This window comes from Gallinula chloropus (assembly GCF_964237585.1).
Source record: "Gallinula chloropus genome assembly, chromosome: 7".
In the NCBI taxonomy this organism is placed as follows: Eukaryota; Metazoa; Chordata; class Aves; order Gruiformes; family Rallidae; genus Gallinula; species Gallinula chloropus.
In genome coordinates, this window is record NC_140092.1 from 25,925,515 (window position 1) to 26,046,864 (window position 121,350).

Sequence of the window (121,350 nt, forward strand, 5' to 3'; positions counted from 1 at the left end):
CCCCACCGGAGCGAAGCCCCCGGCCCCGGGGCGTGCGGCAGGTGTCGGGGAGCCGGTACTCGGCGTAGCAGCCTCTGCCGCGGGGTGTGCGGAGCGTTCCCCGGGGCCGGGAGCGGGTCGGCCTGCGGGGCCAGGCTCGGAGCGTTCCCCGGGGCCGGGCTTGGAGCGGGGTTCGGGGCCGGGCTCGGAGCGGGGCTGCGCTCCCAGCTGGCGTGCGTGGGGTGGCCCAGCGCATGGGTCTGCGGGCGTGGTTCCCCGTGGGGAACGCCCCCCGCCCCTCTGATAGGCTGCAGCGGCAGCGCCCGTGCGCGTCTCACCCAATCAGGGCGTTCTCCTAGCCGGACAGAACGACATGTCCATTTAAGGAGTTTGGGTCGTACCACGGAGGGGGGGAGGTTTACAGTACGAGTACTGGGGAGGGGGTGAGGTGCCCGCCAGCCCCCTCCCCAAAAAAGCCGCGGGGTAACGAAACTCCAGCCGGCCGGGCGGCATTGGGGCGCGTCAGCTGCGAGCCGACCCTCCACGTTTCAGCGAGGCTTTGCTCTGTGTATCCAACCCCGTTTCCCCCCCCCCCCCCGGTTGTAAAGTGCGAGAGCCGCATCGCCCTCCCCGCCGGCCGCGGCGAGTGCCCGGATGTCGCTCAGAATGAGTGCGAGCCAAGGCTGCGCTCGCCAGCCCGGCCGCGGGCAGCAGCTGGGGCGCGGGCAGCCGCGGGCGCGGTGACATTGCGGAGGGGCGCGTCCGCGGGAGCCGGGCCCCGGCAGATGGAAGAAGAGAAGATCTTGGCAGCGGGGTAGAGCCGGCCAGCCGGGGGGAAAAGGGGGCTCATGGATAGCGGGAGCTCGGCAGCGTGAACTTCACGATGGCTGCCCACTCGAGGTACGGCGGTCGGGAACTTCCAGCGCCGCTGCTGGCTACCGGCGGCCTGGTGCCGGCGGTGATCCCTCCCCACCACCACCCTCCCCGCCCCGCTCCTTCCCGGGCAGAGCTTGCCGGGCGTTTTTAAGGCGGAAAAAATACCCGGGGAAGCGTCCCGGGAGGTTTTACGGCGAGTGCCCGCTGCCTGCCTCTCGGCACCAGCTCCCGTGGAGCAGGAAAAACAACGCGCGGCTGCTCCCTGTCAGACCGCCCCTCGCCCGGCGAGCCCCGGCCCGCTGGAGCCGGCGTCCCCCTCCCCGGGGGTCTCGCCTGTTGGGCGCTTCTGGTGTTTCTGCCCCCCTTTCCCTTCCCCTTCCCCTTGCCCCCCCTCCCCGCCCCCAGCCTGCAGTAAACAGGTCTCTGCCATCGCTTAACCGCAGCGCTTCCGAAGGGAAATGGTTTATACTGGGGCTGCCCGGGAGAGCCGGCCGTGGAAAATGGAAGCGGGGCTGCGGCTGCTTGGGCGCCGGCCTGTGGGCCGGGGGTTGTTTAGAGGGAAGAGTGATTGGGAGAGGGTCGCTCCGGGGAGCGAGGTTAAGGGAGCTCGCCTGGGTTCAATACTCGCGTCGTGGTGTGGCCCCGGCTGGGGGCCGGGCGCTCCCGAAGCCGCCCTGTCTCTCCCCTTTTTGGCTGGGTGGGGGAGAAAATAGATACCAAGAGGCGTAGCCCCCCTCCCACCAGAAGCCACCCAAAACTACTACAACTCCTCAGCCGGCTGCGTTTTAAAGGATACAGCCTTTGCTAGGGGGGGTGGGAGTCCTGGCAGGGGGGCAGCTCGATCTGAGGCACCTGCTAAAAGCCTCTGAGCTTTTTACGGTGCTGTAACGGCGGATCTGGGACGGGCTGAGGAGAGAAACTCCTCTTCCCACTCATTACCCCCTGCATAGCAGCCACCCTGCTCCCCTTCCCCCCCCAGGCAGGGTTTGGGGGGGTGGGAAACGATCTAAAATACCCGGTGGCGTCTCCTGCACACAAGTTTGGCACTCGGTGCCTGTGCGCCCTGGTGCTGTTCTGTGGGTCTGAAGCCAAGAGCTGGCTTTAAATTATGACCTGCAAAATGACAGAGCCCTGAGGTTTGGGGAGGGAGGACAGGAAGATGGATCGCTTCGGTTAGTGGCTGAACTCTTCCTTCCCCGGTGCCTGTGGCGGGGGGGGAGGGGATGGCAAAGGTCTCGTTTTTCAGCATCTTTTTAAGAAAATATCCGTGGGATCACTTATTCTCAGGATTTAATGGCTTGTGTGTTGCATTGAGAGGCCAGCACGGATGAGGGGATACGTGTTAAATCTTAATGCTGCTGGCTTGGCTCCAAGGCCAGGGACAAGCTTGCTGTCTCAGAGGGTGTATGGCTGTTTTCTTGGGTGGCAGGAGGGCACATGGGCGCTGGGACCCACCAGCAGCCCCCCAGCCTCCCCAAACTGGCTGGAAAAGGGCAAGACTGGCATTGGGATCGGCGAACCGCATCCCTAACTGGCTAGGTGGGCAGTGCAGGGAACAGAGTCTTCCACCCTGAGGAAAGTGGACCCAGGGGGTCAGGTGCTGTGGGGTAGGTGAAAGGACCATGCCCACACTGAGATGGGCACGGAGACAAGACGTGCACCTGCCGTTCCCTACCCTCCCTTCTCCTCGATCGCGTGCGTCGGCTCCTGCTTGTGCCAGGATGCTGTGAGGCACTCAGGGCTGTAAAACTGCGTCAGAGCGTTTCAGCGCAGTGAGTAAGAAGGGTAACCCCTGCGTGTTTGAAGATGGGTGTTCAAGCCTCTGAGTGTTGCTCATCTTAAGGCATATCAGAGGGAGTAGGAGTGAATGTGAGCAGCAGAAACGAATCTCTTGCAGGGGAGAGATTGCACTTGCCAGAGAGCCTGGTGTCTGTGGTGTTTCTGTTTTGGTGGCACGGGTCAGCATCCCTCTGAGCCCAGGAAATGTGTACGCTGTGAGTGTGTAGCAGCTTTTATTCAACAGTGAAGGATGAGTTCATATGGACAGTAAATAATTGGGAGTTATACTGCATGGGGCCAAGAGGCCACACATCTCCACGATGTATTTGCCAAAGCCTGTCAGTGGGTGTGGGTTTCCTCTGCAAAGTGGGGGAGCTTTTTGAGTTCATTTGTCTCTCATAAAAGATGCCAGCAGCTTCTGTGAGCACAGTACATTGCTGATGAGGCGGTGGGATACAGGGCACTGTAGTGGCTGCGTATCACTCCGTACGAGGCCTCCGGGCGCTCCTCCATCTGCTTGGGTTTGCTCATGCACCGTGCGCTTCAGCTAGTGCAAGGGATGTGACGCTGGGGATGTCACTTGTTCCCTGACAAGAGAAATCTTGTGTCCTTTCCCCAGCTTCAACGCTGCAGTCTGTGGCAGCTCACCTAGTGTGTGGCCTTCTCTGGCCGGAAGGGTGGGGAGAACAGGGTGATCATAAAATGGGCCTGTTGCTGCTCTTCAGCATTTTAAAAACTGTAAGAGCCACGACTGAGAAACTGATGTGCTAACGGGTTTTACTAAAAATAGTCAATCTTAAGAAATGATTTGAGTTGGGTATGGTTTCGTTTCAGCTGCTGGAGAATGACCAGCTTCTACCAGTGGCTACTGTGGATCGCTTATCCAGAGCCATTAGGTGGTTGGTCTGTAGATGTAGGTTTGCTTGCTTTTCTTTCCCTTTTTTTCCCCCCCAAGCTATAGGTTTGCAGCTGCAGCTTTCACTGCTTCCCCCTCTCCCCACCCCCAGCTTCTGGAACACGCAGATGATCCGATGCCTGTAGCATCCCCGGGCGCCAGGGCCCGTGCCAGGTTTCGATGGAGTATTCAGGAACGTGCGAGCAGAAGCGGCATCGGTCTGAATGGGGACAAGTTTAACTTCTTGTTAAACAATGTCTGGTATCCATCACGTGCTGTTAAGCTGCTCTGAGGGATGGCAGGACACTGAGGTGTGTGGGACAAACTGGTACCCACGGCTGCTACCAGCGATCAGCGAGGCATGAGGCCGTGGCTCCTTAACTAGCCATGGAGCCCCTCTCTCTTCATTAATTGCAGGTTGAGGGTCTTTAGCTGCTTTTTTTTAAGACACAGGCTGCTTTACTCAGGCTAGTTGGGATCCTTTTTAATTATCTGGAGGCCACTTATCTTAAAAATTTTGTGTGGATGGTGGGCTTTGGTGGTGTTGGGTTGTGGAGTTTGTTGTTGGGTTTTATTCTCAGTTGCAATAGACCCTTGAAAACATTGGAATGCCATACCAGAGCTGGTGTAGAAGGGAATGTTTCCTTAGATCGGGTCTCAATCTGTATCATAGAGAGAGGGGCATGTTCTCCCTACTTTTTATGAGAAAATCATTTGTGAGCTCAGCTGCAAGATGCAACACGAATAGCAAGACACGAGCTTATAATGAACTGCACCAGTTCTCCCCAGTGCTTTCCTTCTGAGTGCAGTTGTTGTGAGTAACAGCATGAAGCTTTGAAATGGCTTTAAAATGTAACAGAGAAGCTGTCTTGGTAAAGTACATAGGAATGCTGTGAGGACATTGTTCTTCATAAGGTGTTTCCACCATCACAAGGTGGTTCCACCGTCCCTGGAGGGGTTTAAAGGAAGAGCAGATTTTGTGCTTGGTAACATCATCTGGTGTTGGACCTAGAGGGGCTGGGTAGATGGCTGGGCTCTATGATCTTGAAGGTCTTTTCCAATCAAAACCACTTTATGGTTCTTCACTACAGTGAAGTGAGGAAGAGTTCTCCACCATGTACTGGGTGTCTTCCTAAGGCCTGCTCAGTGTGGGGTGGTTGGGGGCATGGAGGCTGGCTTACAGCCTGACTCATGAGCAATGGGACATGCCTGAGGGGTGGGTGGAGGGACCTGGACAAGCTTGAGGACTGTGCCCTTGTGAACATGGTGAGGTTTAACCGAGCCGAGCGCAAGGTTCTGCAGCAGCTGGGTTGGGGTAACCCCCAGTGTTGATCTGGGCTGGGGGATGAAGGGCTTGAGAGAAGGGCATGAAAAGCTGGAGAAGACTTTTTTATGATTACAATGAGGGTGGTGAAATACTGGCACAGGTTGCCCAGAGAAGTGGAAGATGTTCCATCCCTGGGAACATCCAAGCATTCTGAGCAATCTGGTTGGAGATGTCCCTGCTCATAGCAGGGGATTGGACTAGATGACCTTTAAAAGTCACTTCCAACCCAAACTGTTTTATGGCTCTGAGCCTGAACAGCAGTGGGTCAGTACTCCTCCTGTCCAGGCCTGAACACAGCGTGGAGGTTTTTCTCCCTGTGGTACGTTACGGTGCAGCAAGTGCTGGCTGCATTACACTTTGCAGTCCTGAGTGTTTGCAGCTCATTCGTGTCCATGATAAAAACAAGCAGCAGCATGTAGCACCAGCTGGGCTGGAGCAACTGGTTGGGGCAGACAGCACTCTGAGAGGTGGTTATCATCTGTGGGCTAAGGCCACCACACGTGCTGCGAGCAGATCGAACTGAGGTGTCTGGGCAGGTTTGGATAGGTACCCTTCACAGAATCGATCACCAGGTTGGAAAAGACCTTAAAGATCTTACAAGAAAGATGTAGAACTGTTGGAGAGGGTTCAGAGGAGCCACAAAGATCATTAGAGGGCTGGAGCAGCTCCCCTACAAAGAGAGGCTGAGGGAGCTGGGCTGGTTCAGCCTGGAGAAGAGAAGACTGTGGGGGGACCTCATTGCAGCCTTCCCATCCCTGAAGGGACCAGAGAAACAGGAGGGGAACCAGCTTGTTCAAGGGCAGAGATTGGCAGGATAAGGGGGATGGAGTGAAGCTGAAGGAGGGAAGGGTTAGATGAGATATCAGGGGAAGCTCTTTCCAGAGAGAGTGGTGAGGGGCTGGAAGGGGCTGCCCAGAGAGGGGGTGGGTGCCCCGTGTCTGTGGGTGTTCAAGGGCAGGTTGGATGGGGCCCTGGGCACCCTTGTGTAGCTCCAGGCCTGGAGGTTGGTGGCCCTACCTGTGTCAGGGGGGTTGGAGCTCTGTGATTCTTGGGGTCTCTTCCAACACAGATCATTCTATTACTCTATGATCTTCTAAAGAACCTTCATCATGGGTGCTATGTGCTTCAGGAAGACATTTGCCTTCTGCATTCGTTCAGGCTCAGGTACTGCTCAGTGTGTAGAGCTGCTGTATTTAGGTGTACCAAGTTGCCCTTTGGTGGGGCTGGCAATGCTGCCAACCCCATGGAAGGGCAACTGTAGGTGCAATAAGAGAAAACAACGTCCCTGCTTGAATTTTTAGGGAAAGATCAATAAGTGAATTGTTAATGTTTAACTTAAGAGACGACAGTAAAACTCATTCTCTGAACTGTGCAGGTTTCATTTCTCTACCTGTTAAATAAATACATATATAAAAAGGCAACAAAACCCCAACAGCAACAAAGAATAATGAACAACAGAAACACTCCTACCCCTGAGTCACCCAAACAGAAGCAGAATGCAGCAGAAAGGCTTTTTAAAAAGAACCAGAAGAACAAACTCACCAGCACCTGGGTGCTTTTTGCTTAGTGTGGCCTGTGATCTATAAGCAGTGAATGATGTATTTGTCGATGCATGAGCAGCTCCTTGATGGCACGGGCGTGCTTAGCAGCTGGTGTGGGTATGTGAGGTATGTGAGGGGGCATGAGGGCCTTGGTCTCATCCCTGGGCTGGATGCTGAGCGGTGTGGTGGGATCTGCCAGCATCTGAAATAAGGAATCGGTGGGATGTATGGCAGTAAAGGGATGCTTATGTCTTTGGAGAGCTGTTGGTGTATGGGAAGATGTTGGTTTTGGTGTTATTAAGAGGTTCTGTGCTGAGAGGGGGGTCAGGTGCTGGCACAGGCTCCCCAGAGAAGGGGTCCCAGCCCCGAGCTGGGCTGAGGGCAAGAAGCGTCTGGCCGCTGCGCTCAGTGCCCTGCACTGCCTGGGCTGGGCTGTGTGGAGCCAGGAGTGGGACTCATGGGCCTGAGGGGTCCCTCCCAGCTCAGGGGATTCTGGGATTATTGTGCTTCTGGAATTGGTTAAATTGTGCTTAAAAAGATATAACTCAGGATAATTATAATTTGTCTCTGCGAGCTTAGGAACTCTCCCTCAAACCCCATCTGCAGCTATTTCTCAAGAATCCTCTCCCCCCAGTAAGGCTGTTTTGGAAAAAAACTCAGCCTAATTTGAAGAGAGGGAATATGCTGGCAGTTTGGTGAAACCCCGTGCTCCTTTCCCAGCCCCACAGCCCTCAGCAGAACAGGCTGTTCTAGGAAAAGCTGTTTTCCCGGTGCCAGTGAGCCTGTGGCTCTGCTGAGAGCAGCTTGTCAGGCTGGGGAGCTATTTCTTCATACCTTTGCTAAAATAACATGTGCCAACAGAAGGATAGGTTTGCTTGGGTTTGGATTTTACCCTTTTTTTTTTCTTTTTAAAGAGTCCCTCAGTGTTGCAATTACCTGGATGTCCCCATCCCTGATGGCTACCCTGCTTTGCTGGGAAAGGTTTTGTCAGCATAGCTAAAAGTAGGGGCAACAAATACGCTGCTGAGCTGAGATAGCTGTGTTGGCCAAAGCTCTGTGATGCTGGTGGATAAGGCTGCTTTTTATATGGATTCTAGGGGGGTGGGATAGGGGATATAAGTTGTGTTGGCCAAAGAGCTCTTCTGGACCATGTCTCCTTTCTTTGCCAAGACCCTGCAGACCCCTGGTAACAGGACAGTGGGATTTCTCCAGTGATTCACTTCTAATTGGCACCACCAGATGCCCATGTCTGCCTGGCAGGACCATGGTGTTCCCTGCAGTCCACCCTGAAAGTGTCTCTTCAGTTTTATTGAAGTGTTGCACCCGCCTTCTAACGTTGTTTTTAAAAGTTACTTCTAGAATTGTCTACTTATATAAATTAAAAACCCAAAAAGGTAGGAAAACCCCTCTGATTAACATTGATAGAAGAGTGAAAGTGCCTTATGCATGAACCACTGGGTCTGTTTCTCTTTGGCAAAGTGTTTTTTTCCATTCCTGGTGCAACGTACTCTGACATGAGGAATGTGGTGGCTGCTCCGTTCCTGCTGGGCATCTTCTGGCAAAGGCTGCTCTTTTTGTATGTTTTTTTTTCTTTTTTTCCTTCTTTTTTTTTCTCCCCACCTTCCCTGTTTCTGGGGTTTTTTTACTTCCCTTCAAACTTGGAGGGAAAATCCTCTGAGGAGCGGCTGAGGGAGCTGGGGGTGTTCAGCCTGGAGAAGAGGAGGCTGAGGGGAGACCTTCTCCCCACCTCCACTGCCCTGCCAGGAGGGTGCAGAGAGGTGGGCGATGGTCTCTTCAGCCAGGGGCCAGGAGATGGGACGAGGGGGAATGGCTTCAAGCTGCCCCAGGGCAGGGTCAGCTCAGATATCTGGGTGGGAAAAGTTCTTCCCTGGCAGAGTTGTGGGGCTGTGGCACAGGCTGCCCAGGGAGGGGGCTGAGTCCCCACCCCTGGGTGTGTTTAACAGATGGGGAGATGAGGTGCTCAGAGATCTGGTTTAGCACAGGACAGGAGCGGTTGGACTTGATGATCTTAAAGGTCCCTTCCAACCTCTGTGGTTCTGTGAAACTGCTGTGCTGTGTCCTCAGTGTGGAACTGGGGTGGTTGTGTTTGTTTCTGGTCCCTTTTCTCTCTTCATTTCGGGCAGGGGGAAATGAGGAGAGTGGAAAGCAGTCACTAGAAATAACACGGTGACACTTGAGGCTCAAGTACCGCGTTGGCTCTTGTGATTCCTGTGCTGAGCTCTGATCTCTGCCCAAGTTAGCACATGAGAAATAAATCTCAGTGCCCTTCTCAGAGAAGGCTGTTGTGGAGAATGCTTTCACCAGTGCAGTAACTGGCTGTGGCCAGTCTGGTTTCCATTTTGTTGCTTCTGCTTCTTTAGTGTTTGCTGCTGGAAAGCCAAACCTGCTTGTTAAACCCCCTCAGCTGCAGCCTGGCCCACAGCAAATTCTCACTGCAGGGTGACCTTGGCTGCTGGACACCCAGATTTGAGGTACATCCCAGCTGGAGAGGGAGCCTTGCTGTGGGATGCTTTCCCCTTGACCACACAGCTCAGAGCAGCGTTTCACCTTTCAAAACACTTTGAAATCTTTAAGAATATTGATTCAGAAGCATATGGAATTTAAATGTTTGGGGCTTCTTCCCCTCTGTACCTGTGCTTTATGTACATTGATTTTGGAAAGTCCACAGTTTTCAACTGGTTTAGATGCTCTGTGCCTCAAAAATGGGTAAATATATTTCACTGTGATTTTGGGGTTGTGATTTAGCACTGGATGTTCTGTAACTTTTATTCTGGAAACGAGACAAACGAGTCTCTTAATCTTTAAAGGGAACAGGATCGCTTTGGAACACCGTTAATGATCTTTATCTGTTTGCAAACCCTTATCTATTTGACGTGGGCCGGCTTCAGCAAACTAATAGCAGGCTTTCTGTGCTTGGCTGGTGTTTGTGGCCCTCCTAAGAGGAAATGCTGGCTTCTGTGTAATGGACTACAGGAGTAAAAAAAACCCCAACTCAAACTGAACTTCTCTAGAGCTTAAGAATCACAGAATCACAGGGGTTGGAAGGGCCCTCCAGAGCCCATGGGGTCCAAGCCCCTGCCAAAGCAGGGTCCCTAGGACAGGTCACACAGGTTGGTGTCCAGACGGGGCTGGAATCTCTCCAGAGAAGGAGACTCCACACCCCCTGGGCAGCCTGTCCCAGGGCTCCCTCACCCTCACCGGGAAGAAGTTCTTCCCCACATTGGGGCGGAACTTCCCCTGCTCCAACTGGGGGCCATCGGCCCTTGTCCTGACCAGGGCAGAGCAGAGGGGGAGGATCCCCTCCTTTGGCCACGCTCCTTTTAATGCCTCCCAGGATCCCATGGGCCTTCTCAGCCCTGGGGCACACTGCTTATGTCTCAGCCTGTCACCCACCAGGACCCTCAGATCCTTCTTCACAGAGCTCCTCTCCAGCAGGTCACCCCCAGCCTGTACTGATAGAAGCAGTTATTCTTTCCCAGGGGCAGGACTCTCCACTTGCTTTTATTAAGTCTCACCTGGTTTCTCTCTGCCCAACTCTCCGCCCTGTCCAGGCCTCACTGAATGGCAGCACAGTGTTCCTGCATGAAAATCCTGTGTAACAGCCCAAATGGGGCAGAGACAGAAAACTAGGTAGAATTTCATTCTGTTCTCTGAGAATCTGCTTTTAGAAACACCATCGTAATGAGATGTGGTATTCAGAGACATGGGGGGGATTTTTTCCCCATTGCATTTGCTGCGAGAAGCGGTTGACTCATACGCTGAGGCATTAAAAATAATAGATGAAAAACACTTCCTAAATTGGGTAACTTGGAAAAATTCAGTAACTCTGTGTTTCATGGCTGAAAAAAAAGAAGACTTCTGGTCGTGGAGTGATTTAAGTGCCACAGAGCTTTCCCTTGGAGTTCTGTCTTTATTTGTAATGAGAATAACACCAGTGCTCCCAGCTCTTCTGATAACAGCGTGTGCTGGTAAAGGGGTATGGGCATCTCTTTGGGTCTCGTAGGTATGGGGAATGTTTAAGATCATCAAGCTGTTGGGATAAAAATGATGTGGTATATGAAGGAGCTGGCAGAAGTTCTTCCCTGCTGGGAAAACCCAGAGGTTGTAGTTTAGATAGTACAATGCAATCAAGAAATAGCAAGTAGGAGAGCTGGAAGAGGACGGGGTGATGCTAATGATCAGGGAAGATGTGCTGTCTAGCTGTGACTAATGCTAGGAAGTTTTTTCCAGAACTTACCTATGAAAAAAAAAAAAGCCTTCTTTTTAGTGTATCATTCCACAAGTTTCTTTTCGGGGAAAAAAGAAAGCTTTACTAGACATTCTTTGCAGGTTCCCAGTGTATTGAGCAGTTTTCTGGCCTAGTAGGGAACTATGAATCCCAACAGCTGAAGGTAAAGCTAATAGCTTACTCATCTCATAAAAACAAGTATCTTGGGTACAAAGACACATTCAGGTTTGGTTGTGGATAGCTGTGCACTTTGCCTACAGTCTTTTGTGTAAGAATAACCCACACTGAAAACTTTGGAAACTTCATTTTTATGAAGTTCTATGAAGATTTTCTAGTCTGATACCTGGAATTGTGCTACAAGACAGCCTGGGCAGTTTGAGATGGAGAATTTGACTTTGGAAAGGAGAAGAAAACAATGCCCACAGCTTTTTTGTCTGTCAGTGAAACCTTCTATTCTAAGATGCCCTTAACTTCTTTTTGTGGTGGTTCCCTCCTCCTGGACCAGCTTGAAACTCTTGGTGGATACATGGGATGACCTCAGCATTGGTTCTGTGTGAGCCAGCTCCAGCCTGGAATTTCTGTACCCAGCGTGGTGTGGTGCTGCTGTGCACAGTTGGTGCAGCTCTGCATGGGTAGGACCACACAGGGTTAAAATGAGTGAAATAGGAAGTGAAAATGAGTCTGCAGAAATAACATTCAAACTTGGCTCCCGAGCTGGTTCTTCCGTTACTTTAATAAGTGAATCAATCCTGGTGATGTGGGAAGGGCGCTGTCTTTCCGTGCCACTGAAGTGGCTGTAAGTGACCCTTACACATCCCTTTTTCATAGAATTATAGAGTGTGTAAGGTTGGAAGGGACTTTTAAAGGCCCTCTAGTCCCACCCCTGCAGTGAGCAGGGACACCTTCACTAGAGCAGGTTGCTCGGAGCCCCGTTAAGCCTGATCATGAATGTCTCCAGGGATGGGGCCTCCACCACCTCTCTGTGCAGACTGGGCCAGTGTCACCCTCAGAGTGAAGAACTTTTCCTAATGCCCAACCTAAATCTCCCCGTTTCGAGTTTAAACCCATCACCCCTCATCCTATCACTCCATGCCCTCGGGAACAGTTCTTCCCCAGCTTCCTACAGGCACCTTTCAGGGACTGGAAGGTGCTATAAAGTTCCACACACCAACCCCCCCCCCCCCGAAAGGCTCTTCTCCAGACTGAACCAGCCCAGCTCCCTCAGCCTGGCTTCACAGCAGAGCTGCTCCAGCCCTTGGATCATTTTTGTGGCCTCCTCTGGACCTGCTCCAAGAGGTCCATGTCCTTCTTGTGCTGAGGGCTCCAGAGCTGGAGCCAGCGCTGCAGGTGAGGCCTCCCCAGAGCAGAGCAGAGGGGCAGAATCCCCTCTCTTGGTCTGCTGGCCACACTCCTGGGGATGCAGCCCAGGATACATTTGGCCTTCTGGGCTGCAGATGCACATTGGTGGCTCATGTGCAGCTTCTCACCCACAAGTCCCCCCAAGTCCTTTTCCTCAGGGCTGCTTTCCAGCACATCATCTCCTGACCTGTATGGGTAACAGGGGTTGCCCCAACTCAGGGCACCCTGCACTCGGCTTTGTTGAACCTCATGAGGTTCCCCTGGGCCCACTTCTGCAGCCTGTCCAGGTCCCTCTGGATGGCATCTCATCCCTCTCGCACATTAACCTCACCACCCACCTTGGTGCCATCATTTTCATACCTCTTTGGAGAGAATGACTGCAGGGAGCCTCTTGCTGTGCCTGGCTCTCATGGTCCCTACAGCTGATGGAGTCTTAGCTCTGCTCTTCACAACCAAGACCTTCTTCCCCCGTAATTCTTATCTAAACGAAAGCAGTTTGTAATTATAACGTAATCTGATAATTGCAACCAAAAGCTGCTCGGGCTCTGTTTTGGCAGCTGCAGTGGGTTGTGTTGATGTTATTTCACTGTTTGAACAACTTGTGAGGGAGTTTATCAGGCTAACTTAGGAACTGTGATATTTTAAACCAAAACAAAACGCCCCAAGGCGAAGAAAAAGCAAACCACACGTGCACGCAGATCCCCCAGCTATCGCATAATGCTTCTGAGGTCGGATGTGACCTGGGCTCACTTTTTAGATCTAATGAGCATTTAGTTGGCATCCTTTGGGGTGCAGCTTGTGGTGTTCTGTGGTCAAATACAGTTCAGAACTGACTCGGTGTCTGTGCTGCGATTCATTGTGGAGGTGTGTGTGGAGGACACAGGTTCTCAGTCAAGGTCTTGGACCCGTTTCCACTCTGCTCCCTTAAGAGTGCTTATTCCCAAAGCTTTCTAATTTGCCAGCAAACACTTGTTCTAGCCACAGTAGTGAGGGGGAAGCCTTTTTGTCAGCTATAGCAAAAGACAAACTCAAAAGTCCTGTTTAAAAATACTTGCCCCCTTGAAAAAGCCTCAGAGAAATGCCATGAAAAGAAGGAACGGTGAGGAAAACCCTTCTTTCTGTGTCCCAACACCATCTTTTGCCTTTCTTCTCATGGATTTCTCTGTTAGCCATCTCTTCATTGTTTTTTTTTTTTTTCCTGCTGTTTTCTGGCTGTTAATTTGGGGGGCAAGGGGTGTCACGCGTGGGACGGGTGAAAAAGCACCCGACTTATATAGGGAGTAAACACTGGGAAAATGACTTACTCGGTTCCCTGTTCCTTTGTCTGTTGATTAAATGTTAAGCTAATGGTTTCCTTCTTTAAAAATTGCTTCCTTGGAAATGAGTTGTCCTCTTCCCTGTGAGCCTAATGAGGGAAGTGTACAGATTGCAGCGGTACAAACTGTGTTTACTCGGAGTGTAACAGCTTTCAAGACTGTTTATGTACAGTAATCTGCCAAGTAAACAGTGATTTGGTTTTGTTTGTTCAATATGCCTTTCTTTCCCCAGACAAGTCCCTGAACACACAAGAACTGGAGCGTGAGGGCCAAAAAAATGAGTGGCAGTTGATGTGATGTGTTTAAAAGGGCTTTTTTAAGTCGTTACATTCTCTTAGGAAGTCCTTGAACTCTTCTTTCACCCCTTCCTCTTCCTTTTCACCCCTTCCTCTTCCCTGTCCCCCTGGTAAGAGCAAATAAGATGGAGTGAGAGTGGCACAGGTTCTGACTGATGCAGATCCCGCATCCCGCTGATGCACCACAAAGTCTCGATGGGAAGCAGGAAGGCGGCAGAGGGTGGAAGTGGTTTGTGTGCTGGAAGCAGAGGGTGGAAGTGGTTTGTGTGCTGGAAGCAGAGGTGGCAGCGAGAGGCCACGTGCCAGGGCTCAGCGGTGCATACGTGCAAGGCGGTGGTACAGCTGCTACACTGAACGTTGCGGGTTCTCTGGGTCCGCTCTGGGGACGTCAGTCTTTGTAGGGGCCAAATTGTGGCCTTGATTCCAGCTGATCTGTCCCCTACACGTCTGTTGAGCGGCTTAAGCCATGCATCGTGAGGCACTGAGCTACTTGGGTGAAAGGAAGAACGTAGACCAGTGTCTGATTTTCCAGTTTCCTTTGGCTTTGAGCTTCCAAGTCCAGTCCAAGGCAGTGCTTGTTAGAGCTGTGTTCCACACTGTGCTCAAAGTGAGTTCTTGACCTGGAGCTGTTACGTGGAGGATGGTTTCTGCGTGCGTGTATAAGCAGGTCCCTGATTCACGGCTTGAGATGGAGGAGGGACTTCTGTGTGTGTGTGTGTGTGTGTGCATGACAGAGAGATTTGGGAGAGGGATGGTAACCTCACAGTTCCTCTGTTCTTGCTCTTGTGTGCATATTGATACAAGCACAGTATTTCTAAGTGAAAAAACACAGGGCCAAGGCATGATGTGCAGGACAGAAGGATTTCTGAGAGGTGTTTGGTGGATGGCTAAAAGGAAAGGTCCAGGTGGAATAGGAAAACATGGTAGTGACTTTCCCTCTTCCTTCCTTCCTTCCTGTTTTCCACATGGCTTCCAGAAGTCCTTGTGTGTAGCAGGTTTGTTGTGTGAAGCATCTGCTCCTCCATGGCTTCCTGTTTAGTAACTGTGACTACTAAGCAATTGAGTAAGATGGAGAAGATACAGAGTGTATTAGAAAGTGTCTGCTGAGACTTCAGGGTGATCTAGTTATCCCGTGGCTTAAAGTTATTCCAGAGCCCTCTGATCACCTTGAAAATACCTGGCTTTCTACAGAGGCTCTGGCTGGATGTGGCTCGGGTTATTTGGGGTGTTACCTGGGGTTGGAGTTGTTATTCATCGTGTTTGTGGATGCTTTGTTAATGAATCTGTGGGCCAGCGAGAGGCTACAGAGGGATGAGGCAACCCAGAGGAAGCGCGTCCCCGTGATGACGCAGGAAGCTGTCGGGTTGGAAGCAGGTTGTTTAAGAGGCTTAACCACCCTTGACACTGGCTGTAGCTCCAGTCAGGGGGTGAAGGAAGATGCAGCAGCCTACGCAGAAGGATTTAAAACCTTCTTCAGAAGTTTTGACGCAACGATTACTGTAGGGCATCTGCTCTGTCCCTCGGAGAGCTGAGCGGCAGACCTCCTGCCTCGTGCTGCGGACAGTGAATAAGTGTCATTGGGAACATGTGTGGGAGGGCAGGGGATGAGGAGCTCTGGGGAGAGGCAGTGCTGATTCATTCTCCTTCCAAACCCTCTGTTGCCACCGTGGCTCTGAGGGCAGGGACTTGAAGAGGCTGTCGGTTGTTACCGTGAAAATAATGGGACTTTGATGGGTTTTATCAGAGAGGGTGATGTATCCCTGGAAGTCATCCTGAGTCACTACTTGAGTGGACAGAAAGAGCTCTGTAGGCCTGGTGATCTTCCTTCTGGGTATTCCTGCAGCACTTCAGTGTGATTTTCCAGCCTGGGTTGCAAGCTTGGCATGAAATCCCCAAGGTTAGTCTGTGGGCAGACGTGACTTCCTTCAAGAGCAGTAGTTTCCCCAGACAAAGGGACAGCTGGCTGAGAAGAGGCTTGGAAAGGTACCAGTCACAAAATCCCAGAATCATAGGGGTTGGCAGGGACCTCCAGAGCCCATTGGGTCCAACTCCCTGCCAAAGCCGGGTCCTTAGGACAGGTCACACAGGTCGGCGTCCAGACGGGGCTGGAATCTCTCCAGAGAAGGAGACTCCACACCCCCTGGGCAGCCTGTCCCAGGGCTCCCTCACCCTCACCGGGAAGAAGTTCTTCCCCAGATTGGGGTGGAACTTCTCCTGCTCCAACTTGAGGCCATGGCCCCTTGTCCTGTCCCCACAGACACTGAGAAGAGGCTGCACATGTCCCCCTGTGTCCCACCCTTCAGCTATTGATCCACATTGATCAGATCCCCTCTCAGGCTGCTTCTCTCCAGGCTGAACAGCCCCAGCTCACTCAGCCTTTCCTGGCAGGGGAGATGCTCCAGGCCCTTCATCCCCTTCGCAGCCTCCGCTGGACTCTCTCCAGGAGACCCCTGTCCCTTTTATACCAGGAAGCCCAGCACTGGGTACAGTCCCTTAGAAGGTTAAAACTCGAAATAAGACAGTACGGAGCCTGGAAGCGCAGCAGTGTAGCTAACAAGTGCTTCGACCAGTGGCCTTTCACTAGTTGGCTGTCAGGTTTTGTGTCGTGGAGAAGGAAAGAAACGTCGTTGTGGTGCGGCCGTGTGTTCTCGTATCTGAGAGGGGCTTGTTGTTAATATGGCTGGAGTGGAGCTTCCTCTCCGGTTTCCATCTGCAAGAGCTGCATCTAATGTCTGTTTGCTCCATGTGCTTCCTGCCAAGGGCTGAGGAAGAGCATCTTCCTCATCTGTCACAGCCTTTTAACTTGGCAAGGCGTTTGTGCTGGTACTGGCAGCCTCTGAGGCCTGAAGCTTCATGTGCTTGGCAAAGGTGGAAGGGGGGGAGTTTGGCTTTCACCAGCAATCTCCAGTTCTCACCAGATTAAAACAGATCTGGCAGAGAGCGAGGACTTGGGCTGTGCTCTTGCAGCTCTGGAGGGCGATGGGATCCTGGGCTCCATCAGCAGAGGGGTGGCAGCAGGGACAGGGAGGGGATTGTCCCTCTCTGCTCTGCCCTCCTGAGGCCCCAGCTGGAGTCCTGTGTCCAAAGATGGGGCCCCCAATGCAAGAAAGATGTGGGGCTGTTGGGGAGGGGTCAGAGGAGCCACAGAGATGATCAGAGGGCTGGAGCAGCTCCCCTGTGGAGAGAGGGTTAGATGAGATCTTAGGGGGAAGTTCTTTACAGGGAGAGTGGTGAGGGGCTGGAAGGGGCTGCCCACAGAGGGGGTGGGTGCCCCGTCCCTGGGGGTGTTCAAGGCCAGGTTGGATGGGGCCCTGGGAAACCCTGGCCTGGAGGTTGGTGTCCCTGCCTGTGGCAGGGGGTTGGAGCTCTGTGATCCTTGGGGTCCCTTCCAACCCAGACCAGTCTGGGATTCTGTGATTCCTGAAATCCATGAATTCCTGAGCTCTGTGTGTGTACTGAGATACAAGGAGGAGGAGTGGTCCCTTTTTACGGTAGTCAGACTCCCTTGGCGTTTCTTCCTGTGCTCTTAGAGGTGTGAGAAACGATGCTTAGAGGAATCCATCCCAACCAGTGACTCTTGCCCAGTTTCCCCAGCCTCCTGTCAGTCAGCTCCCATGTTCCTTACTCCACACTGTCCCACCCACAGTCCTGCCACCTGCCCTCTCCCATATTTTGGGACCCTGCATGAAAGGAGGGTGTCCCTGCAGACCCCTTCCTGGGCCGCTTTGCAGGGGCTCTGACAGACAGACGCCTGTCCTGTCCTGCTGTTGCTCAGTTGTTTAACAAGGTGCTTTTAATGGAAACATAAACCCGGATAGAAACACAAAGCCTAATGGAATAATCTCTTAATTGCAAGGCTGTAAATGGCTTTTCAGTATGTGATTACTGTACTTGGGGGGGGAATCAGAGAGAGTATTGAATGAAGGATGTGAAACTTCAGGTGCTAAGAAGGATGATTTATTGCCAATCCAAGCATCAGGCCAAGCAGAGCAAACAAACTGAGAGCAGTAAGTGCTTTTGAGGGTGGAAATTGCCTCGTTCAGGGTGTTCACTGCATGGGGACACGTAAATTCTACCAGGATAAATGCACAAAGAGCGATTAATTAATAGTGGCGAGATACTCATGTGTGTGCTGTCCTCAGGCAACCCTGGAAAAGTATTAATCAGCATGTTGGCCTGATTATTGGTGGATGGCTCCTGGTATGTGGATAGTTTGCAGTGTCAGCTGGAAAACGCGTTGTCCCTCTGCCTCCCTGTGAAGATCGTGGCTTTTCCCGTGTGATGTGGTTCACAGGAAAAATAACTCAGGTTTTTAAGCAGCCAAGGGATCCTCACCCTAAGAAGGACATCAAGGTCCTGGAGTGTTTAAAAAAAGGGTAGATGAGATACTTAGGGATATGGTTTAGCTTAGGATAGGAATGGTTGGACTTAATGATCTTAAAGGTTTTCTTTAACCTTGTGACTCTGATTGAAGGAGATGTGCTCAAAGGCCATTGTCATTTCTGGTGTTGCCACAAGCCCTTTAAGACATGTGAGTCCTTGTGGGAGGTGCACCCATCTTTGGGATATCTCACCTAGATTAGGCAGCAGAAGGTAAAAAAAACAGATTAGCTTGATACTGAGCTGGCACTTGATGTGTTGTGCAGCTGTGTACTCTCTGGAACAAAGCATGTTTATCAGGGAATAGGTGCTCCGAGGCCACATGCTGCTCAGGGACGCAAGGTAAGTGATTTGGAACTGGCCTTGCTGGTTCCCACCAGCACTCCCCTTTCCCACAGCTCATGGTGTGCTTCCCCCTCTTCTGCCAAAGAACAAGGATGCCTGATTTCGCCTGCTCTCAGAAGCAGTCTTAGGACCACCAAGATGATTGAGGGAGTGGAACCCCTTCCTCATGAGGAGAGGCTGAGGGAGCTGGGGCTCTTTAGCCTGGAGGAGAGTGAGGGGTGACCCCATCAATGTGAGAGTCAGGAGGCTGGAGCCAGGCTCTGCTCAGGGGTGGCAGCGACAGGACAAGGGGCAGCAGGTGCAGCTGGAGCAGAGGAGGTTCCATGGGAACATAAGGAGGAACTTTTTCCCTGTGAGGGTGAGGGAGCCCTGGGACAGGCTGCCCAGAGAGGTTGGGGAGTCTCCTTCTCTGGAGACATTCAAACCCACCTGGATGTGTTCCTGTGGGATTTAGTCTGGGTGACCCTGCTCTAGCAGGGGGATGGACTAGGTGATATTTCAAGGTCCCTTCCAACCCCTGTCATTCTGTGATTCTGTGGTCCTCAAGCCTTTCTTTGTGTGTTTTGAACATCCCACATTGGGCTCACTTTCTCTGGTGCACACATCTGCCCACACCAAGCAAGTTGGAGAGATTTCCAGTGTTTGCAGTGGGGCTCGGTGCTGCCAAACTCATGCTGCTGTCCCGTGGGAACTGGAGCTGCCTGTTGGTTTTGATCTGAGCCAGGGTGTGATGTTCCCACTGCCCATACACACGTCTTGCTAGGGATGGTAAAGCCTGAGCAGTTTGCTGTTTCTTATACCTCTTCCAATACCCAGGGAAAGATGGGAGCTTTTATTTTAAAAGCTCAGATGATGCAAGGAAAAGGATTATATATTTTTTTAAATTAGAAAATTAGAAAGATGTTGGATAAATATGTCCAGAACTGGGGGGGGGGGGGGGGGGGGGGAGAATTAGTGGCTTTTTACATTATTACTGTTTTGAAGGGGTAGCTTTTTGTAGCTGCTGAAAGGACTATCTTGTGCAAAAGGAGCTGCGTGTAAATATTTTGAAAAAGAAGGGAAAAAACAAAAGATAAGAGACTGGAGAGTGTGTTTTGGAGCGGCATATGCTTTGCAATGCGCATTAGGCATGCATGGGTACCTGCCTAATGCACCCTGCCACGGATTATTGCTCTTGCAGAGCTTGAACACTTTCCAGGGCCTTTGGAATGACAATGAGATGCTTTGTTATATAGACATCAGGCTAACGATTCAAATGCAGTTTGAAACTCTGGGCATGGAGAGGTGCTGGGACTGGGGTGGGGAGCGTGTACTCCTCCTAATAAAAGTTGAACAACAGTTAGGAACCCTGTAGGAAAATTAGCAGGAGCTTGTGTGTGTGGATGGAAAAATTAGGAAGTACTTCTGGGGTAATTACAGCCTGGCAGGGATTGCAGGAAGGATTTTAAAAGAGGCTTTTCAGCGTATAAACAGATCTTTTCTACAAACATTGCTAATCTCACTCTGTTCCTACTTAGTCCTTGCTATGCAGATAAGACTTGTCCAACCTGTTACTCAGTGTGTGCTGTTACGTAAGGCTGAAACTCAAAAGAACAGGAAACCTTTTCATTTGGGCATGATTTCCTTAGCTGTTGATTCCTGTGGAATTATGGAAGAATTTAGCTCTTTAATGTTCATTAATTGTTTGTCTTAATCTCATATTAGTTACAGCCCAGCCCCTGCTGATGGCACGCTGGGTGTTACTTGAGTGGGTTGTTTGGGAAGGGTTTTACACAGGGAACACGTTTTATCTGTGGACCATGTGGCTGATGGACGTTGGAGATGCTCAGCAGAGCATGGACCAGGTCAGCTGGCTCCTGTGGAAAACCAGTGACATATCCCCTTGGCCGGGTTGATATGCAGGGATGGGAGGAGGAGTGTGATATCCCCTCGGCCGGATTGATACGCAGGGATGGGAGGAGGAGTGTGATATCCCCTCAGCCGGATTGATACGCAGGGATGGGAGGAGGAGTGTGATATCCCCTCAGCCGGATTGATACGCAGGGATGGGAGGAGGAGTGTGATATCCCCTCAGCCAGATTGATGCACAGAGATGGGAGGAGGAGCGTGATGCCAGATGTAGAATGCAGACACTCAAAGCAGCTCCTCACTGAGCATTGCAGTTTCTTCTTCACTGACTATATATCTTGTTAAGATCCTTAGTCGGTGTGGAGGGTAGCAATGATGTTTGGAGGGGGGGGTTAACAGCATTTAGGAAGCCAACTCTATAAAACTCGTGAACAAAAGGCCTGTCTGCATGAATAATTTTGATGTAGTCCTAAAACAGAGGATTTATTGGGTCTGACTCCTTGCACCTGCAGTAGGAGTTTATGTGTACTCAGAGAACTGAGGTAGAAAACCAGCTTGTAGGACCTGAATCCTTGCTTTAACTTGAAAAATGATTTCACGTGGAAAATTAAACATTGGGGTGTTTTTCTGAAATGTGATAGCTGATATCATTTAGATATTTACTTATTTTACTTTCTTCTAACCTATTTTTTTCTTAATATCTTCTTTTAACCGAGCTAGTTCTTATAAAGGCTTTTTGTTTTCATGAGGATCCTGGGGAAGCAGTAGCTGGGTTGGGGGACACACGGCACGACCGTTGAGCTTTACTGAGTACTTCTGAGCTGCCTCAGGATTAAACTGTTTGGGTAGTCGGTGTGGAAAAAACAGTAGGTCTAAGCAGTCATGGTTTCATTTCCTGCAGTCAGCGAGATGGAAAGATGTGTGTGTGTGAATCTTGTCATTGTCTGAAAAACCAAACAGGCCTGGGGATTTCATGTTAAAGGCCAAACCTGGTTTTTTATTGAGCCTTTGGTTCTTCGGGTCTCTCAACCACTTGTAGCTTGCAACAGCCTTTTAACCTTTCAGCTCTCCAAGTTGTTATTTTGGAGCCTACTTTAAAGAAATGTCAGTTTTACATTCCCTCTCTTGTGGGTTGCAGCTGTGACTGCAGTTCTTTTGCTGCCTTTAAACCTCTGACCAATGAATTGATGGTACTGACTGAGGAACCAGAATGAAAAAGATATTCCAAGGTGACAGGAGATGGGATGAGGGGGAATGGCCTCAAGCTGTGCCAGGGCAGGGTCAGCTCAGATGGGAGGGAAAGGTTCTTCCCTGGCAGAGTTGTGGGGCTGTGGCACAGGCTGCCCAGGGAGGGGGCTGAGTCCCCACCCCTGGATGTGTTTAACAGAGGGGTAGATGAGGTACTGAGAGATCTGGGTTAGCACAGGACAGGGACAGTTGGACTCAATGATCTTAGAGGTCTTTTCCAGCCTTGTGATTCTGTGTGTGTGAAAGCAAATGAGCAGGTCTTTATACATTCATAGGATGTGGGTTTTGCCCCGTGCGTTTCCCCAGGCAGGCCCGGAGCAGCTGGCCTGAGGTGAGCTGAGTTTCTGCTGCTGAGAGGAGCAATTCACCTGCGCACGGTGGGAGATTTCGAGCCTTCGGGTTGCTTGGACAGCAGCTGAAAACCGCTTCTGTCTGTCCGGTGTGTCTCACTGGCGTGGTTTGCTGGTGGTGAGTGAGTTGGTAAGATGTAGGAGTTGTGGTTTCCGCTTAGGAGTGACTTCTCATGGTGCCAGGCCGCTCTGTGTCTGTGTCTGTGTGTCTGTGTCTGTGTGTGCATGCAGCAAAACTCTGTCCCTGCACCTCAAGTGCTGTGTCCAGTTCTGGGCTTCTCACCATAAGAAGGATATTGAGGTCCTTAAGTGAGCCCAGAGAAGGGCAAGCAGGCTGGGGAAGGGGCTGGAGGGCAAATCATATGAGGAGTGGCTGAGGGAGCTGGGGGTAAAGTGGCCAAGCCCTCCAGGCTGGGGGCAAAGTGGCTGGAGAGCTGCCTGGAGGAGAAGGGCCTGGGGGTGTTAGTGGACAGCATCTGAACGTGAGCCAGCAGTGTGCCCAGGTGGCCAAGAAGGCCAAGGACACCCTGGCTTGTGTCAGGAATGGGGTAGTCAGCAGGATCAGGGAGGTGATCATCCCCCTGTACTGAGCTCTGGTGAAGCTGTACCTGGAGTGCTGTGTCCAGTTTTGGGCCTCCTACTGCAGGAAGGATGTTGAGATGCTGGAGTGTGTCCAGATGTCCTGTGAGGAGCAGCTGGGGCTTTTTAGTCTTAAGAAAAGGAGGCTGATTGGAGACCTTATTGCTCTCTGTAACTACCTTCAAGGAGGATGTAGAGATGTGGGGGTCTCTACTCTCAGCTAACAAGTGAGAGGAGGAGAAGAAATGGTTTCAAATTGCCCCAGGGGAGATTTAGGTCAGATATCAGGAAGAATTTCTTTACTGAATGGGTGGTCAAATGCTGGAACAGGCTGCCCAGGGAGGTGGTGGAGTCGCTATCCCTTGAGGGATTTAAAAGGAGTGTAGATGTTGTGCTTGGGGACGTGATCTGTAGGTAGGCTAGGCAGGGTTAGGCTGTGGTTGGACTCCATGATCTTGAAGGTCTCTTCCAACCCAAGTCATTCTGTGATTTATCTATCTCAGGCTGACTTCAACAGCGGGGAGAAGTGCACAGTTTTTTATTATTTTTTTTCCTTTAGTGGCACATAGATAAGGGAGAAACATTGGGTGAGGCATAACACTGCAGGACAGTTGGCTCCTGACTGGTGAGGGTTGCTTGGGATGCTCTGGATGCCCTAATCCAGGTGGAGAACAGAAGATGCCAAGCTGTGTCTGTATTGGGTGTGCTCACCTTCATGCCTTCATGCTGGCTGCACACAGCCTTATCCAAACAAATTGCTTCTGTGCTGCCTGAATGTGGCTGCATTTGGGTTCATTTACACATTCCTAACTCACAGCAGTTCTGAAGCTCTGTTTTCATCGAGGGGGAAACCCCACCTTGCTGCTCTGTACTGTGACAACAGCTCTTTTGCAACTCTGGGTTACTACCATACATCTGTGGTTACTTAAGCACACACTTTCCCCAGTGAGATTTGGGTCCCAGGTCACTTCCTTTTAAAGTTACTTTGCATCAGTGGTGTCCTGCAGTGTTCAGAGCTGCTGGAGCAAGATCAGCCCTGGAAAGGGACCCTGCCTTCCATTAAATGTGTTTTTAAACTGCTCCTATCTCCCTCCACCTTACCTGAGGAAATCAGAATTGATCCTGGAGAAGAGGAGGCTGAGGGGAGACCTCTCCAACTACACTGAGATGGGAGGAGGGGGAATGGCCTCAAGCTGCACCAGGGCAGGGTCAGCTCAGATGGGAGGGAAAAGTTCTTCCCTGGCAGAGTTGTGGGGCTGTGGCACAGGCTGCCCAGGGAGGGGGCTGAGTCCCCACCCCTGGGTGTGTTTAACAGGTGGGGAGATGAGGTGCTTTGGGATGTGGGTTAGTAGAGGATGGTACAGTTGGGCTCGAGCTCAAAGGTCTTTTCTGACCTTGTGAATCTGTGAAAATGAAAATACATAGAGATGACTTTTCCCTTGCCCATCAATACTTTGCTTTGGGGTTTTGGCAGGTTTCTCAATGTCTGACATTATTCTGGAGGAAGAAACCCTGGAGAAAATTCACAGAGTCCCTAGGTTGGAAAAGACCTTTGAGATCATTGAGTCCAACCATACCTGTCTTCTACTAACCCACTACTAAACCTCTGCTAAACTCAGTGACTGTGTTTTTCCTTCCTGTTTACTATTTCCTCACATCCTTATGGCAATAATTCTGCAGAGGCCTGTGTGACACTTGGTGAGGGCTTGGTGACAGGTGGATTTTTTTTTCCACATGTAATAGCTGCTAGAAGTCAGGGCTTTGATCTGGAAATGGGTCACGGTTCTTAAGTGTGGAGCTCTGCTGCCTTCAGGAAAACAGGTAAAAATCTGTTCATCTCCCTGGGGATAGGCGCTCATACAGCCGCTGTTGTGGCCTGTGTGGTGCTTGGTAGGTAACAATGCCAAAAAATAAGAGGAATAGCCATTTTTTTTGAGAGAAAGGTGGCTCATGGGCTTCTAGGGACACCTTTCCATAGCTGTGGAGAGGATGTTGTTCATAGCTGGGGAAGACTTGGTGCCGGGGCGTAGCTTTACGTGAGAGGTAATTGTATGTGTGTAGGAAGCGTGTGGTCAGGAATGACCCTTGATGGATGGTATTTAAAATGCAGAATTGACTGGGCTGTGTGTATGGAAGTCCTTTATCTGAGCACATTTTTTGTAGGGTTCTCTTGAAGGGAAAGACAGAAGTGAATGGAATTGTGGTGTTGATTGTCATAGCCATGCACTACTGGAAAAAAAACCCCATTGCTTTGTGTTTGTTGTCTTAATGAGAGTGTGTGTTAGAGTTTCTTTAAAAATAAAAAAAGACAATGCCACCTCAGGAAATGTGTTTTTCAGGACAGGAGAAAGGAAGAGAGAAGAATGGAAGGACACAAAGCTGTCCAATGAGTATGTACCTCTCTAAACTAAACAAAACCTATTTAGTGATGCCTTTGACCTCCTTGGCTGCTTCGCATCTGCCTGTTTCTGGGTGTTTCTTAGGCAATCCAGGTGAATTTCTAAGTGAAGAGGGGTGAGTTACTACTGTAAGTCTGTGCATAACAATTTCCAAGATGTTTAAAGCCATCAGGTGTGTCTGTCAGAAGTTCTGCTCTTCCTTTTGTGGCCTTGAACCAACAATGTTTCCTAATTAGGTCAGCTCATCTGTCCATAGCTTGATTGACCCAGGCAGCTCATGTCTTTTGGTCATTTGATGGACCTGCTGAGGCTTAGAAGGAGGATGAAATGCTGATGCTTGCTAAGTCATGTACAGGCACTCGAGCTGGTGGTGGTAATGCAGATGCTTTAGGCTGTGTTACGTAGGGTGGCTGTTCTCATTGGAGGATAAGGTAACGTGGAAGGAGTGAGGCTCATCACAACCAGACCATCAGGAAGACAAGGAACAAGGCTTGTCAGAAGGAGTTCTGAGTTAGCACAAGACAATCCAGAAGAAAGAAGTGATAGATGGTAGGAGAAGGATGGTGCTCAGTGAAGGCCACGCTTACGAGTCTTTGAAGAAGTCCTTTCTAAATAGCTTCCGACCTTGCATGCTGAAGCAGGTTTTGGGAGGTATAGCAGGAAGCCCTTAGGAGCAGTGTGAGTGTGGGACCACTTGAAAGAATACAGGTAGAATGGAGTGGGATAAGAATGGGAATTGGCTGCAGGACCACTGCGGGGGCAGCGAGAAGAGCCGAGTGGCTGGTCTTTGAAATCTGGTTTCCCTGTGCTTTGGTGGTGAATGTTTTCTCCCTGAGCTAAACTTCCAAGCAGATCCAAAGTTTACGTTCTGGTGGAAAGACTACACCCTGTATGTTTGTTGATAGTGCCAAGGCCTTATATTTACTTCCAGCAGCCTTTGATCTAGCAAGGCATGATGTAAGTACCTTTGAAGGGTAAATGTCTTCTCTGTTTGTGCGATCGGTTTCCTCAGGCCTTTTTGCAGACAGGTCTTGGGGTGATCAGGGGTGACTCAGAGTCCCTGCCCTGTTAGGGCAGGATTTGCTTCTCAGCAGGGAATGCCACTTCTCCAGACAGACCAATTCTTGGACAAAGCCAGGATGTAACGTGCGGTCAGAGGGATCTGGGTGAGTGTTTCAGCACTCTGTGTCAAAGCCCTGGCTTGGCTGTGCAGCAGAGGAGTGTAACTGTGGTAGTGGCAGACCAAAGCCTTCCATTTTCATACAGAAAGTGAAATTTAGAGTAACTGCTTCTTTACTGTTGCTTTTGCAAAGTAACCCCAGTTGTTGGGGCGTGTGTGTGTCTGCATCCTGATCAAACTAACTTTTTAATCTTTGCCATTGAAGTGAGAATGTTTTGGGTTGGAAGGGACCTCAAAGCCCATCTAGTTCCAACCCCCTTGCCATGGGCAGTGACACCCTCCACCAGCCCAGGGTGCTCAAAGCCCCATCCAACCTGGCCTTGAGCCCTGCCAGGGATCCAGGGGCAGCCACAGCTTCTTTGGGGCACCCTGTGCCAGGGCCTCTCCACCCTCACAAGGGAAGAATTTCTTTCTTCTATCTAGTCCACATCTGCCCTCTTCCAGTTTGCAGCTATTACCCCTCATCCTTTTGTTATGTGCCCATGTAAGCAGTCCCTCCCCAGCTTTCCTGTAGGCTCCTGTAGGCCGGATGTATTTAACAGACAGGTAGATAAGGTACTTAGAGATATGGGTCAGCATAGGACAGTGACAGTTGGACCTGATGATGTTAAAGGTCTTTTCCAACCTTGTGATTCTGTGACTCCCTTCAGGTATGGGCTCCTCTTGCCTTCACACACATCTGCTCACATGGAAGCTCAGTTGGGTCACCACAGCCCAAGCTGTTTGGCATGCAGCTGCGAGGGGGCTCTTGCAGCCTGAGGTCCTGCATGCACGTCCCATCCTGGGCTGCACATCCAGAGCTGTTTCATCCATGAGGCAGCCAAGGCACCAGCAGCTTTGTCTGAATCTTTCTGTGTGTACTCAACTCTTGAGAGCTGGAGCTGCAGATCTTCACTCACCTACCCAAAAAGACTCAGGTGCCTTCAGGGCTGAAAGGCAGTCAGACCACTTGGCTTGAGGAGCTCCTGAGATGTGTGCTTGCTGACAGAACATCGTGTCCCTAAGAGGCGAAGCAGTCAGGATTTTTCATTGCACGTACCCGGTGATTTAAATTTTTCACATTTCCTCCTTTGCCTGCCACATCCAGATCAAACAAAGCCTTAAATTCATCATTGTTCCAACACCTTGTCTGCTCTCCTTGTAATTACACTTCATGCATCCACACCTCCTTAGAAGCCCTCCAAGTATATTTGCATTTAGATGGAGAATGACAACTTTCCTGTTGCCCGTGTAACTTATAATTAACGCCTTTCCTGACAGCGTTCTATTAACATCAGCGTACGTGGGGCGAGGTTGGGAGCCTGGGTTTCTTTGGAGACCTCATTTCTCCAGCATCACAAGTGGAGAGACAGTCTCTTCATTTGTTCAGGTGCTTTGAACGTGGCAATTTTGTTAGGCGCTGTTGTTGAAGGCAACCGAGTGAAGATTGTATGAACTCAAGTGATTGTCACCAATTTTCCCCAAATTTCCTTAATGGCTGCTGTCTGCTGCTGTTAAGTGAGGCTGGCCCTGCAGCACCAGCTCCTGCTTTTTGTTGGGAGCACCTTCCTGCTAACGGTCTGATTTTCTGTGTGCTGTATCCTGGCTTCTCCAGGCTTCACTGCATTGGGAGGGGGTCATTCACAGAATGTTCAGGGTTGGAAGGGACCTCTGGAGATCATCTAGTCCAACCCCCCTGCTAGAGCAGGATCACCCCGACTAAATCCCACAGGAACACATCCAGGTGGGTTTGAATGTCTCCAGAGAAGGAGACTCCCCAACCTCTCTGGGCAGCCTGTCCCAGGGCTCCCTCACAGGGAAAAAGTTCCTCCTTATGTTTGCCTTCATTTGTGTTATTTTCATCATGAGCCTTTCTTGCCTCTTGCAATCAAAAGCTTTCTGCTTGTAGGGTAAATGGTGTGTCTGCAGGGATGTGGTATGAGAGGGGAGGAGGACCAGTGCAGTACCTATCAAAGCATTTTTGGCTGGAGAGTGCCACACCTCTTTGGAAAGTATCCGAGGCCTACCCAGCGCGACACTGCTGGAGTGGCTTTCGTTTATAGCTAAATAAGAGTTAAAGCACACACATTTCCGTGCATGAGGGGAAATCCAAGTCATAAACCTCTCATTTGTTTGCCTTGAGCAGGCAGAGAAGAGGGGGTGACTGCCAATTATTTACATCTTTTCACAGATCTTTCCCCTCTTTCGAGCCTTCAGAGGTTTGTAGGCCGCAGGCTGAAACACTGCCCCACATCCTGGGCTGTGTTTTGAAGCAGATGGACATTTTTGGGGGGAGTTTGAGGCCCAAATCTGCACGGGGTTTTGCCTTGTGTGAAGAACATCTGAGAGGTCCCAGTTCCTGCCGGTCGCTGCAGGGGTTCGGCTCTTCTCGGGAAGTGTTCGGGCTTACTCCTGGGAACTACTTGACAAAGAAAGGCCTATTGATGCCGAAAGGAAGCAAAAAAATCCCCTTTTAATGGCTGAGTAATGAATATATTTTTAAACTTGGCAGCAGCAATAGGAAATAAATGAGAATTTGAACCCAAAGAAGAGGCAGAGTGAGAAGATGTTACATAGGTAGAACTGGTCTGTTTTCCCCCACCAAAGCAGCTTAGCAGCTTCTTAAGCAAACTGGTGGTTCCCTGCCACCTGTTACAACATCCCAGACGTTCTCTGCTTCAGTTGTTTGTGGTGCTGTGCATTTAAGCTTTGAAAGGGGTGTGTATACATAGAATCACAGACTGGTCTGGATTGGAAGGGACCCCAAGGATCACAGAGTTCTAACTCCCCTGCCGCAGGCAGGGACACCAACCTCCAGGCCTGGAGCTACACAAGGTTGTCCAGGGCCCCATCCAACCTGGCCTTGAACACCCCCAGGGATGGGGCACCCACCCCCTCTCTGGGCAGCCCCTTCCAGCCCCTCACCACTCTCTCTGCAAAGAACTTCCCCCTAAGATCTCATCTAACCCTTCCCTCCTTCGGCTTTAATCCATTCAGCATCATTTTTTCATATGGTTTGAAGGAAAGCTTGCAGCAGTACTGGATTTTCTTGCAGCATTATTTTTATTCAAAAATATTTGCCAGGAGGGACAGCTCCTTACAAATCATCATGGAAGTACAGATGGACTGTGAGGCCGTGATCACTTCCACAGCAGTTTAATGCTGCTGTCATATAGTCTGGATACAGGGCTGGATAGCCTCGATGAGTTGAAGGAGCCAGAGGAAGCAAAAGCTTGAAAAGAAATTCCAACAACTGTAAGGGTTGGAAGGGACCTCCAGAGCCCATGGGGTCCAACCCCCTGCCAAAGCAGGGTCCCTAGGACAGGTCACACAGGTCAGTGTCCAGACGGGGCTGGAATCTCTCTGGAGAAGGAGACTCCACACCCCCTGGGCAGCCTGTCCCAGTGCTCTAAATTCATGTTTCTCCAGCATGAAGATAGATGTTTTTGGAGAGCATCTAGCAAAGCTGGTTGATGATGCTGCAGAAAATAATTGGCTAACTGTACCATCTGTTGTGCTTCTGCCATACGCGTTCCTCTTATTATTTGTTTCTGTTCAGACTGTGCATTTTCTGTGGAACAGTGTTTGATATGAAACAGAACTTAAAAATACCCATTGAGTCACAACATGATGGTATTTCCTTCAAGGGAAGGAAGCAAAAGGGTGCACAAGGCATTTGAGATGCCGTTTGGGATAAACTTTAATGTCACCCTTTCATCTGCTGGTCTTGCAATCAGTGCCAGGCTGTGCAGGTGATACAGTGGGAGAGCAGAGCACGCCAGTGAGACTTGGTAATTCAGTTTCTTTTCAAATTGATGAACAGAACTGTGTATTTCATCTTTGTAGGTGTGATCCTGGCTGTATAAATGGGTGGCAGTTCTTCTACAGAGATTTTGAGAGCAGCACTAGGGTGCTGCTGCAGGGCTGGTACAGGGCATCCATGTGTGATATCCGTTTGGTCTCTTTGGGGGTGATGCGTCTTGCCTTGAGCTTGAACAAGAATATGTCTCTGAGCCTTGAGAAATGTTGATCAGCAGCTTCTCATGGTAAAAAAAAAAAAAAAGGCCTACTTTAATGATGAAACAGCTTCAATAAATTTGTGATTTCCTGCAGTTGTGCTGAAAGGAAACGTCCTCTTCATGTTTGGGAGGAAGAGGTTCTGTGTGTTCAGAAGGAAGCGAGCAGCGGTTTTATGTTTGCTTTTTAGCCTTTCTCCACTCCCATCCCTGCTGCTGGAATAATTCCTTTCAGGAGCCAGCAACAGATCTTATTACAGTTAAAACTAAAGCAGATTTTTGGTTGGGGGGGGTTGGGGTTTTTTTTAATATTTTCATTTCATTTTCATTCAGCAAATGCACTGTGCAAGAGGAGAGGCAGAATTTCTTCCTGCACTAGTCTGTCTTTTCAAGATGTCAGGGGCTGGATTGTCACATCTCAGTGTTTGAAGCTCCCCAGTAAGGATTGTAATGTCACTAAAAGTGCTTTCAGATTGTGTTGGTCTCTGTTAGGGACCCAAGCCTGGATGATGTAATGGGTCATGGGTCAGGGCGTATGCTTTGCTGAACTTTCTGAGCCAAATCTCTTGCTGCTGGAGCCAGGACTGCCTTCTCCAGCATGGGCTGCTTTGAGCTCAGGGTTATTTTCTTGTTTCAGTGTGGAGCAAAGCGTGATTTGGGGTTTATTTTTGGGGGGTGAGAGGACTTTGAGCGTGTGTTTACTTCTTGTGGAGCACATTGGAATGTGATCAAGACTGACCAAATGTTTCAGGGCAGGCATTCGGTCTCATCTCCCTGCTTGAATGTACGGGGGCATTTGGGGTTTCCTGATGATGGATCAAGTTCAGAGCTATTTTTAACTCTCAAAGTTTGAAGTTTCCACCCCAGAGATGTCCAGGATGGAGGCCATGGAGTCCCACAGCTCCCAGGCTCCTGCGTGCTTAGTGTGTTGGTGTTAACCCTGGAGCTCCAATTTCCCAAAGCATTTCCACAAACCAGTAAAGAAGAAAAGTTTTGGGCTGGGTTTCATTTGGAGATGGGGGGGTGGGGGGGGCAGGTGTTAAGTTCCCATTTTAGGGAAACCTAAATATCTAAGCTGCTGTTCTGGAGAGGTCCATGAAGAAGAGGAGCTGGGGCTCAGCCTGCAGCTTTGGCACTAGGGAGGTGAGTGCTCAGCATGTGCTGGGGACAGCTTGCTGGAGCCTGGCAGGAGGCTTCGCTGCATGAGTTTCCTCTGATGGTGCCTGGCAAGCTGCAGAGACCTCCTCTCTCCTGGGCATGGGTCCATGCCGTGCCTGTGCTGACTGTGGTTCTCTGACACTTTCTGCTGGGCTTCCTAATGCTGACTGTGGGGAAACAGAGTAGTGTTATGAGTTACAACATAGCCCAGGTGTCCAAAAGCTTTAAAGAGCATCGAGAAATACCCTTGATAGTCAGGTTAGCAGCAGTAGAAACCATGTCTCCACAGATGAGAGGACTAGGATGACTGCCTTCCTAGGGAAGGGCTAGGAAGGGGATTAAGGAGCCTGGAGCATCTCCCCTCCGATGAAAGTCTGAGCGAGCTGGGGCTGTTCAGCCTGGAGAGAAGCAGCCTGAGAGGGGATTTGATCAATGGGTATCAATAGCTGAAGGGTGGGACACAGGGGGCCATGGGCAGCCTCTTCTCAGTGTCTGTGGAGACAGGACAAGGGGCCATGGCCTCAAGTTGGACTGTGACTAAAGATGCGTACGTTTTGGTAGCCAGCTGGCACTTCTGCTCCAAGTTTGAAATGGCATTGAGTGCAATGTAACTTGTTAGTAAGTAAAAGTCCCTTGTTGTAAGATGAGGCAGCATATGCGTGGAAACCAGCTGCCTACATGATAAAATGTGTGAATCAAAATGAGTTTTAGCAGTTGTCTTCAGGTGGTTTTGTCTGTAATGTGGAGAAAGGGGGCTGATGCTCTCAGCTGCGTGACCAAATATGCAGCTACTTGGTGGTTATTGGCTTCTGCTTTTAAAAGCACACCTCCTCCCATGAAGCTGGAGGGAAACTGGAAGGAAAATGGGTTTGGTCCGTTTCAGAAGGGGAATCGGAGGATGGGCAGCGATCCTGAGCAGCAGAACTGGGGGGAACAACCCCTCGCCTGGCCCACTTGTCACCATGATGGTCACAAAGAGCAGTGACAACGCATGATTAACATCCCTGGGGGTATTGTACGTGTGAGAGCACCCCCGTCCGCCGGGCTGCCATGGGGTGGGCACGTCCATCCTCCTTCAAACCCTCAGGAACCAGCGTTCCAGCGAAAAGGCGGCGTCCCTTCCCCTCCCCTCTGTCCCTCCTCTTCTTCTCTTCACACACTCTTTAAAAAAGGGATTTATTGCTGGGAAGAGAGCTTGGGGTCAGGGAGGGTTCAGGGAAAGCAGAGGCCTGTGGAGGTTTTACGCTGCTGTCTTTGCAGAGAGCAGCACGGGCAATCTTTCAGTCAGCGTTGGGCTGTGTGTAGGAGAGAGACTTTATGCTGTAAATATTATTGTGAGAGACCCAATTTTCAGTTGTTTAGGGTTTTCTCTTTGTTTGAACGTCATGTCTGAGCAAAACAGCTCGATTGCTCTATTGGTTGGGGAGGGTTTTTTTGGGGTGTGTGTGTGATATTTTTGGCTGGTTTTGTTTTGTTGGGTTGTTGGGTTTTTAATTGAACATTGTGGGCTGATGTGCAGTGTCCAGATGATGACTTCCCTTCAGCTGCTAGAGGTGTGCCCAAGGTCAGGCCTGTTTTGCATGCCTGAAGAATGCACTTGTGTTGTCCAACGCTAAGTTTGCTGAAGCCAATATGATTTTTTTTGGGCCTGTTTCAGTGGGCTTTGGCTCTGCACATCGAAACAGCTGAACAAAACCTCTCAGTAAGAATTTCCACTGGTTCATTTCGCAGCAGAATCTTGCTGTGCAGTGATTCAGCCTCTCCACACTCTTCCAGCCAGGGAGGTACACACGTGGTGATGCTAATGCTTGTGGATCACCATGAATGCTTTTCGGTCTGGGCTTACTGCAGATAGTGGTGTACTGGTTTGAGTTCTTCTGCAGGAGCAGTAATGTGAATAGTTTAGGGCTCCTGCCCTTGTTACCCATCAGCCATAGAAAAAAACCCGTTGATATTGAGTTATGGCCTGTATATGTATCATACCACACAAAGGGAGAACAGGGGTGACCCTGCCCTGGTGCATCTTGAGGCCATTTCCCCTTGTCCTATCACCTTTCCCCTGTCTGAAGAGACCTCTCTGCACCCTCCTGGCAGGGCAGTGGAGGTGGGGAGAAGGTCTCCCCTCAGCCTCCTCTTCTCCAGGCTGAACACCCCCAGCTCCCTCAGCTGGCTCTCCAGCCCCTTCCCCAGCCTGGTTGCCCTTCTCTGGACTCGCTCCAGGACCTCCAGGACCTTCTTACGGTGAGGAGCCCAGAACTTGACCCAGCACTTGAGGTGCAGCCTCACCAGTGCCCAGTACAGGGGCACAATCCTCTCCCTGGACCTGCTAGCCATGCTATTTTTGATACCAGCACACTATTTTTGACACAAGCATATTACCATCTTGGGCTTCAGCAGAGAAGCTGCTGACTCCAGCCAGCTCAGCAGCTTGCCCACGGGAGGCCTGGAGCTGGAGCGCGCCGCCGCAATCTGCGAACTGCAGCAGTAGCATCTATTCTGGGGAGAGCTCGGGCAGTATCTGTGCGTGCTGCGTACTCCAGCCAACACCACCAGTCATCTGTGAAGTACGAGGGGGAAAACAAACATCAACAGGCCTGTGTATTTAATGCTGGGGTTGCCTTTAAAAAGTACCACGTGGGTCTGAGCGATTGGCATCCCTGGCGTGGATCAAGGCAGAAATAGTAACGGGGCCAGCGGAGATGGCAGGAGCCTGGTGCAGCCCAGAGGTTGTAGGGGTGTCAGAAGGTGCAGAGCAAAAGAAGGAGCTTTGCTCCCTAACATGGTTGTCATGCTGATAAAAAGCAGAGCCCTTTTTTGTCTCTGTCTAGATCGTGCCTGCAGGTTGATGGCCCTGCCTGTGGCAGGGGGGTTGGTACTCTGTGAACTCAGTAGATTCCTTTGGTTGTGGTATTTGGAAAATATCCACCAGTGGAAGACAGAATCACAGACTTGTAGGGGTTGGAAGGGACCTCCAGAGCCCATCAGGTCCAACCCCCTGCCAAAGCAGTGTCCCTAGGACAGGTCACACAGGTCGGCGTCCAGACGGGGCTGGAATCTCTCCAGAGAAGGAGACTCCACACCCCCTGGGCAGCCTGTCCCAGGGCTCCCTCACCCTCACTGGGAAGAAGTTCTTCCTCAGATTGGGGTGGAACTTCCCGGGCTCCAACTTGAGGCCATTGCCCCATGTCCTGTCCCCACAGCCCACTGAGAAGATGCTGGCCATTTCCCCAAAGATCTTCCCTTTCCAAACTGGGACACTTGAGATGTTGAGTGTCCATTGAAGGATGGAGGACTTGTATGTATGCAGCAGACTTTGCAATAGAGTAGAAATAAGAGAGAAACCTCCGTAGCCATGTACTATGCCTGCATGCTTTTTATTCCCAAACTCCCCTAAATATTAGAGGATTAGGTTCCCTACTTTGCAGAGGAGGTGTAGTTGGAAGGATCTGGTGTTACAGGATGCCAGCTGTGACACGGCGTTACTCCTGATGGGAGGCTGGTGGAATTGAGTACATGTGTATGTGGTTGAGGAGGAGCAGGGGTGTTTGAGCTAGTGTAATGCACATTTCCAAGACCTTCTCTTTAAACACATTGATATGATTGCTTTAAACACAACCACATCACTTCTCAGGCCAGCTGCTTTCCCCATGTCTGTTTGCGGTAGAGAGTAACCTTTCAAGCGAGGCCATAAAGGAGGCACAGTGCAAGCCCTGAAAGCAGCAGCACCTTCAAAAGAGAGGATGCTTTGTTACTCCCTGGGGAAGCATTGGGGTGGAAGTCTGGAGGAGATAAAGAATGGGAGTTTTCATAGTGGGATTTGCCAGCTTGTGGGCTTATCACCCATGTTGACTTCTTCTCAATTTGCGTTTCACAGCCAGCAGGGACAGGGAGGGGATTGTCTCTCTCTGCTCTGCCTTCGTGAGGCCCCAGCTGGAGTCCTGTGTCCAGAGCTGGGGCCCCCAGTGCAAGAGAGATGTGGGGCTGTTGGAGAGGGGTCAGAGGAGCCACGGAGATGCTCAGAGGGCTGGAGAAGCTCCCCTACGGAGAGAGGCTGAGGGAGCTGGGCTGGTTCAGCCTGGAGAAGAGAAGGCTGTGGGGGGACCTCATTGCAGCCTTCCCGTCCCTGAAGGGAGCAGAGGAACAAGAGGGGAAACAGCTTGTTCAAGGGCAGAGACTGGCAGGACAAGGGGGATGGAGTGAAGCTGAGGGAAGATTTAAGTTAGATCTTAGGGGGAAGTTCTTTGCAGAGAGAGTGGTGAGGGGCTAGAATGGGCTGCCCAGAGAGGGGGTGGGTGCCCCATCCCTGGGGGTGTTGAAGGCCAGGTTGGATGGGGCCCTGGGCAAACTTGTGTATTAGCTCCAGGCCTGAAGGTTGGTGGCTCTGCCTGTAGCAGAGGGGGTTAGAGCTCTGTGATCCTTGGAGTCCATTCCAATCCAGACCAGCCTGTGATTCTATGAATCCTAAGTACCTCATCTCCCCATCTGTTAAGCACAGCCAGGGGTGGGGACTCAGCCCCCTCCCTGGGCAGCCTGTGCCACAGCCCCACAACTCTGCCAGGGAAGAACTTTTCCCTCCCATCTGAGCTGACCCTGCCCTGGCGCAGAATGGTTTCTGCACAAATAGATACTTGTTGATAACAGGGATTTAAGGTGTTAACCAGTCTCACTTTCTCTCTTTCTTAAAGCTTGTACAATGAGGACAGAAACTTGCTCCGTATTCGAGAGAAAGAGAGGCGGAATCAGGAGGCTCTGCAGGAGAAAGACAGATTCCCAGAGAAGACTCCCCTCTTCGCAGAGCCCTACAAGGTAACGGTTGGGGGACATGTGGAGGAGGGAGAGGAGGAAAGCGGGTTGGGGTGGAAGGAAGAAAGTTACGACATCTGCATATGTCTAGTAGATGTGAGTGTGATACATGCAAAGGCAGCACGGCTCTGGAGAGACTGCTGCAGGTCACAATGAGTCGGCATAGCTTCTCTTGTCACGATATGTCATGATTAAAACAAGATCCTGAAGAATGTGTCATCTTGAGCTGCATCTCTTGAGGTGGGGGAGATCTATGCTTTTTAAATTTCCCACTCTCTGTTCTTCTCTTGCAGACTAATAAAGGAGATGAGTTGTCAAGCCGAATTCAGAACATGCTGGGCAATTATGAAGAGGTCAAGGAGTTCATCAGTCACCAATCCCATAGGAATCTCATTGGGATTCCGAAAAGCGTTGCTCCTCTGATGCCACAAGGAAAGCCTGATCGCCCATACTTCCCTGAAAAGACCAGCCATACGTTACCATCTTCATTCCACCGCACAACCCACCATCCTCCCATGGGACCTACAGTTGTAGCTCCTCCAGCTCCAAGCCACTCCGTTCACTACCAAAAACCACAGTCAAGGACAGAAACAGCTTCAGGTTTGCATGCCAAGAGTCACAGTTTGTCCAATGGTCAGAACCAAGGTCAAGAACACAGTTGTGGTGGCCAGGAAAGTCAAGCAGCCTTTCACCGCAAGAGAACCGACAAGTGTGCGGTTGGCGAAGGCCATGCTAACGTACTGCCCACCTCCCTTTTGGCACTTTCTCCATTGCTGCCATCTTTATCTTCTCCAGTGGCACCCCTGTCACCTCTACATTCCAGCCAGCATATCAATTCCAGGTCACAGAACAGCAGCAAAAGTCGTGAGCCGACCTACAGCCAAACAAAATCATCTCAGGACCTAGTGACAGGATCACAGGAGAAGGAAAGTCGGGACAGCTCAGCCGTTAATCTGACCAGCACCACTCAGCCTTCCTCTCAAACCTTTCCCCCGTCTTTGCCGTCAAAAACCAGTGCAATGCAGCAGAAACCAACTGCTTACGTCAGACCAATGGATGGCCAAGATCAGGCACCAGTTGAATCACCAGAGCTCAAGCCTCTCCTGGAGGAGTACCATGGAGAACCCTATGAAAAGATCTCGGATTTGAAGGTGAATGCCAAAGCCAAGCTATCCAAATTAGAAATCCCTTCTGAGCCCATAGAGGTGAGTACAAGCTTTGGAGGTCTCTGTTTCCGGTAGGATAAGCTCAGCTGTGGGAGGATGGGCGGGAAGAGACTACCAGAAGCAATGATGTCTGTCTGCATTGTCCTCTTTGGAAGGTGTGTTTTGAGGCTGGCTTTTGCTGATGTGGGTGAGAGATCTTTGGACGGTGAAAGCACAACGCTTGCCACTGTTGTGTGGTTTTCTGCAGCAGGTTTTGTGCTCCCCATCCCCATGGTTTTTATGGCATCTCCTGTATCTCTGGTTTAATATGGTTTTAGATAGGGTGCTGTGAGCTGTGATGCTGTACGCTGAACGAACCTTCCCTTGAGCACATGCCTCTGAATCCAAATGCCTGTAAAACTCCTTCAGCTAACAGAGCATGAGTAGTGTTCCCCATGCTGGTGTGGGGAGATCCCTGGCAGAGTAAGGAAGTGGTTGAGTCCATCCCTGGATGTGTTTAACAGACAGGTAGATGAGATACTTAGAGATAAGGGTTAGCATAGGGCAGGAACTGTTGGACTCAATGGTCTTAAAGGTCTTCTCCAACCTTGTGAATAAAGGGAATAGAAGAGAATGAAAGAAATGGGCTTGCACAATCCAAAAGCCTTGGTTTTAACCATATGCTTAGTGCTTCTCCAAGGTGATAGGTGAAACCTTTTGTGAATATGCTGAATGATCCTCACTTGAGGTAGGGACATTTAGGCTGAGACCTCTGGCTGTGTTCCATGCCGTGGGCGTTATGGCTAAGGGTGGAAAATCTATGACTTCATTGTCTGTCAGGCTCATCACTCTCTTATTTACTTAGGTCTGGTCTCAATGCTGACCGTGTGTTGGGTGATGCAGCCCTTCAGAGCCTGCAGAGGGGAGAGGAAGAAGCAGGGTGGCTGCACACAGGATGTCCAGGTTGAGGGAAGCAACTGCCGGATGGGGCTGGGCTGCTTTGCATTTAGGAAGCGTGCAGTGATGTGTGCTGCATGCAAGTGAAAGGTTCACCTGAAGAAAGGATGTTGGGAAGGCTGGTCAGGATGTTCTTTGGCTGAAAGGTTGCCTCTCCTGTTTGGTTTTGGGGCAACAGGAGCTTTGGGGGGGGCCTTCGGCCTACCCAGGACCCTGAATCAGTCTAGACTAGGTGAATTGGTCTAGACTAGGAGAAGCATTTAGTGGTGGTTCTTCCTCTCAGCAAGCAGGAGTGTGGTTTTGCAAATCTTATTTGAACTGTTGGGCCCTGGTTATCCTGCAGTCTCCCTCGGCATCGTTTGGGGAAGGCATTTCTTCTACCGCCTGGTTTTTGGCTAACTGACTTCCGAAGGCGTATGTCACCTGCCGCTGTGAAGTCATTCTTGACAGCTTCTGGTCACGGCCACACTGCCAAGATCAGCCTTCCAGTCTGAACAGACACCTGGATTCACTGGGGAGTGAGTTAATCTGCAGTGGATAACTGAGTAGTGACTCACGTTGCATTCACATAAAGGAACCCACCAGCTCTTTCCACTCTGCCCGGTATAAAAAGCTTTGCTTTCAAACATCACTCCCTCATTTTCCTGAATTTATTGTGAGAAGACTTTAAAATACAGCGTATGTGAAGGTTGGATGTATCCCTTCTCCTAACGAGCTGGGTTTTACCTCTTCCCATAGCCCCTAAACAAAGATCTCTTATGTCTTTAGGAGAGCAGAGCACCAGCAGAGAGCCTTGTATTGCCTCTGCTGGCAGAGACAGTGATGGCTTAAAGGGAACTGGCCAAGAAGCAGTGAGGCTGGTTGGAGAAAGTGTTTATAAATCCTTGAGCTTTACTAAGGGCATTGTGTCTGGAGGAACGTGTAGCACTTGATGCTGGCTGGAGATCCGGCTTTGTTTTCCTGGCAGTTTTTCAAAAGTGAGGGAGTAGCTCCTTTTATCTCCTGTGATGAGACCTCATCCCACTCTCCTCTTTCATCTACAAACTGGGAAGCAAAGAGGGAAGCAACCAATTTAAAAAGTGAAAACAGTAACAGTGACAGTGCCCAGATGTGTTATATCTCTGCGGTAACCGTGTTATCCTTGCGGTATGGGATGCGCTCTGGGATCTCTGTTCAGCGTGGGCTTGCTACCACCAAGCTCTGTTCACATCAGTAAACACTGGTGAACAGTCACCAGCTAAAGGTGTGATTATTGTGTAGTGTGTAGTAATGACTAAATACCTAGAAAGAGAAGGACCTGGGTGTCATGGTGGGTGAGAAGCTTCACACAAGCCAGCAGTGGCTCTTGCAGCTCGGAAGGGCGATGGGATCCTGGGCTCCATCAGCAGAGGGGTGGCAGCAGGGACAGGGAGGGGATTGTCCCTCTCTGCTCTGCCCTCGGGAGGCCCCAGCTGGAGTCCTGTGTCCAGAGCTGGGGTCCCCAGTGCAAGAAAGATGTGCCAACTCTTGCACATATGCAGGGGATCATGGTAACCCCTGTCAGCACTACAGGCTGGGGGCAGAGGGGCTGGAAAGTTGTGTGGCAGAGAAGGACCTGGGGGTGCTGGTTGTCGGCTGGCTGAACATGAGCCGGCAGTGTGTCTGGGTGGCCAAGAAGGCCAGCAGCATCCTGGCTTGTATTGAGAGTAATGTGGTGAGTAGGACTAGGGAAGTGATCCTTCCCCTGTACTCAGCACTGCTGAGGACACATTTTGAGTCCTGTGTTCAGGTTTGCCCCTTGCTACAGAAAAGACAGCAAGGTCCTGGAGCATGTCCAGAGAAGGACAACCAGGCTGGTGAGGGGACTGGAGAGTAAATGTTATGTGGAGGGCATTCAGCCTGGAGAAGAGGAGGCTGAGGAGAGACCTTATTGCTCTCTACAGCTACCTGAAAGGAGGTTGTGGAGAGGCAGGGGCTGACTTGTTCTCCCTAGTGACAAGCAATAGGACAAGAGGAAATGGCCTCAAGTTATGCCAGAGGAGGGTTAGATTGGATATTAGGAAAACCTTCTTCCCAGAGAGGGTTGTCAGGCATTGAGTGGACTGCCCATGGACATTTAAATCCCGGTGGGATTTAAAAGATGGTTAGATGTGGGGCTGAGGGGTGTGGCTTAGTGCTGATTGGCAGGTTGGGGTGGTGGTTGGACTTTATGATGTCAAGGGTCCCTTCCAATCAGGACAGTTCTGTGACTCCTTCTCCCTGGTGAGGAGGAGGTGTGGGGTGTCTCAGTGTCTCTGAGAGCGCGATTGAGTCCTTGCCAGCTTCTCCTGTCACAGATGGATGGATGCAGTCCTTCCGCTTACACCAGACCTAGGTTCTCAGTCCGTTCCAGCTTCTCCAGTCAGGTATGGTTGGACATATCTCTTTGGCTTACACCAAACCTAGCGTCTCTCCTCAGGGTGTCTCTGGGCAGCGTTGGCAGAACATTGATCCAAATTCAGAGACTGAGAGTAATTAGAGGAGGATTCTCAAACCCTGCAGACAGCAAGAGCGGGAGCGATAAGGTCAAGCAAGAATGTCTATCAACTCTTGTCACATCTTTCCGGGTGACTCAGAAGTCGGTGTCTCGTCCAGGCTGCTGTGAAACTCAGGCTTACGTGAGCTGCCACAGCAGATTAATCACTGGGAAGGGGTTTTTTTTGGTTGAGGTTTATTTTTAGGTGGTTGATGTTCCTACAAAGGGCTTGTTGTCAGCCATCCTTACTGGAACCGGGTTATGGTCCTAGCGCAGCATTTAGACTGTTGTCTTTCTCATTGGCCAGGTGTGGGGTGCTGTGTTTAAAAAGGGAGATGACACTGGAAAAGCAAACCAAGCCCATGTTCCTCTGTAGTTTCCAAAGCCAGGAGCCAACGAGCTGAATTTATAGAATCACAAAGTTGGAAAACACCTTTAAGATCATTAAGTCCAACCATTCCCATCCTAAGCTAAACCATATCCATAAGTACCTCATCTCCCCATCTGTTAAACACAGCCAGGGGTGGGGACTCAGCCCCCTCCCTGGGCAGCCTGTGCCACAGCCCCACAACTCTTTCAGGAAAGAACTTTTCCCTCCCATCTGAGCTGACCCTGCCCTGGGGCAGCTTGAGGTCTGATCTCCAGACTCCCATCATCCTGGAGTGATAAGGTCTTTGTAAGACGTATGAAAACATTTTGGTTTGTTTAGTTTTAGATGCAATTCGGGGGGTGGGGGGAGACGGGGGACAACAAAACCACACGCCTGTTGTCTTCTGAAGATCCATGTCACACTCAATATTAGGCAGCACCAACAATTTTCTTTTAGCCTGTGGCAGTAAGCTTGTTAAAATGAAAAGCTGAGGAGCAGCTTTATTCTAGACCTGATATCTCTTCAAACATGAGATTGGTCTAAGGTTTGTTCAAAAATTAGTTATGATTTTTTTTAAAGAATTCCTTTAGAGTTGGAAGTAGAAAATTCTTCTGTCCTGGACATGGCTTGCGTAATCCATCAGTCCTCTGCAGCCCAGACTGCCTTGGTTGGGGTGTGTTTTGGAAACCTTTATGGAGAACCGTACTGTTCAATGGAACCTCAAAGCTGTGGTATCTTATCCTCTATCAAAGTAAAATGAAGTAAGCAAAAAAGGTTAAAGAAATCGTTGATAGATCTTGAGTTGTTTGCTTAAAAGAAACTGAACTTTGGTCCCACTGCTATCTTTGTACTGGGCATAGTGGTTGGCACCTTGGAAGGCATTTAGGGGTGTTTGCCCACAGCTTTGTAAGAGGATGGATTGTATGTGATTCAGCAAAGATTGGGTTGTCTAATTGCCCTTTTAAAAATATATATCACTTCACAAACCCCTTTATTTTATAGTTTCTTGGCACGTGTGTATCATGATGCCTAGGCTTGTTGTGCTAGAGCTCAGGCTGATCACAGCTCCGTTTTATTTTCCTGACTCTGTTTTGAATAAGCAAATTCTTTTTCAAAAAAAAAAAACCCCAAATGCAACCACAAAAAACCCTCAACTTCTTGTTAAGGGCTGAAACTGAGCTATGTCCCCAGTAAACCTTCCTCATAGCTTGCCTGTGAATATCCAAAGCAGCGTGGCTCGGACCTGTATCGTAACCCTTCAGCATCGCAGTAAGCCTGAGCTGAGAGGAGTTGTGGCCAGAGGAAGCGTGGCTACAGGAGTCCCACTGCTTGTGATACCAAGTGCCCAAAGTTGTATCCTTTCACCTGCATCTTCTCCATGGCCCCTTCGGCTCTCAGAAGCAAAAGCAGTTGGTACATTTTATACTCTCATATTAATTTGATTTCTTTTTTTTTTTCCCCTCACGATTTGCTGTAGCAGCTGTATTGCAGGGACAGCCAGAGGCACTGGGCCTGGCCGCTGCCTGGGGCCACTTTTGTAGGAGCAGGTGGTTTGGGGGTTTACATACTGCCAGTCCCGAGGCTGGGTTTACGTACAGGCCGGGTTTACGTGCCACTGGTTGTGAGGCCGGGTCTAATGTACAGGCTGGATTTAAGTACAGGCAGTAGTGAGGCTGGGTTTAATGTACAGGCCGGGTTTAAGCACAGGCAGTAGTGAGGCCGGGTTTAATGTACAGGCCGGGTTTAAGCACAGGCAGTAGTGAGGCCGGGTTTAATGTACAGGCCGGGTTTAAGCACAGGCAGTAGTGAGGCCGGGTTTAATGTACAGGCCGGGTTTAAGCACAGGCAGTAGTGAGGCCGGGTTTAATGTACAGGCCGGGTTTAAGCACAGGCAGTAGTGAGGCCGGGTTTGATGTACAGGCCGGGTTTAAGCACAGGCAGTAGTGAGGCCGGGTTTAATGTACAGGCCGGGTTTAAGCACAGGCAGTAGTGAGGCCGGGTTTAATGTACAGGCCGGGTTTAAGCACAGGCAGTAGTGAGGCCGGGTTTAATGTACAGGCCGGGTTTAAGCACAGGCAGTAGTGAGGCCGGGTTTAATGTACAGGCCGGGTTTAAGCACAGGCAGTAGTGAGGCCGGGTTTAATGTACAGGCCGGGTTTACATACAGCCAGTAGTGAGGGCAGGTTTACGTACAGGCCGGGTTTACATACAGCCAGTAGTGAGGGCAGGTTTACGTACAGGCCGGGTTTACGTACAGCCAGTTGTGAGGGCAGGTTTACATATAGGCCAGGTTTACATACAGCTTCTTCAGTTTTAAATCCATAAACACATTTGGGCTTCTTGTTTTCTCTCTCTCGATGTGCATGGAGATCTTAGGAGACACCAGAGCTGCACAGGGGAGAAGGGCAGCGCTGTGTTTTGGGCTTTTTTTTTTTTTCTCTCCCTTTTTCCTTTCCCCTGACCCATCACATACAGGTATAATTATGTAAACAGAAAAAGCTACTTGTTGTATTTGATTTAACCGGTGAGTCCCACTGGATGCGAAAGACTTTTTTCCCTTGTGTGCCCCTCCTTTGGAAGAAGCCACGCGTTTTAGCCAGGCTGGAAACAAACCAGCAATAAAACACTGAAGCAGCTGTAGCAGCTCACGCTAAAACATCCTCCACCAACCTGTTTGGAGATAGATATATATATATAGATAGATAGATATATTTTCTTTTCTCTCTCAAACTCTCCGCGCTGTTTCTTAACGCGAGTGCAAAGTGCCGAAGGGACAGATGTTGCCGATTTGAACCATACAGGGGGAAGGCAAATATTGCTAAGCAACCGTGTGCTTGAGAGAGCGTTTTTTCGGAGAGGAGCCAAGGGAGTTATGGCTGGGAGTGCTCACAGCTTCTCGTGCCTCGGTGTGAGGGAAGAGATTAAAAGTTCTTTCCTGTCAGGGCTGAGGCCGCCGGCACAAAAGACACCGTAACCTATTGACACTGATGAGGGCTGACAAGGGAATGTATGAAAACAGGAAATCTCCCCTGCCATGTAGGAAGGCGGTAAGACATGTTCACGGAGGTGAGTGCACCCTGCAGACATGGCTCGGCGCTAAGCGATGTCGGGATTTGGCGTCAGCGGGAGGAGGGGGAAAACCAGGCTGAACCCCCGGGAACCCCCACGATGTGGTTTAGTGGTAGGGATGTGGTTTGGCGGTGGCTCTGGCAGAATGAGCTGATGGTTGGACTTGGTGGACTGAAAGGTCTTTTCCAAGCAAGACAATTCTATGACTCCAAGTCTCAGGAAGGCTTTCCTGGGTCTGGTTTTTTGTACCTGGGTCCAGCTTTCGTGTCTGGCAGGGAGCAGGTTGCTGAAGGATGGGCTTGGTGGGGAGAAGGGACTGTATTCCCTGAGTCTTGTAGCAGGGTGCCTTGTAAATGGAGTTAACTTCTCTGGTTATTGAAGGATGAAAGAGCTTATGAATGAGGCAAGTCTTAAAATCACACCATCACCAGCCAAGCAGCACTCCATAGCTAAGTGCCAGGCTGGAGATCATTTTTCTGGTGGTCCTGAATGCCACTGGAGATGTTTCCTCAGAGAGCGAGTTTGCTTCAAGCCTCTGTGTCTTGTTCAAGAGATGTATTTTCAGGAGTAAAACACAGTTTCATCTGATGACATTGGGCATCATGTTAATACCCTCCTAATGCGGTTTTGGGCACCTTCTGGTCGTGGATCTGAATCTTTGAGTTGTTTGAGCAAAGGGAAGTGGTCCTTTGTGGTTTATGCCCTACTTCACAGGATTTTTACTAGGTATGGGTCAGCCACAGTGGGAGTGGCATCACGCAGCTTAAGGATGCTCTGTAGGCAGCATCAGCAGTGGTGCATGTTAGGACAGGTCTGGCAGTGCTGCTCTTCCTTCTGGGGCTCTGTTGTGGTGGAAGTGCTTTTGCCCTGCCCAGGTGCTGCAACAAGAAGTTGCCCCACTGAAATATCGCTCAGCTTTCTGGTGTTCAGTAAGCAGGAGCATTAAAGGGAGAAAAGTTTTCCTGCCATTGAGATGATGAGTAACTTGAGAGGGCAGCTGGCATAGTGCTGGAATGCAGAAGTGCCTCCTGATGTTGCCTGGTAGGATGGGAGATTGCCAGAGCTCACTGGGGAAGGCAGTGTGTAGCAGCGATGCTGGCTGGAGCAAAGCGCTACCATCCTCAGCCAGGGTGGGCTCAGAGCAAGGGTGTCTGTCTCTCCACAAGCAGCCCTGTGTGTGGGGACCTGGCCTCTGCAGTCTCCAGCACTGGCTGGTTCTGAGCCAGGGATACACTGATCCTGGATTCTGGCATTTCCTGCTGATGTGCAGCACCGTTCCCAAAACAGGACTGTACCCGTACGTTGCTTTTTGAAATGACATTTGGAAAGCAGTAGTATTCCTACCCAGGCGTACCACCAAGCAGAGGCTGTGCTCTGTCAGTTATCCTCTGTGTTTCTCTGTGTGGTTATCCTGTGCCTCAGAGTTTCTCATTTTTCATCTTCACTGATGTCTAACGATGCTGCTCTCTGAATTACCATTAGTATCCCCCACTCCCTCCCCAGCTTTAGCTGCCACTTTTCCTCATCATAACGATGAGTGTTTACTACTTAGACAATAAATGAGCACTTAATCATTTTAAACAGAAGAATATTAGACAATGGCAGGACAAGGGGGATGGAGTGAAGCTGAGGGAGGGAAGGGTTAGATGAGATCTTAGGGGGAAGTTCTTTGCAGAGAGAGTGGTGAGGGGCTGGAAGGGGCTGCCCAGAGAGGTGGTGGGTGCCCCGTTGCTGGAGGTGTTCAAGGCCAGGTTGGATGGGGCCCTGGGCAACCTTGTTTAGGTCCAGTCCTGGAGGTTGGTGTCCCTGTCTGTGGCAGGGGGGTTGGAACTCTCTGATCCTTGGGGTCCCTTCCAACCCAGACCAGTCTATGATTTTGTTTATTATGATAATATTTTAATTCCCAGCTGGAGATGGCAATATTCCCACTTCTTTTTCCTATCAACCTTTGGGGGTTGGACTCGATCTATCAAGGTCCATTCCAACCCCTACAACTGTGTGATTCTGTGATTTTTGATCTCTTCAAACACACTGATTCCCCTTGCTGCACTGCACTAGCAGCGTTACATTTCTTTGCCAAACACTTCGCTTGGTCAAGCGGCTCCTAAATGTCATTAGATATTGAGGTGCCCTTTTTGCGTGCACTCGGGTGTAGCAAATAGTGTGAGACATGATCTTGGCAGTCCATCCCGCTCCGAGCCAAAGGTCCGGCTGCGTTTCCCGGAGCCATCGGCCCAGCTGCCTCTGCAAATACCCAGGCACATGGAAAACAAGTGGCAGCTGCCCACGGACATGACCCACCGCTCGTTTCAGACCCAGCAAGGGCTGGATGCGGGAGGGTGGCCTTTGCTCGCCCCCTTCCCTGCGGCTGCCTGCAGCGAAGAAAAGCGCTGCCGCTTCCTGAGCATCCTGCCTCGCTGGGGTGCTGGATTTAAACACTTTGGCCTTTCTGCCTGTTCTTAAGATGGAGCTTTTCTTGACTCTGTGGGGTTGGACTCGATGATCTCTTGAGGTCCCTTCCAACCCCTACAATTCTGTGATTCTGGGACTTGAAGGAGGAAGGATCACAGTGACGTTTGCCTTATCTGCTAAGGAAAGAGAGCTCCATAGCGCTGGACTTGTGGGCTGATTTTTAACCAGTTTGTCACTTTTGGTGTTAATAAAAAAACAAAACTTCACCTAACCCCCCCATTACCAGTTTGGGTGACGTCCCCAGCTGTGTGCTTCCAAGATCAGTAGTAACTATTGCTATTCAGTACAGTGCCACGTAGTTTAGATGTGCCACAGTCAAGAAATGCTCCCTTCATTAAGCTTCATTAAGTCAAAAGAAAAACGTGTCCATCTGAAACCAGAGCAAACAACCCCCCCTCATTTTTTCCCCCAATCTCTTTTTCTCCTGTGCTGCTGGAATTAAGAATAGTGACAGCATAGCAATCCTTGTTCTTCCTTCTCTGGAGAGATGTTAGGAAAAGAAAGTTATGGGTTCAGCAGGATTTTGAGAGAACTTATTCCGCTTTGATCAGACTTCATATCCAAGTGAATATTGGAGTCAATAAACAAATTTAATTCAATACACAAAGCGCCCCCGAAGGGAGAAATTCCTCAAGTTTGGAGACCGAACCCAAAGCAATGGAGGAACCTTGGGGCAAGCACCTCCCCGTTCTTTTTCAGGCTCACTGCTGTATGAATTCAAGGGGCATTTTCTGTGTCACCAGCATGAATGCCCCAGCATTTTAAAAGGTGGTGAGTTCATGGAACGGGAGACAAAGTCGTGGCAGATTTGGATCCTGCTGATCTGTTCCTCCTCACACGAGGAATATTTTGGTTTCCTTCATAGAATCATAGACTGGTCTGGGTTGGAAGAGACCCCACGGATCACAGAGCTCCAACCCCCTGCCACAGGCAGGGACACCAACTTCCAGGCCTGGAGCTACACAAGGTTGCCCAGGGCCCCATCCAACCTGGCCTTCAACACCCCCAGGGACAGGGCACCCACTCCCTCTCTGGGCAGCCCCTTCCAGCCCCTCACCACTCTCTCTGGAAAGAACTTACCCTTAATATCTAATCTAACCTTTCCCTCCTTCAGGTTTAGTCCATTCCCCCTTGTCCTGCCTGTCAGCTGGTTGCCATTCAGACTGTCCTAATTCTGACTTGGTTGCACGCCATCTGTTCACTGAAGGTGAAAGGTGTGGTATTTTCAGCCAGGATGTTTTCTCTCAAAGCCAGCCTTTTACTCTTGGCTCTCACATTGCTTGTCTATTTGCAGCTTGGCTTTGCTAATCCTTGGCTGGATGTGCTGAAGGAATGCCTCCTGCCTCTTCCTGATGGGGAGAACAGGTTGACTTCCCTAGCATCTTTGGTCCTTCTCTTCTCCACTCATCCAGCATCCACATTACCACAGGATTACTCCACATTTCCATAATGAAAGCAAGAAGAGGAGCCGTGTGGTATTTATTTTTCTGTTTGCTATGGTAGCAGTATCCCTCTGGGGACATCCTACCCTTTCCTTAGACATTTCCTTGGAGTCCTGGAGCCCACAGCCTTGTGCTGTTCATCCGTAGGGAAAAGCTTGTTGTCCGCCTTGCCAGAGGTTGTTCAGGGACTGCATGTGAAACTATTCCAGAGAGGATGTAAAGAGCAAATTGCCCTAGACAGAGGTGTGGAGCTGGATGCATTGTCCGACTAAAAACCATCCCTGAAGTATTTCAGATGGTTTGGGTGTTTTGGCATGGTGTTGTGGGAAGCTGTCTGCCACCTTGCTGAGACCAACAGGATGAGGTTTAACAAGGCCAAGTGCAGAGTGCTGCATGTGGGACATAACCCCATGCAGCACTACAGGCTTGAGGGAGACTGGCTGGGGAGCTGTCAGGCAGAGAAGGACCTGGGGGTGTTGGGTGACAGTGACTGACCGTGCCTAGCTCCAGTCCTGGAGGTTGGTGGCCCTGCCTGTGGCAGGGGGTTGGAACTCTGTGCTCTTTGGGGTCTCTTCCAACCCAGACCAGTCTGGGATTGTATGATTTCTGCTGGCTCTGGGAAGCTGGTGGCCCACAGCCTTCCCAATGCCTGCTGCAGGCATCACTTCTTAAATGCCAGACAGGTACATAAGCTTAGCACCCCCCTCCTTCCCCAGCTGTGGATCAAAACTGTCCATGACAGCTCTGCAGTGTGTAAACCTGGCTGGAAGGAGTTTCTGGGACTTGGGAAACACCATCTGCCCTCTTTAATGCAAAGTTTAGGAGAGAATAAAAACATCTTTTAAGGAATTTTACATTTTGAATCATAACAGAGGCAAGTGGGCATTGGACTCAATGATCTCTGGAGGTCCCTTCCAACCCCTACGATTCTGTGAAGTATCTTGGTTGTAGGGATTTCAAATAGCAGTTGTAGACCAGTTGTTCTAGGCACGGCACCGTCAGAGCAGGTAGTAGAAGGCTGTGTCCATCAAAGTCTCTGCACATGTGTTTGGCTGAGTATTTACAACCACCCATGGGGAACAGGCCTCCTCTGCTGGGAACACTGCTTTGACAGCTGGGTGCTGGGGTTAAGCTACTCTGACACAGGGGTTTGTGTACTGGGAAGGGGAATAACTGGTGGGCTGGGCTTGCTGTGGCTTCCAGGCTTGTGTGGTGTGGGAGGGGAGCTCTGACAGACTCTTGAGGAGGACAGCTTTCCTCTGTGTACATGCAATAACACTGGTGATAATGGTGATGATGTGACTCTTGGCTGCCCTATCACCAACCCATCAAATCTAGAAATACTCAGTTTGCATTTAGGTCCATTGTAAAACAGGGGTGACAGCTGCCTTTTGCCAGCAGAAGGTTATTCTCCTTTTCCCCCCACAGATTAAAATTCCTTGGTTTAGAGGCATTTCAAACTATTTCTTAAATTGCCATTAAGTTTTAAAAATAGCACCCAGGCTCATGCCTGCCTCTTCAGTTCCTTTGCTTTCCAAACTTTTATTTGGAAGTGGGGTACTGCTCTTCAAAACAGAGGGACAAATAAAAGGTCTTGGTTGAGAAACATGTCCCTGCAAGAGCTTGCAGCCCCAGGTCTTGCTTACTGAGTCATTAAGGGGAAGTGCACCAAGTGTCAGCACTGCCATCATAAATCTAACTCATTTTCCAAGGGGAAAGAGGTGTTTGGAAGGGGAAAAACTTCTGAGGTGGCAGCAGTTCATTATCTGAGGTGATGGCTGAAACCACAGGACACTTCTCAGCACTACAATGCCCAGTTTCCTTGATGGGTTTAACAAATGTAGTTACTGTTTTCTTACCTTTTCGTTGAACTCAAGTGAAGAGTGGGATTCACCACCGAATAATCTCTCAAACTCACATGAGGGGATTTGGAAATGAAGCATACTCACCCTATTAACATAATGCCTCCTGCATTACTGCTCCTGTGGAAGGGAAACTGTGCTAAAGCCAAAGTCATGTTTGACATCAGAAGTCATAGAATCATAGAGTGGTATGAGTTGGGAGGGACCCCAAGGATCACAGAGCTCCAACCCCCTGCCACAGGCAGGGCCACCAACTTCCAGGCCTGGAGCTATACAAGGCTGCCCAGGGTCCCATCCAACCTGGCCTTGTGAAGGCTGCAGTTCCCATGTAATTCAAGGTTTCTTCCAGTAGCACCCAGGGGTTTGTGATACCAGCCCCGAGCGTCCATACGATACGTGGTAGTGGTCAAGCCCCGTCTGGATGCTGACCTGTGTGACCTGTCCTAGGGACCCTGCTTTGGCAGGGGGTTGGACCCGATGATTTCTGGAGGTCCCTTCCAGCCCCTGTGAGTCTGGAATTCCATGGTTTTGTGCAGAGGTTCCTTACATAGAGCAATTCACCGGTGAAATCATCAGCTTTGGCTGGAGCTCTGGTCTGCTTGGCTGTAGGCATGTGATGCTGCACTTAATTTCCATGTTTCATTTGTTTGAATTTCAATTATATTATTATTAGATGAAGTCTAACCAGGGGTGCACGAGTCGCTTTCAGCACCTCAGAATTTTAAAGAACCCTTTATAAAAACATATCAACAGGCCTTCCCCCCCCTCCCCCCCAGAACACAAACCCCTTTGCTCCTTCAGACAAAGGAAGACAAACCAGCAGTTTATTTTCATTTCTTTTCTTTTTTCCCTTCTGCTTTTTGAACACAAGAAGGAGGCCCATGCATTTATTTTTAGATTGAGCAAAATAATCCATCTCAGAGTTAGAAAAGCGTGTAAAATCTTTAAAGAATGTTTTATTTCCTCCAGGCGCCCACGCGGGAACATGACAGTACAACCATTGTTTACCCAGCATTTTGATGTAAAATCCTTAAATTGCTAGGGATCATTCAGTGTCAGCTGAAGAAAGCCAGAGGAGAAGTTCATGGAAATGCTTTGATTTGTTTTCCAACCTGGGATGAGGGCGGTGGCAGGCCAGGCCTGCTGGCTTCTCTTGTCCAACGGCTTGATGTAGGGGTAGAAGCGGGTGAGATGCCTGGTGCTGGGGCATTGTTGTAGGGGAATAACTTTGCTGTTGCCTTGGAAAGGAGGGGAGTGGGCTCCAATGGGTTAAGTGGAGTTGTGAAAGCATCCACAGGGGATCTTGGCTGGTTGTAAAACGGGGGTGCCCACAAAGGACCTGAAATAGCAACCGGAGAAAGTGTTTTAGAAGGCTCCCGTGGACTTGGGTGGGTTGGGTTTGTAGTCTGTGGTGAAGCCTTGTGTGTGTGAAAACAAGCAGGCAGCATCAACACAGACGTGAAAACAGATGCATTTATAACCTAACTTGGGAGGTTTGCTCTGGCTGGAGAGGGGTTGGACCAGATGATCTCTTGAGGTCCCTTCCAACCCCTACGGTTCTGTGATGAGGTTGGGCCTTTCCCTCCGTTTTGTAGATGCCTGAGCATTGGCTTTAGTACTCATGGAGCAAAAAGCATAAGTAGTTTTTAATTTTTCATGAAATACAGACGTGAATCTTAACTCTGTAAGCGAAGGCAAACAGATCTCCGGTAGCTTTGCTTTGCTGGGAGTTATTCCTGTCTCTCTCCAGCACATCTGGAAACTTAAGTCAGTGAGAGGAGAGACGTAGGATGCATCACTTGTTTCTGCTCATCTTTCATCCCTAAAGCCTGGCTATCTGAGGCAAGGACCAAACTCAAATCAAGTGCATCCCCAGACTCACAGTGTTTTACAGCCACTGCCTTGTTGGTACTGAGCCCGAGCCGAGTTTCAGCTCTTCCCACAAACAGCCTGGTAGCAAGGTGTTTGGTTTATTTTTTTTATAAAACTGGCTTTCTATTTCACTTTTCTTTGTGTTTCATTTCCTCTTTCTGTCCCTCTCCTACTTTCTTGTGTCTTTTTTGTTGTGGTTGCTGTGTGTTTTTTGTTGGTGAGGTGAGTTTGCTTCTTCCACACTTAAAACCCCCGATGCGCCTTGCAGTAACATTTAACCTGTGACAATGAATCCTGAGCCATGAGCAGCCTGCTGAGAAAATCACCCGTCCCGTCTCCACATCCCTTCTCCGTGGATTTGTTGTTCTCTGACAGCAGCTTCCTGGATTTCCTGGAACAGATTAAGCTGCTGGTAGAGGGGCTTTGCTGCCCAAACAGTGTCTGTGCGTTATTTCATGACGGTAATGAAACCCCAGGCAATATTCCATGTAACAGAACAGCCTTTAAAATCTGGAGCTGTAATTATAGGACACCAGGCATTAAGCACCTATCCTGCTATTTACAATTAGAGCTTTTTAACCACTTCTTATCAACAAAGATTTCATGGCTAGATGATAAAAGTCCCTTTTTATTGCAGGTTTTTGAAATAAATGGCTTTGAGGCCAACATAAAAATTAGCACCAAGGAAAACCTAAATTTCCACCCCAAAATCAGGGAAGGGATGATCTCAGCTTTAAAATGCAGCACGTTTCAACATCTTTGCATGAGTGGATTGTCCCTCTGCTCTGTCCTCGTGAGGCCCCAGCTGGAGTCCTGTGTCCAGAGCTGGGGCCCCCAATGTAAGAGAGAGACAGAACTGTTGCAGAGGGGTCAGAGGAGCCACGGAGATGCTCAGAGGGCTGGAGCAGCTCCCCTATGGAGAGAGGCTGAGGGGGCTGGGCTTGTTCAGCCTGGTGATCCTTGAGGTCTCTTCCAACCCAGACCAGTGTATGATTCTTTTAAACCTGATTTAACCCAGAGCTGTCAGCAACAGTGCAGAGACTCGTCTCTCTTAAGTTTTAGCTCAAATCCTGTATTTTTCCTTTAAAAATTGCTAATGCAAACCCCTACTCCTGAACTGAAGTGAGGAGGACAGCCTGCATGCACTGCCTGCCTGCCCTTCTCTCTTTTGATGTGGTTTTGCTGCTCTCCATCACTGTTCAGGGAGATGCACCTGAATGATTTTGACTCTTAAGTATGTGTGGTTTGGGGTTAAAGATGTGTCTTTTGAATCAGCTTCTTGTGCTGGTCCCGTGAATCCCTGCAGCGTTGTGGATCCTGCGGGAAGGCGCTGGAGAAGCTCCTGCGCTACGCCGAGCGTTGCCGTGCTTTCCCTGCGGACCCCGCTTGCTGTGCGGTCGGGATGCCGCCGCGCCGAGCTGCGCTTAGCAAAGCCCCGCAGAGAGCCTGAGGCTTGTTCTGTACCGTTCCCAGCGCTGGGAAGAGAGAAGCCAGCTGCCTTAAAAACCTCTGCTCCTCGTGTGTGGGCTCTTCCCCCATCCTGATCCTCCACCAGTGACACTGGTGCCAAGATTTCGCTTTTGGCTGCGGGTTGCTCTCCCAACCCAAGGAACAACCTGCGGGCAGGGAACATTGGCACAGTGGCAGACAGTATCTGTTTGGGTTCTTTTTACCCCTGGGTGAGTGAAATCAGGTTCACCAGTGTGGTTGGTGATGCCAAACCCCCACAAGCTGCGGGGTGGGCGCCGGTAGAACTAGCGGTTTGGAAACCACAATGTGGTTTTACACCTCAGAGAGCATGTCCTGGACTTGAAAACCAAGTCATGGCTTTGTTTCCCATCTGGTTTCCTCCAGGCAATTACAAAGAACACCCTGATCAGTAAGTAGCTGGGAGTACTGAGGCAAAACCAGCGCCTGGGACTAGGTTAGTGCATGCAAGCACCTGGAGCGTTATGACACAATCTCATCTCTTTGCATGCTTTCTAGGGAAAGGGAAATGTGCTGGTTGAGGCGTGAAAGCATGTGTTGAACAGGAGGCTTTATTTGTGGCTTTATTTAAAAATCTGAAATACCCAGTTCAGAAAGCTTTAAAAATTACTATTTTCCAGTTACGCAAGTGTCAGGTGCAACCTAAGAGGTGCTCCAGCTCTGGAAGATGCAGAGGTTTCTAACACTTCTTGCACTGCAGCTCATGGGTGTTTGGCCAGTGTAGGAGCTGCATTGGACTGGGAACTGTGTGTTCCTGGAGGTAATCCTGACTGGAGGTGTTTGGTGCTGCACCCCCACCCCAGGTTTAACGAATGTGGAGAGCTGTGTAAAATGAAGGGTCGATGAGCAAATCATTTGGGGGTGGACACAGAATAGCTGGTGGGGCTCTTCTGTGGTTTGCGGTGGGTATGCAGTGATATAGGCTTGAGGGAGACTGGCTGGAGAGCTGTCAGGCAGAGAAGGACCTGGTGGTGTTGGGTGACTGCAGACTGAACACGAGCCAGCAGTGTGCCCGGGTGGCCAAGAAGGCCAACAGCATCCTGGCTTGTGTAAGAGCCAGTGTGGCCAGCAGGTCTGGGAGGGGATTGTGCCCCTGTACTGGGCACTGGTGAGGCTGCACCTCGAGTGCTGGGTCCAGTTCTGGGCCTCTCACTCCAAGAAAGACCTGGAGGTGCTAGAGCATGTCTAGAGAAGGGCAACCAGGCTGGGGAGGGGGCTGGAGGGCAAATCCTCTGAGGAGCGGCTGAGGGAGCTGGGTAGAGGTGTTCACCACCCCGGGTGTGTTTAACAGACGGGTAGATCAGGTACTTAGAGATCTGGGTCAGCACAGGACAGGGACTTCTCGTTAATGCATCGTTAGCGTTGCTCTTGAATTACTCTTGGTTTGCGTTCCTGCAGTGCCTGTCCATTGCCCCCACCAACCCCACTTTTGGTAGCATCTCCAAGCAGAATTTAATCCCAGTAATGATGTTGCATCAAGTGGATGTGGTGGGAAGGATTGTTTAGGGAACCTGTCTACCCACAAAAAATAAACCTTTAGGTGGTGGAGCTGGGAGAACTTTTTGGTTGCCTCCTTCAGAAAGGGGTTCCCCTATGCCACAGGCACTTTTGGGAGTTGGTGTGTGGAAGGAAGGGATCTGCTCAGCAAGGGCACGGTGATGCAGCAGAATATAAACATCTTCTAAAACCTTGCTTAACGACTGCCTGTAACAGTGTGCTCACAGGATGGTCACCTGTCTGTCAAGAAATCATGGGTGTATTCGCAGAGTCTTCATGTGTATTCTGGTGAATGCTCTCCTGGGATGATAGATGGGAATTGGTGCCTCAGCTTTCCCCAAAAGCAGCTTTGTCACCACATCCTCAGAAAAAAAGGTGGGTGGAGGAAGCTGGGTTTCAGATCATTGGACCTGTCTGTATTCTAATCTGATTTGTGATACGGAGCATGTAAACATCCTCAGCACAGAATCTGCTTGGTGGTCCTCAAGATGGCATCTGAAAACCTTGATGAACATAGGAGTTTATGCCTTTTTTTTGATCAAGAAGGTAATTTGAGCTTCAGATCTTGGCAGCCTTCTCCAGTACATGGCAGAACATCATTGCATCCATAACCAACATTGGTAGCGGCTTGGTTACAGTGTGTGTTGTCTCTTCTGTCGGCTGGGTCATCTGGAACCAGGCTCTGCCTGTGTATGCATCGTGCATTCATCTGAAATGTGGAGAGGGTGGATTTTTAACCACACAAAAATGCAGGTGGAAAGTTACGTTGAAGAGTAAGTTAGCATGCCATACTATCCCTACAATGGCTTGTATGTGAGTAGGAGAGTCCGGCTCCGAGTGAGTTAAGTACTGTTCCCAAGGGCATGGAGCAATAGGATGAGGGGTGATGGGTTTAAACTGGAAAAGGGGAGATCTAGGTTGGGTATTAGGAAGAAGCTCTTCACTCTGAGGGTGACACTGGCCCAGGCTGCCCAGAGAGGTGGTGGCGTCCCCATCCCTGGAGACATTCAAGGTCAGGCTTGATGGGGCTCTGAGCGACCTGCTCTAGTGATGGTGTCCCTGCTCACTGCAGGGGTGGGACTAGATGATCTTTGAAGATCCCTCCCCACCTAACACATTCTGTGAAATGGAGAAGCCCCTTGTTTGCACACGGGATGTCAGAGGCATGGCTCTGACCAGGCTGTGACAGCAGAAGCATGCAAATAAGCAGAAATAAGCAGTCAGGTGGAAGTTACTGGGATGAGAAGGAGCAGAAAGGTCTGTGACACCTTAACGTGTGCCTGAAGGGCAGCCTGTATCCGTTCCAGTTAGTGTCTGCTTCCAGGCCTCCTGGTCCTGTCTCTGTGCAGTCTGTACGTGGTTACTGCTGCTGGCGTTGTTTGAGCCCACGCGTCTCCGTGGTGCCACTGACATGATGCATGGCCAACTCTCTCTTGGAGATGATTTTTGTTGACAGCTTGCTTGAAACTATTTTGCCATAGCTGCCTGACGAGTCAAGCTGCTTGAGAACAGGGATAAAGCTTCAGTCCTCCACTTCTTAGTGTGGCCAGCAGATCGAGAGAGGGGATTCTGCCCCTCTGCTCTGCTCTGGGAGACCTCACCTGCAATTCTGTGTCCAGCTCTGGGGCCTTCAGCACAAGGACATGGACCTGTTGGAGCTGGTGCAGAGGAGGCCGTGAGGATGATAAGAGGGCTAGAGCACCTCTCCTGTGAAACCAGGCTGAGAGAGCTGGGGTAGTTCATCCTGGAGAAGGCTCCAGGAGGATCTCCGAGCCCCTTCCAGTCCCTGAAAGACCTACAGGAAAGCTGGGCAGGACTGTTTGTAAGGGCATGGAGCAACAGGATGAGGGGTGATGGCTTAAACTAGAGCAAGGCAGGTTTAGATGAGACCTGAGGAAGAAGTTCTTCACTCTGAGGGTGGTGAGACACTGGCCCAGGGTGCCCAGAGAGGTGGTGGAGGCCCCACCCCTGGAGACATTCAAGGTCAGGCTTGATGGGCCTCAGAGCAACCTGCTCTAGTGAAGGTGTGCCTGCTCACTGCAGGGTGGGACTAGCTGGCCTCTGAAGGTCCCTTCCCACCTAACACAGTCTGGGATTCTATGATTGATTCCACATGAGAACCATATGGTCCTTCAGCTCCGTTTGGCACCTGTGTCAGACAGACAGGGATAAAAATGTGCTGTAGTTTTTACTGGAAAACTACCTTGTAAAAAAAGAAGCAACCTTAGAAGCTCTTCAGCTCCATCTTCATCACCAGAACCAGCACTGCTTATTCCTTGGCATATCTGTGGCAAAACCTTATTTTTTAAAATGTAATGTGTTTTGGGGTTGGTGTTTTGTGTATTGGGGTTTTGTTTAGTTTCCCAGCTTTGGCCAGTGGTGACTGCATCGTACCCAAGAGGAGGAAGCTGCTTTCTCAAGGATCCTTCCAACATGTCCCTTGTTTTCCTTTTCCTCCTCTAGCCGTCCCACTGAGCTGGAGGAGCAGGATGTTGGTCTCTCCTCCTGTGACAGTCTAGTATGTGTAGCTGTGTTGGAAGGAAAAGAACAAGAGTGGGAGCTTTGATGCTGTCCCATTCTCATGTTCCTCCCTGATACCAGGGCACCACACTGCCCATGTCTGACAGCTAAATGCCTGGCCCACATGCCATCAAGGCCATGGGACATCTTGTTGGCGTATCACGTGTTTCCTCAAGCAGTTTAACCTCGTCTTGGGTGGTTCCTTATCCCAATTTCCTCATTCATCTCTCTTTAGCGTGTCTGGTGGCATGAGCAGAGCTCTGCACTCATGGAAGCATGTGGTTTTCTTGGAATTGCTCATGAAGAGAGGACTTGGAGGTATCTCTGAGAGCTTGGTCATGCAGTTGCTTTGCAGCTTGAACCAAGTGCCTGCCCAGATTTCAAATTGTTCTCTAAATCCCTGGCTCAGGCTCTTCTTTTGTGGGTACATGCACAAAAGTAGTTGTAGTAAAGGCAGACTAGATCCTCATTGGAAATTCTGAGGCTTCTGATGTTTGGGTAGATGCTTGAAACAATATTGGCCCAACTCCTGAAGTCTTTTTCAGCTCAGGATTGAAGTAGTGCTGAGTCTTTCAGTGGCTGGGGCTGGAGTTGACTTTTAATGGGTCACATCAGCAAGACCCCAAACTATGGGGCAGGGATCACATGAAATGTTTCACAGCCAAACTTCTAATGGATGTTTTAACTCTTAATTCTGCTGCTTCTCACCTCTTTCAGCAGAAGGGAAGCCACTTCTCACGTGATCGAATGCGTTACAGTACAGGAGATAAAACTTGACCTTCCTTGGGGAAGGCACGATGCTGTAGAGCAAAGCAAAACCAGGGCTCTGTCTTGACAGGTACAGCGTGTGATCATGCAGATGAGGATTCCTTCAGGTCCCTAATCTTTGAGTTGTTCATGTTCTGATAAAGTGAAAGCATCCATGTCTTTATTACCCCGGTAAAGAAACTGCGTTAACGTCTTATCACCCAAGCGCGTGATGTGTGTCTGTATCTGTGCTTTCTGTAACCACGTGGCAGCTTTCTGGAGACATAATGTTGTGTGTGTGTAAGTGAGCAGAAAGAAATGCTGAAACCTGTAGGAATTCATCAGCTGATCTCTCTGAAATAACTTCTTCAACTGTGTTTTCCCAGAAGGAAAACACACGTACGGCAGCGCTGTCTGAAACGGCTCTGTTGTTCGTCATTTGGGTGATGGACTTGCTGTATTCACAGAATCACCAGGTTGGAAAAGACCTTTAAGATCATTGAGTCCAACTGTCCCTATTCTGTGGTGACACAGATCTCTAAGTACCTCATCTCCCCATCTGTTAAACACATTGGAGGTCTCCAAAGCGGTTGTACCTACAGGAAACGCTAAATGAAACCGTGCGACTTCTTAAAAAAGAACAGTTTCAGTGTGGTTTTAGCCCTGAAAACTGTCTTTGTGTACCCCTCTCAAACAGTCTGTGACTCTCATCTGAAGAGAAGATGTTTCACTGTAGATTTGACACGAGTGTCCAAGTCCATTTTTTGGGGGATGGCTTCGTTTGCTCTTGGTGCTTTGCAGCTGGTGAAAGCAAGTTCAGTTTGTCAGGCTCGGGGTGCAGTGGGATGGCAGCACTGAGATGAAGGATACCTGAAAGCCCGTGTCCTTCAGGGAGCATCTCCAGCAGGGATGTGGGCTTCTGAGCAGCTCTTGTGGCTCTGGGAGTAAACTGCTGGCCAAAGGTGAAAGCAGTATTGAGCATTCCTGAGACCTCCTGTATCTAACTGTTGGAGAGGGGTCAGAGGAGCCACAGAGATGGTCAGAGGGCTGGAGCAGCTCCTCTGCGGAGAGAGGCTGAGGGAGCTGGGCTGGTTCAGCCTGGAGAAGAGAAGGCTGTGCGGGGACCTCATTGCAGCCTTCCCATCCCTGAAGGGAGCAGAGAGACAGGAGGGGAATCAGCTTGTTCAAGGGCAGAGACTGGTAGGACAAGGGGGATGGAGTGAAGCTGAAGGAGGGAAGGGTTAGATGAGATCTTAGGGGGAAGTTCTTTGCAGAGAGAGTGGTGAGGGGCTGGAACAGGCTGCTCAGACAGGTGGTGGGTGTCCCATTGCTGGAGGTGTTCAGGGCCAGGTTGGGTGGGGCCCTGGGCAACCTTGTGTAGCTCCAGGCCTGGAGGTTGGTGTCCCTGCCTGTGGCAGGGGGTTGGAGCTCTGTGCTCCTTGGGGTCCCTTCCAACCCAGACCAGTCTGTGATTCTGTGATCTCCAGAGCTGTGCATCCTTGGGGGTGTGTACTTAAACCTCATGTCTTAAAAACCTCCACCCAAACCAGAGGCCCTTGTGCTGTCAAAGCCTTTGCAGTACTTGCTCACTGTCAGGCACTTACTTTAAATTTTGTGCCACAAAGAGGACAGCAGGTTCTGCTGAGCTGCTGGCCCCGCATGGAACAGCAGAGGGGCACCAAGCCTGAATCCTCCTGACAACAGTTATGATATGTCCTCCTGACAAATGCACTATAAATTCCTCACCCTGTGTAAACCTGTAGCAATTTCAAAGCCTCTTCAGGCTTCTGTGAAAGCACTTGAGGAAGGGGTAGGAGTTGATGGGCAGGGATAAGAGAGGTCCAAGCTGGCTGCTGCTGCTACTCTCTGATTTTCAGGTTAATTGAAACCCACTCTTGTCACCTCTTATCACCTCATAAAACTTAAATTTCTGAATTGGGAGAGGCAAACTGATTCTAGTTTGTTGCAATCACAGCATCACAGACCATCAGGAGTCCAGAAGGGACCTGGAAAGATCTAGTCCAACCCCCCTGCCAGAGCAGGATCACCCAGACTAAATCACACAGGCGAGTTTGAATGTCTCCAGAGAAGGAGACTTCATTGTAATCCATCCATTGTAAATCCGTGTGTTGTAAAGAGAGGTTTTGGAATCCTTTATCCAGGCAGGATCTTGACTGCTTAGCTGTTTTGTGGAAAGGGTTTTTACAGTGATGGATGCCCCAGGAGCTCTCTGAACCAATCTACTAGTTGAATGCTGCTTTTCTCTACCACACGATACAAATTTCTGTGCCTGCTCTTCACTGCTTCTTAAATTAAATAGTAAAAATAGTAAATTAGGTGGTTGAGCTGCCAGGTTGTGTTTGCTGAGAAGAAAAAGAGAGGAAAAGAGGGATGGATTCCTTTTTGGTACCATGAAGTACGAAGCATGCCAGTCTCTTGCCCTGTGGTCGACGTTCCCTGCTGTTTGCTGTCCCCCTGCCCTCCTGATACCTGCCATGGGGTGCTTCCACAGGCCCTGCTGCATCCCAACCCCTCGCTTTCATTTGTGTAACTCATCTGGCCTCTCCTCAGCTCCCATTTGTCTCGGGGTGAGCAAGGTCAGAAGCAGTTATCCGTGCGTGATTTCCCAAAGAAAAGTCAAATCTCTGTCAGACGAGCGCTGCCTCGATGAGAGCTTTATGGAGACACAGACAAATGAGGCTGTAGGGAAAAGAGATTCTTCATCTCCTCTTCTCCCTCCAAGGTAAACAGCACAGCATATGGGAAACAGATGAGCGACCTCGCTGCCAGAGTGGGAAGGACGATGCTTTTTTACTTCATTAAAGCCTCTGCTTGCTTTGCTGTTCACCTTGTTTTGGGGAAAATCCTCCTGATGGGGCACAGCAGCTCTCTGCCCTCTTCCTTTAACACAAGGAATGTTTTCTTTGCCTTTACCCTGTCAGCAGTTGCGCCGGACGTTCCCAGTGAATCTCTTGTTTAGAGGCAAGAAGCTGGTCTTGGATGCACTTGGCTTGTTGTCATTACTCAGCTCCTTGGTGGTTTTTCATTTCCATTTCCTTTAATGGCACTAGTTATGGGAGGATGGGTAAACAACAGGTACTCTCCAAATGCATCCTTGCTTAGTAGAGGACAAGCTGACCCATTGAAGTCATGTTCCCCATGGCCAGTTCTTCCCAGTGTGTGGAAGAAGCATCGGTCCTGCCACAGAGCATCCCCAGCACTTTGTGCCACTGGTGGGGCTGGAAGGAAGGAAGGGTGCTGCTGCAGCATCCCCTCCCGCTGTGCGCAGCCCAGGCACGGGGCAGGAGGTTTGTGTCAGGGGGCATCGCCTCTCGCCCTGGCTGTGTGGGTGCCATGGGGAGCAGGAGGCATTTGCTGTGCTTGTCCCAGCCCCTGCCTGGCCCGGCAGCGCTCACGTTGCTGATGCACGGTGTCACGTGTGCACGTGTGCACAGAGAGGGGGGAGGCTCCTGCCAGGAGCTGCTGAGCGGTTGTGCTGATACATTAAAAGCAGATTTATGTGTTTGCACAAGCTGCAATGTCTGCTGCTCGTTATGTAACTGGCAAATATTAGCGTTCGCTTTGTACTCTTCCCCGGAGCTTCGTCATGCCTGGGCTCGCGAGCTTGGTTGCAAGCAGCTGCAGGCACTGCTGCGGCTGAGGTCCCCTTTGGGTGGCATTGCTGGCATGCCAGGACCCAGACAGCGAGCTGGCCTCTCATCAGAGGTCCTTACCATGCTGCTGCTGGGACCCCTGGCCCTGCCAGGCAGGCACGAGGTGGTCACTGCCTGGGCTCCAGCAGAATGGAGTAGAAGGAGATACATGGGCAGTGCCTCCATCCAGATCCCAGTCCTCCACAGGCTTTTCCAGAACCCCCCATGTTGCTCCTCCCCGTATGTGGTTTCATTCTGAACTGCACCGGTTCCAACTGGTGTTCCCACAAATCTGGGAGCTGGCATGCCAGGGCCTAGCACATGATTCCTCCGCTTAAAGCCACCTCTACTTTGTCTTCTCTTGGGGGTTTATACCAGCCTCCTCTTCTGCCAGGTCGCCCTTGAGTGCTCAGCAGGACATGAGGGCGAAACAAGAGGAGTCCTGTCAGCCCAACGAGCCCGTTTAACAAGCTCTGCTTCACTCAGGTATCAGAAGATACCTGAATGTACCTTCTACTAAAGACTTGAACCCAACATGTTTAGTAGAAGTGCATTATTAACAGCCCTTCTGATGGGGCTCTTAATTCTTCCCAGCATTTTATTCTTAATGGCCTTCCATAAAATTGACAGAACTGTTGGTGAGCAAATGTTTGACTAGTGTGGCTGTTTGTCTTGTGGAGGTTGGTTAAAAAGAATCAAACCCAACTAATGCCGCTTCCCTCTTTCTCCTTGTAGCAAACCTTCCCCAGTGATGTCCACTCCATTGAAGACATTTTGAAGGTGGGTGCTCTTTAACAGACTGCTGCGGGTGCATGTATTTTGCACGTGGTGGTGGGTGTGTGTGTGTGGATATTGCTCTGCTTTCATCAGTGGGTGTTGCAGTCACTAAAAATGTATTTTGGGGTACACCATGGAGGCATTAGCCCTGGATCCCACTAGAATTCTAAGACCAAGAAGTAAAGATAAAAGTTAGCCCTGATCCCACTGGAATTGTAAGACTGGCCTTTCTGTCAGTGTGGAAGTGTGATGCGGCCTAGTGCAGTAAGAGCAACACTGAGACCTGCAACAGCCAGAGCTGCTCCTTGGTTGGGTCAGGGGTTCCCGTGGCTGAGCACTCTTCTTCCAGAGGCACAAATGAGTGTTTTAGCCATGTTCAAGGCAAAGATCCTTTCCATGGTAGGCCTTTCATGGAAAGCTGTAGCAGGCTCACCCAGCCCCAGCCAGCCCCAGCCCCAGCCGCGGTGCTGGGAGAGACAGGTTGGAGGCTGATCTCGCCCACCAAGCCCTGTCCCATGGCTGTGGTGTTTGTCCTCTACTATCACCTCAACCATGGCTGAGCCTGAGCAGCAGGTACCTGGTAGTGATGGTGGGTGAGGGTAAGGGCAAAGGAACAAGGCAGAAGGATTCCTGAAAGCCTAGCACATGGGGCGGTCCTGCTCTTTGATTTGAAACCACATCCCAGAGCTCTGCGTCAAAGGCGCCTTGCTCAGCCAGAGCAACAGCCGGTGTTTCAGGTGAAATAGCTTGGAGAAGGGCTGACAGGGCTCTCCACCAACCACCTCAAGTTGTGAAAAGCCTTTTGGAGTGGTGTTACTGCAAGGGGATATGAGAACTTTTGTAATGGGAAAGCCCTGCACTTTAAAACCCCCGAGAACTACTCATACATGGGGTTTATTTACTTTTCCCTTTATTAACCACAATAGCTGTGAGGCTGAGGCCGAATCCTGCAAACACAGTAAGTACTTAACTCTCTACAAGCTGCACTGAGGTTGCTGCACCTTGGGCTGTGCTGAGTAGGCTTGCCAAAAAGGAGCAAGTCCTCACCGTGGTCTGCCTGCCCTGGTATGGTCAATTGGGCCTCCAAGGACTTTTCTTAGTAGATCCATGTGAACCTCTTAAGCGTAAAAGCTTGCCTCTGTGCATCAGCAACAATCCTGTAAGCTGCTTCTCAATCTCTTTCCAGGAAATGACCCACTCATGGCCACCTCCCCTGACAGCTATTCATACGCCCGGTACAGCAGAGCCTTCCAAGTTTCCCTTCCCAACAAAGGTACAACACCCCTTTTTTTTTGCTAGGCCTTTTGATAAGGTAGAAGAGAGCTTTCTAGCCCTTTGCATATGTGTTCATCTGGGTTTTGTCCTCTTGTTGTAGATAAAGGCTGTTAGGAGAGATAATCTTTAGAAGAAGTCAGATAAATTAAAGCAAGATGGATCTCAAGTTGTACAAGAGCTGCTTGCAACACATTGTTTTACCAAGAATTCGATCAGATTGTGCTTCTCAGTAATCTTTTTGAGTGGGCTGTATGGCAGCACAATTATCTTCTGTACTATTTTTTATGCAAGCTTTGTCATTTTTAGAGCTGTTAAGATGTTTGGGCCAGAGACGAATGAATAATGTTTCGGTGCCAGTCGAGTGTGGCAGCTTTTCAGAAACATTTTAAGCGTCTCATCTCTGTTTGCAGCATGCAAAAAAAGATAATAAATTCTTGTCAACAAAAATATTTGCTGGCTGTGGCTGCCAGAAGGGTTTGGCAGTGCTTAGAATTAAAATATCTCATCAAAAATACACAAATACTGCTAATGTGTGAGCAACACATATCGTTCCATGGCTATGACAGGCCAGCTTAGGCTGTGGGACACCTCCAACTCACACTTTGACAAATCAAAGTATTTATTTTGATGAGTAATACATGGAAAGCAAATTGTTGATATTATGAGAAAGCTGGAGAAGGGAATGTTTGCAGGGCCATGGAGTGATAGGACAAGGGGTGTGATGGGTTTGAGATGAAGGAGAAGGGATTTACATTAGATATTAGGAAGAAATTCTTCCTTGTGAGAGTGAGGGGACACTGGCACAGGATGTCCAGAGTAGCTGGGGCTGCCCCTGGATCCCTGGCAGGGCTGAAGGTCAGGTTGGATGGGGGTTTGGGCACCGTGGGCTGATAGAGGGTGTGAGACTAGATAGGCTTTGATGTCCCTGCCAACTCAAACCAGGCTGTGACTCTATTAAGAGAGAACTTGCATATGTTATTCTCAATTTCCACTTTATCCTTTCTTTCTAGGAATCACAACACGTTGGATCTGTAGCACAGAATCAGAGTAAGTAAAAACCCAAAGAGAAACCACTGTTGTGTGTGTATTGAGTGCTGGCTTTGTGTGTGCTGTGTCTTGTACGCTGGGGAGAAGGTGAAATTGTTATGTTTGATTAAGGAGCCTGATTTCCTGCACTTTGTTGAACGGTGATGAAATTAGAAAATGCTGAAGAGATTGTATACATTCATTACCTTGAAATTAAGGCAGCAGTTCAGCAGAGAACAAACAGTATTTCATTAGGAAACCCCATTTGGAGTGGTGAATAATCTTCAGTGGCAAACAGTTAAAGTCTTGGAAGAAAGTGACTTTCTAATCTGATGCTCATGGGCTGTAGGGTTTAGAATAAGATCCGAGTGAAGGCAAATAAACCCAACAGATTCATTTTTGATTTGCAGAACAGTATGACGCACCTTCAAAAACGTTGCCTAGTTCTCAACCAACAATATCGTAAGTAACCAGACTCAGTTCCCATCTCTACTGTGCAGTTACTTAAAACAACCTGGACTGAAGGAAAAATTGGGTTATTTGATGATTCCCAAGATTAAGGTTTTATCAGTCTGATTTTTTTCTCGGAAAACTTCAATGAAGGGAATTTTCACCAACAGAAACATCACAGTTCTGTAATTATAATGGCTGTGCTAAACCAAAACTGAACCCACCCCCTCCCAAACTAATAACATAGCAGGGTGAAGGGGTGGGGGGTGGGTTCTCTCTTTTAATCTGTGGTTTCTTAGCATCTTGTCACACTTAGTGCTATTCAAACCACTAATATTGCATTCAACTGACCTAAATTATAAGGGATCCAAACGGATTCTGATCTATTCAGTATATCATTTGGAAGGCTGGGACAGCTACCTACAAAACCTCTGGAAACTAGGGGTGACATTGCAATAACCCCAGGAAAAGTTTTCATAAAGTGTTGTCTTAATTTTAGTCTTACTTAAAACCAAACTTACCCATCGACTTTCTAAAAGCCTCGATTTATTTTCTAATCCTGTGTAGCCAGTTGCAAAGTGAAGATAGAAAATTTCTATATAGCTTTTTTAAATAGTATTTAAGTATTTCTACTTTTCTTTATCTGTTTTCCCTCTCATGTGTTATCTTAGAAGAAAACCTCTTTGAATTTGAGTCTCAGTGTAAGATGATTATACACAATTACTGCAGAAGTTGGACAAGGCTAGGAAAGAGTGCTGACTAAGAAATTAATTGCCCCAATAGAAAACTTGGAAGTTGTTGGATAAAATAACTTTATATGTGGGTGAAAGTGGAGGTTAATTAGGTTAATTGCAGAAATTGCTTGGAAGTAGCTTTGTGTGGGCTGACGTGAGTTGCTGGGGATTAACCTGGCCAGATGGCAGCATTGAGAAGTAACAAATAGGAATCTTGATGTGTCTGGAAGGCGAAGGGATCTGCGTGCAAGGCAATTGCTGAACCATGAAATGCATCTATATATATTTTTATATATATATACATCAGTTCATGTGATACATCATGATCTCGGGTTGCTCCCTGATGTGTTGTTCCATGCAAGGCAGCAAACTACAGGCTACAAAGGTTACTCTGCTTGTTTTCCTTAGGAAAAATTTAATAAACTCAACCAATAAACCAACAAAACTGAGCTAAGTGACAAGTAAGAGGAAGAGCATCTCTCCATCTTGGTTGAGACTGTCGAATTTTGCACTCAAGCTCTGTAAGATCCATAAACCAACCCTTTCCATACTGTCCCGGTGTCATGCAGAGGAGTGCTGCCTCTCTGGGAGTGCGGAATAGTGTCTTAAGGAGGAGTCAACTGCTCCCTTAATCCATTCTTTATTTTGCTCTTCCTTCTCCCATTCCCAAACAATTTCTGGCAGTTTTCATTGTAGTATTAAAAATCCTGTTTCCAGCTGCTCCGGGCTCTGCCTTCCTTCTGGGTTACCCTGCAACCATCATCTTTACCTCAGCTCCTTGTAAAAATCCCTCTAGCTCTTCAGTCAAGTTTTCCAGGCAGCAGAGAGTGAATAGAATTTACTGTAGACAAAAACCTGCAGGTATTCCTTTCTTAGCCCAGAGGTCTGGAATTGTAAATTTGGGGGTAGCTCTGTCCTTAGCCAATACCTCCTCTCTGCTCAGCATCTTCACAGGCACTCAAAGAGCCAGCGCTCATCAACTGGGGACACTGGTACCCAGAGCAGGAGGAACAAGGCAGCAGCTTTACATCCAAAATTAAGTCAAGTGAGCTTTGCCTGAGGACTTCCCTACATCTTTCCCTTGAATTGATGCACCCCTTCTCTTTTTCTCTTTTCTTTTGGCCTTGTTTTTGTTTTCCTTGCTTTCTTTGCTCTTCAAAGCATGGGGCGCCTGCCTGAAAATTCAGCTGCCTGGAGAGTAGCTCACGTTACAAAGTGGAGCTGCCTGAAAACAAACAGCGTTTGTGCTGCTTAATTAGAAGTTGAAATCCCACCCCCCAGTGCATCTGTGTGCCCAAATTAGGCATTCAGCTTTACAGAGCGTGCGAGGGGCTTCCCAGATGGCTTTCCTCCTTGAATACAGCCCCCAAGTTAGCACCTGGCTGCGCTGGAATGAAAGTAGCCCTTTCTTTCTTTTAAAAACAGAGATGCCAAACTCGTCCTTGGTGATGCATCTTTAACCCATCTGGGAGAGAGGGACTGGCCTGAGCTTTCAGTGGGGTTGTTTGGCAAGCAAGACTCGTTTTAGTGCCACTTCTCTTGCTTAAAAGAGCTCTTTTTAAATAGCTTTACAGGAAGATTGATGGTTATGTGTATAGGCTGCAAATGAACAGGTCCTGCAAACGACAGCTCGGCATCTATTAACTCCTGAGTTAATTAAAGCATTAAAATTATTCAAGCAGATTTATTTTAACTAGGCTATCAAACAATTTGTTGAAGCATCCTTTTGGGGAACCAGGCTTTGTCTGTCCTTGCAGAAGTATTGTCTTGTTTAAAGTTTTAGTGTTCTTCCTGGATCCTAAGTTGAACTTAAGTATCACAAAATCACAGGGGTTGGAGCGGCCCTCCAGAGCCCATGGGGTCCACCCCCCTGCCAAAGCAGGGTCCCTAGGACAGGTCACACAGGTCGGCGTCCAGACGGGGCTGGAATCCCTCCAGAGAAGGAGACTCCACACCCCCTGGGCAACCCAGTAGCTGCAATGGTCTTCGATGCAGTGAGGCATTTTATTGCCAGGTGAAAAGGAATTTTAAAAGGATTTAAAAGAAGATGTAGGTAGTGTTTCCTCACATTACCCTCTTGCATCTGCAGGCAATGCATCTGCAGCTCGTAATTCTTAAAGCAAAATGAAGGCAAAACCACTGTCAGAGCTCCTCAGTGTAGCTGCAAGTTTGTTCCTTAACACCTTTGAAGGACGACTTCTCCTAATGGGTCAGGAAAAACAATTACAGAAGATGCATTGAGATGCCAGAAACGTTTGGCCAAACCACCCAGAAGAGCAGAGAGTGGCTTTATTGTTGCCATTCTTGTCTTTTCCCCCTCGTTGTGTCTCAGCGGAGCAGCGGTGAGCTGCTGCCGCAGCCCACGTGCGACGCTGCTGCGTGCTGGGCTGCCACAGTCCCTTTGCCTTCTCTAGGGAGCTCAGGGGCCTTGTTTTGCCAAGGTGGTGTCTCGTCCTCCCGCTTCCCTTCGGTGTTTACTCTGCAAGATAGAGGCGAGAGGTGATTTCCACTGAGAAGGTGTGTGAGGAAATGAGGCGGCCGCAGCCGGGAGGTGCGGTGAGGGGAGTCACAGGGGAATGGCAGAGCCAAAGGGCCTGGACAATGAAAGCACAGGGGGCTTCCCGAATGTCATCACTGGGGCACGGACAGTCTCTTCTGTGTTGGTGAGGGAGTGGTACTCGCAGAGTGTGGCCTCAGTACCTTCACAGGAGGTAGCAGCTGGGTTGGGCTCTGGTAGACAGAGGAGACATTTGAGGTGTCCTCATGCTGTCCTGCTCCCTGGACAAGGGCAACTTCAGCCCTTCTGGTACATGGGACCGTTGTTGAGTGTGAGGCTGGGCCAGCTTTGGCAAGAAACAAGCTAACTGAAGTGTCTCCATGCCTGTCAGCTGATAGGAGCATAAAAAAATTTGTCTAATAGCAGGGATAGCGTTTGAGTAAGGGAATTACTTAACTTGTTCAAGGTTTTTACTCTTCTGTTGTCAAGGAATCACAAAAGCAAACTGTGGGGGGTCGTTGATGTGACCCACAGAGCTGTACATCTCTGTTGCTCTGGTCATAATTTGAGGTGAAGGCTTGAAGGAGAGTTGAGGGTTTGTGTAGTTTTCCTTCTCCTAACAAGCACCAGGAACACTCACAGCAATGTGGTCCGCTGGGGGTCTTTCATATTTGTTTTCTTGCTGACAGATAGATTGGCATGAGGGGGTGGAGGCTTATTTTTCTTCTTTGGGCATGAGAAATGTATCTCACAAGTAGCCCATGGCTTGAAAGAAGGTTGAAATAAATGGAGTTTTGACCTGATTCATTAAAATCCCTGTCTTGGTTCCCAAGCTTGTCCCATTTTTGGAAAGCCACTTGGGTAATTCCCTGGGTCTCCAGCAAGAGTTTTGCCTGTCTCTTTATTCCAACTCCTTTTGGGATGCTTGGATGCTTGCCAAAGAGGGCGATAACGCTTTGGGAGAATTTTGGGTCCCTCCCCACAAATCCTTCCCTTCCATCAGCCTTTTGAGGAGCTTGGTGATGCATTGAAATCGCTGGCAGTCGTTGCCACCTTCAGGCAGAAGACTATATTAGGCTTTTGGAAGTATTTGCAGGCAGCCAGCCCTCTACTGTAGGGAGAGCATTGAGTGCTTGAACTTCTCAGTGCTCATGGTGACTGCTGAGATGTGTGGGAGCATGAAGCTCACCGTGTAGAGAAGAAATAGGAGGTAGGCTTGACCTTGGCAGTTGCTTATGTATGTGTGATAGACTTCCAACAGCAAAAGGCTGAGGTTGTGTGCTGTCATTTACTCACTCGTTCAGGTAATGACATGGTTTAGTAGATTTGAGTATGCTGAATGTTGAAAAAGGATGTGGGAGGTTGGTTTGTTTTGGCAAACCAAGTCTCTTTCAGTGTCTGCTGCTTGAAAATGTGTCTGCCTTGGCTGATATTTATCTTCTGGTTGTCTTTCAGAATGCTCCAGGACGACCTGCAGCTCAGTGATAGTGAAGAGAGTGGTGACGAACAAGTCAGTTTTAGATGTTTTATATACTAGGCACACAGACATCCCTTTAAATCATCATGACTCATTGCATTGTTCCCAGTTCCTTAAGCTAACCTTTCCTTCCCCTCTCCTCTTTGTTTTTGTGAACAAAACAGGTTGTTGAAAAGCCACCTTCTTCACTTGCTTCTCCAAGGTACAGGTTTGTTCCCAAACTACTAGGTAGACCAAATAAGGAGGATAGACAAAGCTTCTCTTTGTATATGGGGTAGATGGGTAAGGGTTCCTGGTTTCTCTTGTGAATCCAGGCTTTGGTTTCTAGCTGCCTAAAGCCACCCTTGAAAATTGGCTTCAGTTGTGTGAGGTTTTCTGGGAAGCTCCACCTAGAAATAACTAATCCAGGCATGCAGAGTTTTGCCTACGAACCAGAATTGTATTTCCCCAACTCTTCCCTCCTTTTCTTACTTTCCCTTCCAGTACTGTGCACGTAGATCATACTGGAGCTAATGGGATTTTCAGTTGTAGTGGTGGCTGAGGGGTAAATGCTTGTGGTTCAGGAGGATGCCCGAAACAGCTGAGTGGATGAAGACCAGAAGGGGTTTAGGTAGATCCACTGAGGCTGTTCCAGCTCCTCATAAGGCAGCAGGTTGTAAGCAGTGCTGTGCGTTGCGGGTCAGAAGCAATATTCAAGGTAGACTGAGCAGATCCATGCCAGCAGGAGAGGAAGAAAGATGGAGAAACCCAGAATTCTTCCTGCAGAAGAGCACTGACATAGATTTTTGGCTCGGTATCTGTATTCTTCAAGCATTGGGTAATGGTCTACAAAGTCAGACTTGCAGAAGGGCACGCTAATTCTTGGCATGATCTGCATCTCTGCAGGCTCTTGAAGTAGCATTCTCACGGTATCAGTCTGAATCAGTGAGGAGCATGCCCCAAAATCATACAGACGTGTCAATACTGATGTGGGGAACAGTTTTCAAAGTAAAAAAACAAACCCCAGCAAACATTTTGACTCTCTAAGCCCATTTCAAAACAAAAAGAAGCCATACATAAAAGTCATGGCTCTCCCTCAACTCCATGTGCTGCCTTTTGAGTAAGGGAGGGTCTTGCAAAGAATGGTGCTGCTCAACATACCTGTGAGCAAAAAGGCTGTAGCAACTTGACCAAGTAACATAGATGAAGAAGTGAAAGCTTGAAAGGGTGTGGGGAGAATACAGAAGAGAGAAACCATCCTGGAATGTGTGTTTCTGTCTTGTTTCCCTTTGTTGGAAGTTATTCTTCTGAGGGTTGGGGCTTTCAGAAAACCACTTGCCCTTTTCAGTTGTTTTTAAACTTTGGTGGGGCTAAATGCAGCTCGATGTTGTAGCAGTGACATCCTGCATTTACATACGTGTCTGCCTTGGGTTTATTATTTCTGGAGGGGTTTTTATTCTGGTGCTTTATCTTTCGAGTACGGCAGCGTATTCCTTTGGCCTTCTCCCCTTTCCTCTCAGTGCCAAAACAGGGGGTTTCAGTTTTATTTTTGAATCCTGCCATGTGGATAGAATAAGTAAGTAACCTTCCCCTGTGCTGTTTCTAATTTTATCTCCTGGTGGCCTTGCAGTGCCCTGCGGTCCCAGCCCAAGAGTGTGGCATCAGCACATTCCAGCAGCTCGGAGTCAGGGAGCACCAGTGACTCAGACAGCTCTTCAGACTCGGAGACCGACAGCAACTCCAGTAGCAGTGAAGGAAACGACCCTCCAAGAGCATCAGCCCCTGAGGTGAATGCAGATAAAGTACAGATGCTTCTGACTCTCTGCCATCTGTATGCAGTCAGGACAGGAGACCTGAAATATTGCATTGTTCAGGTGTCCCCTTGACATCTCTGCTGCATCATCAGACTTTTCTTGCCCTTTCTAGTGTTTCTCAGTGAAATTGCCCTTAGTAACAGCCTAATTAAGACTTCGATGTCTCTGACCTTGACGTGTTCCCTCTTCTCCTTTGGCATCAGTGTCTAGAATTCCTGGAGGAATTAGTGCCTTTGCTGGCCAGACACAAGCAAGGTGCAGACAAAAAGCACAGCTTCTCTTTAATATTTGAGGGCCACTTCTGCCCGTGCAGCTTTTCTGGGTGCTGAGGCTGTGGGGTGTCAGGCCAGTTTCCTGGACCATTATGAGGACCCGCCGCCTCCCCCATCCCTGCAGCTCCAGTGTCTTGAGTGACAGATTCAGCTTCTCCCAGATCGCAGCAGCAGAAGCGATGGGACTTACAGGAAGGGCTGGAATGTGCTTAGACTTTGCTTCTGTTGGATTTGGCTCAGATAGTGCTGCCCTGGCGTTTCAGAGGCTTTTGCTGGGAAAAGCAGGCAAAGAGAACTTGGGGCTTTAAAACTGCCTAATTAGGACCATGTATTGGTATTTTCTTTTCCTGCTGCAGAAGCTCTCATGTTCCATTGCTTCACATGGTTCCTGCAGCTTGTAGAGCATTCCCAGGCCAGTGGGAAGTATGTGGTTGTATCCTACGGACTGCAGCTGATGGAACCCAATCTGCTCTGCCCTCATGGTGCCCCAGCTGGAGTCCTGTGTCCAGAGCTGGGGCCCCCAGTGCAAGATGTGGGGCTGTTGGAGAGGGGTCAGAGGAGCCACGGAGATGCTCCGAGGGCTGGAGCAGCTCCCCTATGGAGAGAGGCTGAGGGAGCTGGGCTGGTTCAGCCTGGAGAAGAGAAGGCTGTGGGGGGACCTCATTGCAGCCTTCCAGTCCCTGAAGGGAGCAGAGAGACAGGAGGGGAATCAGCTGTTCAAGGGCAGAGACTGGCAGGACAAGGGGGATGAAGTGAAGCTGGAGGAGGGAAGGGTTAGATGAGATCTTAGGGAAAGCTCTTTGCAGAGAGAGTGGTGAGGGGCTGGAATGGGCTGCCCAGAGAGGTTGTGGGTGCCCCATCCCTGTGGGTCTTGAAGGCCAGGTTGGGTGGGGCCCTGGGCAACCTTGTGTAGCTCCAGGCCTGGAGGTTGTTGTCCCTGCCTGTGGCAGGGGGTTGGAGCTCTGTGATCCTTGGGATCCCTTCCAACCCAGACCAGTCTGTGATTCTATGCTGAGGGTTTTGAAGTATTGTCTCAAAGCCCAGAAACCTTGTCATTTATTTCTGCCCTGCTCCTACAGCCCTAGAGGATTTTGTTGGGGTTTTTTTTACCTTTGAGAGAAAACAAGCTCTGGGAAGCCCTATCTTTTAATCTCACACCTAATATACTTTACCCTTCCCCAGGAGGGTCTGTTACAGACTTTGCCTTTTGCAATGTGGGCGTCTTTGGAAGGAAACAGATGTTATACCTCTCTTTTACCTATTCCTGCCTGGCCTGTCCTGAAGATACTGGATTGTAAGATCCTGCTCAGTCTAGTGAAGTCCTAGCTGCCTGACATATTAACCATTTTAGCCTGGTTTTGTCTGGCAAACTGGTCATCCGTGGTGCTTGTGGAGCAAGCTAGTGCACATGGCCCATCTGTTTACAGTCAGTTCTTTTTGCAGAAGACTTGAAAACCTGTGGCAATAATTCCTTTCTGGTTTCTTTTAAAGTCACTTACTAGCCTTTTTTGGGAAAACCGAACAAAAACCTGTGTGATGGTGTAAGTCTCAGACCAGATAACCGATGGTAGAAGTGCTGCAGGGGGATATGCCACTTTCTGGTAGCTCCAGGTCCATTTTGCAAGCAGTGCTGAGGGCAGATGCCTTCCCAGATGTGTTGGGAGGACAGTACCTGATCCCTTTTTACAACTGTTATTATTTTATAACAACTATGTGCTTTGTGACAAAGCAAGGTGAAGCTTTCATGGAGACTGGTCTCTTACTGAGTGACAGGTAGGATGAGCAGGTGTTGGGGAGAGCTGTGCTACACGTTTGAGTCACAGGGAATCACAGAAGGTTAGGAGTTGGAAGGGACCTCAAAAGGATCACCCAAACTAAATCCCACAGGAACACCCAGGTGGGGTTTGAATGTCTCCAGAGAAGGAGACTCCCCAGCCTCTCTGGGCAGCCTGTCCCAGGGCTCCCTCACCCTCACAGGGAAAAAGTTCCTCCTTATGTTCCCATGGAACCTCCTCTGCTCCAGCTGCACCCGCTGCCCCTTGTCCTGTCGCTGCCATCCCTGAGCAGAGCCTGACTCCAGCCTCCTGACTCTCACCCTCTACAAATATATAGACATTGATGGGGTCACCCCTCAGTCGCCTCCTCTCCAGGCTAAAGAGGCCCAGTTCCCTCAGCCTCTCCTCATAAGGAAGGGGTTTCACTCCTTCCATCACCTTGGTGGCCCTGCACTGGGCTCTTTCAAGGAGTTCTATGTCCTCCTTGAGCTGAGGGGCCCAGAAGTGGACCCAGTATTCCAGGTGGGGTCTCACCAGGGCAGAGCAGGGGGGAAGAAGGACCTCTCTTGACCTACTAACCACCCCCCTTCTAAAACTCTCAAGGATGCCATTGGCCTTCTTAACCACGAGGGCACATTGCTGGTCATGGTCATCCTGCTGTTCCCCACAAACCCCAGATCCCTCTCACCTACACTGCTCTCCAACAGTCTAGTCCCCAACCTATACTGGTACCTGGGGTGGTTCTTCCCCAGATGCCAGACCCTCCACTTGCCCTTGTTAAATCTTCCATCCTGTGCAAATATGAGGTGTGTGAATGTGAAGTAAGGGTTGATGTCTACACCCTAGAACATCCCCCCTGTGACACGGACTTTCACTTTCGAGCTCTTTTAACAGCAGGGGGAAATCTGGCTGGGTTCTGGGAAGCTGTGCTAGGATGGAAGTGGCCCATAAAAGCATCAACAATGCATCCTTCCTTTCTCTCTTTGTCTGCAGCCTGACCCTCCAACTTCTAATAAGTGGCAGCTTGACAACTGGCTGACCAAGGTGAACACACCAGCAGTGCCAACAGAGAGCGTCAGCGAAGTCAGCCACGGGGATGGACACGAGGAGGGCAAGGAGCGGGGGCAAGGTGTCAGCAGCAATTCCTCCCACCAGCACTCCGAGCCAAGGGAGCCTCATCACAAGAGCTCCGGCCGAGCGGCCAGGGCTCCTCAGGACACTCATCTTCCGACCAAACCCAACAGCCAGAAGTCTCCTGTGTGCACCAAGGAGCCCTCACCCAGGCAGACTGTGGGTATTAAAAAGCCTAGCAAGGCCCTGGTCCGTGAGGACCCCAAGGGAGGCCTGAAGGTGGAGAGTGACCCAGGTCCATTTGAGGTGAGAGATCAGTCTTCGAGAGACAAGCCAAAAGTCAAAACGAAAGGGAAGCTGAAGTCCAGTGACAGAAAAGCCACGAAGCTGGCACTGCAAGAGCCTCCTGAGAACAGAAAGCACAAGAGCACCCACCAGGCCAACTCCAAACCTTTCTTGGATCCCAAGCTCATGAGAGATGGTGTACTTGGCAGTGCACGGGAACATTTCGCTCCCAGTCCCCTTCCTCAAGGGCAGGACACAACCCCCACCAGGACTAGTGGCCACAGGCCTGCTGCTGTTGCCAGAGAGGATTTTCCCAAGGAGAAACTCCCCTTGCCTGTCAAGGGGAAGAAGCTGCCTTTGCCAGTGTCGGATCCCCCAACCCCTCAATCCCTCATGGTGAAAATAGATCTCCCTCTTCTCTCAAGAGTCCCCCACCCCCCTGAGAAAGGCAGTCACAAGAAGAGAGCAGAAACCAAGGAAGTCGCTGGTGCAAGGAAGCAGGACTTGGAGAAGAAACTCACAGACACTCCTGACAAGCCTCTTCAAAAGAGGAAGGTGAGAGGTGGAGGTGGGTTTGTCCAAGGACCAAAAGTGGTGGTTATAAAACCCATGCAGAGAGTTCATTTCTGCTTCATGGGTCAGGAGCGGACCCCTTAATGCTCCTGTAAAGGTGTTACCAGCCTTCTTGAGGCAATGTGTATCCAGACTGTCTGCATATTCCCTGCTGAGCAAGCAAGAGGCCCTGGAAGCTGTCTGACAAATACTTTGGCATTTTCATTTCTTTTTTTTTTTCATAAATATATATATATATAATTTTATATATATATATAACTAGAAGATGCTACTTTTCTCAGATAACAAACCCCAGCCCTCCACATGGGAGGAGCTTTTGGCAGCAGGCAGTGTCAGCATCTGGCTGGCCAGCTCCCTGTAGCATCTGGGCATTTCTCCTGCTTTCAATCCAAGCAGAGCTTCACAGGGCTCCCCCTGCACCCCCTTTACAAGCAGCACGGTGTTTGAAGCACCTCCCAGACTGTGCAACCACCCCAATCCATTTAACATCTGGTGGGGGTGAGCAACTTGCCGGTAGCTTTTGGGGCTGCCCTGCTCTGTGGCTTTTGGTTTTGTCCACATGTACACCTTCTGCCACCTGTTAACTGTGCCACCACAGCCCATATAGTCTTCTCCTGTGTGGAGTGATTGATTTCCATGAAGCAGCTATGATTTCTTGCTTGTACCAAGAGGAATGAATTCCGTGGGTGTGAATGGTGTTACTACCAGGGGGGTGGCAGCAGCCCCGTGCCTTTTGCTTTCCCATAAACACAGGCTGTTAGCTGTAGGGAGCAGTCATCTCTTGCCCCTGGTTTGGATCTCAGTGTGTGGATAGGTACCTAGAAAACCTCTCTGTTTTTCCCTGGAGCTGCTGTAGCACTAGTGGCAATTCATGCTCAGAAGGTGCTTGTGTCCCTTAAGGGGCTTTCCAGAATCACAGACTGACAAGGTTGGAAAAGACCTTTAAGATCATCAAGTTGAACCATTCCTGCCCTATGCTGACCCAGATCTCTCAGCACCTCATCTCCCCGTCTGTTAAACACACCCAGGGGTGGGGACTCAGCCCCCTCCCTGGGCAGCCTGTGCCACAGCCCCACAACTCTGCCAGGGAAGAACTTTTCCCTCCCAGCTGAGCTGACCCTGCCCTGGGGCAGCTTGAGGCCATTCCCCCTCGTCCCATCTCCTGTCCCCTGGCTGAAGAGACCATCGCCCACCTCTCTGCACCCTTCTGGCAGGTCAGTGGAGGTGGGGAGAAGTTCTCCCCTCAGCTGAACACCAGGCTGAACACCCCCAGCTCCCTCAGCCGCTCCTCAGAGGATTTGCCCTCCAGCCCCTTCCCCAGCCTGGTTGCCCTTCTCTGGACACGCTCCAGGACCTCCGTGTCCCTCTTGTAGTGCATGCCCCGCTTTGCAGAGTCCTTCAGCTGTAACTCTTCTTTTCCCTTGAACCACAAGGCAGGGAGCTGCTCCCAGGTCTCTTGGAAAGCTGACTCCCAACGGAGCTGCGAAGGTACTTGCAGCTGGGCAGTTCACCAGCACCAAGAGTTGGCCACAGGCCATGCGGTCAATGGGTGTTCACAGTGGGTGTTCCAGGGCCCATGTATGTTTTTGGTCCTCCCCACAGAGCAGGTGGCATAGCACGTGTGGGTGAATAACCTTGGTTCCCACGTGGGTTTCATCTGGTCGTTGTCATTTTTGTCAACTTGCCGTGGTTGTGGGGGAGAATTGGGAAGGGCGGGGGAGCGGCGGAGAAACGTGAGAGACCCTGGCAGCCTCCCCCTTGCAGAGCTGCAGGAGAAGGGTAAACAGGCAGGCAGTCTGCTGCTTCTCCTGTTGTTCCAGTGACCCAAGAGAGGAGCTATTTGATGTTAGGCACATCTTCCTTTGCACTCTGACTGTCTGACTGCAGGAAAACCCACCTCAGCCTTAGCGGCTGCGTTATGTCGTCACGCATCCGTGTCCTTGGAGGCTCAGGCTTCATGGCAGCCAGCTAGGTCAGGTACAGCTGTCAGGCATCCTTTGCAGCAGCACAAAACTCAACCTGAGAAACAGTTAAGGACGCAATCTAGGGGCTGGAGCCTTGCCCTGAGTGTGCTGCCAGAAGCAGCATCCCTGCTGAGCACAACCCGCTGAGCTCCATCACAGGGACATGAACCTGCATTGACTCTCAGGAGAGAGACAAAGCCTGTAATGCTGTTGCCATCAGCCATGCTATGGGTAGGGGGCTTTCTTCTTATATTTTCTTGGCTTGTTTCAAATGCTTCTGAAGGTTTTTCTTCAGGTGAGCTGATGATTTGCTCAGTTTGTACTGTAAGATCTGTGGAGCACAGTTGATGAGTATGATTTATTCCCTCTCTGACTTAACAGCTCCTGTTCTTCTGGAAGGAAATGGCAGCAATTTTAATCTGACTGTTTAAAATTTCCCCCTTGTCAGATTTTTGTTGATAAACCCACAAAAACCTCTGCACATCTGGGGAATCGGAGGGCTGCCTGTCCTGTGAAGGCACTTTTCCCCTTCCCTTTGAAAAGGCTCATTGCAAAACACAATTGCTTGCAGCTCACAACATGGCCAGGAGGAATCTGAATACAATTCTGTACAATTCATACCAAGCAGGGGAAAAAAGCCCATCCACAGCAGATGAAATGCTTATTTTCAGCAGTGGAAGTGCCTTAATTTTGATTATTTCTAGCAAGAAGTTTAGCATCTCCATCTCTGCCATTACAAATTAATTAATCCATCCAAGCAAGAGTAGATAAAACATCACTTTAGGATACTTGTCAGTGAGTTTGAAATCCATATCCACTGTGCTCTGGGGTTCTACATTGTCAGTTCCAATATCTTAACTTTTTTTTTACCCAGAATCAATCAGATTTAGCTGTGGTTGGTCATACTTTACATGAACTTTGAAAACCTGAGTGGGTTTTTTTTTTTGTTTGTTTGTTTTATTTTGTTTTGTTTTCTTCCTTTTAGAGGGAGGTGGAGAAGGAGATCGATTGGAAGAAAATGAAATCAGGAAAAGAAACCAAATCGTTGCAGTCTTCATCTAAGAAAGACTCCAGTAAATCCACGTGAGTATATGGTGGTGGGGTGGCAGAAAGATGCATAAAACTGAGCCCCTCTTAAAAGGTTCAGGCAAGAAACTGTATCTCCTGTCCTTAACCTCATGAGTTTTAATGTGTCTTCTGAAACTCAACCTGCTGATGATTTGTCTTTGTGTCCTGGAAGCAACTGTGCAGCTGTGGGAATGCAACTGTTTTGCCATTTTATTTGGTTACAGATGTGATGTGGTACTTGGGTGTCACCCATCTTCCTCAGCCTTCCTAATGCTGAGGGTTAGGGGTCTAGTTAATCAGGGATAAGCTGATGTTTCCTGCTCGTCCTCCCGTGCTTCATTTACACTGCTGCAAAAGCTTTGTGTGCTGTGGCATTCGTCCTCAGCTCACCTGAGGTGGAGGTGAAGGCTTCACCATTGTAAACACCAACTTGTCCATCCTGCAGCTCACATTGTGGCTCAAAAAAACAAGTTTATCACAGAATCACAAGGTTGGGAAAGACCTTTAAGATCATTGAGTCCAACCGTCCCTGTCCTATGCTGACCCAGATCTCTCAGTACCTCATCTCCCCATCTGTTAAATGCAGCCAGGGGTGGGGACTCAGCCCCCTCCCTGGGCAGCCTGTGCCACAGCCCCACAACTCTGCCAGGGAAGAATTTTTCCCTCCCATCTGAGCTGACCCTGCCCTGGGGCAGCTTGAGGCCATTCCCCCTCGTCCCATCTCCTGTCCCCTGGCTGAAGAGACCATCGCCCACCTCTCTGCACCCTCCTGGCCTGTCAGTGAAGGTGGGGAGAAGGTCTCCCCTCAGCCTCCTCTTCTCAAGGCTGAGCACCCCCAGCTCCCTCAGCTGCTCCTCAGAGGATTTGCCCTCCAGCCCCTTCCCCAGCCTGGCTGCCCTTCTCTGGACTTGCTCCAGGACCTCCATGTCCTTCTTGGAGTGAGGAGCCCAGAACTGGACCCAGCACTCGAGGTGCAGCCTCACCAGTGCCCAGTCCAGGGGCACAATCCCCTCCCCAGACCTGCTGGCCATGCTCCAATCCACACATAGCTCAAAAAAAGGCTTTTATGCTGTGAGAAATGTAACTCCCAGTTGTACCATACCACTTCCTGTGGTAGTAAGCGGCCGTTTGCGCTGCTGTCTTGCAGACCAGACTCAGGAAACACAATCATATATATATATATATATATATATTTTGGCACAAATTTAATGTTAATTGGCTTGCAGGCAGCATGGTAGACTGCTTGCCTGCTTGGATGCAGGAGTCCTTTCCCCTTCTCCAAAGGACAGTTGTGATGATCTGTCAGCAGGTGATTGTCCTAGATGTTCTGGGGAGCGACAATTGTTCTGTGGGGTGTAGCACAGACTCACTCTGTACAGTAGTCAAGAGATTTCAGGGGGTGGCAAGAGAACTTGCCATCTAGTTGGAGATGTTCCTCCTCATTACATGGAAGGGTTGGACCATATGACCTTTAAATGTCCCTTTTGACCCAAACTCTTCTGTGGTTCTAGGTGAGTAAGCCTTGAGAGTTCAAGTAGCAATTATTTCTGCTTTCTTGAGAAATGGAGCTGGCCTTAAAACGCTTTTTAAAAAGGGAATCAGACTTGGATGATCTTTAAAGGTCCTTCTCAATCCAAAACCCTGCTGTGATTCTTTGAACTTCTTTGCCCTTGTCTTCCTCATTCTGGGTTCAGCTGTCACACTCATTTTGGGGAAGTTTGTGCTCTCACTGCTGGGGAAGCAGCAGAAAACTTGGTGCTTGCCATGTGTTTAATCAGAGCTTGTGGCCTTTGTTAAGGGGAGAGGATGAAGTGTACTGATGGAAGAAAGTCAGGCATTAACACTGGTATCTCTGCTCCACTCTGGGCTTTGGATAGCTCTTGCTGGCTGGCTACATAGTGACCATGCTGGGTGGGACCTGCCTTCTCCTGGCTCAGACTGGAGGTTGATGAGCTGGGTATTGCAGAGCTCTTGTTTTCTCACCTCACTGCTGGACTGGGATGCTCCAAAGTGAGTGGTTTTGTGGCTCCCCCTTTTTCTACACAAATGTAGGGGTAAAATGAGCAAAGCCTAGTCTGGAAAACAGATTTTGGGGAGGTAGGTGAGTAGGGATAAGGCAGCATTTTCCTTCTCTGCTAAAATGCTGTTGGGTTTCTTTTTTTATGCATGGGACCTGATGGACATGGAACCAGCATACCTACTTAATTGTGACTCTGTCTGGAATTTCAGGTGGCCTTTATGACCAGGAGTTTGTGTTCCAGCATAGCATTTGCCATGCTTCTGGCAGATCTGCTGTGGTTTATCCCATAATTTGCATACTGATGTACTCCCAGCGTCCTGGCTGGGTCTTTGTTAGAGCAAATGCTTCCAGCAGTATGTCCTCAAATGGAGGGAATGGAGACTTTATATGTCAGTCATGGGCTGCTGTGTTCAATTCCTGCCTGGTTGTGGCTTGAATTTGAGGTGTGGACTTGGATTGGTACATAAGGCTGTCCTGAGAGTGTGAGCAAACTGCTTTTCTGCAGAGAAAACATCAGTGTGCCCTTAGAGCAGGGAGACGCTGGGGCTGACGCTTCGATGGGAGAAGGGATATCACAGCTGTGGTGTTAATGGAAGGGCTTCAATTCTGGGCTTGGTTCCTCCCTTCTTCTCAGTGTAAACAAGCATCCTTTTAGTCAGGGTCCAGCTTCTGGAGTGGAAAGGATAGGATGTTGTGGTGGTGTAGGTGTTTTGGGCAGAGCAGACTTGGGATCAGGTCTGGGGATGCTGCTGTGCTCTGTGTAAAATAGTCCTTACCAGACCATCGAGGTAGTGAAGCTGAGGAGCACACATGGGTAGTGAGCAGGGACCCTGTGGTGGGAAAAGCAGGTTGTGGAAGAGGGGAGAGGACTATCCCATGAGAGGTGCTGTCATACTTCAGCCTCCTCACTGCACTGAACTTGGTTTCTGCCTTCTGATGTTGCAGTCCATGAGTTGGGATTCAGTGCTCAGTGATTTCTTGGGAACTGTGATAAGCTGAATAGAAATTATATGAATGATGGAATCATAGTCATAGGCTGGTCTGGGTTGGAAGGGGCCCCAAGGAGCACAGAGCTCCAACCCTCTGCCACAGGCAGGGCCACCAACCTCCAGGCCTGGAGCTGCACAAGGTTGCCCAGGCCCCATCCAACTTGCATAATTATAATTTATATTATATTATATTATATTATGATATAATAAGGAAACACGGTGTAGAGCCATTTGGTGCTGCTGGAGTTCTTCGATAAAACCTTCTCTTCAATGACGAGATACTCCTACTGTAGTGTTAAAGGTGATAGCATCTGCCACTTAAACACATTGTAAGTCTCTCTCACTTGAATCCTCTGGGCTGTGGAAGTGTTGCCTGGCTGAGCTGGCAGGTCTTAAAGGAACAACCCAGTTTAATTCAGTCAGAGCATGTACAGGATCAGGTGTCGGGGCGAGTGACTTGAACCATCGGAGAGATTTGCTGCCATAACAGGGAGAGACGGGTGGTGCTGCCGGTCATTTGCCTTGTGGGGTGAGTTCTCCCAGGGCTGTTGGTTGCTGTCACTGCCTCTCTTGCTCTCAGCAAAAAGGGACCTGTGTTGGAGGGATGTCTTTTTGGTAATGTCTTGATATTCTGGTTGTAAATCTTTACTCTGAGGACAAGTCCCTGAGGCTTTTTCCAACTTGTTGGTGTGTTGTGGGCAGTTGAAGGTGTGGTGTCTAATCCACGCTGAAGTCCCTGAGGTTTCATTCTGCTTTTGTTGGCTTCTTTATGTTTAACAAGCCACCTCACACTCAAATTTAAACAGAATCAGCACATGATGTAACAAAGAGTTAAAACAAAATCCCTGTGTTATATGTACACTGTATTAATCCCACCTGCTGAATTCTCTCCCTATCTCCAGAGCATCAAAAGCTTCGTTGGAAACCCAGAAGAAAGATCTGCCGCCGCTGCCCGTGTCTCCTGCACCCATGTCAGCCAAGGTGGCCCAGAAGAGACCCAGGAGCGAGAGCAGCGAGCAGCCTGTCCCTGTCGACACTGCCAGGAGCAATAGCAACCACAAGGATCCTTCGCTCTCCAAGCACAGGAAGGTGGAGAGAAACCACACCGACCTGTCTAAGGGCGTCAAAGTAAGTACCTGGGTGTGTTCTCCAGCCTGGGGGGACTGCGTGGTTCCTTCAGAGATGTGCTCTGAGGAGATGACAATAGAAGGAAGTTAAACCAGCCACCAGAAAAAGCTCTTTTGAAGCGTTTTTGGCCCCTTTGATGGCTCTTTGTGACTGCATGTTGCTAGCCTGACAGCCTGTGTTGTAACTTCACCACTGACTTTCTGGTATCTGTTCTCATCTCACTGGTGAGACACAGAGAAGGGTGACCCTGTAAAAACCAAAGCAAAGAGAATCACCTGTATGGTAGTAGCTGTTTCTGGATACCTGGGCATCTGCAGGTACAATGCTGGTGTCAAGAGGCATGTTTGCAGAAAAGGAAGAGTGGATTCGAAAAGCCAATGGGATCCTGGGCTCCATCAGCAGAGGGGTGGCAGCAGGGACAGGGAGGGGATTGTCCCCCTCTGCTCTGCCCTCCCAAGGCCCCAGCTGGAGTCCTGTGTCCAGAGCTGGGGCCCCCAATGCAAGAGAGATGTGGGGCTGTTGGAGAGGGGTCAGAGGAGCCACGGAGATGATCAGAGGGCTGGAGCAGCTCCCCTATGGAGAGAGGCTGAGGGAGCTGGGCTGGTTCAGCCTGGAGAAGAGAAGGCTGTGGGGGGACCTCATTGCAGCCTTCCCATCCCTGAAGGGAGCAGAGAGACAGGAGGGGAATCAGCTTGTTCAAGGGCAGAGACTGGCAGGACAAGGGGGATGGAGTGAAGCTGGAGGAGGGAAGGGTTAGATGAGATCTTAGGGGGAAGTTCTTTGCAGAGAGAGTGGTGAGGGGCTGGAAGGGGCTGCCCAGAGAGGGGGTGGGTGCCCCGTCCCTGGGGGTGTTCAAGGCCAGGTTGGATGGGGCCCTGGGCAACCTTGTGCAGGTCCAGGCCTGGAGGTTGGTGTCCCTGCCTGTGGCAGGGGGTTGGAGCTTTGTGCTCCTTAAGGGTCCCTTCCAACCCAGACAAGTCTGGGATTCTATGATTTCTTAAAACTAAGAAACATCCAGTCTGTGTCTTTGCCCTCAACGTGGTTGTCAGGTTTTTAACTTGCTACAAAACTGTGAGTGATCCCTGCAGCTGGATCTCTGCTTTTTTGGTTTATAAAATTCGGTTGTGTTGCTGTTTATTGGTAGCTGAGTGTGTGTGGTCAAGGCTGCTGTTGCATATGTGTGTTAAGCCAGACTTTGCACACCAGTTTAGCTGGCTTCTAACTGCATCCTTTTTCCTGGTACTGTCATTGGCAACAGCAGATCAGGAATTGCTGTGTGGTCAAGCTGGAAAGAAGTGTGAATGGATATTACCCAATGTCCTGCCTTGTCCAGTGACCATGAGAAATGAAATTAGGAAAGTCAGGCTGTGGGATTAGCTGTCTTTCCCTAACCAGCTTCATCTCCACTCTGTGACTTTTCAGGGATCTGCAGAGGATGTCACAAATCCTTTCCCAGTGCCTTCTTTGCCAAATGGTACCTCCAAGCCAAGGAGACCTCAACTCAAGTTTGAAAAGTAAGGGGCTTTATTGTTTTACACTCCTTGTCTGGTCTTTCTGAAGACACCAGGAAGGGCTGGCCCTACCCTGGCTTGTGCTTCTTAATGAGCACTCCTTTTGGGAGGGAAGAGAGGGGGGAGAGATGTCTGAGACCTCCCCAGTCCTGTTGTCTTGCCTCTGGGACTTGGTCCACGCACCATAAAGCCAAGGTCTTGGTTTGAGGGAAGCTGCTCTAGAAAGTAGGTACCTTTTAACTCTCTTGTGCCTGCCAGTGATGAGTTTGGACTCATCTGATTCTTGACAAGTGACAAACAGGCTGGGGCAGGCAGGTGGCTTTCTCTGGGCATGACTCTTTCCTCGCCCCTTTTGTCTGTGCACAGGTGGCTCTGTGCCACTCGCACAGTGAGCAGATCATCCCAGCCCACAGCAATGTGTGTGGCTCAACTTCACCATAGTTTGTGTTGAATACATCCAAGACCTGCAGAAGCCTTGGTAACTATATCTCTTGTAAGCAGAGAAGTTGAGTGCAAGCTCCTCTGGTCTGAGATGAACGTGTGGTACTGCAGAGTTTACACGTTTCAATCGAAATGTGTTTGGACTTGAGGAATGAGAGGAGGTCACATAACTCCATGGCAGGGAAGTAGTAACCTTGGCCTTGAGTTGGTGGCATTTTATTTTGAGATATGTTTTCAGTGTCATTCTAACAGACATTTTGTAAGACATCAGCTCATTTTACCTGTGCATTCAGGTGCTGTGTCTTTCCAAACACATTAATTCAGTGACTGTTGCAGTAACGTGGGTTTGAGAGGCTGTAACAGTTCAAACTTACAAACAGTACGTTTGGACTCGTTGCATCCTCTAGATCCAAAGGTAAAATGGATAATCATTGTACCCTTTTTCTGCTCTTGCCCTTTCTGTCCCCAATCCAGGCAGCATTCAGTAGAATACTACATGGAAGAGGCCAAGAGGCTGAAGCACAAAGCTGATGCAATGGTAAGTCTCGTCCCCGTGCTAGAAGTGTTCACCAGCTCTGGTGTTCAGACCTGATAGCACTGGGAGTACGTTTGATTTGTCTGTGGGGAGGCTGCCTTGCCAAATATCCAGAGATTCCCCTAGAGACCATGGCTGGAGAATGGGATTCAGATGTTGTCTGAGGTTAACAGGTCTCTCTGCTTTGCAGAGCGGACACAAAGTCCTGGGACAACAGATGGGACTGTTTTAAGATGGTTTGCTCTGAAATGCCAGGACCTGTAATCATGTCAGTACTCAGCACTGGTGAGGCTGCACCTTGAGTGCTGGGTCCAGTTCTGGGCTCCTCACCATAAGAAGGACATGGAGGTCCTGGAGCGAGTCCAGAGAAGGGCAGCCAGGCTGGGGAAGGGGCTGGAGGGCAAATCCTCTGAGGAGCAGCTGAGGGAGTTGGGGGTGTTCAGCCTGGAGAAGAGGAGGCTGAGGGGAGACCTTCTCCCCACCTCCACTGCCCTGCCAGGAGGGTGCAGAGAGGTGGGCGATGGTCTCTTCAGCCAGGGGACAGGAGATGGGACGAGGGGGAATGGCCTCAAGCTGTGCCAGGGCAGGGTCAGCTCAGATAGGAGGGAAAAGTTCTTCCCTGGCAGAGTTGTGGGGCTGTGGCACAGGCTGCCCAGGGAGGGGGTTGAGTCCCCACCCCTGGGTGTGTTTAACAGACGGGGAGATGAGGTACTGAGAGATCTGGGTCAGCATAGGGCAGGAATGGTTCAACTTGATGATCTTAAAGGTCTTTTCTAACCTCTGTGATTCTGTGACTGTGTTGGCAGTGAACAAGTTTCAGGAATTCCCTCTGTGGATGTAACTGGCTGCCTCTGCTATGGGCAGTTGAATAATGTGCAGGAACATGTTTGTTTTGCTAATTACAGCTCAGTCAGATTATGGGTGATAGCTAATTGCCATTTACCCATGGAAATGAAGTGAAGGGATACTACAGTGGGAAAGCCCTGTCTGCCTCACCTGAGGCACACCTCCAAGACCAGACAATAATACCCCAACATTTTGATGCTGATAAATTACTCAAGGGAAACATTGAGCAAGCAGAAGAGATACAAATAGCCAGAGCCCACCAAGCTGATGACTGGGACCACTTCAGGGGTTCTGCTGAGAACCCTTTAATTGTCACCCGCAGGCCAGACTTGTATCTTCTTCTAACTAGGGAGAGGAGAGGAACTTGGGTACACTTGTATTTGTCCTAGTCTAAAACTGAGAATCCTCTTCCCAACAGACTGAGAAGACTGAAAAGGCCTTTCAGTACCTAGATGCTACCCTTTCCTTCATTGAATACGGAATTGCCTTGGAATCGGACACACCAGCACCAAAATCGGCTTACAGCATATTCAGCGACACCATCGATCTCATCAAGTAAGCAGCTGACAAGCATGATGGGTGGGCAGCCTGTTCAGAGGGGAGGTGTTCCTTGTGTTGGTTTTTTGCAACCATAGCAGCTCTAGATTCCCACTGTGGAGCAGAGCTGGGGTTGCTGTGCAAGCACAGGAGAGACAGCCCATCCAGAGGCACCCAACACACATCCTTCAATTGTTTCAGTATCAGAAGGAGGAGGCACCGTGTCCTGCTCAGCATTTGAGCCTTGCAGCTGAGGCACATCAGAGGACACTTGGTCATGACAAACAAGGACATGAAGGAGTTTTTCCCTTATCCAGATCTGAATTAGTTTCACCCAGGAGCTCAATAGCATTTTGGTTAAAAAAAAAAACCCCAAAATAATAATATAGGACAGGGAAGATCAGCTTGTGCCCCAAAGGTCTTGCAGCTTGGATGTAGGTAGATCTTATTGCTTACACCCATGGGGTTTCTTTTAATAGCCTTTCCCATTTAGTTTCACAGCCAGAGTAGGTGTAGTTAGGTAGCAAGTAGTATGACACATGCAGGCAGCACAACCCAAGGACCTGTACATCAGGTAGAAGACAGACAGGTGTCTGTGTATTCATGTGGAAATTACAGGTTATGTGAGTGGTTTTGAGAGCTGATTTGTCTTGTTGCCTTAGAGCTGAACCAGCTGGCAGGTGGGGGTTTTATGGGGTAGACTTCAGACTTTTTCAATGAAACTGTTCTCTTTCTCATCCTGATGGACCAGAGCAAAGATGCTGCTCTGGCTTTGTTTTCCTAAAGGAGATTTGCTTGGTTTGGGGGTTTATTTCCCCAAAAGAAGGTGCCTGTCTTGTCCAGAAACACTTGGATTTTGATTTTGGTGGCAGGGGCACCTCGCTGAGCCCCAGGAGTGTAGGCACCCACTGGTAAGGGTGTTGCTGTTAATCAGTGTCAGGGGGAGAGTGAGTCAGGTAAGGTGCCACATCTGTTCCCGCTGCCTGGGAAACACAGCGTTGTGAGAGATGGACCTCTGCTCGTGAGCGTACCAAGCACTCATCGCCAGGACTGGAAACTCCGGGCGGGTTTCCTGACTCTTGGAACGATGTTTGAGATAACAGCATGCACCAGTGTTCTCATGAATGCTGGGACTTCAGACCAGTGACAGCTGACAAGGTTCTGTTTTGTTTCTTTCCTTAGATTCATCATGACATTGAAACCATTTACCGACTCCTCAGCATCTTCACATGAAAAGATCTTTGCTGTGTTATGGTGAGTACCCGTTTCTCTGCGTGTTCATGTCCTGGCTTTAGGTAGAGTGAAAGACACGGTGCTTTCAGGGATGGAGGAATCAGATATGTGGGAATCAGGGTTCTGCAAGGAAATACACCCAGGATATAAACCCCAGAATGAACTCTGAAGCGAGCTGGGGTATCACAAGTGACCACGTGTCGAAGGTGCAGGCTCTAAAATTTGATCTGCTGGTAACTTGAGAGTACATAAAGGTTTTCACCTAAGGTGAAAGAATGCGATTCACTGCCCATGTCTGAGCCATGTAACTGAAGCTGGGGGTGAACATAGCTGGGACACTTCTGGATGACAGCTTACACTGCCAGTGGCACCTCTACCAGGCTGGGCACCTGTTTGTATAAAAGACGTAACCCTTAGAATCACAGAATCACAGACTGGTTTGGGTTGGAAGGGACTCCAAGGATCACAGAGCTCCAACCCCCTGCCACAGGCACGGACACCAACCTCCAGGCCCTTCTTCATTTGGAGTTTTGTTATTTATTTCCACGGGGTCTTCTTTTAAGATGAGCAGAAGGGGGAGAACTCCTGAACTTCCCTGGCTTTGCAGTACAACTGATGTGCTTCTGCCTCCATCCCATGAGGCTGACGGCTGCGGCGAGCGTGAGCGCTGACGTCTGGGTGTGTTTGTGTTCACAGCATGCGCTGCCAGTCCATCCTGCACATGGCAATGTTCCGTTACAAAAAAGACACTGCAATAAAGTATTCCAGGATCCTGAACGACCACTTCAAGGTAGGGTGTCAGCAAAGCTTCCAGCTGGATGGCTGTAGTAGATACTGACGGCGGCCAAATAGCCTGACCTAACAAAGAGTTCTCTTCCTTGCCACAGAATTCTTCCAGAGCGTCGCAAGCACCTTCTCCGTGTGTTGCAAGGTAAGGTGTAAAACTGTGTTGCCTTGTAACGTGTGTGTAAGGGCGGGGGTGAGAACGGTAGCTGGAATTAGTTGCAAGCTGCATGTGAGAGTGCCTCAATGCTGTTGCCCCCTGGAATCATTAGGGGCCATGAGTATGCTTTCATGAGTATGCCCCCATTAGCGGCCATGAGTATGCTTCTGCTCTCTCTTCCCTGTCTTTTCCCCCCTGGAAAAGGGGGGGAGGTCCGGAGTTGTTAGGAGGTCCAGAGTTGCCACCCGTCCAGCAGAGCGGGTCACCCCCCAGAAGCAGGTCAGGAAGGTATCGTCACCGTGCTATTTTCGAGCCCCTGCTGTTGCCATCTCTGTTCTGTAAGAGATCCCTCGGGCCTTACAGTGATACTATCCCAACCCTTGGCAGCTGGCCAGCAGGATTGCGCTTTACCCTGCAGTAGCATAACGTCAGGCTGATACTTGAACAGTTTTCTCTCTAGCTCAGTCACCAATTAAGAAGAAGAAGCAGTCTAATTCATACATCAGTGAGCGTTCTGTCCTCTCTGTGCGTTTGCAGCAGCCTCGCTGTCTGCGTGGCAGCGACAGGAAACAAGAAGCTGTCACGTAGCAGCGTTGGACCCAAGGCCTGGTAGGCCGGGCCTGTATTTTAACGACCGTGACTATGAAAGAGGTTTCCGGTTGCATTTGGCAGGTGGCTGCTTGGCTCCACGTCCGTCCCTTTTAAACTCCACGTCTGGGAGAGGGTGGTTTGGTCTTTAGTAGAGACACTGAAATTCCACCTCACACCGTGCAGGTTATCAGGCAGTAAATCATCTCCCAAGAGCAGTGGTGGAAGCCCCTTCGTACCTGTGGCTAAAATTAGGTTGGTTGAAGTGTGGTGGGGCTGTGAAGGCGATGGGGTGAAGCCAGCGTGTGTCTGGAAGGCGGGCAGCTGACTGCATTTAGCTTCCCATGGGCTATAAATACGTGTGTGCAGGCTGACCTGGCTGCCTGTCAGAAGGCTCCGGCCTGCGTAGGCGGCGAGCTTCGGCCTGCCTGAAATGGAAGCCCTTAGGAGAAACGCTTAGACCCTCTGGAGAAGGCTTCCACAAGTAGGCTTTGGGAGGTGGGCTGATGGCCCTTTCTGCTCTCTGGTCCTGTGTTTTCTTCTGTCCTGGAGGAGTCCTTAGAGTTGCAGATCACTTCAGAACCCTCTCAGCCTTGCACTCAAAGGACAACTGCTTGTCAACGCAGCTGAACGCAGCTCAGTTTTCAACGTTCCACTCCATACTGCAGGCCCGAATGATACCGGATAGCTCCTGGCATGAGATAGTCCTGTGGCTGTCTTCTGCCTCTGAGGTTAAACATTCACTGTGGCGTTTCTTTCTCCTGCAGAAGCACAGGCATGCCTTCTCCTCATTCTCCAATGCCCTCTCCTGCTGGTTCGGTGAGTTCGCAGCCCGGATCGAATTCCAGCAGCTGCAGCGGCAACAGCGTTGGCTCTTCAGTCACTGTCCCCTGTAACATCGCAAGCATCACCTCATCCTACGTCAACATCACTTCCTACATCCTCTATGCCTATGATATTTGGGAACAGGCCGATGCACTGGCCAAGAAGAATAAGGGTAAGGGGTTCTTTAGCTCTCTGGCCTTTCTGCCTGACGTGTTGTGGTTATGTGTGTGTACTCACTTAAATCCTCGTGCTCCGTGCAGCAGGCACCACCCCTGAAGATCAAAGCCTTAAAACTTGGGAATATCAGCAGCTTATTGGCAGAGGTGCTTGAGGGTGGATAATTTAACGAGTGTTCCAATTCAGAGGTTGTCTTGGCACCCTCACATGTCAAAGTGCTGAGGACTGAGAGGGTATCGAGTGCAGGAAACCAGCCAACTCGCTTCACGGGAACACAAGAAGCGTTGGGGGGGTTTCTGCTCTTTGGTTTTCCCTTTGGGGCCTGTAGCTTTTCTGAGGGAAAACCAGCTTTTGTAGCATTTTAACTTTCTTTGTCAGACTTCCAGGTACTTTTATCTTGAAAACAGTGACACCAGTTTCTTTCTGTAACAGAGGTGCTGAATTGGAAGCCCTTGCTGGATGTGACTGGTGCTTGCCAGGACCACTTCCAAAAATTGCTGCTAGGGTTTCCTTTGTTAATTATTTTGATGGTTTTGTTGTTACAAATGCTGTCCTGTCCTGTGGTCCAAGCCGTGGTGCATAAGCACAAACCCTAGAGCAGGCACAGTTTGGTTTGTAACCTGCCCAGATGGCATTTGGAGTGCCATAAAGATGAAGTTTAATGAGCCACCACACGCTGCCACAGTCTACCAGCAGGCTTACAGAGGCGATAAGCACAGTGTGCCTGGCAGGATTGTTGGAAGGCTGTAAAAATACACTGATGGTGGGGCAGTTGGTGAACTCCAGAAGGGTTTATGAGTCACCTTTGGATAAAGGAACTCTGGTCCTATGAGCAGATCTCTGCTCACAGCAGCAATTTGCCTGTAGTGTTTTGGATTAGACCCTCAAAAGTCCGTCACATGGAAGGAGCGGTGGATGCTGCCGGTGAGCCAGAGGAATGAGTCATGGAGGGAACCCAGGGGGAGGGCAGCTGGAGCACAGTCTTGCATCAATCAAGACTTAAATTCACAACCTGCTCTCTGTTGCTATTTTAACAGAGGGGAATGCTGACTGGGATAGTAAATACTCCCAGGGGTGTAGATCCGTGCAGGAGAACAGTCGATGCTATGTAAGCTTGGCACAGTGCAGGACGGTGGAGGAATTTCAGAGCTGGAATCTGTTGGTACTCAGTGTAACGAGCAGATGTGAAGAGGTACAGAGAGTGAGGACATCAACCTAAAAAAGGGCCATGTCTGCACTGCTTCCATGCAATTCACAGGGCTTGAGAAGAGAAGGAAAAGAGCAGCTCCAGCTACAGAGTTCTCTTAAACAGGGAAGCCATAAGCTAGGGGAAAACCCTTGGCTTTAATCGATGTCCCTTGGGCAGAGCTGACGTGCTTCCTGGCAGGACCCCAGCCTGGTGCTCCCAGCGCAGGACCTGTATCCTTGCTGTGATTCAGAGCAGCACAGTGGATCGTGAGGCTGCAACAGCTTGTTTTACCACCTCTGATCTCACACTGAGGTGTTGTGTGATGTCTCCATCCTGTCACATGATGTAGGGGGTTTGGACACCTCACCTGTACTTCCAGCTCCTCCATGGAGGGAATGGAAATCCGGTTTTTAGGAGCAAGAGCAGGGAAATGGGGGGAAATGTGCTCTCTGCCTCTCAGTTGGAAAGTATTGTCATGAAAGCATGGGGGTGTCTGCATCTGAAGAGCTCCTTGTGCAGCCGAGCAGCCATTCTCAGCATCCAACCTTGGCACCAGAGCAGGGAAAGCTGAGCATGGACAGGTTCTGAAACACAATGGAAGCTGGAGAGACTGGGACGAGCCCATACCACTGGAAGACAGGTTGTGCAGGAAAGGTGGCTGGAGAGGAATAGGTGTGAAGGCTGCCCTGTCACGTGCACCTCCTGGCAGGTCCAGAGCCATCGCCTGCCCGTGTGGGAGGAGGATGAGGAGTGCAGTGGCTGAGGTTGGTGGCAGGACAGGAGGACTCCTTGACATGCCTAGCCAAAAGCAACCCAAGCTAGAGCTGGGTCCCCTGCTAGGCTCTATGCATTTTAAACCCTCTCAGATGAGAAATTCCAATGTCTCCAGGGTTTAAGGATGGATGCAGCAAAGGAACCGGTCCTGTGACAGCTACGCATGCTTCCGGGCATCACCCAGACAGACAGACACCTGATGTTGCCCTGTTTAAAATCTGGTGGAAGCCCAAGTAGGGTGTGACAACCAAACTCTTACCCACCTACCGTGGAGTCCTGATGCCCTTTGAATGCCAGCGCCTGGGGAGGGGTTCAGCCCGGGACAGGTGGTCCAGCATGCGTGTCTGAGCACCCCTTCCCCTCGCACTCCCTGCCTCATGGCCTCATTCCACCTCCTCACCCTCGAACAGCACTGACCTCCCTACGTCAACACCACCTTCACCTCGCTCCCTTGGCACTCCTCGCTGCCCCAGGCCTCTTGCATGACACCAACCAACCATTTTCTCTCTCTCTCTCTCTCTCTCTCCCTCCCTCCCCTTTTTGCAGAGTTTTTCACGGAACTCAGCACAGCGACGTGTGCTCTGGCACTGAACAGTAGCCTGATGGAGCTGGTACACTACGCTAGACAGGGTTTACAGTGGCTGAGACTGGAAACGAATACGCCTTAACTGGTGCTCCGGGTGATTTAAGTACCTTTTGAACCTTTGTTGTTTTGTTTTTTTGTTTTTGTTTTTTCTTTGCACTTTTTGAAGCCTCAGAAAAGTTTTGACTCGTTGAATTGTTGGATACAAAGCACCTGGAAGGGAAAATGAAAATACATCAAGGTGGAAGGGTTAGGGTTACACTGGAAAAAAAAAAAACACAAACCACTTGGAACTGGGTTTTTAGGGTAAGCACTTCGCTGCCTTTGAAACAGAAGAGCTGGAAGAAAAGCCTCAGCGGTGATGGCACCTTCCTTTCAACCAACAAAGTGCAATGAATTGTCTGAATGGCTCCATGTATTGATGGTCTATAAACATTTCTATGATGAATTACCAGCAGGACAAAAATCACACCCATGAAGAAGTGCCGATACAGAAGGAAATTCTGCCCCCAGAGGTTATTATGCAACATCCCACGGTCTGCAGCGGCCGTGTGCCCAGGAGATGCGTCAGCAGTGGGGTGTTTTTGCAAGCATGGATGCAATCTTTGGTGTCTTTGTTCCTCAGATGACAAGTAGCAACCTCATCAGCACCGAGCAGCATTATGTTACAATAAAATAAAGAGCAAAACAGCCTGCCTTGCCTGCTTTCCAACCTCACCCCCCTCTTGCGTTTCTCAGCCAGCTGCTGTCCTGAGAGTTGGGAGAAGCCAACTGCCTTCAGTGCTGCAAGTTCACTTCTTAAGTCATCGCTGCTTTGGTGGTCCTCCTCCTCCTCACCGTGCGCCCACGTACCTGTAGCACTCAAACTGTGATACCTTGGAAGCCAAACACTGTCGGGGTGGCAGGATGACCAGGCGTGGTTGGAAATGGCTTCACCTTCTTCTGTTGGCAGAGGGTCATCACCCACAGCAAGAACTATTCCCCGGTTGCTTTTTGTCATGTCGATGGGGTGGGGTGGGAGGGGAATAGCTCTGCTGGGTGGCTGCGGATGCTTGGACATTGTTCTGAGCCTGAGAGCTTACCTGGGGAGAGGAATCACTTGTGTCTAAGGAGGGACTAAGCGGCCCAACGTGGAACACAAGACAGATTGTGTGCTGAGATGTTTGCCTGCAGCATCGCTGGTCTGGGTGAATATCTGGGAGCAGGATTTGGTGCCAAAGGTAGGGCATCCTCCATACAGGAGATCACTCCTGTGCTCTTTCTCAACCAAACTACACAGAAATGGGTCCAGCAACTTAAAAAAATCTGTCAAGGGAACATGAAAGGGAATAATAAGCTGTTTGCAAGTGGGTTTTTTCCTTCCCAGGAGCCACGTTTCTGGAATCATGTTTTGAGGAGACAGTAAGGGCGAAGGCAGCATCCCCGGTGTTGGCGTGTTCCGTGCGGTGGCACCTTTCTCTACCCAAAGATTTCCCAGCACCCTGCTGTCCCCCTATCTAACAGTGTGCCTTAACCCCCTCACATCCCTCGCCCCATCGCTCCCAGACCCTGTGGAAGCAGCAAAGGATAGTCTCCCAAAATAATTGAGCTTATGGGAAAGAATTAATTCCTTTTGCCACGTAATTCAGGGATGGAGGAACTGGGAAGCAGTGTATCCCCTTTGGAAAATACCTGCTTGTGGCTTTGAGGCTCACAAAACCACGGAGCTCTGGGGGAAAGGTCTGCAGTTCCAGAAGTAGTTTCAGGTGTGATGGCAGGGAAGCTGCTGGGAGCAGCTGGTGGGAGAGTGGCATGGCTCTGCCCTCATCTGGAGCACAAGGGGACCTCTCCTCCAGAATCCTGGCTGGGTCTTCCAGCACTTTCAAAGGACTGTCCTTCTATGTTCACTTTATTAAAAGCCTTAGTGCATTTCAGGGATAAGCTCTCCTAACCGGTGGAAGGAAGATCCCATGTCACACACCCCCCACACCCCCCCCGCTTTACCTACCAAACTTCACTGCGCTCTTCCTCTCCGGAGGAGCGACTGCTCTGAGTGAGCTGGGGATGGGGAGAGACTGGGCAGTAACTGGTTTGTTCTCAGGAAGTTGGCCTTGAAGGCTGGACGTGCACTTTGGAGTTCAGTTATGGACTGGTGGGTCAATGCTGCCTTCTGACTTTGCTTCCAAACAAAGCTATTTGTAGGATTGCCAGCTGAGGAGGAAGAAGGAAAGGATGGAAGGAAGGAAAGAAGCTGGGAAGTTTTCTTGAACCTGACAACCGCTGTGGAAGTCTGTGAGAGCCATAGCAGAGTGTTAGGGGTAAGGTTCTCCCTGTACTTTCGTTTCTCACCTCCCTCCTGGCTTCCTGGCCAGGTTCCCACTGGAAAGCTGCTTGCTCTTGGCTTGCTCACCCCAAGGAGCCCCTGGGACTGGGTGGGTGGCCGTGCCCATCCTCAGCTCAGCACAGCTGATAATCCAGTGCTCTGCTCCTAGGACAGCTGAGGCAAGGGTGTCAGGTGAGTGAGGTCAGTGAGAAGCTGCCCAGCAAAGGCAGAGGAACAACTGGGGTTTGCTGCTTGTGCTTGGGGAAAGGCAGCTGCGTGGAGACCCTCGTGGGAGGGCTGCTCCCACCCCAAGGTCAGACCTCCCTGGGCTTCAGAGGAAACCAGACCACAGGTAGGTTTTCTTTGGAGGAAACCAAACCACAGGTAGTTTTTGGGGGGGCTGGGGGGTGCTATTCATTTCATAAAGCAATGTGGGGAAGCATCAGTAGCAAGCTACGCCGCAGGAAGCTCTGCGACGTTTGGAATCATGGAGAAGACTATTTAAATAGGAGGGAATTTTTTAAAAGCCATTGTATTTCAACCTTGAGGCAGGTCAGAGGCCTGCAAGGGGTTAGGAAAGATGCTCATTGATCTCACTTGGGCCTGTTCAGGGCCTTGAATAAAAGAAACCAAACCGAAACCAAATGGAAAACCAGGTGGAGGAACTAACATTTCCCATTAGGAAACAAATCCATAAATCCAAGGAAAACCCAGAGGTGGTGGGTGGGTGAGTCCTGGAAGGAGAGGAGGCAGCTATGGTGGCAAAGCAGCATCGTTTTCATGCAATATTTATTTAGGAGAAATAATACATGTGTTTGAAATTGTCAAATGTTCTATTTTTAAGATGCCATTTATTTAATAGTTGGGAAACCCCGCTTACCCTGCGCGGAGACGGAGCTCTCCTCCCTCTGTAAATTAAAAGTCAAGAAGTCTGACTGCAATGTCCTTGTTTTTTGGTTTTGTCCTCTTCCCTCCACACCCCCACCCTGTCCCTCTTGGGTCCCATTATCAAGCTGTACACCTTAAACTTATTTTTGGGGATGGGTGTCCCTCCTGTAAATACCGTTTGCTGCCCTGTGTGCGATGGAGTTTCCGAGGTGGTTGGTCCATTCACGTGGGGAAATAAACAATAAATGAAGTAGTCTGGTTGTTCTGAGTTGTGGGGAGGGTCCTGTCCTGTTCTCGCTGCTGCACGTGCTTGTAATGTGCCTTTTCTCTCCGACTGGCCTCTGTGTTTCCCTTTGGAAGGAGGTTCTTCCCATACAAGGAGTCTCCCTTTCAGTTGCTGCTGTGTTTATCGCCCCTTTCCCATGGGAATTAAGAACGGGTGTAGATCGAGATGCTCTGAGTAGCAGGAGGGTCACAACTCGAGGTGTTTGCCTTCTCCTGATGTGGATTTGGGGAAGGCTCTGCTGAGGCTTGGTGCTGGAGAGACCCTGGCTCTGGGCTGGTCCCATCAGTAGATGTCATGCTGAACATATGCAGGAAGATGAGGCAAGGGGCAGACACGTAGTGCTCCACGTGAGGTGTTGAAGAGCTCGGTGCTGGGATGCGGAGGCGCTGCTTAGGGTCTGGTTTGTGGATCTTTCTGCAGTGCTGCAAGGAGAATTCTGGGTCCAGTGCTGGGCTCCCTGGGACAAAAAAGCCAGGGACCTCCTGGAGAGAGTCCAGCGGAGGCTGCGAAGGGGATGAAGGGCCTGGAGCATCTCCCCTGCCAGGAAAGGCTGAGTGAGCTGGGGCTGTTCAGCCTGGAGAGAAGCAGCCTGAGAGGGGATCTGATCAATGGGGATCAATAGCTGAAGGGTGGGACACAGAGGGACATGGGCAGCCTCTTCTCAGTGTCTGTGGGGACAGGACAAGGGGACATGGCCTCAAGTTGGAGCAGGGGAAGTTCCACCCCAATCTGGGGAAGAACTTCTTCCCGGTGAGGGTGAGGGAGCCCTGGGACAGGCTGCCCAGGGGGTGTGGAGTCTCCTTCTCTGGAGAGATTCCAGCCCCGTCTGGACACCGACCTGTGTGACCTGTCCTAGGGACCCTGCTTTGGCAGGGGTTGGACCCCATGGGCTCTGGAGGGCCCTTCCAAGCCTACAGTTCTGTGATTCTGTGATTTTTAGCTACAGGTGAGGCAGGAGGAGCTCAGCGCTGCGTTTGCTCGGGCAAGGTGGGAGTGGGAGTGTGAGAAGGGGATGATGGTTTGTGAGTGTGGCCGTACGTACGTGAATTCACCCTCTGTGAAGTTTGTTCTGTGGGGTGCAAGGGGTGGCTGGGCACGGGCTGTTGCCCACCACTGATCTCTGCAGCACTGTTTCCTTCCCCCCTCACACCTGGAGACCTGTGTTTCCTACGCTTCTTGGGGCAAAAGCAAAAGGTGGAAGGTGGCTTTGAAGTGGGGGGTAGAGATGGGGAGCGGAAGGTGGGTTGCAGAGCAAGGAGGCATGACATGCCAGCAAGGAGGGTCATCCAAAAGCTGGGGATGGAGAAGGGGGAGCAGGAGGCCAGGGGCTCGGTGCAGGTGCTGACTGCCCCGCTTGGCATCCCACCCTGGGTTAAAATGGCCACAGAGGCTCACCAGTATCCTGGGGTTGCGTCCCAGTAACACCATGTTGTTTATTGAGCCTTTATTGCACAAACCTAATTCTGCATCTGCCTTTAATCTGGTTTGGGCTTTGCATGCAGCGGGGATCAGTCTGCTTCCCCCTTTGCTCGGCGTACCCTTGCCAAAGGCACGTGTTATTTTTGGCAGAACAGCTGCATTAAGGTGGATGGCAGTTCCTCCACCCCCGCTGCTCTCCAAACACTCAAACAGCCCATGGGAAGCCTCTGCTTGCTTTATATTAATTGTGTTTTGGGTAAGCCTCATTGCTACCTGAAACCAACAGTGTCCCTGGCCATTGTGGGCAGTTGGGAGCGTGTTTCCGTCAGCGTGGTGTTCCTGAAGTTAGGACCTGCATCGGCACAGGACTTGCAGGTTCCTGGAATTCCCACTGAGGTTTTTTTCCCCTCTACTCAGAGTTACTTAGTTTTCCTTGGGTTCAGCATTTCAGATCACAGAATCCCAGAACCCCCTGAGTCAGCAGGGACCCCTCAGGCCCATCAGTCCCACTCCTGGCTCCACACAGCCCAGCCCAGGCAGCGCAAGGCACTGAGCGCAGCGGCCAGATGCTTCTTGCCCTCAGCCCAGCTCGGGGCTTGGACCCCTTCCCTGGGGAGCCTGTGCCAGCGCCCAACCCCCCCCTCTCAGCACAGAACCTCTTCCTGACACCCAGCCTAAACCTCTACGCAGCTCTCGCTACCCCGTACTTACACATTTCATCCTCACCCCGCAGTCAGAAGTACGATGCTGCCTCTGTCCTCGGGCTGGTGGCCACAGGTGGTGTTTCTGCCCGGTGTTTCTTCCCTGCCTGGACAAGGGTGACCTTGGGAATGCAGCAGCAGTGGTGGAAGCTGCTGAGATGTCCACTGAGCACAGGGTTGTTCAGCTCTGCTCCTTGGTTCCTGTCTGGCACTGACCAATATTTTGGCTGGGGAGCTGGCAGGTGCTTGTAGGAAGAAGAGCGAGAAGCAGGAGGAGGAGGTTGCCACATGAAGCAACGTACGGTAGCAGCATAACACCTCAGCACAGTCACACTGGTGCTGCCAAGGGCTGTTTCCTTCATCTTGCACCCGGTCAGGTGGAGACGTGACTTGGACTCTGACAGAATCCCAGAATGGTAGGGGTGGGAAGGGACCTCCAGAGCCCATGGGGTCCAACCCCCTGCCAAAGCAGGGTCCCTAGGACAGGTCACACAGGTCGGCGTCCAGATGGGGCTGGAATCTCTCCAGAGAAGGAGACTCCACACCCCCTGGGCAGCCTGTCCCAGGGCTCCCTCACCCTCACCGGGAAGAAGTTCTTCCCCACATTGGGGTGGAACTTCCTGGGCTCCAACTTGAGGCCATTTAACAGCACAAGGATCCTCAGTTCTCCTCTCCCAGCAGCCCGTGCTGACTCGTGATGTCCCATTTATTGTCTCTTCTGGGAACCATGGGGAGGGGAGGACGATTCGCTTCTGATTCTTGGCCCAAGTTAAGTCTTGCCCATCGAGCCAATGAAGAGACAGAAGGGTTTCGGGTTGGCTCTGTACCCAGCACTCCCGGCCACGGCTGCAACCGCTGAGTTACCCGGGTAGAGCGTTAATTTTCAGGGCTGTTAATCTAGTGAGCATCAGAGCAGTTCTGCTGTGGGATGCTGCCAGGCAGCAGGGGTGCTGCTGTAGCCACACACATGTTCTCTTCATCACAGCCCACCGCACATGGGCGTTGTTACCTCTTGTCTGGACACCACACTGCCTAACCCAGGTTGTGTGCACTCACTCCAAGATCCAGCAGCCATTTTGATGGAAAACTTACTGCAGGGATGTGTTCATGTGGGCTTTTTGCTTGAAGGGATTGAGCATGACAACCCCTGCAGACCAGCCACGTCACAGGGCAGGAATTCCATCGTTGCTTGTTGACTTCTTGTTTTATTTTAAAGTTCTAGAAGAAAAAAAAAAAACCAAACCCAACTTGTCTGGAATCCAAGGAATTAAGTTAAAATGCTGTGAAGTGGCAGCAACACCCATCTTGCTGACAGAGCCAGGAAAGGATTGCAAATAGAAGTTCCATGTCCTGGCTAGGAGACCTTTATTCACTGCCAGTTCCAGCCAAGAGAACGTGCAAAGCTCTGGAAAACAAATGCAGATGTGCTAGGAGCAGCCAGCAAGGAAAACGGAGGGGAACATCTGGAATGAAGTGCTTGGGTCTGCAGAACTCGGCGCTGCAGCACTGCTGGGAAGGGTCGGAAGGAGTTTTGGCCCAAATGAAGATGGAAAGGCCCATGTAGCAGCTGGAGAGATCTGGAGTTATAGACTTCCCTGAGTTTGTTCTAATTAAGCTTGAACAGGTTAATTGGCCCGGTGACAACTTCTTTGTAAAGTGAACGGCTGCGTCATTTACTGTCGGAGTTGTGGTCCCATCGCACAAGTTCCATAGAATCCCAGAACCCCCTGAGCTGGAAGGGACCCCTCAGGCCCATCAGTCCCACTCCTGGCTCCACACAGCCCAGCCCAGGCAGCGCAGGGCACTGAGCGCAGCGGGCAGGAAGATCCATAGTCCTTCTGATGGTACTAAGGTAGGTGGGGGGTGGGGGGGTGTGTCTGTGTGTGTGTGTGTGTGTCTGTGTCTGTGTCTCTGTGTCTCTGTGTGTGTGTGTGTCTCCGTGTGTGTGTGTGTGTCTGTGTCTCTGTGTGTGTGTGTGTGTGTCTGTGTCTGTGTGTGTCTGTGTCTCTGTGTGTGTGTGTGTGTTTTGTTGGTGGTTTCAAATCCACAACCAGCACACACGGCTTTCTGAAGACCACTGACTATGTCACCCAGACAGGTTTGCCCTGAGCGTGGCTCTCTTGGGGTGAGCTGCCTTTGGGAAAGAGCACTGTTAAAACAAGTATTAAACATCGTGAAGGTGCAGCCATGTTCTCACAGTCCCCTCTGAGCATAAATAACAATGTGGGAATCTGAGATGATTTTGGCAGAGGATGATGTATTTTATAACATGAAACTAAAGACTGGTGCCTGCAAGGGCTTTGCATCAGAAATGACTGTTTGTTAATGTAGCAATCTGAACTCTCCATGAAGGGCAGTCTTCGCGTTCATGGTCCATACGTAAACGTGCTCAGCCCAAACTTTCCTGACCCCCAAACGTGGCTGTGGGTGGCACAGCAGAGGAGGTGCTGTCCTTGGCAGTGATGTGGTTCAGCAGGAGTCGGGGAGCCCTGGTGCAAGTCCTGAGGCGAGGAGCCGAGTCAGAGCTGCTGTGGGCAGCAGGAGAGCCCAGCTGGGCAGGGCCATGTCCCACGCGCTGGGGTGGCAGTGGTGGGGTGACCCACAGGCACCGGCTGCATGTGTGTGGCTGAAGATACACAGCCAAGGGGGTGGTCCAGCGTCTGGTCCTGCTCCTCCCAGATGCTTGTGACATCCTTGAAGTCAGGAGGTTGGAAACATGGGTGTAACTGGGACCACACTTGATGCTGCCAAAATGGTTTTCTCATCGTAGCTAAAGGATGTCCTGGTCACCACGTTGATGGGTGAGGTCAAGGCTTGTAGGTGCAGGAGAGCCATCCTGAGCAGAAGCAGCACCATTTCCACGCCTGGGATGTGTCGTGCCTTGTGTTCAGAGGTGGGGATTGCATGACCTGGAACGTGCTGTCACGACTTGGGTTCAGCTTTAACTGCAGAGCTGCAGAGGGAGTTGGGGGCCTGCTACTGCTGGAGGGCTGCCTCGCCCCAGGAACCAGGGAGGACGTGGTTGCTTCGGGTTGGGTGGCTTTCTGTGTCATCATCACGTCACCAGTGCTGGAAGAAGACAAGGGAGTTTGCTGGTGTCAAACCCCAGCAGCGTTAGTGCAGGTACCTCACCATGGTTTGTTGCCAGGAAATCCTGTGCTTTGGGGCTGGACACTTTGATGTGTCCAGCTCTGGAGCCCTCAGCACAAGGACATGGACCTCTTGAAGCAGGTCCAGAGGAGGCTGCAAAAATGATCCAAGGGCTAGAGCAGCTCTCCTGTGAAGCCAGGCTGGGAGAGTTGGGGGTGGCTCAGCCTGGAGAAGAGAAGGCTCCGGGGTGACCTTTTAGCAGCCTTCCACTCCCTGAAAGGTACCTCTGGGGAAGAACTGTTCCAAAGGGCATGGAGCAATAGAACAAGGGGTGTTGGTTTTAAACTGGAAAAGGGGAGATTTAGGTTGGATATTTGGAAAAAAGTTCTTCACTCTCGGGGTGATGGATCACTGGCCCAGGTTGCCCAGAGAGGTGGTGGCAGCCTCATCCCTGGAGACATTCAAGGTCAGGCTCGATGGGGGTCTGAGCAACCTGCTCTAGTGAAGATGTCCCTGCTCACTGCAGGGTGGGACTAGCTGGCCTTGGAGGGTCCCTCCCAATCCTACACATTCTATATCTCCTCTACTGAAGAAGGCTCCCTGTTGAGCATTACACTCAGCAGAAGCAGAAACCCTACGCTGGAAGGTCTCCCCCAGCAGCCTGCTCCAGCCACACCACACACATGCAGCTTTGAAGTACAAATCCTTTATTGCAGCGGTTCATTAATTACAGTACCGGTCCCTCCGCCCTGGGTGGCACCAGTGGGCACCCAGCAGCAGAACACACACGTGCCGTGGGCTCCGAGAAGTTGGCTGCTGTCCCCAGTCCCTTGGAACAGCCTGGCAAGGTGAAACTTTGGTCACACAGGATTGTCAGCTGTTGGTCTGTTCAAGGTGATGCAGGAAGAGGGAGCTGCAGTCTTTCCAGCTGGACTTGACTCAGAATTCAGGTTTGAGACTGTGTGACACTTTGCCTTTGTACACAGCACTGCCAGGGTCCTACTTCAGTTGCTGATGTAGGTTCTGGTTTGTTTCCAGTTCTTTCTGTTGATGGTTCTCTTTGGTTTCTGTAAGGGTTCAGCCATTGACCTGGTTTGAGGCAGGTTCTTCCTGGCTTACCTATCTCAGAAGGGACAGTACTGCTACGCTTACCCCAGCATCGCTACTGGACACGGGAAGTGGACGTGTCCTCTCCCAGAGGTGCCTTTAGAGAATCCCCAAACTTCTACAGTGTGTTTCCATGTCCTACAAAGCCAGTGAAGCCTACGTTTTCACACACTGTCACCTCAGGAGGAGGACAGAGTTACACTGGTTACTTCAGGAATGACCTCCCAACAGAACCTTGCCTTTTGGGGGTAGTTGCTAGAAACTTTACTGATGATTTGAGAATTCCAGTAGTCCAGTGGCTAAACTCAGGTCAAGAACCTTTCCAGCTTTCTAACAGACATATGAGATGGAGACAGTACTCTGGAAACCAGACTGAGTACCTGAATTCCCACTGCTGCCCACAGTGGCTTAGGAGGTGGGCAGTGAACTTCTCTGCTCCAGTGACCTTAGTGTGCAACAGGGAGTTCTTTACCTTCTAAAACTCGAGACACTTTGTGTGTACAGTTAGGAAATGTTGAAGACTACACTTCTGAAAATAAGTTACATGAAATGGCACTCAAGTCCTCCAGAAAGCAAGCATCAGGGCTGCTGGGTAAAGCTCCAGCAGTACTAACTGCTGCTCTCTCCTTGCCCCATGCCTGATGTACAGCTCAGTGAGTCCTGGCAGCAGCTGCCTCAAATGATTCTGAAATTACAGCTTCTCAAAAATGGGATGATTGCAGCTCTGGGCAGGTTTTTCTCCCCTGAGTCACACTTTTATTCCATGTTTTCACAGGTTTTTCTGCATCACTATTGATAGAAACCCACCAAAAGCTGTACAGTTGCAGAAGTTAACATTTTCACAAGGAAAAATAACATTGGTTTTATTTCTTAACCTACCATACAAAACATGGTGTTTAAAAAGCTCTGCGGTGCCTCCCTGCTCTCATTCCTCTGGAATTCAGGAGGAGGCAGCAGAGCTCACATGCAGTCAACAACGTTGCTGGATCCTTGGCCCACGTCCCGGATCTGGCTGCTGAGACAAGAGCACACAGCCACGCCTGCCCCTGCCCTGCAGTGTGACACTGAGCCCACCAGTTCCCACCTAAAGGGGATGGCAGAGGGAAAAATAGGAAAGTAAGTTCCTGTCCTTGAAAATAGGGGTTTTTTCTGCATCTGAAATTCTGTTGCACCAAAAAAACCCCACTCTGATAGTCTATTCTTATTATTTCTCTGGTAAATTTAGTGCAAAACCAGCTTTGAAACAACCAGAAGAACTTAGTCTTTCTGAGTGAAGGGAGGAGGACACATGCCTATGTGTTCTTGTAGATATTTAAGCACCTCTTCCCCCTCCCCATCCCATTTTGGGGCAAGGGGGAGGTTGTGTTCCCTGGTTGTGCTCACTTTCTTTCCTTGCCCCAGAATGGGATGGGGGGAAGGAAGAGGTGCTTAAACATCTACAAGAGCTACATGGCACAGGCAGCAGCGCTCCTGCACTGCTGGGCATGGCTACTAGTTATTGCCAGGAAGCAACAGACCAAGGCTCCTGCTGCACACTGTCCTCATACACACAGATTTCACTGGCTCACTCAGCCAAACAATAGTTTCAGTTACCTGTTCAAGACAGGATCAAAGGCTTCCACCGTGTTCAGGTAGGCGTTGCCGTTGTGCCCTCCGACGGCGAAGATCTTCCCCATCAGCGTGGCGATGCCAACGCCGCCCCGCGGCGTCGTGAGCTCCGCCACGTACTCCCACCTGTTACTGCGCGGGTCGAACCGCTCCACCGAGCTCAGCGGGGAGTTGTCATCAAAGCCACCTGCAGACATCATCACTCTATCAGTTTATAGCCACTTCAGGCCTGGGTATCACCAGCAGTAAGCATCATCAGCCTGTTCTTAGTACTCAACGGGCTCGTGTCCAGCTCTATTTCTTTACTTTAATTTTACCAGTTCCCAAAAATTAATCTAACAGCTTTCACCATACAAGCATCACCAAGAGTGACAGGGTTGGGGTTTTTCCTACTTAAGTTGCAAGGAGAGATATTTCTGGTCTTTTTCTTTTTGAATTCATCTTGCACATAGGTATAAATGAAAAAACTTCTAATTTGGAATAGAAAAAAATACCCCTAAGACTGGTAAAAGGATGGTCCTGATCTTTGATCCTTACAGGTCCCTTCCACCTCAGGAGATTCTACTGAAAACAGGAGTGTTTTCAAATTACACCATTGCTGAAAACTTGAGTAGGAAAAAAAAAAATCCTCAGGTGATGCATTCCCCTCACTGGGGCAGCCATCAGAGAAGAATTTCACTCAAAACTTGTTTACTCAATTATAAGACACAAGGCAGAGCTCTGCATCTCCCATGGCAACGTAGCTGCCTGGCCTCTTCCTCCCTCAGGAAGGTAGGGCAGAACATGTTAGGCTTAGAGAGACAGGCTGTGGAATACATTTAACCACCCTGTGAAAAAGCTGCTGTTGCATACACTCAGAATAGAACTGGAGTGCTTTAGAAGTGTGTGAGCTTAAGCATCACTTTCCTAAAAGGAAACCCAAGGTTAGTGAAGCTTGAGAGGACTTTGTGTAGAGACATACTGTCCTCAACAAGGGAGCCCTCCAGAAACGTGCCTCAGGAACTGCTTTTTATTCCCCCTCTAAGACGTTCATTTAAGCCTGCCCTGGTTGTGCTCACTTCCCTTCTTTGCCCCAGAACACAAAGTGCAGGTCGGGTCTATGTGTTCTCCAGTTCCTCCAGCAACAACAGCCTCTTCCACAAATGCCAGCAGTTGGCAGAGACAGCACTGCTGAATGCCACAGCCCTACTCACCCACAACGTACAAGCAGCCATGGAGCTCGCTGACGCCGTTGCCAGCTCTGCGCTGACCCATCTCTTTCACCTCTATCCACTTGTCCAAATGGGGATCGTATTTCTCCACGCTGGAGAGAGAGGCTACACCGTCATTGCCACCTACAGCATAAACGTGGTTCTGCAAGAGAGTTGTGCAGCTTATTTGTAATGTCTGTGGATTTACTCAGCGGTTCCTAAGCATCCAAAGATGCTGTTATCCAATTAAAGAAGTGAAAAAGTTACACAGTGCTGCAGATAATTTTCAGGGTACACACGGCAATGGGGGGTTAAAGTACAGAGGTGGTAAGTGCCTTTAAACACAGCAACCCGAGTCTTCCACATGAGACATGCAGCATGGGCCTGATGCTATTAGAAGGGTCCTGGTACATACCCGGGTAGCTCAGATACTGGTCACATGGGGAGTGCAGCTCCATCTGATAGGAGCATAAACCTGATACTCCCCTCCAGTCCTGGGGGCAGGTTTGGGCACCTCAGGACAAGAGGGAGACAAAACTACTGGAGAGTGTCCAGAGGAGGGCAGCGAGGATGGGGAAGGGTCTGGAGGGGAAGGCTCCCAAGGAGAGGCTGAAGGCCCTGGGGTTGTCCAGCCTGAAGAGGAGGCTGCGGGGAGGCCTCACCCCGGTCTGTGGCTTCCTGCCGAGGGGAGCGAAGGGGCAGCGCCGATCTCTCTCCTCTCTTTGGGGCCCAGGGCTGGAACCCGAGGGGACGGCGTGAAGCTGCCAGGGGAGGGTCAGGCTGGGTGTCAGGAAGAGGTTCTGTGCTGAGAGGGGGGTCGGGCGCTGGCACAGGCTCCCCAGGGAAGGGGTCCCAGCCCCGAGCTGGGCTGAGGGCAAGAAGCGTCTGGCCACTGCGCTCAGTGCCCTGCGCTGCCTGGGCTGGGCTGTGTGGAGCCAGGAGTGGGACTGAGGGGCCTGAGGGGTCACTCCTGCTCAGGGGATTCTGGGATTCTAAATATCCTCCCCTCTTGCACAGTTCCATAGGATTTTGATGGCTGGAGGTGCTCAGACCTACCAGCTGCATTTTATTTAAAGATCTCATGTTCTGCCTTGTACAGGCAGGTTTGAAAAGTGGGTCACAGAATCCCAGACTAGTCTGGGTTGGAAGGGACCCCAAGGATCACAGAGCTCCAACCCCCTGACACAGGCAGGGACACCAACCTCCAGGCCTGGAGCTGCACAAGGTTGCCCAGGGCCCCATCCAACCTGGCCTTGAACACCAGTTCCTCAGCTGGCCTCAACCCAGGAGGAACCAGTCACTTACCACAAGTGCTACAGAGCCAACTCCTCCCCGGGGCGTGTTCATCGGGGCGACCGCACTCCACTGGTCAGAGTCGATGTCGTATCGCTCCACATCGCTGAAGCAGGTGTTGTCATCCAACCCTCCTATGGCGTAAATGGGGCCACCCAGGGAGGCCAGAGCGATTCCTCTCCTGAGAAAAGCCACAGGATCAATACCTCAGTGTAAATCCTTATGGAAAGGGAATTGGAAGGTGCAGTGTTACCTGACTGGATCTGGGAAAAAGTCATGAAAAATGTAAATAGTATAATAATAATAATAATGAACAATGACTGGTGTCAGTGGCTGGCACACCTGTGTCAGCCTTGCAGCACGTCGTCTGTATGTTAAAAACCGCCCAGGGCCCCATCCATTGTTGTGTGATCCATGAACAGGACTGTTGGAGCTGGGATATTTTTAGACTGCAAAAAGACAGAGCTCCCATTTAAAGGAAATAAAAACCCATATAAAGGCAGGGAGGCATGGAATACTGCGTTGACAACGTCACCTAAGGCCCAAGCCCTCTCCTGCCATGTTTGGATATATGAGATTGTCTCAGTTATTTGAATTTCTCTTATCTTGGTGCTGAATTTTATACCTCCTGTCTCATGTTACTCAATCTGGAGAACCAAACCCTGTTGAAAACCTGGTGTTAACTTTTTTGGTAGAGCTGCTGCTACAATTTGGGAATTATTTGTTTTTTCAGGGTGATAGGAATACATATTTAAAAGCAAACTTGTGCTGGACAGTAGATGACTGAATTCAGGATTTAATTGCAATTTCTTCCATTGTTTTATTTTCTATTCACTCTGTGTTAAAAATAGTTGTCAGAGGGGTTTTTTTTCTACCCAACCTACCTCTATGGGAGTACAATCAGTAGTACAAAATGAAAAGCATGCCCTAGAATGCAAGCATGAAGTTTCTGCTTTAGACCCTGAGCCAGCGATTGACCATTTCACTGAGAACATTCTGGGCCTAAGAATATGCCACTCCCTGGGGTATGCGGGAAGGAGGGAGAGGAGCAAGAAAATGCTTCTTGGAGTCTGAGTTGCTACTTTGATTAGTTCACAGGTACAGATAGTTTTAGGACTTAAGACATACTCTGTATTTTACTCCTACTATTATACTCTGTATTTTAGTCCTTCCATTTACTGGAATGTAAAATCAAGAAGGTTGATTTAAATGACAGTAGAAACAACAAATTACAGATCTCAGTCCAGCAGCTCCTTAAAAGAATCTTAAATGTCAAAAGGCAAGAGAAATCCTCAATCTGACTTTCAGTGTCTTAATGTTTCTGGTCTTTTGTGGCAAAACCACAGACAGCTGTTGGTCTCCTGGACATAAAATATTTCACTGAGCATGTTCTGCTGACAGTTATCTTGCTCCTTCTTAAAAAGAGCAAAAAAATCCACAGAACCACTGAATCAGTTTCAAGTTATGTATCAGGTATAGCAGAAAAGCCCTTGATACCCTGATGTAAGCACAGCTGGAGTAGAAGAGCTCCTGAATCATAGAATCATAGACTCACAGACTGGGTTAGGTTGGAAGGGACCTTTAGAGGCCATCTAGTCCAACCCCCTGCAGTGAGCAGGGACACCTTCACTACAGCAGGTTTCTCAGAGCCCCATCAAGCCTGACTTGGAGTATGTGTGAAGTGAGGGGCTAAGAGTGACAAAGCCAAAGTGTAAATGCCACCAAGTTACCAGCCAGGGCCTCTCCCTAGAGAGAGACTTTATGCAGTTCTGCATTCAGATTCTTACAGTGTGTTACACACAACCTTGTATTTATCCAAATATATGAAGTATACAATGCTGTGGTGCAGATCTGTTTCCTTTGCAGCTAGTAAATCAAAGTGTTTCACAGCATCATGCCCCAGAAATAGGAAAAAATATAATCCTAGACCCAGCAGTGTTTGGAAACCTGCATAAAGGCATGAGAGGCATGATGTTTCTCAGCATCAGCAAGAGATGATGTATCACAGACTAAGACTCACATTTTGGATCACAGGACACATACCTCTTTGTGTTCATTGATGCCTTCATCATCCACTTGTTTGTGAGAGGATCAAATACTTCCATGCTTCCTAAGTGCTCATTTCCATCATGCCCACCTACTGCATAGACTTTACCTGAAAAATACACACCTCTTTCAGCACAGAGATTGCTTGGGAACATTTCCATTTCATTTATGTAATATCCCTGCCTATGTAGAGACAAAAAGCTCAAATAAAGGTAAAGTTTTCAATACAAGGATTTTACTAAGTAGTATTTTTATATGCTGTACTCAACCAGAGAGCTGTTCTAACGTGGGGTTTTATATAAAAGCTTGATATATAGACAGAAAGAAAATCATCTCATAACTTGAGTGCTGTAGGTCAGGTGAGTTTTGGACTTTGGTATCATTCTCTCCAGATTTTCTACAGGGAAGAAAAAGATCTCCCTTCTCCTGCAGTAACACAGGGGCTACTGAGTATGAGGAGAAGTTGTATCACAGGTGCTAAGCTGCTCTGGACTTGCATGGACCTGGTTTTGGAAGATGGACACCTAAAATTAAATGTAGTTCTGCTCTTGGAAGAGTTAATAGTCTTAGTGGCTTGCTTGTGCAGACTGAAGTATGAAAGGAGCTGTATGACTACTAGCAAATTCTGGGTGACTGTTGTATGTAAGAATTTCTTTATAAATTAATTTAAAAGAATTAAATCACCTACTAAGGCAAGAAGCTCTATACAGTTCATAGAATCCCAGAATGGTTTGGGTTGGAAGGGATATTTAAAGGCCATCTAGTCCAACCCCCCTGCAATAAGCAGGGACATCTTCACCTAGATCAGGTTGTTAGAGCTGTGTCCAACCTGGTCGTGAATGTTTCCAGGCCTGGGACATCTACCACCTCTCTGGGCAATTTGTGCCAGTGTTCACCACCCTCATTGTAACAATATATATATCTCAACTGAATATACCATTTTTTAGTTTAAAACCATCACCCCAGTCCAGTTGCAACAGGCTCTACTAAAAAGTGTGTCCCCATCATTCCTACGAGCCCTCTGGGCAGCCTTGTGTAGCTCCAGGCCTGGAGGTTGGTGGCCCTGCCTGTGGCAGGGGGTTGGAGCTCTGTGATCCTTGGGGTCCCTTCCAACCCAGACCAGTCTGTGATTCTATGAATAAGGTCTCCCTAGAGCCTTCTCCAGGCTGAACAATTCAGTTCACAGTAATGTCTTTTCAGTAAGCACACTCACAGATGGTTCCAGAACCAACCCCCACCTCTGCATGGGGGCAGAAGCTTTACTAAACCGAAAAGTATCCAACAGTTAAGCCACTGCAAGATGGATTTATTTCACTAAAGTACCAATTCCAGCCAAAGGAGCAAACAAGTGCCTTCTGAATGGGGTTGCATGAATAGGGTTACTGACCTCCCACGGAGATCACCCCCACGTGCCTTCTCCTGCTGTTCATCTCAGGGCCAAAGAACCAGTCGTTCTTGCTGATAGAGTAACACTCGATGCTGCGGAATGGGTCACCTGATCCACCTCTACCACCGACACAGAACAGCACACCTGAGGAAGACAAAACAGGTTTCCAGAGAGCTGGCAGGAAGATGGGGGGATAAAGTTGTATAGCACAATGAACTGAAAATTACGTAGCTCAGGAGAAGTCATATGTCATTGCCCTGTGTAACTGGATGCTGGATTTTGGCCTTTGCTTGGCATGCTGCTATGGCAATTAGCTATGTTCTTGCAAAAACAATGCATACTTTAAACTAGCTTTTTGTGATTCTGCTTAGGGAGTTTTACAGATTGTTAAATGTTAAAAATTAGGATTTGCAGTCTAAGATGTCCTCATTCACTGAGGACAAAGAGTTTTAAAGGCAGGTCAACCCTCATGCACCAAAAAGTGTCCACCATTTTCAGCAGAGATTTGAGCATACTGCCTGCTCATAACACTTAACAGTGCTAGCTTCAGTGCAGATCAGGATAAATAAATAATGCTTTAAAGAAAGAAAACGACTGCTCTAAGTTCTGCCATAGGAAAATGCAGCACATTACCTAATTACAAAGGTACACAATGGCTTTCCCAAGTTTGCATTAAGTCATTAACAACCATTTATACCAAGCTATCTAGTGCTGCCAGTTCTCCACACCACTCCCTACTGGGTAATCAGACACACATTTAATTACCAGCAGTCTGCTTCCTTGGTGTTGTGCGAATGGAGTACTCAAAGTCTGGCACTGCCCTGCTGCTCAGGTGAAGGTGGTAGTTTCGGGCTTCATCCAGCAAATCCCTACATTTTAGATTCTGCTTGACAATCTCTTCCTTTGCCACAACACCCATAAGGAAACAAACGGGCAAGAGAGGCAGCCGTACCTGACAGGAATGAAGACAGTTGGAGTAACTGGCTGGACTGACTCGAGTCTCACCATGCACAGTGACGCACACAGAACAGATGGCAGCTGCTGAGCAAGCTGCCAGCCCCACACTCTTCCCTAAAAAGAGCTGCTTTCATGCTATTTTTTGCCCACATAACAGCAGTATGAACAGTTCTTTTTAGTGACATATGTTTGTAGGACCATTTGCAGTGAAGAACTGTTGCTTAGCCCAGGCTGGGCAGAGGAGAAAGTGCTGCTGCCTATGGTGCAGCTGAGCCTGCCTGTGACTTGGCCAGGAGAGCCTGTGTCAGGTGAGTGTGCTGAGGGTGTTTATTTTCAGCTCTTTGCTATGCCAGTGTAGGAGGGCTTTTGCTGGAATAGTTCCTTTGCTTTGGATGGCAAGTCAAAAAGGAAACTGTCATCATGAACTAGGAGTCTATTAAGGAGGTATAGGTAGTGCTGTCACACCCTTCTACAGTCTGAGCTTGACAGAGGAGAGGATTTACTTGAAAAAAAATAGAAAGAAAATAAAGGTTGAGAGCAAACTGTTTCTTTCTCCAAATCCTTCCTAAGGGTTGGAGTCAACGCTTACAAGCAGCTCCCAGTTAGCCCAGCACCAATGGTGATGGGGAAGTCCAGTGTCTCTACCAGCTCTTCCTTACCCCCAGCTTTCAGCCCCACCTCTCCCTTTACTTTGGCCCAGCTTATTTGAGGCTGGTCAGAAGTATCGCCATAGCCTATGCTACTCATGAGTTTAGTGATACCAGAAGAACTTGAGGCTGACAAATTCAGAACCTCATTACAACAGCAAAACCCATAAGGCTAATTATGATGTGGATAATAACCATAGAGAAAGCCCAGTGATGTTTTCTGCTAGCATTAATGTCCAACTCAACGGATAGCTCCATCTACCCTGGCAAATAACCCTTATGTACAGGCAAGGGGGTAGCCTTTCATTGCTTCATTCTAGACTTCGGATTCTGTGAATAAAGCTGTTAATCTCATCTCAAGCACAACTGGACAATAAAAGTCAGTTTAAATAATTTTTTTACACAATCAAATTATATTTCCCATAAATGTTTTTTCTGTAACAAACCCCTCACACTTCTCTAGACATAACTGAAGGTTTTCAGAAGACAGTTAATAAGCACTTGTGATCTTTTACCAGGAAACATGAAGAATGATTCATGAAGACAAAGATAGCAGCATGTTAGCAGACCTCAGTTACTCACATGATACAACTGGCTGCCCAGTGCAAAATATTCACCTTGGAGGTCAGTGCCAACTGAAACAGCACAAGTGACCCCACCTGCTATATACACAGGACATTTCGCAGTGCCTGGCACATACCCACCACCTCCTCAGCACAGGTTCTCCATAAACATCTCAAATATCCCATAACCAGCACATATGGAGCTTGAGTAACTACCTAATGCTCTGACAAGAGGTCCGATGGGTGTTTAAGTTCAGGTGAGTGACCTCTGGTACCTGTATGTGTTTCTCTCAGAAGCAATGCACTTGACCTAAGTCCAGATGATTAAACTCCAAACTTCCCTGGATCCTACAGGCAACCAGCACTACTAGTGTGGTAAGCATTAAAGGATCTAGTGTATGTTTCCTAGCCTGCTTGTGGGGCTAAGGCATCTTGATCTTTTGTTAATTAAATACACAAACATTGCAGAAGGAGCACACCTTGATGTGACACATCTCTGTTACAGTGCTAACTTTCCTAGCCACATATAAAACCCTCAACAGCTTTGCTCTCCTTTTTTAAGTACAAATACTTACCTGCAACTGAAGCGAGCGTTTCAGGTTGTAGCAGTATCAAACCAAGTGAAGACATGGCATTGTCCTGCACTATCTAAGAAGTTTCAGTTCTAACACACATGCAGCTTTCTGCTGGTGCTCCAGCCATGAGCACAGTGAGTACTCCTCTCTCTACAGAAACTGGAGAAGACAACTTCTTCCTGATATTCACAGAATCAGAGAATTCAAAAGATCTAACCTGCTGCCGCTGTCAAGGCACAGCTGTGAATACCAAATGAGGTACCATCTGCTAAGAACACTTTTCGTCTGGAGATCTACCCAAGTACAAACAGTCGATTATACAACGAAACCAGCGACGGGACAGTCATCCGGCGCCTCGGGCTGCCCTACCTGAGCAAGTATTTCATCCAGCCACGTAGCGTGATGCTGTGGATTGGCCAGCAGCCACTTGATAGCAGCATTGTAGACTTGCTTTTCGTTTTCAATATTCAGGTCACTGGAGGACAGGAGCTTGTGGAGGTGCTGTGGTGACACACTCACAAAGTCTTCGCACTCCACCACTTCTGCAAAGTGTTCGCAGGCGTACTGATCAGCCATGTCCATCAAGTCGATGCGGTTGTGACTCTCTGCAAACGCCCTGACTGCCAGGCAGTTGGAGGGGTGGAAGTGCAGCTTCATGTATTCACAGCATGCCTTTGCCACCAGTTCCACCTGAAGAATGCAGGCAGCGTACAAGAGAGGCTGGACGTTATCCACCGTCAGGGTTAGGCGGGAGGAGTACACGAACCTCACCAGGTCTTCTATCGCGTCGCCGTCAAAGTCCCTGATCTCGATCAACGACTGCTTGGCTTCAGCCATTTCTGAAAGAAACATGGCTCTGAAGTAGGGTATAACACAAGCTAGCACCAGTTTGTGGCAGGAGATAAGCTTTGAACCAACCTGGAAAACAAAAAAAAGAACAAAAAGACCCCAATCTTTTACTGGAACATCAGTTTGGGCTATGAAAGGGTAGTTAAGCCAACTCTTAAACTACCAAAGCAGCTCCACAGAAATAATATGGATGAACATTACTGTAGGCCTCACTGAGGGAAAGTTAAACTGCAGCCACAGTGCAGTCTACGTTCCAAGCCAAGTTTCCCTAGCAGGAGTGTAACTACATTTATAAAACAAGACTTTATGCCTTTTTTGTAAGGGTGGGTGGGAAAGGAGAAAGGTGAGGATGAGATCAGGAAGAGGGAGAAGGAAGGTTATGAAGAGTTGTGACATGAACCACCTTCAAAACGCTTTTTTAAAATGGCACATCTAAAAAGATCTGATGATCTCAGGCAAGTTCTGTTTCATGGCTTTTGTGTTGCCTGGAGCAGCTTCAGTACTGTTATTTGGTTAATTCAACTGTTATGAGCCACTGGACACATTCACTGCTGCATCTAGTGCCTGCTCAGTGCCTGGTGACAGCCAGTTTAATATTCCTCCTCCTCCTTTACTCTTTGATCAGCTGTAGAAGGTAGTTGTCTAGGGTGGGTTGGGGTTTTCTTCCTCTTTTATTTTTTGACAATCCTGGAAGTGAGATTTGTTCTAGAAATCCTGTTTGCCAAGAAAAATCCAGCAGAGCAACAGAGAATGCAAAATAGAGATAAAATGAGGGATGAAAGAATGTGAGATCAAAGAGGCTACAAGGAGCTGAAATGACACAGTGAAGTACTGATCAACTGTGGGAACTTGTTTAGAAGGCAAGTCAGGCAAGGTCAAAGTCATGTATTCCTCTCTCAGACTGTCAACATCTTAAGTTATTTACATTTCATTTGGAAACTTCCAAAATAAGAACAAAACAACCCATGAGCATATCTAGAGATGACTCAGATCCAACAGTTACTCCACGGCTTCCATACCCCTGCCCAAAATCACAGCCACCTCCACCACCACTTATTCATAGCTGTTAAGTGCAATGGATGTGTGACAATATCACCTTCAGTGTAACATCGCAGAGCTCTCCAGCTTCAAAGAAGTGAAGAAGGGAGCTGTGAAAATCCTTCCAAGCCTCGTTTGCTTCAAATACAAAGACGTCATCTTCACCGTCACTGTTGGAAGATCGAGTTTGCTGCTGCTGCTGTCGCTGCCTTTTTCCCTTTACCAGATGTTGTTTTGTCTGCTCTGGGACCATGGATTCTGAAGCCATTGGCTGTTTCTTCTTTCACTGCATGAATCTTTAGAAACTCCTGCCAAGAGAAAATCCAGCCCATCAGGAGGAGTCAAGTCCTAAAATCATAGAATCATAGAATCACAGACTGGTTTGGGTTGGAAGGGACCCCAAGGAGCACAGAGCTCCAACCCCCTGCCACAGGCAGGGACACCAACCTCCACGCCTGGAGCTACACAAGGCTGCCCAGGGCCCCATCCAACCTGGCCTTGAACACCCCCAGGGACAGGGCACCCACCACCTCTCTGGGCAGCCTGTTCCAGCACCTCACCACTCTCTGTAAAAAACTTCCTCCTTATATCCAATTTAAACCTTCCTTCCTTTAGCTTTAATCCATTCCCACATGTCCTGCCACTGTCTGCCCTTTTAAAAAGTTGATTCCCCTCCTGTCTCTCTGCTCCCTTCAGGGATGGGAAGGCTGCAATGAGGTCCCCCCACAGCCTTCTCTTCTCCAGGCTGAACCAGCCCAGCTCCCTCAGCCTCTCTCCATAGGGGAGCTGCTCCAGCCCTCTGAGCATCTCCATGGCTCCTCTGACCCCTCTCCAACAGCCCCACATCTTTCTTGCACTGGGGGCCCCAGCTCTGGACACAGGACTCCAGCTGGGGCACCACGAGGGCAGAGCAGAGGGGGACAATCCCCTCCCTGTCCCTGCTGCCACCCCTCTGCTGATGGAGCCCAGGATCCCATTGGCCTTCCGAGCAGGTAAGTTCTGTTCATCTTCCTGTTTGAAACACACACACACAAAGCAGATGAGAGACATTAGGTAGAAAGGACACAGCCCACAGGCAGCTGTGCTTCTTTGGTCCCCAAACAGCGTCTCTCATCACTGCTGTCACAGAGACTATTGATCTGACTCTGATGGGTATTCTGTACATACTTATTACTCAGCTTTCCCAGGTCTCTTCAAAAGCTAAAGCAAACCTTAAATGGTTTGTGTGTTTATGTAGATGTGCAAGCAAAATACTAAAAGTTCTATGGAACCAGAGAACAATCATTTACACTTAAAGAAAATTCTTGGAATGAAAATTATTTCCTTTTATCTAGCAACCTTATTAGTCAAACAGATTGATATTAAAGCATGCAAAAATTTGTTCATGTTTGCTACCTTCTATTTCAGACTATCATAAGATTTACACAGCTTAGACTAAAGGAATCTTAGCTATACTGATATCACAGTTTTCCCAAGGTTGAAAGACAAATCAGAGATCCCACACACAAGAGTGTAAGTGACCATCATGGAAAGTGACTGACTAAGGAAACTAAAGGAAATGCCTCATTCATAACATCATCTGTTATTCCTTGTAGACAACTGTTTGACACTTTCCATGTAGGAATAGCTGTCTGAATAAAAACAACAAACCACACATTGTTTGTAGCTCACCACTGTTTGCCAAGAAAAGGTCAGCAATCTTTGTGTTCAAGTTTAAGAGTTAGAAATATTGATGATGTCTGCTGTTCCCAGACCCCAGGGACTCATGTTCTGATCCCCAGGAAAAAGACCCAGGATCCCCTCCAAGCTATTCCTCACTTAGAAAAGCAAGCAGGGATGGAGGTCAGCACACAAGCACGTTATCCTAAAGTGAAGTGATTTTGATGCAGACATTCTAGCTAAATCTGAAACTGAATTAAATGTCAAATTCCTCAAGTCACGTAGAGTACTTATGTCCAGTAGAAGTAAAAACACCTTGAAAAGGAAATGGAAGACATTAGACAGTGGTAGAACATAAATCAACATCACTATTTTCCCCAGGAATCCTGGCTGACAAGCCAATCTCGACGCTGGAGTACATGGCCTCCTCCTCCTGTCAGGTACCTTGGGACACAGTGCCCCAGAAAGAGGGGATTGTCCTTGTTCTTTCCTGGCACAAGGGAGGAAGGCACTTCAGTGATACTGAACAGAAACAAAACCAAAACTTCCACTGTAACTGCAAACAGGCAGTGTTCAGTTGAGAGGTATTATCATACCCATAAATCCAGTGCTCCTAATGAGCAGCAGACCTGAAGCTGGAAATGAAGCTACAGGTGAAGTTTCACCAGCTTCAGTCCTGTATGTAATTTTGGTTACCTACCCACAAGATGGATGTCAGGATCTGGGCAGAGAAAGGCGGTTAGACTCACTCAGGAAACAAAAGGCCCTTTTAATTGAAAGAGACAAGAAATTTGCCCTCTGTAAATAAAGTTTGTAGCCCTGTGAGGTTCTGGAAGGGTCTGGAGTACAAACAGGCTGTGAGAATATAAATATATACAAGTTTGTACATGTGGCTGTGTAAAACTAAGTTGTCTAATACAGAGCTTGATGAGTCTCTGTGGGTTATTATATGCTGGCGCTGCTGCTGACAAGATTAGATGAGCATATGCAGTGACAGGATCTTCTCCAGCTTAATCTAGTGAACAGAACAAGCCTAGCTGTTGTTCTGTGTTGCACTAAGAAAGTCTGAAAAGAGAGCAGCTTGGCAGAACTAAGAGGCAGGAGGAGAGAAGTGGGAAGGGCAGGAAGCTGCTGCAGTGCAAACTGCAGCCAAGCAGCAGCTTTGGCAGGGACTCCACAAGCAGCTGTTCTCCATTCGGTCTGGTTACAGCTGTGTCCCCAAAAAGGAACATAAGGGGGGCAAAATAGTGTAGAAAAACCTCAGTGCTCTCCCTTTCTCCATTCACCAATTTCACTAAGGGAGTAATGGAAGCTTCATGCAAACCCGCTCAGATGCCCATGGTTGGAAAACACAGGGCAGTTCAAGTTATACACTGTATCACAAGCCTAAGCCTAACGTGCTTTGCAGCAGAAAGGTAATTTAACTGAAAAGAATACTCCAGAAACTAAACACCCAGAAACCACACCTGTAACTTGTTGGTTTAGCTTGTGCAAAACTATCAGGGCTCCTTTGGCAGAAATTCATTGACAAGATTCTTAGACAAGACTAATGGAAAATTTCTAGATCCTCTCAGTATTTCAAAGCTTCTTTGTAGCAAAAAAATGAGGTGTGTGACTGTTTTGTGTTACTTGTATCACAGGCAGCTCAGAAAAGGGGGAAATGGGTACACTCTGCACCATCTTTCATCTGCTTCTCTAACTAAAACCCCAGCAGTGCTGTAGACACACAAACTATGAACAAGGGCCATTCTTTCTTGGAAAAAAATGTGACAGAAAAATGACAGTTAAGGTGTTTTGTACAGCATGAAATGCAGAGTCAGATAAAATCCCATTTTTGAAATAATTCTGCCTGGCAATCCTTGAATTCTGTTTTGAGACAGCTTCTTCCCTGCTTCCTTCGATCCAATGTATCATTATGTTCAACAAAGTTCTCCTGAGGTTTAAACCCAATTTCAACGAACACCAGAAAGGACAACTGTCCTCTGGGATTTACGGGGTGACAGGCTGACACTGTTGTCCAATTTTGCATCATCAAAACCAACCACCCAACCCAATACACCATGATTTACCCGTTCCAATGCCCAACCGCTCTTGCTGAGAAGAAGTTTCTCCTCATTTCTACCCTGAACCTGCCCTGGCACAACTTGCAGCCATCCCCTCTTGTCCTGTCGCTGGGTATCTGTGAGAAGAGGCTGAGCCCCAGCTCACCACAACCTCCCTTCAGGGAGATGCAGAGCACGATAAGGTCTCCCCCTGAGCCCACTCTTCTCCAGGCTGAACAGCCCCAGTTCCCTCAGCTGCTCCCCATCAGACTTGTGTTCCAGCCCCTTCCCCAGCCTGGTTGCCCTTCTCTGGACACACTCTAGAACCTCGATGTCTTTCTTGGAGTGAGGGGCCCGAAACTGAACCCAGTATTGGAGGTGCAGCCTCACCAGAGCTGAGTACAGGGGATGATCACATCCCTGGTCCTATTGACTACACCATTCCTGATACAAGCCAGGATGCTGTTGGCCTTCTTGGCCACCTGGGCACACTGCTGGCTCATGTTCAGGTGAGTGTCAACAAACACCCCCAGATCCTTTTCCTCTGTACAGCTTTCCAGTCACCCTGGCCCAGGCCTGTAGCATTGCCTGGGGTTGTTGTGACCAAAGTGAAGTGTTGATGGATATGTAATAAAAACCTTAAGTAGCACCTGACATTCACAAGGCCCTTACCAAGGAGAGGCACTATTACCGTCTCTGATGGACTTGATTAAAAATAACAATAGTTTAATGGTCTCCACGGCAGTGTTTAGTCCAGTCCTGGATGTGTAAAGCAAGGCACCAGAACATCCCACAGCTGTGGCCAAACACCACTTCCCATACATGCCCCAGCCCCATCCTGTCAGGGCTCCATGCCTTAGTTGTCAACCATCATCACATTCTCTCATCCGAAGTAGAGATCCACTAAGGCTGCAGCCTCCCGGTAACACTCAGTGGCTCAAACCATAAAGCAGTATCATCTTTCCTTTAGTTCCAGAGCCTCAAGGCCCCTTCAAAATCTGTTTGAAATCAGGAGGGGGCAGAGGTAATAACAAGATAAAAGGGTTTCACAACTCAAGAAGCTGCAACTATTGATGCAGGAAATTATTATTACGAAATCTGTTTGGTGAAGCCAGCTGAGGAAGAACTAGGACACTGCCTAACGTGACACTATGCTGCCTTGCATCATATTACTGGCAGTAATTACCCAACCATTGTGTCCTCTTATGTCCACACTAATTAAACTTGCTTTTATCAAATAAACGGCCAACTAGAAAACTAGAGGCCATCCTACTTGACATCTCACTAACAGATTATCAAATAAACCAGGCCATGAGCACACAGCTTATCACATGCTGCACGGAAACTACAGAGAGAATAGCAGCACATTACAAAGCTGACACACTTCTTGCATGGTACAAGAGTTCAGAGAGGGATGATGACAGGGGAATCAACTCAAACTCACTCAAAACCCTCAGACCCAATTGTTTAAAGAAGGTGGTAAAAAGAGCCTTTTGCTGCTTACTCTCCATTACAAGCAATCAAAACCATGACACTCCTTCTGTGGTTTTAGCTTGTTAATGTTTAATAAGCTATTTTACCTGCTGTGGTATTTCCCTATTGTCACACAGGTGTGAATGGTTTCTTGATTATACTTCTAGAAGTGTGTGCAACAGGCACAGAAAGTCTGAGATTTCTGGGTTTTAGAGCTTTACTACTGCAGAACACAATGCAATGACTAGGCAAAGGAGGAAACACACATCTATGAACTAGGAGACACTATTTGGTTTGTGAACTATCTCCTCACCCTTTCTGGGTAAGAGCTTGATTGATTGACATTTCCCAGCAGCACATAATCAACAGGCTTGAGAGGTGATGGTAAGGTGGAACCTATCAAAGCAGGAAGAAAACTCAAGCAGGCAATATAAAGCACTGGGGGAGTTAGACCATTTGAAATTCTCACCTGTTTGAAAAAAAAGGTAGGAGGGGCTGTGAATCCCTGAGGCTCTCTGATGCAGCACCAGGTAATTTTTTTGCTGGTTTTTAAAGCGGGAAATATTTGGTTTGGGGTCACTGAAGTGACTTTACTTGTTATCTATTGCAAGATGTCAGTAGTAAGATGACCAGGGCAGTCGTTTCTTGGACTGTGGCCTGTGTGTAGCGAATTACATTCAGCACCTCGAAACGCACAGGCTCGCAGTTCAGTCTGCGTGTGCTTCTGTGCTCCTAATCGTAGGGCAAACGAGAGCTCGGTGGGCGCAGGGAGCTGGGGGTGCCTCCCAAAGAACCGGATACCGTCTCCTCTGATGCTGAGAGGCCACCCTGGCACCCTGCCCCCCCCACACACCCCTTCCCCGCGTGCCCTTTCACGGGGTGATCTGCACCAGCTCCGGGTCGGTTCACACGCAGCCCGCGCTCGGTTTGGATCTCTGAAGCGGGCGGCGGCAATAACCGCTCGCAAAGAACGGCAGCCGGGCCCCGTGACCATCCCCCCGCGGCTCTCAGGAGCGGGGGCCGGGCCGTCCTACCCTCCGGCTGGCGCCGCGTTGAGAAGGCGGACGGGGGCGGCTGCGAAGAGGGAAAACCCATCCCGACCGGCCGCGCCAAGGCGCGCAGGCCCGCTACCCGCGACACCTGAGGGGAGCGAGTTACATAAAAGCGGGGGCAGCCCACCGTGGCGGCAGCGGTGGGCCCTGACCGGGGACGGGGGGCGGCGAGCAGGGCGGGGGAGGGAAGGGAAGGGACGGGCTGGGGAGCGGGAGGAAGGGAGAGGCGGCCCCGCCGACTGAAACGAGAGATCCGGTTCCCTCCCGGCGCCCCCTCCGCTCACCTGCGCTGCTGCCGCCGCGGCGGGGAGCCGTGGTCCGGCGGGGAGCCA

The 121,350-nt window shown here is 49.6% G+C and overlaps 2 protein-coding genes across 3 annotated transcripts; one reads left to right on the forward strand and one right to left on the reverse strand.

Annotated features, from left to right (window-relative positions):
* The first annotated feature begins 689 nt into the window (after positions 1-689).
* On the forward strand, positions 690-93,845 carry AFF1 (ALF transcription elongation factor 1). Its single transcript, XM_084266600.1, has 21 exons — positions 690-879; positions 35,785-35,905; positions 36,196-37,107; positions 62,226-62,270; positions 63,454-63,540; positions 64,553-64,589; positions 64,979-65,030; positions 69,705-69,759; positions 69,891-69,928; positions 71,336-71,492; positions 74,560-75,477; positions 78,445-78,542; positions 82,439-82,664; positions 84,087-84,178; positions 85,091-85,154; positions 86,416-86,552; positions 87,717-87,788; positions 88,464-88,557; positions 88,655-88,698; positions 90,066-90,295; positions 92,810-93,845. The coding sequence occupies exons 1-21, from the start codon at positions 863-865 to the stop codon at positions 92,929-92,931; spliced, it is 3,618 nt and encodes a 1,205-aa protein (XP_084122726.1). The 5' UTR covers positions 690-862; the 3' UTR covers positions 92,932-93,845.
* An 8,383-nt stretch (positions 93,846-102,228) lies between these two features.
* On the reverse strand, positions 102,229-115,060 carry KLHL8 (kelch like family member 8; the record flags this gene model as incomplete). 2 transcript variants are annotated; one of them, XM_084266669.1, is made up of 9 exons in its annotated part: positions 102,229-103,723; positions 104,233-104,434; positions 105,441-105,600; positions 106,743-106,911; positions 108,774-108,885; positions 110,164-110,307; positions 110,929-111,115; positions 113,275-113,823; positions 114,851-115,060. In XM_084266669.1, the coding sequence occupies 9 exons, from the start codon at positions 115,058-115,060 to the stop codon at positions 103,600-103,602; spliced, it is 1,857 nt and encodes a 618-aa protein (XP_084122795.1). In that variant the 3' UTR covers positions 102,229-103,599. The 2 variants fall into 2 exon arrangements, with proteins under 2 accessions (XP_084122795.1, XP_084122796.1); XM_084266670.1 differs by lacking the exon at positions 102,229-103,723 and having other exon boundaries at positions 104,291-104,434; positions 105,452-105,600.
* Between the last annotated feature and the right edge of the window lie 6,290 nt (positions 115,061-121,350).

Excerpts from the sequence above, each read along its gene's own strand:
- AFF1 (XM_084266600.1), top strand. Across the intron at positions 84,179-85,090 it reads CCTCAACTCAAGTTTGAAAA|GCAGCATTCAGTAGAATACT; the intron begins GTAAGGGGCTTT and ends TCCCCAATCCAG. Across the intron at positions 86,553-87,716 it reads GACACCATCGATCTCATCAA|ATTCATCATGACATTGAAAC; the intron begins GTAAGCAGCTGA and ends TTCTTTCCTTAG.